General features: G+C 39.2%; 2 protein-coding genes across 11 annotated transcripts; one reads left to right on the top strand and one right to left on the bottom strand.

Annotated features, from left to right (window-relative positions):
• Positions 1-23,523: 23,523 nt before the first annotated feature.
• Positions 23,524-80,235, bottom strand: bur (GMP synthase burgundy). 10 transcript variants are annotated; one of them, XM_067116150.1, is made up of 14 exons: positions 80,118-80,235; positions 69,730-69,968; positions 68,682-68,776; positions 60,302-60,419; positions 58,388-58,541; positions 57,828-57,971; positions 49,713-49,878; positions 49,258-49,409; positions 39,884-40,099; positions 39,147-39,326; positions 36,508-36,645; positions 36,010-36,240; positions 35,688-35,876; positions 23,524-24,601 (listed from the first exon to the last, which is right to left on the bottom strand). In XM_067116150.1, the coding sequence occupies exons 2-14, from the start codon at positions 69,879-69,881 to the stop codon at positions 24,500-24,502; spliced, it is 2,037 nt and encodes a 678-aa protein (XP_066972251.1). In that variant the 5' UTR covers positions 69,882-69,968; positions 80,118-80,235; the 3' UTR covers positions 23,524-24,499. The 10 variants fall into 10 exon arrangements, with proteins under 10 accessions (XP_066972251.1, XP_066972256.1, XP_066972250.1 ...); XM_067116155.1 differs by having other exon boundaries at positions 36,508-36,633; XM_067116149.1 differs by having other exon boundaries at positions 80,028-80,131.
• Positions 80,236-82,191: 1,956 nt separating this feature from the next.
• LOC136845804 (small lysine-rich protein 1) lies at positions 82,192-102,191 on the top strand. Its single transcript, XM_067116145.1, has 4 exons — positions 82,192-82,590; positions 92,329-92,428; positions 99,577-99,779; positions 101,075-102,191. Exons 3-4 carry the CDS (start codon positions 99,620-99,622, stop codon positions 101,212-101,214), a joined length of 300 nt encoding a protein of 99 aa, XP_066972246.1. The 5' UTR covers positions 82,192-82,590; positions 92,329-92,428; positions 99,577-99,619; the 3' UTR covers positions 101,215-102,191.
• Positions 102,192-108,357: the final 6,166 nt, after the last annotated feature.

Genomic DNA, 108,357 nt, shown 5'->3' with positions numbered 1-108,357 from the left:
CCTTCACGACCACCCTCCAACACACAGGCAAATAGCTTAATACACCACACAGACACTATACAGATATCTTGAATTCTATACCACCACCCACAAACAGCACACAAAACAAAAAGCACATCCATACTCACCTCACCAGACAAGCACTTAATAACCATCCCAACAACAAAATACTCGGCACCCCCACCCAACATAAGCAGTACAGAAACACAGCTCTCAAGATTGGAGAGAGTACACCTGACTTCGACTTCGCTGTGGTCATCACCAATCACTAAACACCTACAAACACCGCATAGACAACACCCAAACAGACATATGTCCACTCTGCCAAGTTAGTCCCCACACAATTACACATCTCTTAGTAGATTGCCCTAACTTGCAGCCCTTAGACAACAACACAACATCCACACTACCACACAGTTATGGTCAGATCCAGTAAGCGTGGTGTCCTTCTTGCGCGGTGCAGGCTTCCTGGCATAACAGAGTCTGGGGAACCACAACAACAACAACATCCATTCAATGGAGCTATTTTTCCTTTGGTTAAATAACATTTAGATAATCTGTTGCCAAACACTTTCACCACCGGTCCATGTATCTCAAGTACTGTATTATGGAGAATACAGGTGTTTTTGGGTGGTGCATAACATCCCTAGGGTCCGGACTTGCCATCTTGAACCTCTTGTTTTAAGGGTAAGGGTACTGTAGTGCAGGACAGGATAGGAAAGGCAAAAGGCACAAAATTTTGAGCTGAAAGTAAGGATTTCAACAATCCATCTAGGAAGCCAGTGTAACTCGACAAAAAGACCAGGATCTGAGTACCCAAACAATAAAAATATACATAACTGAACAGGCAACCAAGACAAATAGTGTAGAGGTTGAAGTTCCACACAAAATATATAGCAAGTTCTCAACACAGTACTCATGAACAATAACTAGAAGCTAATTATGAACCATCTAAGAAGGTAGATATAACTGAATGTATCATTTGGAAGAACAGACATGCCTTAAAGTAGTGTTTTGAGGTCAGTTGCTCAATATTACTTCATAAAAAAATGTTTAAAAATTACCCCAGAGTGGCAATTTACCTTAAGTCATTAGAGAAATAAAATTAACTCAATTATTTATGCATGTTAATGCAGTAAACAAGGAACAATGCCTACCTGGACAATGAGCGTTATTAAAATGAAGTGCGTAAGCAGTTACTGTTTTGTGAATTGATGCCAAAATTCAGCCTAAAACATTCACAGTAAGACAGAAAATTACATGCCACAACCACTAGGTATCCTATAAAAATGAGAAAGAGGGACAGGAATAAATAACATGAATTAACTAAAAATCTTGTATAAATAAAAAAAAAAGAATCCAAATTTTATCAGCTGTCCAGTGATAATGGGTGTATCTTTGAAAAATTTAGATTTTAAATAATTATAAGCCCTAGCTTTCTACCTACATCACAAAGGTGCTGTTCAAATACTATCCATTGAGAAATATACAGTATGTGTAAATAGGACAAAAATGAAAAAGTTAAAGCAGGATTTCTTTGGAAAATAGTGTGTAGACACAAGGTGATAAAATAAATTTTTGGAGCAGTTTGTAGTTTTCTTAGGTATACAAACCAGAGCCTCACATACATGGAGCACCCTTCAGCGTGAGCTGTAATGACCATGGAATCATGGTAAACAAGAGGTATGTAGTTCATATGGTGGAGAAAGGCAGGAGAGAGGAGCTTACTCATTCTCACACTCGCCATTCCATTCTTTCCTTTGAGAGATCCAACCCTTTCAGTTTGAAAACCTGGGATAAACCTGTACAATAGACTTTTATCACAGAAACTGAGAGGTGTTTGTCTCAGCAAAGAAAGACAAAGGAAATCAGCAATTCACTGAACAGATACTCTGACTGAAGAGTAACCCCTTCTATGGCACCAATCATCACTGAAGAAGGGACCACTCCATCCACAATATTTGATCCACCATAATATTCTGCCCATCTAGAATGTATCCTGCCTTCAACTCAACAGTTTGGAAAGACACCAACTTATGCATCCGCAATGCTAGCTGACAAAGGGTCCCTTCCAACTAATTAATGTAAGCAATTATGGGCGTGTTGCCACTAACAGCTACTACCAAGCACCCTTACAGGATATGTATAAAGTCCTGAGTCCACACATCTGAAACAAACTCTACTCTCAGTTGTGTGCTCCAACCTCTCTTTGATGCATTCAAGAACAGTATCATCTCCAGAGGGGGAGAGCTTCAGGGAACTTCCCATAGGAAGGTTGGTGTCATCAAGCCACTGAGCAAGATCTTCCCCACATCTTGACTCAGAGGTATGAGTTGGGTGGGTGGGTGCCGGCAGGAAGACCAAGTCTGCTTCAATTGCCACTAAAGAGACTGAAGGTGACTTTGCCTGTGAGGGAAGAGCTTTTCCAAAGATGACAGATGGACTAAGACTACTTGCCACCACCGAGTGGGTTGTCCCTGCAGTGAAAGCTGTGACATTGCCTCCCTGAACTTGTCCAGATGTCAGCCCACTAGGAAGGCTTTCACTACTAATGTCTCCAGCATACCCAGATGGTTTGTATGTTAAGAAAAATACCAATTATTCTTAAAATTTGTCATATTAGCAACTAGAGGTCATAAAGAATTTTATTTACCAGGATGTAAAAAATTCAAGAAAGATGGACACAGAAGAGAAGTAAGAGACTTATTGTTATATGTTGAATCCAACTGACTGTAGATTATACACACAACATGAAATGTTTGGAGCTAAACAGTCTTAAAACAATCTTAAAAAGAAGCTCTAAATATCTTATATAGACCTCCCATCAGCCTGCAGACAATATGAAAACTGGTACAGCAAGCTGATTAACTTAATCTGAAATAAGTTAAGCATTATCACTGGATATTTCAAATGCTCAATAAACTGGATGCTGATGCACATGATAAGCATTTAATAGACCAACAAAAGGAAATACAGTATACGTAATACCTTACATTTAGTGTTTTCCTTAAGTAGAAATTATAATTTCCAATATTATTTGGTAAAAGCCATCTTAGCACAATTAAATTTCAAATAGAAACATTCTATTTAAAAGGATAAAACATACTCAAAGCCAAATTTTCTTTATCTGGTATGTTAGTACACAGTGACCAGTAAAAGAAACCACATGTACTGAAATTCCTATTAATATATAATCTAAACTTTAAAAAATCAGATTTGAGAAAGTTGTAAAGCAGGAACTAAAAATAATCTAGAGGCAGGAAAGCAGATTTAGATCAAATATAGCTTTCCTCAAACCAGCTTTATTCCAATTCAAGAAATAATACAGTCAAGAGACGCTATAGTTGGGATATTACTAAAGCAATCTGGGACTTACAGAAAGCACATGAACTGTTAAAAGTTACAATCAACAAAAGGAACAGAAACAAGTAGTTAAGACAAACTAGAGTAGTTATGAAGGATGGAAAAGTTGGGACACAAAGATAGGATTACATCTAGAGCAAAATCAAAACCAAAAGCATTTTTTTGTACATGTGGATTGTATAAAGCCAATCAGTATATAAAATGGCTTTTAAAAGACAAAGATCACAATACTGTTGGTAGTAATGCAAGTATTGCAGATCTATTAAACGAATGAATGTCCTCCTAAAATACTTAGGAAATGAGTCATTACGTGAAAATATGAAAAAAAAGAAGTCCACAGGTCCAATTGGATTCCACCCAAGGATAACCAAAGAAGTGAAAAATTGCCCTTAACTTCTATGACAAATACCTGTACAAAGCATCCTTGGAACAAATAAAACCAGAAAATTATGGAAATCTTAAAAATATTGTCCCAATATCCAAAAAGGATTCTACGGATGAACCAAAGAAAGTGTAGGCCTATCAAACTAACTCCATTTCCTGGGAATAAGCATACAGAATCTATTTGGAAAGATAACATAATGAGGCATTTTGAATCCAACAATCTGATTCCAGATAGCCATCTTGGATTTCAGAATGGAACATTATACTCAACCTCTCAAACTTCTTCAATTATATGCTTAGTTTTTTAAAAGTACAGCAATATTGTTTTACCTAGATCATACATGAAATATGAGAATGGATAGAAGACAACAGACTTGTCTTCAATGAAGCATACTCTCATTTGCATAATGTGGTGTGCCTCAGAGTTCACTGCTAGGTCCTTTGCTCATCATTATCTACATAAGACCTTGGGCCTAAGGCTGACCAGAAGTATTCCAAATTTTGTAATTTGTATTTTTCTAACATACAAACCTGAGGTATTTACATAAGGAATTACCTTAGCGCAAGCTGGAGCAGGCTATTCTACACAATAAGGTTGTTCGGTAGTTAAATTACCACCTCCCTCCACTGAGCAATGCATCCACTTGCCTAATAGCCCAGGTACCAGAATGAGGGGTGGCTAGAGGTGGGCAGTATATTAAAGACCTCAGGGTTGAATGTTAGGAAAAATACCAATTACTTACAAAATTTGTCATTTATTCCTACACGTATACAAACCAGTGGTCTTTACATAAGGAAGACTTACTGATTAATGGGAGGGTCTGAGTTTCTTAACCAACTGGTGGTTTGCCTCACCTGGGACTTTTTCCTGGTTGTGCAATACCGAGCAAAGGAAGCAGTCCAATACCTCTGATCAGTTGAACAAAATTGTGTTCAACAGCCAGACTTCCCGGCTTTTCCAAGTAATGGGTTTGAGAAGCAACATTATTTCGAAAAATATATGTCAGCAACAACAAAGCTAAATATAAGCAATGGGTTAGTTTTATTGTCAGTCCCTTTCTCCCCCTGCTAGAAAGAGGGTAGGACTTTGCTTCTATTAGATCATAGTAATAAAAAAAATAGAAAGGCTGATCACTCACCTGTATTTGTGTCCTTCCAGCACAAGATGGTTTGACAACTGATCCTCTGCCCACTGGGAGAAAAAGGGTACCAGAAAGGGAAAGGAGGGAGGCCAGTCACATACTCTCACTCTCACTTTTGCACTGTGCATCTTAGACAAGATACTACCTATCCAGCTTGGGGAACAGAATGAGCTACACAACTTGCTGAGCAGCCACCACAGGACACTAGGAAAAGGTGTCCAAGGGCCTATGGGCAATGAATGCCCTTCAGGTAAAAGGAGGTGAACGTAGTTTGTTGTATCCAAACTCCTGCTCTCAGCACCTGATAAACCAACAGGTTCTCCTTGAATGCAAGGAATGGAGCAATGCCCCTGAGCTCGTGAGTTCTATGCCAGAACATACTCGAATCCTCTTTGTTTGATGTTGAGTATGCCCTTTTGATAGTCTCACGAAGCTAAAAGGAAATGGTGTTCCTGAACACCTCTTTCTTGGTCCTGCCAGTACTAACGATGAGTTGTCGGCACCTAGGCCTGAGCTGTCGAGTCCTCTTATGGTAGCGCCGCAGCACTCTAACAAGACAAAGTGGCATCTTATCTGGTTCATGACCTATAAAGTCTTCTAGGGAGGGGATTGAGATGGAATCAAATCTAGCATCAGGGACCGATGGATTTTGAGTCTTTGCAACGAATTCTGGGACAAATTTGAGTGAAACAGATCCCCATCCCCTCGAGTTTTTAACGTTACAAGAAAAACCATAGAGGTCACCTACTCTCTTTGCTGATACCAGGGCAAGCAAGAATACAGTCTTGAGGGTCAGATCCCTGTCTGACACCTCTCGTAAGGGCTCGTAAGGTGCACGGGTCAGGCTTCGAAGAACAAGATTCACGTCCCACTCAGGGGGCCTGAGTTCCCTAGGAGGACAAGACTTTTCGAAGCTTCTCATCAGCATAGAGATCTCCCATGAGGAAGAGAGAGCAATGTCTTTAAGGCATAGGACTAGGCTTAGGGCAGACCTGTAGCCCTTAACTGCTGAGACAGAGACACACTTCTCTCGACAAAGGAAGATGAAAAAGTCCCCTACCTGCTGAATAGTAGCTCTGACCATAGAGAAACCCCTTTCATGACACCAACCACAGAAGATGGCCCATTTCCCCTGATAGACATCTGCAGAGGATTTCCAAAGGTATCCAAACATCTCTGTTGCTGTTCATCGAGAAAAGCCTTTCACTCACAAGAGATGCTGGATAGTCTCCAGCCATGAAGAGATAGGGATCCTAGGGACTGATGGAAGCTCTTGATGTAGGGTTGACACAGACGGTTGTGCCGGGGGAAATCTCTCTCGGCGCCTCGGACAGGAGAGCTAGCAGATCTGGGTACCATTCGGCATGTGGCCATTTGGGAGCCACCAGGGTCATTCTGAGATTCGCAGTGATTGTCATCCTGTTGATCACCTGACAAATAAGAGAGAATGGAGGAAAAGCTTATGTGTCGAGATTGTCCCAAGGGTGCTGAAAGGCATCTTCCACTGCTGCCCAAGGGTCTGGGACGACCAAGCAGAGCACTGGCAACTTCCTGTAGTGCCGGGTTGCAGAAAGGTCTATCACTGGATGTCCCCAAGGTCAAACAATCTTTCCACGACAACTGGATGTAGGGACCACTCTGTCCCTATCACCTGACCCTGACAACTGAGTTTGTCTGCTACTATACATTCCTCTTGCCTGGAATGTATTTGGCTGACAATTCCACTCAGTGTGCTACCGTCCGCTCGTGCACCTGCACCGTCAACTGATGAAGCTGAAGAGACACCAGTTGCCCTTGCTTGATGATGTACAGTATGTCACTACTGTGGTATTGTGAGGTGCCTGTCATTATGGTTCCACAAGCCTGAAGTTAGCAACTCCCTCAGGGGTGCACCCCATCCCTCCCTTGAGGCATCCGAGAACAGAAGCATCTCGGCAGGGGGAGTATGTAAAGGTACTCCTATTACGAGGTTCCTGTCGTCTAGCCACCAGGCCAAGTCTTGTCTCACTTCTCCCGAGAGAGGAATGAGACAGGATGGAGGATCCCTTGCTTGAGACCAGAACTTCATTCTCCTCTGAAGAGAACGAAGATGAAGCCGCCCATGAGGGACCAGCTTCTCTTATTGTCAGAGTCTCCTTCCTCCCCTTGCTAGAGGAAGGAGTGGGTCTGCTTATATAAATCTAACGATAGAAAAATAGAATGGATGCTCGAAGCATAGACTTACCTGCATTGGCTGCAAGTTCCAGCATGTGTCAGCTCAAATTCCACTCTCTGCCTGAAGAATGAGAAAGAAAGATGAAAAGGAAGAAGGAAGAGGAGAGGCCAGTCACTCACACAATCACTCTCACTTCCATAACTGAACACCTTGGGCAAGATGCTACCTGTCCCATTAGAGGAGCCAGGCAAGCTACACAACTTTTTGAGCAGCCGCCACAGGTCCCAAGGAAAACATGTCCAAGGACTTGTGGGCAATGTCCCGAAGGTAGAATGACGTGAAGGTGGTCTGTCGAGACAACATCCCTGCTTTCAGTACCTGAGGAACTGACAGATCCTTCTGGAATGCAAGGGTTGGACTAATGCCCCTGACTTCGTGAGTTCTTGGGCAGAAGGTACCGGTGTCATCTTCGCCAGCTGCAGAGTATGCCCTCCTGATCATCTCACGAAGCCAAAAAGAAATTGTTTTTGGACACTTCTTTCTTGGACGAGCCAGTACAAACGAAGAGTCTTCGACACTCAGGCCAGAGATGTTGAGTCCTCTTTAGATAGTACCGCAGAGCTCTAACAGGACAAAGTAGCATCTCGTTTGGATCATTATCAAGTCTTCTAGGGAGGGGATCGTGAAAGACTCGAACCTGGTGTCAGGGACTGACAGGTTCTGAGTTTTCACAACGAAATCCGGGACGAAGTCGAGCATAACTGATCCCCACCCCCTTGAGTGTTTAACATCGAAGGAAAGTCCACGAAGTTCGCCTACTCTCTTCACCAATGTTAGGGCAAGCAGAAAGACGGTCTTGAGGGTCAAGATCCCTGTCTGACGACTCTCGTAAAGGATTGTACGGTGCACAAGTCAGGCTGCTCAAAACAAGTCACATCCCACGCAGGGGGCCTGAGGTCCCTGGGAGGGGACCTCAAAGCTTCTCATCAGTAGCAAAATCTCCAAATAGGAGATGTCTACACCTTTCAGGTGCAGAACTAGGCCAAGTGCGGCCCTATAGCCTTTTACAGCTAAAACGGAGAGAAGCTTCTCTCGGTGAAAGAAGGCGAGGAAGTCTGCAACCTTCTGAATAGTAGTTCCGACTGGAGAGAGACCCCATCTATGACACCAACCTTAGAAGACAGCCCATTTTCCCTGGTAAACCACTGCAGAGGACTGTCTGAGATATCCAGTCATCTCTGTTGCTGCGCAGAGAGAAAAGCCTCGTGCTTGCAAGAGATGCTGGACAGTCTCCAGCCGTGAAGACACAGGGACTGTACTGCCTGATGGTACAACTCTACGTTCAGTTGACACAAAAGGTTGGGTTAGGGAGGAATCTCTCTCGGTGCCTCGGACAACAGAGCTAGCAGGTCAGGATACTGGGAGCCGCCAGAATCATCCTGAGATTCCAGGTGATCAATACCCTGCTGATCACCTTGCAAATCAGACAAAATGGAGGGAAGGCGTAAACGTCATGGTTGTCCCATGGGTGTTGGAATGCTTCCTCTGCAGCAGCCCACGGGTCCAGCACAATGGAGCAGAAGGCTTGAAGCTGTCTGTTGTGCCAGGTGGTGAACAGATTGATGGCAGGAAGCCCCCACAGGTCGAACAACCTCTTCGTAATGTCTAAGTGAGGGGACCACTCTGTCCCTATCACATGATTCTGGCAGCTGAGCTTGTCTGCCACTACATACCTCTTGCCTGGAATGTACATAGCTGACAGCTCTATCCAGTGGGCAACTGCCCATTCGTGCACCTGCAATGTCAACTGATGTACCGGGAAGGATACAAGACCCCTCTGCTTGTTGACATATGCCACTACTGTGGTGTTGTCGCTCATCAACATCACCGAGTGTCCCATCACTCAATCCTGAAACCCTTGGAGGGCTAGGAAGACTGCCTTGAGTTCCAGGATGTTGCTGTGAAAGTGCTTGTCGTCTCGGTTCCACACCCCCAAAGTCAGCAACTCCTCCAGGTATGCACTCCATCCTTCGGTCGATGCATATGAGAACAGAAGCATGTAGGGAGGGGGAGTATGCAAGGATACTCCTATTTAGAGGTTTCTGTCGTCCATCCACCATTGAGGATTGAGGACCGCAAGACTGGAACCAGTACTCCTTCATTCCCCATAGGAGAAAACAAAGGTGAAGCTGCCCATGAGGGACCAGCCTCTCCAATGACGACAGGTGACCGATGACAACTTGCCATTGTCGAACTGGCTTCTCCTGTCAAGACAGGAACAGCTGCACTGCCTTCCTAAACCCGCTGATATGAGAGTTCGATGGAAAGACTCTTGTTGCTACCGTATCTATCAGCATGCCCAGGTACTTCATCCTCTCCTTGGGAATGAGATCAGACTTCTTGAGATTTACTACAACCCCTAGGCTGCAGCAGAACTCGAGAAGCCGATCCCTGTCTGTAGCAACTGCAAGTGGGAGCTTGCCAGGATGAGCCAGTCGTCAAGATACCTCAAAAGACATATCCCGTGCGAATGGGCCCAAGCCAACACAAGGGTGAACACTCGCGTGAACACCTGGGGAGCGATCGAGAGCCTGAAACACAGTACCCTGAACTGGAACACAGATCCTCGAGGATAAAGTGTCGTACTTGCAAGAGGATGGATGGATGGATGGGCATTTGGAAATACACATCCTTAAAGTCCACCGTAAGCATGAAGTTGTTCTCCCTGATGGAGATGAGCACTGAGCATGCTGTTTCCATCATGAACTGAGTCTGGCGAATGAACCGGTTCAAGGGAGAGAGGTCTATGACCGGTCTCCAACCCCCCAAGGCTTTCTCTACGAGAATGATGCGGCTGTAAAAGCCTGGGGACCAATCTGACATGACTCTACAGCACCCTTCTTCAGCATTGCTTGCACCTCTTCCTTGAGTGCGAGATCCTTCGGCAAGCCGGGAACGTAGGTGAGGACTGGGTTGTTGGTGAGAGGTGGCTGAGACTCAAAAGGGAGCACAGTAAATATCCCTCCCGAAGGACATCCATTACCCAGGTCTTGGCTCCATATCGCTGCCATGTTGCCCAATGGCTCGACAGGTACCACCCCACCAATGGCAGCAGCTGGAGGGGAACGCTGCCCCTAGCATCCTCTCTTCTTCTTCTTCCCCTTGCCCGCTTTTCCAGGCTGGAAAGAGGGTTGAAAAGGATGCGATTGCATACCTTTCTTGACAGAGGAAGAAGAAGGCTGGTTGCTCCTGTAAGTGCCCTTTGAACCCTGGGTCTTCTTAGGGGCCGAAGAAGTGCTGGCCTGACCAGAGGGTCGGGCTGCAGTGGCACACAAAGACCTGGAGGTCTTGGCCACTGCCTGGTGGACAAGGTGGTCATTGTATTCGACACGTCTTTTATCCACCACAGTGTCTACCAACTCTCTGGGGAAGAGAGAGGCAGAACCCAGCAACGGTCTGTTCCTAAGGGTCAATGTTGACTCAGGACCTACACACCTGGAGATCCGATTCAGGACAGTGTCCCTCCTCTTCAGCACTAGGTCTGCCCACAGGTTTGCCGTCTGGTGGGTAAGGTAGGAGATGGCCCTACCTCCAAACTGGCAGTCTCCTGAAGACAGAGTCCTCTCCAGGGATGTTTGCATCCAAGGCGGCAGCAACCTTGGAAACTGTGAATGACCACAGATCCAACCAGGAGACTGCCTGGAGGGCCGCCATGGCAGTGGCCTCCAGATTCACTGCCTCTTGCTGCAAGAGGGAGACCCCTTCTGCAGCAAGGTGCTGCAGCGAGAGACCCAGGCCTAGATGAAGCAGGTCTGGGTCAACGTGCTTAGTCTGCAAAGACCCCTCCAAGGGCGTAAAGAATCGCTTCTGTTGAGGCAGAGGAGAGAGAAGGAGCTTGTCCGAGCAGTTCGATCAAAGGGAATTTTCTTGCCCAGAGACAAGGTTATTCACTTGGTTGAGTACCCCCTCAGCAAGAACAGACCACAGCAACCCCAACAAAGCCTTTGGTTCCTTCTTAGGACCCCAAAAGGATTCAAGACGCGAAGGACGATCTGCAGAAGAGGCAGTGGCCCCTTCCCCGAGATCATTGTGCCGACAGATCAGCGCGATGATCTCTGCAAAGGTCCTCTGTATCTCAGAGGAAGAGGACCCTCGAGTCCTTCCAGGATGTGGTCCTCCTGACCTACTCTTCCTGCAGGAGGAAGAACCTCGGCAGACCCCTGGGATCCCTCCTCGACTACTCAGGCATACGACAGAGCCGGTCTGAGAACCGAGCCCGGGGCATAGGACCCCGCAGCGGAACTCCAAGAAGAAGCAATCTCATAAGAGTCCCTCCTGTCTGACTTGCATCTCCTGGTAAAACCTCAGGAGGTTGAGGGGACAGGTGGGGGGGATCGAGCACTCCTACTTGTTGTGCCAGAACTAGCCAAAGAGGCAGGCTGTGGGCAGTCACCAACCCAAGGTGGTGACAGCAGCATGGGTCTAGGAGAGCGCTTATGCCTTGGCGAAGCACTGTCCCAAGGAGAGTGGAGAGGTTCACCAGAGCACACCTGAGCAACCCCCTCTGGCGAGCAAGGCCAGGGTTGGCTGGAGTTGACTGCTCGGGAGCTGCTTGGCATCAACTTGCGCCGTCCTCACAACATGCCCCAGGTCGAAACCTCCCAAGATGACTGAACAGGGGACCTCCTCTCTGCGTCTCCTGGTGCTCGGACCCTCGGGTTTGAGACACCCGGTTGGAAACCTGGCCGAGTACTCGAAGCGGTGATGGCAGGAAGTGTCAAAATACCTGCATGTTTCGGCACTTTCTCTTGACCTGTGCCTGAACCAGACCAGGGAGCAGACTTGCCAGTGCTGGTTCGGTGTGCCTGAGATTCCGTGGAATCCTAAGCACTTGGCATGACTCAGCTCAGCCGAGCACCCAATACTCCTGAATCTTGTACAGAATAATCAACAGGAGCAGTCTCCTCCTGAGTGTCTGAAGAAACTCAGGAAGAGACCAATGAGCCTCAGAAGAAGGGGAGGAGGCAACAGACGACGCAGTCAAAGATGACGACGTCAACGACACCTTACGAGATTGCTTCCTCGATTTCTTCTTCGACATCTTCAGGATGGCAGTGAGGTCCCCCATCCAAGATGGAGCAGCAGAAACCACAGGAACAGCCAGGGCAGCAGGAGCAGCAAGAGCATCAGGAACAGCAGGAACAGCAACAGGAGCAACCAAGACAGCTGGGGCAGGAGGCACAGCAAAAGTGGCATGGTCAACAGGGACTGCACAAACTGCTGGGGCAGCAGAAGCAATCAGCACAGGCACAGCAGGAACAGGAGCAGTCTGGATCACAGACAGAGCCGGGGACAGGGGCACCGCATAATGGGGTGCCGGAGCACGCATAGCTGTCTGGTCCACCACTATTGGAATCGTCAAGGTCAGAAAGCGGGTCAATACCATGGAGGGGACCTTAGCGAAAACTGTCAAGATCACTGTAGTTATAGTTGGGGTGGCAGCAGCGTGTGTGACCACCGAGTAACATCTCAGGTGCTCCAAGATACCCTGCACAGATGGAGAGCCTGACAGCCCAAAAGAGACCCATGCCTCCTGAGCTCGACAGCCTCACGAAGCTTGGCTGCCAAACCTGAAGCAAAAGTAGGGTGAGTGGAAGAAAACTCTTCTTGCTCCATGGGAAGAATTTCCCCCTTGGAGCTGGAAGCCTCCGAGAAGAGGTCGTCTTGATCCAAAACCCCCCCAACAATCTTCACCCAACAAAGGAATTGAAGATGACCAAGGAGAGACAGCTAGAAGGGGAAGTTTACAGGGGGGGGGAGAAACGAGGAAGAAGGGTTAGCTACCAAGGGTGTAGTTGGAGATGTGTATCCTTCTGACGATGCCTTGGTAGCCTTCCTCCTATATTGTTTCCTTCCAGTAAACTGTGCCCACTGCATAGGTGATGGAGAGCAATACTCAGCACATGTCAAGTTAAAATTACAGTCATGCCTTTTGCAAGTGGTACAGAGGGCATGAGGGTCAACATCAAAGGGAGAATGGAAGCAGGTACAACCCTTGCCACCAACCCCTGGGCACACACGCTGGGGGGTGACAGCCTTCCGCTTAGGATTAGATGGTTTGTGGGTTTGCACTATTGAAAACAATATCAAACACACAAAAATACACAACACAATAAAAAACAAGAAAGATTCCACCAGGAAAAACAACGTAACGGCAATCAGGGCAGAGAGCTACCATGTACGTCTGCACAGCACAACAGCCGAAAGCAAATTGGAATGTTTATATCCAGGCGGGCGGGACTTCCTCTTACCAGACAGTAGTTAACTGCCTAACCATCATTTGAAAGTTTAACAGCTGTTTCCAGCTTCACTGAAAGTAATTCCTAATGTAAAGGACCGAGGGTTTGTATATCATGTAGGAACAACTACAATTTACTACTAAGAAAAATGAGACAGTACTAACTTGATACAAAGCACTAGCAAGACCCCCGCATGAAGGAGAATGATAAGAAGCAGTACTGTACAAGCAAGGACAACAATATTAATAACCATCCATCAGAAACTGCATATCATTGGGATGCTATAAACCTGTTGATAAAAGGTCATTTAATAGAAACATTTACGATACTCAAAAGCATAAATCACAAACTACAACAGACTATTTACCTTATGCATTAACCAAATTGATGGAAAATGGAATTAAAATGCAAGATAACCTTATTTTGTAAACGTCTACCAGCTGAAGTTTTGAACAGTATTTACTACTTAAAAGACAGATTCAAGACTGATGCAATCATGTGAAGTACTGCATTTATTACTCATTTTAATTTTCTTTATAGGGTCTCCTTGAATGGACTATCAAGTCTTTGAGGCTACTTTATCCATTACCATGGAATATCTGTCCATGTCAAGCCCATGTGATGCATGAGAGTTCTGTGAAATTTTGGAATCTCTTCATGGTTCAAATCCAATGTCCTTCACAATACTTCCAGACTCCTAAACCTTACCATTGGGTGGAGCACTTCAGAGAGCAACTACCCAGATCCATCCTTTAACTCAGCCACAAGCACAGTAGTTGCTCTAAACAAAGTTAGTTAGGCTCTCTCCTTGCTCCTCCACCTTTCTCTGACAGTATGGGACCTTTGATGGCAATGTAAAAGCATAATGACCATTATTTGGAATACCTTTAGAGGAGAACTGCATGCCTCTCCTCCACTGGAACTAGATTATTCAACATGATTGGTCATGCTAAAGCATTCATGTCAAATATGCATTCAGTACTACTGTATGTGCAATCTTGATGGACTAACGACCCTTAAGCCACCGAGGGTAAGGTGCATATTAAGGTGGATCCCCTTGGGCAGCTATTTACTGAAAAAAAAAAGCAACATTGTTGTTCCTACCCTAGTTGGGCTCCACTGGAGGCCACGAGTCCATTCTGAAATGACAAATTTTGAAAGTAATTTGTATTTTTCCTAACATACAAACCTGAGGTCTTTACATAAGAATTACTTTCAGCGCAAGCTGGAACAGGATATACTACACAAGGCTGTTCGGTGGTTGAACTACTGGTGGGAGAGGTGAGGGGTACCCTCACCGCCTCCCTTCGCTGAGTCACGTGTCCACTTGCCTTATAGCCCATGTAAGCAGAATAAGGGGTGGCTAGAGGTGGGCAGTTTATGTAAAGACCCCAGGTTTGTATATTAGGAAAAATACAAATTTGCGAAATTTGTTATTTGTTCCTACACGAATACAAACCATCGGTCTTTACATAGGAAAACTTCCTGCTTGGTGGGAGGATCTGAGTAGACTTCCTAACAGACTGAAGGTTTGCCTCACCTAGGACTTTTTCCTGGTTGTGCAAAGCCGAGCAGAGGAAGCAGTCCCATGCCTCTGATCGGGGAAACAAAAGTGTGCTCGGCTATCAGATTTCTGGGCTTTTCAAAGTAATGGGTGTGAAAGCAACATTACTCCGAAAAAGGTTCGGAAGAATATTGTCGGAAGCAATAAAGAAAAGATAAATAACGGGTTAGTTTTATTGCCCAGCCCTCTCTCTCCTTGCTACATAGAGGGCAGGATTTGCTTCTATTAGATCACAACCATGAAAAAATAGAAAGGCTGATCACTCACCTGTATCTGTCCAGTGCATGATGGTTTGACGACCTATCCTCTGCCTGCAGGAGAGGAAAGGTACTAGAAGGAGAAAGGAGGGAGGTCAGTCACACACACACACACACACACTTTCATTTCCATTACCGTACATCTTAGACCAGATGCTACCTGTCCCACCAGGGGAACTGGATGAGCTACACCACTTGTTGATCAGCTACCACAGAACCCAAGGAAAAGGAGTCCAAGGGCCTATGGGCAATGTCCCTCTGGTAAAAGGAGGTGAACATCGTCTAGCATTACCACACTCCTGTTCACAGCACCTGATATACCAACTGATTCTTCCTGGATGCGAGGGAGGGCGCAATGCCCCTAACTTCATGAGCTCTGGGCCAGAACATAATCGAGTCCTCCTCATTTTATGTTGAGCATGCCCGTTCAATAGTCTCATGGGCAGTGACGAAGAGGAAGCGATAACCTCGGCTACTGTTGTAGACCAATGGTCGATCAAAGAGACTGCTTGTCATTGACTCGTGATGCGAGAAGGTGTTTTCTGCATGGAGTTGCTCTAACGACAGACCTGGACCTGTGCAGTCGGGATTGACCTCTCTGAAGGTTTGTAAAATTGTCTGGCGAGGGAACAGTGGGGGGAAGCAGCTTAAACAAGCGGCTGGAACAAAGTGAGTTCTTTCCAGAGACACGAGAACTCACCTGACCCCGGACTGGTTCTGTAAGCTTCGACTATGGTAACTCTATCAAGGGTAAAGATTCCATATGGGGCTCAGCCAGGGCTTCAAGGCCCGAAGGAACAACTTCATCGGCAACCAAGGTCTCGTCCCCGAGATTGCTGTGCTGACAAAAAGGTTTAACAATCTCGATGCAGGAACATGCAGCTCAGGGTTATCCTCGTCCTTGGGAAAAGAACCTTAAAGGCCCTCCCAAGCCGTGGTCCTCCCGAGTTGCTCACTCTAAGTGAGAGACCCTCATCAGAACCCCCATGAGCTCTCTCTGACACCTAAGCACCTGTATAGTCCTAGGAGGTTGAAGGAACAGGTGAGAGGGGCTGCAGCCTCAACAGGAAAGGAAGACCATGAGCGTCTGTCCACCCATGGTGACGATCGATATACAGGTCTGGGAGAACTCCCCTCACGCTAAGGTGAAAGGGGGTTGTCCCTGGGAGAGAACACACATCCTCGTGAACACTATATCAAAGAGAGTAGATTCGCTTGCACGAATGTGAGTGGGAACTGCCCTCTGGGAGAACGATCGCATTGTGTTGAGTGAGAGCATGGTCTGTCCCAACGACCAGCAGGAGTTTTTCTGTCAGGCGTGTGAACCCTATGGTCGGTGTCGCTGACTCAGGGACCCAATCCTCCACTCATCCAAGCCGCAGCTCGTGGAAGCCATGCCCTGGGTCGGGAACTTGGGGGTGGGAGCAATGTCCTCCTGTAGGCCTCCTCTTGTTCTGGGGACCGTGAACGGCTATTGTAGCAACACGGGTGCTTTGGAGCCCAGGGCTAAGAACCTTCGGGGGCAAGGGTCAAGCAGACCCATGTGCGAGGATCGACCGGGGCACGGGCATGTTACCGTGGTGGGAACGAACCTCCAGGTCGGAACCTTGGAGCTCTTGTACATAAGAAGGTTCTGTACCAGGCATGCGAGATGTCTGGTATCGGTGCCCTGGGTGTCAGCTGTGTTACAGCTGTTCCCAGGGCACACTGCTTCTGCCTCTCAGTGTCTGAGGACCTCCAAGGCGCGGGTCCCCTGTCCTGGGACAGGGGAAAGGTGCATTCCGCACCTCAGGTGTCCAGAGAAACCCAAGACATGGATTCCCTGTCCTGGGACGGGCAAGGCACCTTCCACATCTCAGGTGTCCAGAGAGACCTGAGACGTGGGTCCCCCATCCTGGGATGGGACAGTTGTATTCCACGCCTCGGATGCCTGGGGACACCCAAGACGAGGGTCCCCGTCCTGGGAAGGGGGTCTCTGGTATCGGTACCATGGGTGTAAGCCTTGTCATGGCTGCTCCCAGGGCAGTTGCTTTCACATCTTGATGTCTGAGGGACCCTAAGGTGTGTGGTCCCCTGTCCTGGAAAAGGGGAAAAGGCACATTCCGCATATGGGGTGCCAAGAGAGACCTGAGATGCAGGTCCCCTGTCCTGGGACAGTGGCAAGGCACCTTCCGCAAACTTGGGTGCCCAGAGAAACCCAAGACGTGGGTCCCATGTCCTGGGACAGGGAAGACTTGTATTCCGTGCCATGGGTGTCCGGGGACACCAGAGACGCAGGTCCCGCGTCCAGGGCAGGGGAGAGACAGAGAGATCTTCATGCTTCTTCCGTAGAAGACACGCTGTGAGAGGGCCGACTGGCCTTCTTATGGCCTAGAGCCGCCGCCCTTTTCTTCGGATCTTTCCGCCTAACAGGACCCTCAGAAGAAGGGATCTTCTCATGGTCTAGAGCCACTGCCTTCTTCTTCTTCGGGTCTGTCCGCCTAACAGGATCCTCGAAAGAAGAAGGGGAGGAGATGAGAGCAGATGGAGAAGATACTGATGACGAGGGGAAATGGGGGTCTCTTCCTCGACATCCTCTCACGTTTGTATCTCTTCATTAACTCAGCCAGGAGAAGATCCTTAGCATCAGGAGACATCAGAGGGTGTGTTGATGTTAATGGGACAGGATGCATTGATGGGAGGCTGATTGGAAGCGTTAAGGTGCGCAAACAAGCCCCACACCGATGGTTCCCCTGGAAGACCTAGTCTTTCTGATCTCCCCCAGACCCGAAAAAGATGGAATATCAGAGGCTGCCTCATTTTGACCAGGGGAAGAATGCTTCCCTCCTGAGCAAAAGGAGGAAGCCCTCCAGAGGTTGAGACAGGTCCCCACTCCTCCATACGAGTCCCCCATAGCTGAAGCGCCAAGGGAATGTGGAGGAGTTAAGTATACCTTAGTTTTACCAGACCACTGAGCTGATTAACAGCTCTCCTAGGGCTGGCCCGAAGGATTAGACTTATTTAACGTGGCTAAGAACCAATTGGTTACTTAGCAACGGGACCTACAGCTTATTGTGGAATCCGAACCACATTATAGCGAGAAATGAATTTCTATCACCAGAAATAAATTCCTCTAACTCTTCATCAGCCGGCCAGGGGAATTGAACTCCGGCCCAACGAGTGACAGTCCGAAGCTCAACCGACTCGGCCAACCTTTGATGAAGAAGCAACGGAACGGAATCACATGGGAAGAGACAAGGAGCTTCCTGACGTCTTCAGGAGGAGAATACCCCTCTGAGGACAGTGAGAAGCCTTAGAATTCTCTTTCCAGTGAACCTCATCCATTGCTCCAGGAACTAATTACAATACTCAGAGCAAGTATAAGTCATCGAACACAGACATCTACAGCATTTGGTACAAACGGTGTGCGGGTCTTCTCTGAAGGGTGAAAGAAAGCAATTGTAACATTGCTCTCCACACCTAGGGAAGGTTCAGATGATTCTTGGGTTTGCATGATACCCATGAATAACAACAATATATCAAATATACTCAAGCACAACAAAAAGGAAGAAAAACACCAGGATGAAGTGCAGGTAGAAACAGCCGGCAAACATTCAGGCAGAGGAAGACGATAACACGTCCGCTCTGTGTGAAAGCTATAAGGAAGTGGATACGTGACTCAGCGAAGGGAGGTGGTGAGGGTAACCCTCAACTCTCCCACCGGTAGTTCAACCACCAAACAACCTTGTTGTGTACAACAGCCTGCTCCAGCTTGCGCTGAAGGTAATTCCTATGTAAAGACCGATGGTTTGTATTCTTGTAGGAACAATGATACTTTACATTACTGTACCATGTAAAAACTTTAAAAGGAATACAGCCAAATCCCCCCTTCCCCATACAATAAACTTCCTCTTAAGCTTACCCATAACACAGAACTGAATTTTACTAATGAAAAGAACTGGCAAATCTGTTAAGGAAGCGACACTGGAAATAAAAGTAGTCTAATCCAGAGGCTCAAATCTTGAATGCATGGCTTAAAATAGAAGAATCAGAGTAGGCATCTACTGAAGTTTCATGGGTATAAGGCTTGTAAGCCCTCTTATAAATAAAGGAAACATTGGTCTATGGACCAATTATACATTAAGGTGAAAAAAAATTAATTTACAAAAACAATCTGAATCAATTATGGGAGATACAAAATAACTATATCGCAAATCACTAAGGAAAATGAAGCCAAGAACATCAAAAGGAGAGCAAAAATACCGTCACTGTACTGCGAATCAATCTAGAAGAAACAACTGCTGCATAACTATGCCACAAAATTAAATTCACCAATCCCTTTCATGCAACAGTTACTTTAAAACGATGCCCTGGAGAAACTTAAAAACATGCAATCCCCAAAATGAAAAGCAACAAAGGGAACTTTTTCAAGTTATGGAAGAATATCAGTAATCAGTGAAACTCTCAACAGCAAGGGCCACCAGTGGCCCCATGGCAACCAAAACGTAATTACGCGCTTAAATAAAAAAAATACCACTTGGCACAATTATTTCTTTGAATAAATATACATCATTGTAGCATTTTATTCTCTTCCCATCTTTATGATTGTGTTATATAATTTTGCTTTCCTTTCCTATATCTTATATAGTTTATTCATATTTTAATAATACATTTGGCATGTATGTACTTGTTATGCTTCAGCCAAAACAATCAAAGATCTTGCTTCATTGCTTATAGCACTCATGCCAACTATGTTTTTCAATCTTTAGACAAAATTACCTGCAATTTGTGGTTCACATGTTTCTTGATGGAAAAATTCATTGGGAAAATTTTTTTATAAAATTTAAGAGAGAACTAAAGTTACGCTAGAAATCTTTGACACATTGTTTACTCTAAATATTCTGTCAACTATTCAAGAGTTGTATCTAGTTTGAACTCTGTTAACCTTTTACTGTTGTATGCATAAGGTTTGGAGGCAAGTAAATTTTATTTTTCAGTTGTTTTGTGAGAGATATCACCTTGCTACTAGTTTTCATCATCTTTTTAGTAAAACTGTTTCCTGCCTGGCACGAAAACTATGCAGTTTTATCTAAGAAGGTGCCATACTAGGAACGCAACAATACAGCTATAGTTACCTCATGGAAAGATTCCTGGGTCCTTTTCCTGGATATACAGTTAACATTGTCTTCAAAACCTACTGAATTCTGTGGGTGAGGAGGTACGCCACTCAAACTCACCCTCTTCCTTGTAACATGTATCACTGTAAGGGGGTACAGCGTGCCTTCTACAATACTACAGACAATACTCGAGGGTCTTTGCAGCATCCCTTCAGCCCCTACTGCAAGTTTTCAGTCTCTACCTTCTAACCACTGAGCTGCTGTCAAACATCTTTAATATACTGATATAATGTTCACATTTCAAATGATAATCATACTTTATGCCTACAGAGTTTATAAACCAAGGATCAACCAATACAGAACAATTTACACAAAAAGGGCATATTTAAAAGGGAAGAAAACCTTGTCAAATTTAACTAAGAGCACCTACCTAAGCTGTATTTCAAAGATTTGATTACTTGTGGTCTTTTCTTATGAACATTGAAACATTTCTTGGGAGTTTTGTCGCCAACTGCATAAACTTGTGTATACTAGAAATGTAAAGAAAACTAAGCTAGTTCAGTAAGCCATAAATGCATAGTACACTGTACATATCAGTCTATTTCATCATTAACACACTGTATACAAAAATCATTTTAAAAAGATAACGATGTTAAAAATTTATAAAAGCATGAAACATGTACAAAACAGCCTCTTTTATCATTAACACAAATTTGTCATAAAAATTCAAGATGTTTAAAAACACACTCACAAATCTTCCACAATGACTACACAGCTAATAAATGGCAAACAAGAGAAGATTTTGCAATTAATAATGGCACAAAACTGACTTTGCTGAAATGTCTAACTCACAGTTTACTTCCATACATTATGCATTTATAAAAAATCAAGGTACTTAAAATATTTGACAGTCATAACACTGATTTGGAAATTTTCATATGCTATATGGCAAATACCACTACCTTGTAAAAATACCTCGAGTTGCCTTAATTTTATATTAAAAAAGTGCCATTAATAGTAGTACACAGTAAGATAGTAAGTCCTAAACATAGCAACTTGAAGAGTTTACAGTTGTATTTTTATTTTCTTTTTCCTTTGGCACTAGCCTCAATGTCTCTCTTTCATACATACACACTTTATTGATGATAATTTTAATCCTGATAAAGCTATATTAGCACAATATCATGTAAGTGGTGTGGGATAAAATATTTTCTTGCATCATTACATCAGGGGTCAGAGCTTTGATTATACTATCCAAAACACATCACGGGTGACACAAATTTACGCAGTTGACTACAGAGCACTTGTCTGCCCAGCTTAAAATCTCATCTTTGTTAATGTTCATTTCTGGTGGTACCGTTTTCTTCATTGAAATTCAATAGTACTGTTTTCTTCATTGAAATTCAAAGTACAATCTTACTCCCAAAATGAACCATTGTCAACAAAACAGGAAAAGAAAAGTTTTGTTGGAAACAAAGAGTAACCAGCATCACCATAACTGCTTTTACATTAGCTTCTTCCTTTATTGGGTCACGCAAAATGATTCTCTCCATTCTTCCGTCCTTAACTCCCATCAGGTCTAGGTATTCACCTGGCCCCTTCACTGTCTTTTCCTAAGTTGTCCTACAATTCCACACACTGCTAGTTTCTTATCTACTGACCAAAAGTTCCTTCTCCATTTCCATTACATGTCCAAGCCACCTTAATCTTTGAGAGATCAGTCTTGTTCCCGTCTCTCGATATATCTCTCCACCAATTCCTCATTCAAATACAAACTTCCCACCACACAGAGTAGTTGAGACCTTATGTACTTGTATTTACTAATAAGAGTAATTTTCATTTACCAGTATTCGAACACATTCTCTCTCCTGTTTCATCTATGCTGCAACTACTCTCTTCCTTATTGCACTCTCAAATCCTGTTTAACAGTCCAGTGTCCCTAAGATAACAGAAATGCACTACCTCTTCTAAGACTTTCTCATCTATCATAAAAAGGGTTCTCAACTCATCTCTCATCTCCATTTGCTCTTGTAAAGAATTTCAAGCCTAGAATTTGCAATCCTGAGCACCTCTAGTGATACCATCTATTGCATTTGGTACACAGTACCGTGTTTAACTTGCCGGCCCCAACACACACACACATCATTACCCACAACCACAACATGGCCACTTTCCTGATTTTACTTTCTCTTTGGCTTCCTTTCTAGATATTAAATCTTTATTTATTGGATGGTATTATCTTATACTGTATAATGATGATAAATGTTAAGAACTTTCAAGTACTCAAGAGGCTTTTTTTCTCGTTACCAGCACTGAAACCAATGGTTGTTAGTAGCCTAGTCTCTGTTAGCCTACAGGCTGGTCAAATGACCATTGTTGGGGCCAAAATTATTTGATAATTTTTGAAACTGTAGGGGTCGGCTTCCTTAACCATGCGAATTTGGAGAGATAATTATACAACTAAAAACTATAAATTTTGAAAATCAGACCTCAATGGTTGCTCTCTCTTCTGCCATCCTTAACAAGTGCCTTTTAATCTGGGGGTTTACCCCTACAAACAGTCAACACTGATCTATATTATTCCTTTTGTTTACTTCCTCATTGGCTCTAGTCTTGTATGAGGGTGATCTGCCATCTGATTCACAGAAAACAAAATTTCTCTGTCTGCATGCCGGCTGTCCATGATTAAAAGTTATTACAAATTTGTCAGGTTATGTTACAGAGCCTACCATGAAGCTACAGTTGACAGACAGTGTACAAGGCCCTGTCTTACACAGTGGAACAGGGCTGATACCCAGATAAAAGCAAAGCTCTTGGTGCCTTGAGTTGTCATTTCGCATGTGTCACTTGGAAACAACAATTACATTAGCTAATAAAAGTTAACTTACTTTATGGAATGAAGATGGTGCCAAATAGGAAAAAAAGTTCTTGATGTCCAATAGCAATCATCCATGGTCATCTCATTGAAGATGTAATGTTACTGCTAACAAAATACTGTGTGGCACTGTAAGACCAACAAGAAAACCGCTACAGCAAAGGATATATTAATAATCTTGATTTTAAATACAAAAGTATACATTCTACCACAAAGTAAAACCACTAAAAGGACAAAAGAAATGCTGTAACAGCATAATTATAATATTTTCAAGTAAACATTCCACTGTATGGCTTTTACACTCAACACCACTACAATACTGTAGAAAAACATCAAGGCTTCGTCAGATACATTCTTTACCTGGAGAGGGTCATAACATAGAGCAGAATATACAAAAAATTTATTTATTCAATACTGTAATTACATAAATACTGTGGTAAAGTTCCTATTTTTAGGCCTCCACCAATCATGGATGCAGTGTACTGCACATAACTTTATATATAATATATATACTGTATTTATATATATTTATATACATTCTTTCACTTCCTAGCCTCTATCAGAGCTCTTTTATATTTTTGCATCAATAAATAAACCAAATAAAACACAAACTCAAATAACTTTATTTAAAATCACAGCAAATCAACTGCACTATTATGTGTTGTGTAGTAATTCAAAACTTGTCTTTAGCTGGGCATGTGCCACTGCACCCACTTCATGCATGATGGCAACCGGCAAAATCACAGCCAAGTTGAGCTATCACCATCTGCCATTAAAACTCATATTAACAATTACTTTTCCTTCTTGATTCACTTCCTTCATTCACTACAGTTTGCAAACATGGGCCAAAACACACTTTAAATGAATCCAGCAAAAATGACTGGCTAATAAAGAAGAATATGTGCAGTACTCAGCCAGAAGCCACTTTTTTTTTTACCTACTTGGAAATGTAAAGAGGTCCATCTTAAACTTCTCCGCCATAGATCGCAATACAATAAAACCGCTGATTCTCTTAAGCAACACTGACCAAATATACACAATGGAACGTCTTTGTGCTGTTAAGTGAAAACGTCACCATAGATTTTCAGCGAATTCAAATGTCAAGAATTTTCAAATCGCCTCTTAGTCCTACCTAATGTAAGTTGAACATATGGTCCCATTCACATTTTATCTGTCCAGACCTCAACACAATATAACTTTGATCTATCATCCAAATATTCACCTTTATCTCACATTCTTTCACTCAAAAATCTTTTCTTTGCTCAACATTCAAAGGCAACTTAAAGATTTAGTGAATGAGCAGGTTAGTCTCCCCTCACTTGAAGCAGTCCACCCATAAGCTTCTGACAGCAACTTCCGACTTGTCACTCCCATTCAGTTGTTCCTGGGGGTTTCGAAGTCAGATCATATAAGACGCGGCTGATCCCAGGCACTGCATGGATTTCTGCAACCATCTTATTAACCAACTGAAAGAAAAATTGCACCAATTAATATTCTTTTTGAGAAAGAATAACTTTGTATTTATTATATATTCATCAAACATCCACAGAAGACTATGGAAAACAGAATGTATTACCTGATGATAATATGTCCAACTATATGACATCACGAATGAAAGACTGCTCTACATTTAATAGTTCCTGGGCAAAGGGTACAATATTTTCCTTCCATACAATCACAGATTAATTTCATAACAGAACTTACAGCTGCAGATAATCATTCTGATTTTTCTAGATCTAATAGTTCTGTGGAGAAACACTAGTAGTACACATTTTTTTCATCCTGTATGAGTAGAGTAGTACACAATTTTGCTTCCAAACAAATGTTAACAGCATTCAATGGACACTAAGGCTTCAGCTAACAGATCTTCATACTTCATACTTGCACTAACCCTTAACAGAAAAATCGGTTGAGTTGAATATAGAATATAGTCCAGGGGCCAAGCACTGGGACCAATAAGGTCACTCAGTGCTGAAACAGAAATTGATAGTAAGGAGGTCTGAAAGGTATAACAGGAGGAAAATCTTGCAGTTGCACTATGAATCAATTGTTAGGAGAGGGTGGAAAGTAAGATAGAAGAAAAAGAATATGAAAGGAGGTACAGTAAAAGGAATGAAAGGAGTTGCAGCTACGGGCCAAAGGAATGCTGCAAAGTACCTTAGTAATGGCTACAGTGCATCGCATGAGGTGTACTGGCAGCACTATCCCCCTACGGGGTTAACAGAAAAATCAAATTATAATAACAATTACAGTTCATCAAGCATGGCACACACGACCATACTGGAGTTTCTTTGCAGCACCCCTACAGTCAAAAGCTACATTACTTTTGCCTTTCATGTTTCATCCATTCACTACCGTGTCTTCCCATACTGCTACCAAAATTTTAAAAAATAGGTTGCACTTATTTTTTATAATCACTGTAATGGTCTGTAAGCCATTAAATAATCAATTTTTCTACAGTATGATACAAAAGGGTACCCTACTAAAAATAAATTAGTTATGACTATGGCCAGGTTGATTTTCTCAATAATAAAAGAAGTTACAGTTATAAGTAGATACTTCATATTAGAGGTGTCAATATACCAGCAATTTCCCCTTGATGCTGGTGTAAAAAGAGCATTGCTAAGGTAATATAAAGGACAAAATATAAGCTTTAAAATTCAAATTTTCTGCTAATTTAAAAATATTCAGAGAAATAAACTGAAAAAAAGACACACAAACCTCTGGGAAAAAGACTATGGTTTATATTCATATTCTGCCCTTTTGCCCTTGCAACTAACATGTTCAAGGATGTTTCTCTGGGTAAAATCATCAACATAGATCACTGTATCAACCTTTAACCAGTCAATTCTGTAGCTGGAATTAAGGAACTGAACTCCTAGGCATGATTTTATAGCTTTTGAACTGCAGTTCTATGCTACTTGTTTCTTATTTATATGCCTTTAGGTATCTGACCCAAAATAAATTTCATCTGAATATGAAATACTGTACAGTGCTGAAGTGTAGCATAAAAGGCAATACTCAGGGTAACTTTTTTCAGTCATGTATCTGGCATGGGTTTGATTAGCCTCAAGTTTTCTGAGATGGGTAACTAGGTATTTAAACATTCTAAACAGTATAAACAGGTGAATTTGTAGCATAAGCAGTGATTAGGTATGCAAGTGATGATGGAGGAAAAAAATATCTGTTCCAAGATATCAGTGATATGCAGTCATGAAAGAGAGGATGTTAATTTTATTATGCAGTTCAAAAAGTACTACTGTACAGTATTATCTCCTGTCCTTGAGAAATAGTCTCAATGAGCAGTCTTGCACAAAAATATTTTTGTTAAGTTAGCACCAAATGTACTGCCTATCCTTGGAATAGACTGATTGGATATGACTTATGTTCAATTTGTAGAAAATAGTGTTTGATAGAACTGTACAACCTTACTATACCTGTTACACATTTCCAAAATAAAAGATAAATGAAGGATATATATAAGATGATTCAGAAAGTTTGGATATGCTGCCTCCTCTGCTCACATAAGAAAATGAGTCAAGGATTTTTTTATTCAATTTTGAAATAACTGTGTACAAAGAATAAATTGATTACAACCCAAAAGGAAGATATGAGGGGAGTACTAGAGCGCAAGGACATGATGGACATCAATAACGCAACTCTTTCAAGAATACAGTATCATATCTCTCAAGAGCTATGGACAAGAAATATAATCCGAACATGATAAAGGAAATTTTAATCCCTACCACTTTCAGAACTTGATGTTAGTGCAACTCTTGAAAGTAAATAGGTGGACCCCTAAGGATATCCAAAACATCTGACTGGGTGAAAAAGTTAATTTCCTTTTAGCCTGCATGAAGAAGTCCATTAAAAGGCATTTTAAATCTTATTACAGATTTGTTATCTGGGAACCTAATCAATGTTTTCCAATGGCACTAGTTTATTTAATGACCAGGAAGTATCTCCACCCATGTGAAATGACAATTTTAAATCAATTTGTATTTTTCATAACTAGCAAACCTGTGTTCTTAACATAAGGGGAGGGAAAATTCTCTAGTGCCAGCTGGAGTCCATTAAAAAAATAAATGCTACAAGGAATTGGTGACATCAGGAAATGGCCAAGATGGCATGAGGAAGAAGAAGAGCCGAACTCCCATACCCCATCTCAGAAGCATCACGTCAGTTTTCTCTAGCCCAGGTAAAATATGAAAGGTTGTCTTGAGATGGGCAGTATATGTTAAGACCGCAGATTTGTTAGCTATGAAAAATACAAACTGATTTAAAATTTGTCATTTATTCTTGTTCTTTAATTGGGCAGTGGATGTAGAGTTCAGTGCTGGCACACTTAGCAATTCATGTTTCCTGCATTTTTGGGTGTTGACAAATTTTTTTTTCCCTGAAATAAGTCTCAGAAATTTACCTTGCATCCTAAAGGCCAAGGTTTGGATTTTCATAGGCCTATCCTAGCCTGAGAATGTTTCTATGCTAGACAATAACCAAACTCCTTATATAACCTCTGCATGAAATGTAGAAACTGTACTTATTCAAAATAAATAAATAAAAAACTAGCATAAAGAGTAGTCCATAACATTTCATTCTTGTATCAAGTTAACAGACGACTGGTAAGTTTTCACTCTTCTGAAATGAACTTGACTTTATGAGAAGATTATTAGGTGACAAAAGAATAATTGTGGTATGGTTAAAGTGTTTATTGGCAATATTATTATAGCAAGACTAATGTAATCAAATATATTCATGTCTAGATCATGTGGAACTTTTACTAAATTTAATACAGTAGTAATAATGTGCAAAATAATTTCATGTTTGGAAGACTAAAATGTTTTACTCATTTGGGATGTCATGTTTGTGCTTTTTTTTTAAGTGTAACTGTGCAATATTATTCCACTTCTGTGTCCTATTGTCGTGTTTAGTTTTCCCTTTGCCCAGATTGAAAAAACTGCTTCATATGACTACATCCAATTCTATAAAAATCTTAAAATACAGCACCAACTGTAGCCCCATCCATTGACATGCACTGAGACACTTGGGAAAGCAAATTTCTGACGAAACATGGCTAGGAAGTTTGTGCCATATACGTTACTTCATAATCTGTTCAAGTTTCTCAGTTTGCTTGTATGACAACCTCACAAAAGCTTATTAAATATTTAGGTCAAAAGAATAAAAACATAAAAGAATGTATTTTTAAATTAAAAGAACTAAAAAATCACAATAATTTATGTACTGTATCAAAGCCAAGGTAATTCAATGAACTGAGACAGTCAAATGCATGCAGCACACCAACCAAAAAACAGCCTTCTACTCATGAAAGTGGTGCAACCTTGTTTTATGTTTATTTTTTTTTATTTTGCTATTCAAAATTGGGGTGTCTCTCCCTGGTCCGAGTATCCTCGACGCAGGGAAATATGGTGATGATAAAACCTAGAATCAAGAGTGACCATAAGTGTATTGAAAGAATTTAGGATAATTGTTATTATCCCTTACAGATCCACACCAAATCTTTTCTACTGGTGAAAGATAGAAAATAATGGCATATAGGGAGGCCCCTGGGAGCTGTTATTTGCAGATGACAAGGTGTTACCAGAAGAATCAGAGGCAGAGTGATAAAATATGACACTTTGATAATGAAGTTTTATATATACTTACCAAATAATTACATAGCTATTAGTTTCTACTTTATGCAGCGGCTCAAAATTTAAAATTCGTGGTAGCGCTCTTTTTTTGTGTGTGTAGGTATAGTGCCCCACCTACTTTTAGGGGAAGGATAGGTACAACACAGCCACAGCGCTCACTTCGTTTATGCTCTATGTCCATGAGAGGGGAGCAGGGAGGGCTCTGATAAATGTAATTATTTGGTATGTATACATTTTATTATAAAAATGTCATTTTTATATAAGTAACTTACCAAATAATTACATAGCTGAATCCCACATTGACAGATGGTGGGATACATGGACAAAACTACTCAAAAACACTCAGCGATGGAGATGAATTTGAAACAGAATAATTAGCTAGCATTGTGAAATGCTTGTTGTAACCTTACCTGGTGAGGGAACTACAGCAGGTAGGTACTGCCTAGGGTTGGAGTTCCTCTCAACCTATAGTGGCATGGTGGCATGCCCAAGAGTTGCCACTACTTTAGTGGGTGCTTTGCAACGCAGGAGTCAATCAGGTTGTCAAAGCTAACAATTCAAAAAAGGCACATCAAAATGTGCATGTGTGCCCTTGCCCTAGGTGCAGTACAAAATATAACCAAAAAATTAAAACCTGCACTGCAAACTCATTAAAATTCAAAGCAACTGATGGTACCCACGACACAGTGCCAATCAGGCTTCCCAAGAAAACACCAATCGTTATTCAAGGAGAGTGGATAGAGGAAAAAACAAGACATTCCTCCTATCCCTCATTACCCAACACCATACCAGCTGTGAAGTACAGGCCTAGAGTACTGCAACTTTCACAAACTGTTTCAAGCAGGTTAGACATTGCAAACACTGATTTGCATTTCCAATTTGTGGATTGCAGGAGAGAAGTCAGCAATAGGTTACGTCTGAAGGCCAGTCAAGTTGCCACTGCCCTAATTTCATGTGCCTCGACCTTACATAAAAGAAGGACATCCTCCTGAATCCTAGAGTGTGACTCAGAAATCACAGTCCTCAAAAAGAAGCCATCAGAAAAAGTCTTCCTCGTCAGGTCTCTGAGAGAAGAGGATTCTAGAGGCTCAAAAGGTGGGCATGAGAGCCATTTTAGAACTATATCCAAATTCCATGCTAGTTCAGAACTTCTTGCTTATAAATACTCAGAGATTTTACAAAGTCACTTATATCCTGATTTGAGGAAAGGTCTATGGTTCTGTTTAAAAACAGAATTCAGCAATGCTCTATATCACTTAATGGTTGAAGTAGCTAGACCTTTCAAGGATCTGAGGAAGAGCAAAAAATCTGCAATCTGAGCTACAGTCGTCTGAGAAGAAGATATATTTCCGTCTAGACACCAGCTCCGAAAGACAGTCCACTTAGCTTGGTATGCTGCAGCAAAAGATCGTCGCCTACATTTTGCAATAGCTTCTGCAACCTTCCTTGAAAAACCTTTCACTCTGACAAAGCTCCCTGACAGGCTGCAGAAGCTCTTGCAAAATGTAGCCTGTCAGAGAGAGAGTGGATAAGCCTAAGTGAAAACATTGAAAATGAAGCTGCCTGAGATTTCTCTTCTGAGGTGGAAGCCTTGGATAATCTACCAGTACACTCAGAAGGTCTGGGAACCAACCCTTGTGTGGCCAAAAGGGAGCCACTAGTCACTGATGTATTGCTGTGGGCGCTGAACTTCCTAAGCACTTCCCTTACCATGCTGAAGGAAGGAAAGACGTAGATGTCGAGATCCGACCAATCTTGCAGCATGGCATCTATCACCCAAGCTTGCAGATCTGGCGTCAAGGGACAGTACAGAAGGAGACGATGGTTTCTTGATGTTGCAAACAGGTCTGCCGATGGTTTTCCCCAACAGCTTCCACAGGTCGGTGCACACTTGTGGATTGAGTGTCCACTCCATCAGTACAACCTGTTTGCCGCAACTCAATTTGTCCACAAGAACGCTCATTTTGCCCTGGACGAAGCAGGTCAGAACGGTGGTCCTGTTGTTCTGTGCCATAGAAGAAGGCCTTTGGCTGCTTCGCACAGCGAAAAAGAGTGGATCCCTCCTTGGTTCCCGATGTAGGGCAGTGCGGTTATGCTGTCCGAATGGACTGCAACTGCCCTGTCGAAGGTCCCTGTCGCAAAGAACTGGAGGGCCAAGTGTATTGCCTTCAATTCTTTTACATTTATATGAAGATCTCTTTCTGTCAGAGATCATAAACCTGACACCTCTAAGCCACTGAGAAGGGTTTCCCAACCTAGATCCGATGTGTTGGAGTACAAAATTAGGTTGGGGTTCACAGGAGATAGCGACATCCCTGTCACGAACTGTACTCTCCCAGCCACCGAAGGTCCTCCTTGATTTTGCAGGTGATTTCGAAGACGAATGAATCTGGAAATATTTTCCTCTGCCAGTTGGCTCTGAGGTAAAACTGTAGCAGTCTGGTGTGTAACCTGCCCAGAGGAACAAACTTCTCTATTGGAGACAGTGTTCCTAAAAGGCTCATCCAAGCGTTGGCTGAGCAGGACGGGCAAGAAATGAACTTCCGGACTTTCGTGATGCAATTGAGAATCCTTTATTAAGACAGAAAAGTCCAAAAATTCAGTCTATCACTATTCCCAAACATCGAATCGACTGTGTGGGGACTAACTACGACTTCTTGAAGTTTATCAGTAATCCTAAATCTTGTGCAAGCTGAAGAGTCTTCTGAAGGTCCTCCTGAGCATTGGGCTTCTAAGGGGGAGCAAAGGAGCCAATCATCCAGGTACAAAGACACGCTTATTCCTATGAGGTGTAACCACTTCACTAATGGAGCAAGAACACAGATAAAAACTTGAAGGTCCGTGGAAGACAGGGCCCGAAACTGGAAGACCCTGTCCTGGAACACGAATCTCAGATACTTTCTGTAGTCCTGGTGAACTGGAACATGGAAGTATGTATCCTGCATATCTATCATCACCATCCAGTCTCCCTGATGGATGGCTGACAGGACCTAGTGATTCGTTTCCATCTCAAACTTCGTAGTTTGGATAAAGAAGTTCAGAGCACTGACATCCAAGACAGGTCTCCATCTCCCCCGATCATTTGGGAACTATGATGAGGCAATTGTAAAATCCCTCTGTGCTTGTGTTGTCGACTTCTTCCACTGCCTGCTTCTTGAGCAGAGCTGAAACTTCCTGAGACAGGGCCGAAAACCTCTCTGAGCCTACAGAGTACGCTGTCAACCTGATGGGAGAGGTTACTAAGGGAGGTTTCTCCCTTTAGGGGATTGAGTAGTCCTCCTTTAAGACTTGTAACACCCATGGAACTACTCTCCTTGTCTCCCACCTGCTCCAAAAATGAAGGAGCCTTGCTTCCATCAGGGCACGGAGGACAGGTAACTCACTTGCGAGGGACAGGTTTGTTGGAAGGCTTTTTGCTAGGTCGTACTGGGTGGAAGTTGGCTCTTGGAAGGGACTGGAAGCGACCTCTGCTTCCTCGAAACCAATGGAGAAGTCCTGGTAGAAGGAACAGAAGCAGAAGAAGGACATGCCGGGATCCTAGTCCTCTTGGCAGACTGAGCAAGCAGGTCTTGGGTTGATTTCATCTGCAGTTCACCAGTCAATCATTCTAAGGTCTCTTGAGGAAACAAGCTGTTACTGTCTTAGGGAGTGAACAGCAGGGAAGAAGATTGAGAGGGAGTAACCCCCTTTGACGTGAACGAGCACCATAAATCTCGCTTAAGAACACCAATAGTAAAAATGGTCCTAGCTCAAGGGTGTCATCCCTCACTGCTCAATCTGCATGGGCCAAAACCCCCAACCAATCTGAGGCAAAATTCTCTCCTGAATTCACGAGCAGTCCTCAATCTTCTTTGCTAACACTCCTACAGTTCAATCAAGGAAACTCAGAACCTCGAAGACCTTAAAAATATCCTTCAACAGATAGTCTAACTCCGACATTGTAAACATAATCCTAGCAGAAGAGAAGACTGATCGACGTGTAGCATCTATGAGACTGGAGAAGTCCCCTTAAGGGGAGGCAAAAACTCCCAAGGATGGAGCTTCTCCAGTGGCATATGACAGATACTTCTGTCGTATCAGACGAGGAGGAGGCGAACAAATGACCGCTTTACCAACGTCCCTCTTCTCTGACAACCATACACAGACAGGTGCAAGAGATTTCCTGGATGAGAAAGAAGAACCATACGCAGCAACTTAGCAGCTTGTCTGTTGTTGCATCATAAATGCCGAACCTGGAGAGGATGGGGTGGCTGGAGAGAAGTCCAGATAGCACACCAGGAAGAACCGCAAAAGAGCTGAATAGTTCGACGTGGGAGTGTCGTCATCCACAGGTCCCTCTTCTGAAAAAATCAGGGATACTGGAGGATCCGAGGGAACCTGAGTCGCTGCAGCTGGCTTCTGTTACAGGTTCAAGATACTATCCAAACGGCGCTGAAGAGGAGCTAAGGATGGATCCTCAACCACAGGAGGATAGGCACTAGATATGTCAGGAGCATAAGAGTCCCACCTGTGGCGCCGAACAATCACAGGCAGGCGGACAAACATCTACATGGGCACCTGCTAACACTGGGCGCTCGGTTCCCTGGGCGCCTGCTCACAGACTGACCAGACACAACAGGTTCACTAAAATTAACACCACTAATAGACAGGTCAGATATCTGCAACTTGGACCTATGGGCACTCGACTGCTGGGCACTCATGTGATGGATGCCCGGACACTTGATGTCCATATACTGAATGCTCAAACAACACACGATCACTCTCGGGCTGCTCAGACATTGGGTGCCCACAAGCTGGAAGAGCAGACAGTGGGTGCCCATAACAATGGCGCTCGGACACTGGAAGATCATAAGAATGGCGTTCAGACACTGATTGCTCGAACGATGGGTGCTCAGACACAGGAAAATCACCTCCTGGGAGCTCGGGCACTAAATTCTCAGACTCTGGGCGCTTGGACACCTTATGTCCATACACTGGACTAGCTGATACTTTCTTGGACACTTTGTGGTGCTCAGTGGACACAGAAAGGGAGCAAGATGATTGAGGAGACTCCCAAAAATTACAAGAGGGAAGGGGGCTACGAGCCCTTTCCAACGCTCGCTTATGAGTCGGGGGGATGTCTTCCATCGAGGCACCAGACCTTTTCAATGGTCTCGACACTTTAGCAAAGCGCCGACTGTGCTTTTGAGCCCCATTAGAGTCCAAGTCACTGGAAGATAATGCATGCACGTCCAAGCGGATACCTTTCCAACGGCGATCCTCCAAGTCCTAGGATTAGCGGACAACAGGCTAGGATGAGGCAGTGACTACTCATGGGCAAGCCCTGCTGACCTCCCTTGGACTGCCAGTTTGCTTCCTCCCAGGTGAGCAAAGGGAGTTTAACAGAGACCTTGGCCTAGGAGCATTGGTGGGACAAGTAGCCGCCCCCTCCACTGAAACTGCACTGACACTGTTAAAATCTGTCCACGAGGACATGCACTGAGTTCCCAATCTGGAAAACAGTGTCCAGTAACAAATCAAATTTCTTGTCAACACATGCTTCTAGGCTGGCAATGGCACTGGGTTCAGAGGAATGAGAGCCAGGGATTGGAGTTACAGGAAAAGTCAGAGGAATTGAGATAGGCGAAAAAGCGGTCACAGGTGTTGCAGGTACAGGTAAATCAGCCACATCAACCCCCAAGGCAAAACCTGACTAGCAGAAGCCTTCGCTACAGCCTTAGCAGTAGCTTTTCCAAGTGTCATGCTGTAACTTCTCTAAATATGCATGCAGTCTTTTCCACTTCCCCTCATCCCAGTCCTTACATTCGTCACAGCAAAGTTCCAGCGAGCAAACTTGCTCCCTTCATGAACTACATACAGTGTGATTGTCATATTTGGCTGAAGTCACCTATGTCTTACAGCCTTTACTACAGTACCTGATGCTAGACAGGCTAGAATCTGACATGATTAGTCCAATAAAAAATAGCCAAGTCAGGAAAATCACAATAAAGAATCCTGAATTAGCCAAGCTAACTGACAGTAGTACGCTACCAAAAAACACAAAGTACTTTACCAAATGAGGAATATCAGCAACCATCCGGTGAAAACCAAAAAAATTCAGAGCCGCCAATGACCAAGAGTTCAGTCATTGACCGGCAGAAATGAATTGAGCTCTTTAGCTGTGATATAACTATCCTTCCCGGAAAGTGGGCGGGGCAGTATACCTACACCCAAAACAAAAGAGCGCTACCGTAAATTTTGAATTTTGAGCTGCCGCATAAAGTAGAAACTAATAGCTATGTAATTATTTGGTAAGTTGCATCTGTAAAAACTTTGATTAATGGACAGAATGCACTGAAAAATTTTTATTGCGAATGGCAAGAGGGCAAACATGATGACTTGAATCAGATGAGAATTCAGGCATAAGTGCACTACACATAGGTGGGTAGAGAACTCAGTATATATATAAAAAAAATTATCTATCTATCTATGGGAAATTGAAAGCCTTTATGTAAAAATGCTAACAATGATTATTTGCTAACTAGATGCTGAATACTGATGAAAGTGACTGCACTGTTATGCCCTTCGAGAAGTAAATGAAATACAGTACTGTATTTATCAAATATGCTGAAGGTGATGTGGCTAAATAGTACAGCATTAAGCTGGCATTTACAAAGTCTGGGGATAGATTTGCACTTGCCATTCATCCAGCTGACACTGCTGTAAATGGTTAATGCCACATAATATCAAAGGTACAGAAGGAGAAGCCAGCCACCCTATTCCAAAATCCCACAACCTCGATTGTATGTCTCTTTGCAAGTCATGTCATCAATGTCATCTGAAAGTATGGGTTTGAGTTTGGCTTTTTAACGAAATTTGTTACTACTTCAGGGATATACACATCAGTAATAAATCAACCTACCTCTGGTGTGATGTGTTTCCCTGGCAATGCAGGGATGCCAGTCATGAAGTCATGAGTGATGAAAGGTCTCAGCACAACAGAACGCTGACAAGAAGGTGACCTGGTTACAGTATCCCGATCAAAGTGTATAGGGATTAAAACAACAGGCATCTGTGACAACTTTTCCATGAAACCAGATTCAGCTAGTACCTAGAGAAAAGAAAAATCAAAATCACAACACACATCATTTGCAATGTGTTCACTTTGTCAGGGTCGGTAATATCAATTAACAAGAACAAAAATGAACATAAACCTTGAACAAAGTCAAGACTATAAGTAATACCTGATTTGCTAGAAAATCAGCCTGCCGTAAAGTAGCCAAAACACCATTTGTTAATGTGGTGGGTGTCACATCATGGACTGGGTCTTTTACTGCTCCACCAAAAATAAAACAAATTCTATTTATGTTATGACAAATTTTTGGGATTATCCTCGCTAACAAAATCAAGTCTTCCCATACAGGATCAGAGTCGCAAGATAACCCAACAACATAGCTGTAAGTACGACAGTCTCCCTGAAATGAATGAAAATAAGATTAAGTGAGGCATATTTATAGTATCAGATAAAACTTCCATAACAGATTTTAAAGAAAAAAATATAAGTGATAAAAGTATAATCAGTGCACAGCCTACTATCTGGAATATCTGTATCTAAATGAAGTCATATTACAGTATATAAAATGACAACAGCTGGCTGTGAAACATCTACAACTAAATATATAATACATTTTTACAAAAAATACACAAGTGCACAGCAACAAATACACAAAAACAAATCTTACCTGCACACCAACAGACTTGATGGGCAGCAGTGTGGCAAAGAGTGTTTGGCTTAATGAGATCCTATGAAGTTCCTGGCGCTCCTCTTCAGTGGTGCAGTTTTCTATTCGATTCAGTAAGGCATGCTTCTGCAAGATACCCTATTCATATAAAAAGGCAGTTACCAATATCAACCCCTCAAAATAGGGCAAATAACTGGTGTGCTGACTCCCCACCCATGATTTGCCCTATCATACTGTGTGCTGCTAGCATGATCCTAAAATAAATCTGGGGTCACAAAGTTTTTAAAAATTGATTCCGTAAACATAAAAATTCTTATTTTTTGAATGATTAAACCTTTCAAGTTTCTAATTTTCCGATACCTTTCCTCTTCCAGGACACTTTGAAGGGCCAATTCTAACATTAATGAAAAGAAAACAACAAAGTATTTTGACAAAAGATTTATGCTACCCTCAGTGATGCAGGAGAAAGTAAACAGTAAAAAAGAAAGGTCAGTGAGTAGTGGAATAGTAACAGGGTTTAAGGAATGAAAATGAAACTACATTACTTTTTCTAGATACTGTTCCTTTATGTAAACATATCATAGAGCATGATGATACTGATTAGATGAGAATCCAAATTCCACTTTATTCAAGATTTAGTGAAAAATAATTTTATATTTACCAAAACCTCCCAAATCTCCACTTGACAATTCTCACCTTAGTTACCAACTCAGTCCCTCACTGCAGTTATCTATTGCAATAAAGTTTATTATGCCTACAAATAAATCATAAGACTACAACAGGTTTACGATCTCTTATCCGTAATTCTAAAAACCAAAATATTTTTGGAAGAAAAGTAATCATTTGTAAAAGTTAACAGTATAACTATACTGATAATAATAATGATTTAAATAAAAGTTGTTTTGCTTGCTGTACCCCAATTAGGGTCTATTGCATGCATTATTATAATATTGTTATTGTATTAAAGAATAGAAACGTGATCATATGCCATGTGCATTAATACTGTTTGCCTTCTCAAAATCTCAGCTGATTGAGTACTACCGACATCTTCATTGCCATTAGTTGCTAGAAGAAACACAAATCAAAGATACTTTTTCTTGTAAATTAACAAACTTGGGTTTAAAACGTGCATATTACTTGACTGTAAAAGCAGTAGTGTAATTTCACAAGTTCCAGGCATCGCCTTCCTCTATTCCAAAACATTTTGCAGCCTGTCCACTATTAATTTTATTCAGCTGCAGCCAGGACCAGGACCCCTATGTCTGCAGCTTTAATTGAGTGGAATTTTTTCTTAAGACCTCCATTGCACTGCGTAAAGGACGAATAAAAATAAACACTTGACAACTTTACAAACACTTGAAAGTTACAGTAAATGACATCAGCAATCACCTGTTTCTTGATTCGGTTGTTTATTTCAGCATAGGTTTGCAATCCTTCATTTGGAACTCTAAAAGAGGAATTTCTTTTAGTGGAGGATGGAACAGCATCCTAAGATATTATGGTTGATGAGAGAGACAGTTACAACCTGCTGATTAAATTTTAGTGGCAGATATCCATTTGCAAAGGTACATTCTTGCCAGTTTCATGTTACCAAACATTGCATGAAGGATTCATTTCTTCAGCCACAAAACCTATTTCATTTATATTTTCTGGAATTATCCATTGAAAATAAGCAAAAAATCTATTTTATTTTTAATCATCAACTACACTGAAAATAAGCAAGACTTTAACAAATCATCAACTGTAACACAACTCTTTATAAATGGACTTTAGTTATGGTAACTTCTATCAGCATACAGTTGTTTCTTGATTCGGTTGTTTGTGTCAAGACTCACTGCTGTTTATTCCAGGGTTTTGCATGCAGTAGCAAGTGATTGTTAATTGTCAAAAATAGTAATGAATTCTTACACAAGCCACAAGTTTGTTAAGCCTCATTGAATGAATGAAGACCTGCATTTAACCTACTGAACTTTTGCTCCTAGGCCTATTACATACTCCTTATCAGTGAAATCTACCAAAACTGAGACAGGCATAGGAAGTGTAGCCTAGTATAATCTACCAAAAAAGAAATCTGCACATTAAGCACTTCATCATGTAAACTATTGAAAATGCATTTTTCACCATACACGATGTTATTTGTGATGAAATCATGCACAGGTAGTCCCCGGTTATCAGCGGGGATTCCATTCCCATGGCGTGACAACGAGCAAAAATGGCAGATAACCGAAAATTGGGGCTTTTTGGCACCAAAAACCACAGATTTTCTGTTATTGGCACCTCTGTTAGGTATGTATCAGCGCCAATTTGCGATTATCGGCGCTTATCAGTGCTGAAAACCACCTATTTTCATCACTGGACAAGCGCCAAAAACTGGATCGCCGATAACTGGGGACTGCGTATATTGGGACAAAATTTTAAGGACTGTATGATGAAACGAGATCAGATGATACATTAGTATAGTTTTTAGTTTTATGGAATGATGATTGATGGAAATTAAATGTGTTGTGTATTTAGAAGCAACCTTCATTTCTGAAATCCAAAAAAAGCCAAAAACTAAAACACAGCTTGGACCGAGGATTTCATATAAGGGATTGTGAACCTGTACAGGGTACGAAAAAACCAAAGAGTTTTACACATACCTTTTGTACACTACTGGCATAATCCACTATGACTTTTAAAATAACTTGACTCTCTGAGAAGTCTCTTTCCATATAAGGTTCTTCTGCACATAAAACTCTGATTGCCAATCCAGGTCCAGGAAACGGATGCCGCTGGACAAATTCCTCTAGTAACCCTAGATCTCTACCAATTTGTCGAACCTAGGAAAAATATGATTTATTAAGTTCAATATCTAAAAGTGCTCACCTTACAAATGGTTACATTCTGCATAAATAACAAAAGATTACAATATTTAATCATCATTAATTGTTAACATTATGAAAAAAAATTTGCCAAAACAAAGCCAATTAATCGACACAGACTAACACTAACTGATTGTATGATAAATCAGAATAAATATGTTAATCTGCTGATTTACAGACTTTCACTCACAAATGATTGTAAAACAAATCATAAAAAAACAAAGGAGGCTGCATTAATATAGATTCTCACTCACAAATTGGATAAACCATTCAGTATGCAACAAAATAAAAACCTGGATTTTCACCATTAATTATAAATAAAATTACCAAAAAAAAGTTAGCTGAATTGACATACACCATTAACAGTATAAAAAAATCAGAAAGACAAAGTTTGCTAAACTGGTACAGACCATTAACTGTAAAATATGAGAAACACCAAAGTGAGCTGCATTGACAGACAAGACTTACATAACACCACTACAGTATGGTCATGGGATATTTAAAATCTAACTTACCTCATCTTTATGAAAGTCTTTAAGAGGTTCTACAACCTTTCCTTGTGCCCTGAGAACCCTTACAAGATCTGTGTCATTATGATGAGTTTTTATATTCTGTGCATTGCCCGAAACAAGAGAGGAGGCTGATTCGATAAGGTCAGGTCTTAGCGTGCCCTGCCCTAACATCACATCATCGGCTCTCAAGTTCATTTCGGATATTACCTCATTAGCAACCTGAGAAAATGTAAGGGATATTCTCTGTTAACTTAGAAAGGATATAAAAACCAAAGTTATTGATAAAGAATCTTCATACCACATAAGAAATCACACAATTCTAAACGAAGAACCAATAAAAATTTACTTCCAAATCATTAATTCACTGGGCAATATTACAATGGATGCCATACTAATAACAATAGTAAAAATCATTCACTAAGAAAAGAAACTACAACATATTCAATTCTTTAACCAGCAAACCAATTACAAAGCAAATTTCTATTAAGGAAAGCATAAGTATGAAATAAATAGTTTGATTTTTGTAAAATGCCTTTCAGATATCAAAATTGCATTTAAAAATACAAAAGTTGCATTTTTCAGTGACTGGAAAAAGTTTGTTTTGTCAAAACCCCATTAATCGTATACAGCTTTATTTCTGTGGATGAGAACAGAATAGAATACTGTACAGAATTCAGGTCCAGGGGCCAAGTGCTGGGACCAATGAGGTCATTCAATGGAACAAATAACAATAAGGAGGTTTGAAAAGCGTAAAATTGAGACAAACAAATTTTGGAAGGTAAAAGGGAAGAAAGAGAAATGAACTGAGGTACAATAAAGTGCAGCTAGGGGCTTGGGATGCTTTCAAGTCAAATCGCGTGAGGTGCAATGACGGCACTACCCCCATTAATCATATAATATCTTTTTATTTTCTGACTGGAAAAGAACTTTGTTGCTCTTCCCAAGAACACCATCATCAAGTTCATTACTTCATTCATCATTCCATAATGTTTTTTGTTTATGTAGTGCCTTTATTACTTCATTCGTCATTTCACAATGTTTGATATCATAAAGTTATCATTAAATAAATGTTATGTTCTTTTCTCAGTTGTTTTGCATTTATGTATATTTGGTTAATTCTCACAGAAACACAATTGGGAACCAGCATCTGACACTTTCCCCTTTGGATTACTACAGAATTCCTTTTCATTCAGTCCTCATATTTTAATTCACTTCATTGCACTAAAGGCATACTTCTCTTTCAGTTTAGTTAGTCTTTAATTTTTTATTTCTGTTTACAATGTTCATTTGTGCGAGAGAAATCTGCCTTGGGGAATGGAATCACCCCAGAGTTTTAATGTTAACCCTTAAACGCCTGTTGAGTTTTAAACGGTCAAAAATTGTCTGTCGAAAGTGGGCGTTGCAAACGGAAAAATGCTTTTTTAAATATTCGAAAAATAATTAACCAGAGATTTCAAATCACACGCCTAAGAGGATGCTGAAGTTCACGGATCCAGGTGTTGTGTTGTTTTTGAGCATCACCCAGGGGCTGGGGATGCTGCTAAAGATAGCATCAGCGTACCTTGCCTACGATATTTTGACATCAGAACTTTGTGAGTGTTTGCGTGTGCAATTCGACTGCAACAGGACGTTTGTAGATATGTCACAAAGGCGTCAGGACCGTTTGCCTGTCAAATGATCCTGGGATGCTGGAGAAGGACCCAGCAACCAAAGTGAATTTTAACATTTCAACTTTGACTGAAATGATCTCCGTCAAATTTATTACATTCGAGTAACAATCAATCATTTACCTTCATTTTGCAACAAACGGAAAGTTTCTAGCACATTATTTAGATTTTTGGTGAATTTTTTAGAAAAAATTTTCTTCCCAAGAAAATCACCATCAATTTTTCAAGTTTATTCGTTACATAAAGTGTTATACATCAAAATGTGTGCAATTCATGTAGAATACAACAAAAATATATCATTCAGCTCTTCATGTTTTAATATTTACATCGAAATCACGATTTTTTAACATTTGTTTGATGTAGTGCATTCAAGTAACAATCAATCATTTACCTTCATTTTGCAACAAATGGAAAGTTTAGATAATATTTAGAATTTTGGTGAATTTTTGAATAAAATGTTATGTTCTTTCCTGTCATTTCTTGCGTCAGTTGTTTTGCATTTATGTATACAAAAAAATATTCATTCCTTTAGTTTTTTTATATTTACATCGAAATAACGATAAATAGAAAAAATCAACAATTTAACTCGACCAATGGTTAAAAATCAATTGTAAGCTAAAACACTAGTAATATTCCAATTTCCTTTTTTGGCACAACTGGAAAGTCTCTAGCACAATATTTTGATTTTTGGTGAATTTTTTGAAAAACTTTTTTTATTCAGTCCTCATTTTGTGATAATATTTTCTCTGTGTTGCTTTAATCGTTTTACAATCTGTTATATACCAAAATCATCGCAATTTAGTGTACAATACAATTAAAAAAATTAACTCATTAGCTTCAACCGTAGTTTGTATACAATTATATACAAGTTTTTTTTTGTCATATATTCCAATGTTTATATATGATAATGATTTTTTTTTATTTCTGATGGTTGCATACTAAACTTCAGGCAATGAGAAAAAAAGGATCTGCCTTGAAAACTAAGGGATTTTTTTAAAACTGGAATCACCTACCTCTCGGAGGCCAGAGTTTTTTTGAAAATAGGGCTTCGCATTAAAGGGTTAATAGTTTTGTGTTGCCATTCATAGCAACAATCATGCTTTTTATCTTTCCAAAACCTGGATAAATAGGGAGGGTTGGAGTAAGGAAGAGAATTCATCCATAAAACATCTGCCAAAGCAAATTGTGAAATCACGCTGTTGGAAAGAGGCTCATTAAAAACTGCAAACCCAACTAGGAATTAAGCTGAGAACTAGCAGTAGCTTACTATTTCAGTTATTTGCCTTTTAAACTTTGAGAAGTTAAATTTTTTTTTCTTGGGCCCAGTGACCTATATCTCAAAATTTTGTGTGACATTGTGATTTTTTTTTTGTGAATTTTGAGTTGCTTGCAACTTACTGGAATTTGTGCAGTCATTGGTAATTTTCATGGTACCCATAAACTTGTTTTAATGAGTTAGCCCCTAGTTCTTTGTACTTAAACATACCACAGTTGCATCCCAAAGGTCTCTCTGGGTGTTTCCTCAAATGCTTCCATTCCTGGATACGCACCTGGGTCTCCCTTTCTTTCTGTCTTTTAAAGAGTGATTTTCTTTGGAAGACTACTACTTTTGAGCTGCTTTCTCCAGCAAAGTCATGGGGTTGACATCCTACTGATGAAAAAAAGATGAAAGTAGGCTTGAATCCTGGCACCACTGCCACAACTACTTATGGTGGTTCCTTTGCTGGCAGGAATTAACACTCCATCATCCAACACACGATTGCTAACGTGCTCTCTGAGTCCTGGATGGGACAATCCATCCATGCCTTCTTCACCTGTTGCCCCACAGATACTGCCTCCCTTGACTGCCAGCAACAACAGGTGTTTATGGCTATCATTTCCATTAGCTCCTTACAATATGCTACATCCTTCAAAAAAGCTCTACTTCAGACCTCCAATTTCACCCTCATAGATGTGGTTACCATGCCTCTGTATAAAGTCTGTGATGGTGTGCTTCCACCTCCTGTTGCTCCTGCACCCACATTGTCTACTGTACATTACGTACCAACCCCAAACCCCAATGTCACACTGTGTCAAAGACATTTCTCTCCATGCACCTATATCTGGTGACTTAAAAGAGTCCACCTGACCCACTACTATGATGAATAAAGTCTAAATTCAGCAGCGAAAGTTGGGGTACATTGATACTTCATAAGGTGGACCATTCTGTCTCCAGAACCAATTACAGTGGAAGAAAGACCAATGAAGACCCCGAAACATGGTATGGTCTCCTTCTTGAACAAATGCCAAGGATTATAATTATTCTTGGTCTTATAGCTTAGACCTGAATCAGTCCTCAAGGGATAATGGTATTTCCATGCTAAGTGCACGGCATTCTTCTATCTTGGTGGTTAGTTGGCATTGTAGAAGGGACCTCCTGAAACTCCTGGTGTCACTGTTATTCGAGCTGAAGGGTTGTGCATGCAGATAACTATAAGTAGAATTACACTTTTGTACAAGTGATGTTAAAAGCAATAGACACTCTTTCAGTTAGTATAAAGTTTTCTCTATTTTTCTAATGATTGATTTTTCTAGGTCACAGCATTCTGCCAGCAACACGCCGATATTGGTCATACTTGGAGAGGAAAGCAGGTGGCAAAATTGGATAGTTTATTTCCAATGAACACAGTATAACAGTAACAGGATACTGAAATCGTGAGTTCATCTTCCGTAGAGTTGTCCTTCAGGAAAATGTCTTCTTATGAGTCGTCCTTCATGAGAAAGTCTTCTTCGGTGTTAATCGAGGCCACGTTTTGCTCAGGCTCCACTGAGCATGGTCAGGCCAAAAGACGGGAGTAGACTGACTTTCCATGTGAGTCTTGCTCTTTTATAGAGAAGATCAGAGGGGGGTCAAATTCAGCTGCCTGCTGATTGGCTCAGGAGTAAACATTTGCGCTGCTTATTGGCTGGCAAGATTTTTGCAAGCCAAAAATTTATCGCTGATGGTTTCTCTGCTGCAGCCTTGCTAAGCAGCGGGTTAGTGTGTGACGTCATTTTCTGGTATTTCACGGCAAATATTTTGATTGGGCACCGGGCGGCTCGCAGTCTCCAACATTATTGTGAGTTTCACGTTCAGAATTGTCGTTTCTTGCAGTGTCTGGCATCAGTCTGTCAGCTACAAAAGCAATAGGCTGCCTAATGCTGGTAGGCAGGATGAATACCTCTTGGGTGGTATTTAATAAGGGCTTCTCCTGCTCTATTAGGCATTATCATTCTGGACATTAAATATGTCACTGTAAAAATTCAGATGATCTTCTAATGGGTGCTCACATTTCAACATTAACTAGACCTATGATGAGTTCTTTTCTTGTTGATTAAGCCCTCATGAGCTGTCATGGACTGGCATGTCCTCAGCTCAATCTCCAGTTACTATTCTCTTTTCATAAGAGGCGGCACTCAGCTTCACCTGTGGTCCGTCTAACCCCAATTACCCCAGATCACTGGATGATGGATCATTAACTTCCAACCAGGGTCTCACAACGACATCCTTCCAAGGTTGAATTTATTTCACATAGCAATTTTTTTTCTGGTGGACGATTCTGATAAGAAACTTGCTAAGGATCTTTGCACTCTTTAAAATGACACTTCAATCTTGGAAATGCTGGTCAAGTTTTGTGGTATTTTCAACTTTGAATGCCCTTCCCAGCCTTTAAGGCAGCTTTGGTTAAGAAGTTTGCTAGGACAATGAAGCCTTCTACTTGTGGGGGACAATCTCCCCATATAAAAAGTTGACTCTACCATCCTCAAGGATGAGTTGTTGTACGCCTGGCCTAATAAGTCTTCTTATATATATATTCATAGTGGTCCAGTGCCTATGGAAATTTTATAAACTCCTAATGTGCTTTTCACAGGCCTGTCATATTGCACAAGAAAAGTCATTGACAAGGATACCCCAATCTCATTCTCACAAAGCCATGTCTCCCTGTCCCCTGCATGGGAGGATTCATATGAGAGCTTTTGCAGAAAAGGCCTTGCCCTACTAAATTAGCAATAATGGGTCTTCAGTGGCACCCAACTCTTCTGCTTGAAAGTTTCACTTCTCAAGGGATGTCATGAAGAGGGATGCTGTCTCTACGGCTCTCCAAGGCCTTTGTCTCCTGTAGACCTCTGTGAGGTATGTATTTAATCCTTTTCTTTCCTGAGTCTCTGGTTAAGGTATTAGGCAAGAGCCTGACCTCTACAGCCACCATGGAACTATCTTCAACATGACTTCCTTGAATTTCATGTCAGCCTGAACATAAGCTGTCATCTTCCTTCCAGCTAGACAAACCACCAGAATTAATTGTATGCTCTCCAACATCACGGGATCAAGATCACCACTTGTTCCCAGCCAAGGAGACCAAACTCTAACCAAGTCAACAGGTAGAGGATGAGATTCTTCTTTCATATGGTGTATCCTTCAGTGGGAGATGGGTCTCCTGAAAAACTGGAGTACTTCATATGAAATAGGGAAGAACCTTTGGTACTATATGCCCTTTGCAATAGAAATCACCTTTATCTTTTGGAGACAAGCCCTCTTCTGTTGCCTTGACCAATCCCTGTTAAAGTGAAGGTGACTTTAGAGGCTGGAGTCTGCCACTGATTTACAGAAAAAATCAACCCAGGACCTTCCTGCACAATCTTTAAAGTGCCCCAAGGAACTTTCTGCCTTTCCTACCAAGGCCTCAGATGGATGAAATAGTTTCTTCAAGTGATCTCTTCAAGGATGGATTTCTAAAGGAGGTTGATAAGGATGAATAATTCCTGACTTCTTCATATTTGCAGTCCATATGATGAAAGATCTACGACTTTTGCTTTGTCTGCTTCAGGCTGTTGATGAAGTGCTAGTTTCCACTTTGGTTTCTGTTGCAACTTTAGTTCAGAGATCAGAAATGTATCTCCAACATTACCATAGTGGCTAGTTGATCATGGCTACGTCAAGAGGATCTGGAGAATCGCCTAACCATTTCACAGATATAGCTGGTAATGGACAATTGGAAGGAACCTTCAACCTTCTGAGAACAGACTTGGAGATTAGACACAATCATTTGCTTGTTCTGCAGATGTCTTTGGCTGATAGCCAAATTCTGGCAGATTCTGAGAGAATAAAATAGAATATAGAATTTAAGGCCAAAGGCCAAGCACTGGGACTTATGAGGCCATTCAATGCTGAAATGGGAATTGATTGTCAAATGGTTTGAAAGGTGTAACAGGAGGAAAACCTGTTCCAAAATGAAACAATTGTTGGGAAAGAGTGGACAGCAGGATGGAAGAAAGAGAATCTGAATGGAGGTACAGAAAAAGGAATGAAAGGGGTTGCAGCTTGGGCCCAAAGGGACACTGCAAAGAAACTAAGTGATGCCTACAGTGAACTGCATGAGGTGCACCATAGGCACTAACCCCCAAACAGGGGACGATTCTGACTGGGCATCTGGTAATTCTTTTGAGCTTGGACATTTGTTACATGATGAACAGAAGGTCTCCTTGCTAACCACTATGATTATTTCACAGCATTAAAGTAGATAAGAGACTGAACTGGAATATTTGTTCAATACAGCACAAATCCAGGAAAACTACTCAATTCAAGAAAAGATATTTTCACAACAGTAATTCCTTAGACTTGAATGTGAAGCAAAAGCTGAGAGAGCAGTGAAAAAGAGTAGCTGCAACATGGATGAAATGGAGGGAGATGGCTAGATTACTGATAAATAAATATGTCCCACTGGCAGAGAAAGTAGAGACTTTTGATGGTGCCAAAGTGCCTAAGAGAAAATGAGCCCTTATGCCTGTAGCCCGGCTGTGGAGAGAAAGAAAGAGACAGTAAGTACTAAGATAAGTGACAGTTGGTCAGAAAAGTAGTGGATGAGGTTGTTTAGACATGTGGTGAGAACATTGGTCAGAAAAGTAGTAGATATCTAAGGATATCTAAGTATAGTAACTAAATAAAGACCTGTAAGAAGGCCCATGAAATCACTGAGTACAAGGGATTGAAGAAGACATACATCTGATAAGAGTTCAGGTAAAAATTGCCCCCCACCCTACAATGGAAAAAGTCAATGTACAAACTTTTACTATGGTAATCATGGTAATGATGACATTGATAAATCCTTAAAAATGATGTGAAATATAAAGTAATTAGAATTCAACCAGTATTCCTAAATTAAAATATTTTTAACAGAAATTAATCCCTATTCTTAAAAATAAAATAAGATGTTCAATGAATGTAGGAAGACTTGGAAAAAGCTCATTAAAAACACTGGCCCCAATTAGGGAAGTAGTAACAGAAGAAATACTATCTTTAAAAATCATTTCCATCACCTATACACTGTAAATTGGATAATGGAACAAAAATATAGTAATCAACTTGACTGCATTTACAAACTGAATTTTATACTTTACAACCTAAAATTTGTTTATAAAACACTAATTTTAATTAACCCTTAAGGGACAGGCTAAATATATATCAAGCACACACCCCAGACCGGGCAAACTGTAAGATTGGCCAATTTAAGAAAAAAAAAACATCAATGGAAAGAGGAACATATGCAAATGAGCATGGTGTAAGAAAAAAAATCTAAAAATTTTTTCTACCTTCCAAGGGAAGTTGAAAGTGACTACTTACAAGCAGTGTGAGGCCTCTTTTACAAGGCACTCATAAAAATATGTTAATTTTACCAAGTTATGCATGTTTTTTCTCAAATCTATTTTATTTTATTTTGTAAAATTATAATTAGAGCTCACACAATATCATAACAGATAAGAACTAAAATCAGTAACAAATTCTGAGTATATTTATTGTAAAATATTTATGAGATTTACTGAGATGGGAAGATGCAGTAACTTTTTGTAAAGTATATATGTTTTTTCTAATATTTCTTTGCAAAATTACAATTATAGCTGACATACTATCATAAAAGATAAGAACTTAAACCATCAGCAAACACTGGGTATATTTAGGAGCAAATAAATAAAAAGACGTCCTGGAGCAGCAGAGAGGTAATACATTCCCCTCTGAAATCTCAAGGCATACTGATCAATGTCTCTCCCAAGCTGAGCTAAATAGTTGCCATACGCCATTTATGGCCCACTGAAGTGTTATGAACATTTTTCCTGCTAAAGTCATCCAAACCGAATGGCACATAATATTAATACTTACATGAGGATTCCCCTCTATAACCCAAAACCTGTTACAGATACTCATATGAGGATTCCCATCCATTAAGAGTTAACATTACACACACTATTATCAGCACGTCAACCATGGCCACAGGCGGTTATAACTAAAGGGGTGGGGGAAGGAGATTTATTTTTGGCTAGAAATGTACATTTGGACTTTAATTTCTAATTTATCCTCAGTAGTCTCTACACAACTGGCCCTCAAACATAGAAGGGGCTTAAACATTGTACAAAATAGTAATAATTATACTTCAAATAACTACATGGTATCTCTATATTTTGCAAATGTTCCACGTTGTGCTTTAATACTTAACAGAGAAGACCGTTACTGAAGCATACTTGGACCCTACTCAGCTGTAAGCTAATAAAAAAAAATCAGCTGCTAATGTCTTTCCACTTGACAACCAGGAAACAAAGATACTATATTGCAGAGAGTATTTTATGATGGTCTGTTTACGAAACCCACAAAGCTGTAAGTGCTATAGAACGAACCCATACACATGCTTTGACACTTGCCTTGATAAATGTATCTCCTATGATTTTGCGCTTTTCCTCAGGACTCAAAGTCATGCATAGTAGGTTGGTGACACGCTTTCTTCCCATTGGATCACTACTGTCAACAGGTATACTTGTCACACCATCGTAGAATTGATGTCTCGCATTTATAACTACAAAAATGGATAATCAAAAATAAGCTAGAAATATTCAACCTTCATCAATAACTATATATATATACATTTGTACCCATTTGAAAAAGAAGTTGGTTATGAGGAATGAATATATGGTGCTGCACCAGAATGAGGCTAAGATGGTCTGGTTTAAACTGAGATTAACAGAAACAATGCCTTATTCAATAAATGATTCGCTTAAAAGGTTTCAAGTAGTGCTTAGACTTTAAAATTAAATAAAAAGAGTATTCTTCCTGATAACAGTATAAACTACATACAAGAATGGAAAACTCTGTGAATTACCCCTAAGTTTAAGGCCAAGTTTCCTGAGTGACTGCTCCACTTGTAAGGATTCATTTTTTCTCATGAAACCATTGTCTATGTGAACAGCTATTACTTGTTCTTCTGACAAAGCTTTATGAAGAAGAGCTGCACAAACAGTTGAATCAACACCACCACTCACTAACATCTGAAATGTAAAATGAAATGTAAATGAAAAGTTTTGATTAAAGGCCACATTACATTAGCCTCGGAAGGCTATAAGATGGATTCTGGTTTTGCCAGGTTTTCTATAATTTACACTCACCATGTTATGAAGATCATTTTTCAAAGTCATTCTTAAAAATGTTTTTACCACAATATGAAAAGTTTATTGCTTCAAAACTTCTAAGCAAAATGTTCTAATCCACCAAATTTTCCAGGGCTAGAAGCTGTTACTTGGTGGTACGTACAATACATAAAAAATATTCAGTTATTCAGTCCTTCGGTTCTGGTGTAAATATACTGCGTAAATACATAATACATAAAGGTCACAATAATAATTATTTATCCACCCTTCTTGTTCAATGTGATCTCCAGCACCTACAGCATCTAAATATTCCCTGTACATTTGTCTTATTCTTTTCCTTTTTTCTCCAACTCCAACCTTTTTTTCCTTAAAGGCAAGGCCAAATAAAGGCAACTGGACCTGTTGTCTTTTTATATGCATTAAATAAAGAAAATAAGCTAAAGCACATCTAAAAGGTTATGACAAGACCCTATTATTACTGTACTCTTTAGTCAAGGGTTCTAAATAAAATAACTGGGTGTGTAGATGTGCCGAATCTAGTTACAGTCAAGTAAACACAGATATTGAAAATGACCAGTTTTAATTTTAAAGTGGTGCTGTCTTTGACTTTGATAATCATATGTCTTTTGTATAAACAATGTTATTTTCACAATAAAATTAGGTTTCATGTTTACTTACCAAGTAATCACATAGCTATAGGTTTCTAATCACATGGCAGCCTTAATTCAAAAATTGCAGTAGCACTTCTACTGTTTTTGTGTAGGTAACTAGCTCCGTCCACTAGCAGGGAACAAGAGGAACAACATAGCAGAGAGCTTCCATTTGTTTGTGCCCTTATGTCCATGCAAGGAGAGGAGGGAGGGCTCTTATTCGGTAATTACTTGTTAAGTATACATGAAACTTAATTTTATCATGAAAATAATATTTTCATATAAGTAACTTACCACGTAATCACATAGCTGAATCCACATTGACAGGGGGTGGGACACATGGACATATTCTATTCCAAACCATTTAGTAATGGTAATGACCTTGAAATAAAAAGGTTGCTTGCACTGATCCAATCCTTGTTGTTTCCTTACCTGGTAGCAAAGCTTACAAAAAGATGCCCTTGCCCTGGGTGTAATACCAGAATAAAAACAACCTGACAATGCTGTCACCTACACTGCAATAAAAAAACCACACCCCAACCACTAAAAAACTGGTGGGTACTCCAGGTAAAGCATACCCCAAACTCCCCCTGGATCAAGGCGAGGAGGTAGAGGAGGGAAACAGAGCTCCCTATGCTTCTTCTCCCAACACCATGCCAACCGGGGATAACTGTCCTAAGGTGCTACAGCTTTCAAACACAGTTTCCACTTCTTTCAAGTAATGTGATCCAAAGACCAACTTGCATTTCCAGTAAGTAGATTGTAAAATGGCCGAGAGGGACATGTTATGTCTGAAAGCAAGAGGGGTCGTGACAGCCTGGACGTCGTGAGCCTTCACCTAGAATGAGGGCAAGATGTCCTCTTGGATCCAAGAGTGAACCTCAGAAAGCAATCTTAGGAAGCAGAGATGGGAAGGGTTCCTAACTGAGCACCAGAGATTGTTAGAAGGCCCTCTGATCTTCTTGGTCCTTTGTAGGTAATATCTAAGGGCTTTCACAGGGCAAAGAAGCCTCTCTTCTTCCTCCGGTCTAAGGATGTCCATTAAGTTTTTAATGGTGAATGAAAAGGCCAGGACTTGGAAGGGTCCTCTTCTTGGCAAGGAACCCAAGAGAGAAGGAGCTGATACATTTGGAATGGCCAATGCAACAAGGTAGAGAGTCTTCCTGAAAGCCATTTTAAAACCACGTCATGATTCCATGAGACATATTCAAGACATCCTTTTCTCAGATGTCTCAAAAGATTTGATGAGGTCGCTGAGATCCTGGTTGGAGAACAGATCCAGGTCTCTATGTTTCAAGACAGAACCCAGCATTGCCCTATACCCCTTGATGGTAGAGGACGACAACTTCTTGGGGGACCTCAGGTAAAGCAAGAAGTCTGCCATTTGACTTACAGACGTTTCAGAAGACGAGACATTATGTTGACTCACCATCTTTGCACTAACTGAGACACCTCTCCAATGGCCGCCTGTCGAAGCCTGGGATCAGGCAACAGGCTCAACTGAGGGGGCGACTACCGGTGGGCAAATGCCATCAGCCTCCCTTGTACCTCCAGCATATCTTCTCCCAGGGTCAGGGGAGGGGGACAGGGACCTACATCTAGGAGCACCAGTGGGACGGGTAGCCACCTCCTCAGCTTGCAAACACTGTCACTATGCACACCAGTTGACACTTCATCCACCAAAACTTTTAGGGACGGCCCTAATTCCGCCACCATATTAACCACTAAATTAATTTTCTGGTCGAACCTAGATTCAAGGCTGACAATGGGACTGAGTTTGGAAGTATAGGAACCAGACACAGGAGTATGTAGTAAATAAGTAGGAAGGCTAGGGATAGGAGAAATAGCAGGAACTAGTGATGAAGGAATACCACTATCATCTACTGGTCTAAGTAAAAGGGTAGACTCTAAATTAGCCCTATTTTCAGCTCTAAAAGCTGCCTTCCTCTTTCTCTCCCTCTCAAGATTGTCTATGTGAGACTTTAATACTTAAAATTTCTTGTCATCCCAGTCCTGGCATTCTACACAACTATTCTCCCCATTGCACTCTTGCCCACTACATTTAACACACTTAGAATGAGAGTCATATGACGACTTAGTTAATCTAGTCCTACATCCATCGCTGCAATAGTGAATGCTTGAAGAGCTATTGTCTGACATTATGAATCCAAAAAGCTAGAAATGATGTTAACTAAAAGCTAACAAAACAACTAATGCTTGAAGGCCACAACAAAATTTGAATACTTCACCAATTCCAGAAAATACCCCAAAAAAAGATGAGGGGGGCAGCAAAAACACCCAATGTTAGTCAGGAGCTGGCAGAAAACAAATTGAAGCTCTCTGCTAAATATTGTTCCTCTTGTTCCCCGAAAGTGGGCAGAGTTAGTCACCTACACAAAGACAACAGAAGCGCTACCGAATTTTTTTAATTTAGGCAGCCATGTGGTTAGAAACCTATGGCTATGTACTTACTTGTAAGTTACTTATACAAAACTTTGAAACTTTTCATATTGAAGGATATGTTCTAGACCTCCTTTCATCATTTTAACAGGAACCAACAGTAGATTTATTACTGATCATGGTTTACAGAAGTAATGGTGTAAATTTTGACCTTGGATACACATTGAATATACTTTAAACAAATTGTTTTCAAATTTAGTCCACATAAGATCTTGCTAGTTTCAATAAAAACTGAAAAAATATTCAGCCTTTTTGAATCGTTGTGACACCTCTCTTAAAACTAAGAGAATGCAAACAGAATTATGGAAATCAAATCAAAAGTACAAGACACCTACGTACTTTACGCTTGAAACTATATTTTTCAAGATGTTGACCTTCAAAATTATTTTATATTAGTATATAATTTAAACAAATCAATGCCTTAATCTTTTATCTTAAGAAGTAACAATTACATTTTACTTAAAATTCAATTCTTTGACAATTTAATAATTGGACAAACTGCAAATGCTGTTCTCCCAAAATGCTCCTGGAAAAAAAAAAAAAAAAAAAAAAAAAAAAAAACTACCCCGCCATTATTGCTCAGGTCTTCCTTGGACAATCCAAGCCCCAACTCCACCAAAGTGCTTGGCTAATGGGATGAATGGCAGGATGCCAACCAAAAGGATGACAAGTAAGATTAGGAATAACTTCAAAAAGCTCCATAAAAATTTCCAAGAAAATTTAAGACGAAAGGGCACAGGACAAAAATGTGGAGAGAACTCATTCACTAACCCAGATTGGGAAAAAATGATGGAAATATGGTCATAACAATAACAATTACTTAAAAACACCAATAAGTGTCCTAAAAAAACTAAACTCAAGATCAAGTTAAAAAACTAAGAGTGGTCAAGGTGAACATAAGTTCGCAACACCCTAACCCTTTTCATATGGTTAACATTGATAAAAACAAGTTAAAAAACTTTGCCAAAATGACAATGCTACAAATGCCTAAACAAATCTTTCTGAATCATACCAAGTTTTCTAGCAATCTTGTTTATTCCCTCATTTTACAAGTTTCTGTCATCCACTTCCCAGCTCAGACAACCCTGTTGTTTGAGTTCTAAAGCAGATACTTTCACACATATACACATACAGTTTTCTTGTAAAGTACCTTCAAAATGGTTCTAGTTTTACATGCTTGCTGCTGTGCTTTAAAGACTAGGCACCTCCAGATTAAGTGTCAAAATAGTAACCTACAGTTAACCTGATATTCCAAAATCCATTATGCACTACCATAGGCTAGGCATTTGCTACCAATGTTTGCAGGTACTTAACAATGCTCTTGATTTATTGCCTAGCTAATACTACTACAACAACCTTATCCAGTAGATTTTTCATTTTAAGAAAACATTATCCATCAACTTTACAGTAAACTGTGTTGAAGTTTATTCAGTAAATTGTAAAATGACTAAATTACTGTCAACCTGGAAACTCTAATTGAAAAAACTTCAATTTATTATTAGTGAATATTTAAATTGGATTTTCATGGCTCTAGGTTAGTGATGCAAAAGTAACACAAATATCTGTTTTGTACCTTATTATGTCGTTTTCCTTTATCTTAATACAAAATATGTTTTTGTTTTATTAAAAGACATTACTTCTGTACTATAATTCTTGTACCTGTATTATCAACAATGCTACTAGTTACCTACAAAATTCAATATATATTATATAACCACTAGCATTTGAAATTCCTAATACCATCACCTAATTTTTTTTGGGCATGAATCACATAACAACAACCAGTGGATAAGCTGAGGTGCTTGGTGCTTAACTAATGTGTAGTCAGCATTCAAAAATGTTATTTTTGTTACTTCCCACCCCCACCCATAATGTTAAAAAAATCACTTGCGATGCTTTATGCTGCATTTCTATACAGAAAACCACAGCAGATGTTTAAGTACCAAAAGCAGTCCTTTAAGTATTTATTTTTCCAAAGTTTCCTAATTTTACAATTTTCTCTAGTACTGTGTATTTAGGAAAAATATTCTAATAAAATTATCAAAGCTGTTCTCGGCCAAGGTTAATTTTTTTTTTTAAGGAATCTCTTTACGAACTACTGATCCTAATGTTTGCCAAAATTAGTGCATACTGTAGAGGCCATTTGTAAAGAAAAATCCATGGAAAGCATGAGACCTAATATTCACTGTTGGAAAAAATAAAAGTACCAACAATTGTTTGCTTCTATAGTAACCAAGATGAATATATTTTGATCATCCAGATGTTCTGAAAGCAAAATCATTTACTCTGGGAAGTTTGTATCAAGGCAGCCAAAAACTTTATTAGACTTCCTCTTCTTTACTTCCCCTCAAATGTTTCCACTATCTAACCCTCTCAGATTTTGGCTACTTGCAAATTCTGCCTACAGTAAAACCCCCATATTCACGGGGGGATGCATACCACACCCCCCGAGAATAGCTAAAATCCGCAAATACTTAAAACCCTTCTAAAAACACTTAGAACTGCCTATTTTGATAGCTGAAACACACAAAGAAACCTAAAAACTAAAAATGCTTATACAGGTATTATCCTACTTATGATCGGGTTAGGTTCCAAAAAAACCATCGTTTGTTGGGAAAAACGTTATCTTGAATATAGCCTAGCCTACACTAGGGTATTCAGTACCATGTATACATATATGGTTGCCTAGCCTACACTATAAAGTATAATCTATACATACACGGTATAACAATTATTAATATCAGCTAATTCTGGAGGTTCATGCAGAGTGACTATGATAATTCAATACAGAGAGAAATTGAATAACAAACAAGAATTAGCTTAGACTACACTATGGGTATATTGTATACATATACGGTAGCCTAGCCTACAATATACTGTACTCTATATTCACATAATATCGTATCATACAAACATCAACATAACGATTATGCATCTTTTCCATAATCTTTTAAAATGTTATGCTTTAATTTACTGTATCCGATAATATTGTATATATTCTTATATTGCTTTTGTATTATAAATTGCGATCTTAGGGATCAATGCTTTGGTTTGGAAATCGATTACGCGGTAATTTCATTTCATTGTATTTAACTCAGTTCAGAGCACTTTTCTTGCTTCTAGTTAGAGTAAATGAATCTCTAGATACTTTATTTATATGGAAAAAGGTTATTTTTCATTATACGAAGTGTTTTTAAGTCGAAATGTAACTTAAATGCGTCTTCTGAAATTAATTTAGCTATTTTTTTGTCAATAGATGACATTGGCCATTTGGGGCATGCTTGTTTTGTGTAAAAAAAAAAAAAATCAAGATTCCATTTGCTTTTTCACTTGATTTCATCATAATACCAGCTTTACGTATTTATCGTTTATCGGCATAAAAACAGCAGTAATATCTTCTTTCATGACCAGTAATTTTGATTAAAATACTTTCCATCCAATTTTAATCATGGTTGAGTTTCATCATGCTGCCGATGCACAATAACTTTATAGTAATTAGCAGCTTGAACATTGTTTTCTCAGCTTCAGCTACAACTTACAGCTTAAATTTAGCAGTATATTTCCTTGCCGATCTTTTATCTATACCGAATAGGGGTATAATGTAAAAATATATCACTAATATACCAAATAAGGGTATAATGTAAAAATATATCAGTAATATTCTACTTAACTTTGTACTATAACTAGAGCAATTGTTTACTGCCATTCGATGGTTGAAATACAAGCAAAACTTTTATCATTCTCTTTTACTTTTTTAACTAGAAAATGGGATAAAGAGATGGAGGAAAAGAAGCTTGTCTATTGTAATTTGGTCTCTCTCGCTGACTGATTGCACACTGCTGCCTGCTCCTGTGTGAAATTTAAAAATATTTTATAAATATTGTCGTATGGGTATTAATTGTTTACCCCATCGCAAAATCGAATTATCATAAGGCAAATTATCGTAACTCAAGCACTACCTGGGTACCTGAGTATTTTAATAGTTTTATCATAAAATGTGCATTTAGTCATGAAAATGATATGAAAATATAGTAATCAGTGAATATTTCTTAGTGAAAAATACTATGAATGGGTGAATTTTCAGCGAATAATGCGTATATATGTTCCATAGAGAAATCCATGAATAGGTGAGTCAGCGAATAGTGAGAATATGAATATGGGGGTTTACTGTATACAGCACTGTATGCACCTCATTTAATTCTCTTAGCAATGAATCACTTTGATTATTATAACATTATTACCTGTAATTAACATTTGTTTTTGCTTGGATTTTCCCAGGCACAACATGTGTACCATATCAAGGAAGATGTACAAGCACCTCATTTTTAATGAAATTTTTCTACTGATAGTATAATTTTACATCATCAGAACCTCAAAGTTAAGAATAAGATGACACAATTTTATATCATCAGAATCTGAAAGGGTTAACATTACCTACGATGACCATACTTCACATTCAGTAAAAATCACTGACATAAATAAGTCAACAATACTACATCTTCCATACTAACATCTATAATATTCTACAAAACTTTAATTACTCCTGTTCTAAAAGATTATCATCCCTAGCAGTCTTAACTACAGCTCCTACACCTTATAAGTTTGTAACACAACAGTTTTTATATACTGTATGCACTTAAATCCAAAAGACATCAGAAAATAGTGAATAAACTTATAAAAGATATCAGTAAATGATGAAGAAAATGTGAAGAGCTACAAACAAAACTACACAATGCTTACCAGAACTTTATTGGAGCCTACTTGTTCCTTAATGTAATTTATACATTGTAGTTCCCTGCTCTGGAGTGTGAAGGTTCCCGAGAGGCCACTAATTTCATATAAAAAGTTTCTCATCATTGTAGTCCCCTGTTCTGTTAAGTCCACCTGCAGATTAAAAGTTAAAGAAATAATCCTAATACTGGACAGGTGATAAGTAAAACTAAAGTATGTGCAATGCATTATTATTATTATTAATCAGTAACTTAACCTAATAAAGTTTAAAGAGACAACTGAGGTAACGATTCTTAACTCTCAAGGTTGGCCTGAAAGGTTTGTGCTAGGTGAACAGTATTAGATCTCATTCAATATGCTCAACCTTTGTAAAAATCAATAACTGGATAAGCTGAAAACTTAAGTCTAATAAAATTTCTAACAAAGAATTGTTTTTGATAAAAGGCTAAACATCGTTGACTGAAGGTTGGACAGTCAACGAAATATGTTTAATTGCGCACATTATTCTGCCTTCAAGGATGTACTGCATTCTTCAGCATACTACCATTCACATTTTCACTAGGTCTTACCTCAGGATGAAACTGGACACCATAGAGTCTCTGTTTATCATTTGCAATAGCTGCAATTATGTTGCCTGAAGTTCCAACTACTTTAAAGCCATCAGCTACTTTGTCTATACTATCTCCATGAGTTAACAACACATCCTGCTTAACACCCATATACCTGAAAATTAATATCAAGCATAAGTTTGTACACAAGTCAACTTCCCTATTCAAAAATTCATTTAGGTTCTATGATTATTATTACTAGCCGAGCTGCAAGCCTAATTGGAGAAGCCTTATGATACAACCCAAGGGATCCAATACAGAAAGCAGCCCAGTACACAAAAAGAAATTGGGAGATAAAGAATAAACTAAGAAAATATTTGGCACTGGCATCCAAATCCCTAACATTACTCTCGAGAGAAAAATCCTAATCAATATTACTTGAAATAAAACATTTTTAAACTGATAAAAAACTGCACTGATTCAAGAGAGGCAAAACCCCTTTCAGTTGCCACTGAAGTCACTGTGCTGTTGTAGAGCTACGTTTAGTTACAAGGCTAGAGATATATCAAAGAATTTACTGGTCTTTCCATGGAGACACTTTTACAAGAAACAAATAAAATAACAGTATATATATCACATGACTGTCCCAATGATGTTCTCTAATCATGTCTTGAACTGGCTGGTAGTGGTATTATTCATAATCTCAGCTGTCTATTCTGAAATTTGGCTATCTTATGAGTGAAGAATTTCCAACCTTAGTTTTCATCCATCAGATCTAGTTTGACAACTACTTGAGGTAAATAGATTCCTTTACCCCTTAAGATGGTGGCAATATATTTAGTCACCAGCAGATCAAAACCCTGTATTATAAACCACTGAAGCCCCCTTACATTTTAAAAAGGGTGACCCCAGGACCTCTGGAAAATGAAGTCTCCTCTTGCACAGTGACTTCTCTTCAGAGTCTTCCGATGTGACACTGTCCTTCATGTCTGTTGCATTGTGTGTTTGGTGCACTGGTAGGCCTGGGTTTTACCAGCATCATTGGATAAGGTGTCCAGAAATGAACAGAGCATCACTGGATAAGGTTTCTAGGAATGAACAGACTTCGAGAGAAAAGGACCTTTTCTTCTTGCTGGAAGGAGGAGACATACCACTCAAGAAGTGAAGAGTGGTGATGAGATGGTATGAAAACTTCAGAGTTCAGTCCACAAAGATAGGGATGGGGATGAGGGCGCTGACCCTCAGAGAGTCACTGCAGAGTATCTTTACTTTGGCAGTTGCCTCTTGAAGCTTGTTCTTCATCAAGCACCATAAAATCAATGTGTTGCCTATCAGAGGAACTCTATCATATACAAAACTCCTTCCACACATTCAAGAAAAGCTGCCAGACACCCAGAGACCTGGAAGGACTCTGGTCTAGAATCCTACAGGAACCATGAGTACTCAGAGGAAGATCAGTGCCCTCAATTATACTGCAGTATGGAATAGGAAGATGAAGTGAACAAATGGCTAACCACCCAGTGGCAGAGAGAGACCAGCTGAAAGCAGCAATTATGGCAGAGTGGAAGGCTGAGACCATGACCCAGAACATTGGCAATAAGATAAATTACAAACTATAATATACTGGTTTAAAAATTCAGTGCCAGATGAGAACTCATGAAAATTGAAAATTATAAACACTGCTGTTGATAAAGGTTTTCCTTGGGAACAATGTTAATTCTAGCAATTCCCATGAAAACACGACCTGGTAAGCAGGATAAAACGTGATGTGAGTTTGGTGAGACTGGGATTTCTGCAACCACAAAAATATGGAAAAATATACTTGACTGAGTGTCTGTCACTACTAGACTTTAAGAACATAATTCATGGATAAATATTTCCAAAATCCATGGCTACATCATGACTTCAAACATAATAAACATAGCAATAACTTACTTAAATATATGACAAAAGTTATCTACTTCTATGGTGTACTGGCCATCCTCCCTAGCAGCTTTTCTCAGAACTGTACCACCAAACTCCTTATTTAAAAGATGCATGCCATAGCAAATTCCTGTGGAAAAATATAAATGGATGATTACTACCAAAGCTGTTGTATAGTGAAACTTAAAATTTTCACATTTTCATTAATATAGTGAAATACTAATAACTGAAACTATGACAAAATACATTACAAATATGAATAGCAAAACAACTTCATAAACTTCAACAAAACTGTAATATTTGAACACAATCTCAGTATGACCAATTATCAAAAAAGGATGACCATCAACTACATACAAGCTGGCATTAATTTACAGAATAATTATACCAACATTAAAATTTCAATGGTGAAAGTGAATAAAATGAGCCAATGTGAAGAGAGGGGAGGAGGACCAAGTGGTGGTGGAATGACAGATTTTGAAGAGTTACAATATGACATTTTTATAATAAATAAAATGACACTTTTATAATAAAATAAAGTTTTATATATACTTACCAAGTAATTACATAGCTATTAGTTCATTTACAAAGCAGCTTGAATTCAAAATTTCACAGGTAACACTTCACACGTCTGTGTAGATGACCAGTTCCGCCCACTTGCAGGAATATTAGGAACCAATTTAGCAGGTAACTTTAATCTGTTCATGCCTTATGTCCATCAGCAGGGAGGAGGGTGAGCTCCGATCATGTTCAATCTGTTCATGCCTCATGTCCATCAGCAGGGAGGAGGGTGAGCTCCAATCATGTAATTACTTGGTAAGAATACATAAAATTTCATTTTATTACAAAAATGTCATTTTTATACAAGTAACTTACCTAGTAATTACACAGCTGATTCCCACACTGATAGGAGGTGGGATATATGGACATATTCTACTCCAAAAACATCAAGTATGTAATATATTTGAATATAAAAAAAACTGTTAGCATTGAAAACCAGTGCTTGTCGTTAGCTATCAGCTAAGAGAGCTACTGGGATACAGCCTCTGGTAGGTGTTCATCTTAACTTGTAGTGACATGGGGGTAAAGCCATGGGTCGCCTCCTACTTAGTGGGAACTTTGCAGCGAAGGAAGCACTCCGATGGCTAGAAAGCATGATAGGTGCTTGCCCTTGCCCTGGGTGTAGCACCAAAATAAAAACAACCAGACAACATGGTCACCTACACTGAGATAAAACCACAACCCATCCACTCAGAGTGGTGGGTGCTTCAGGTACAATGTACCCCCTGGCTCCACAAAAGACTCAACACCTTATTACAAGGTGAAGAGACAGTAGGAAAAAAACAATCCTATGTTTCCGTCCGTGATACCATGCCAGTCACTAGAAATGGTCTCAAGGCACTGAGAGATTCAACACTGTTTAACTTCCATTAAAAATAGGGAGAAACGAAGAACGATTACATTTCCAGTAGTTCGAAAAAAGAATGGACGTACGAGGCATAAAATGTATGCAAGTTCAAGAGATAGAAGCTACTATGACATCATTAATTTTACTTAAAAGAAGCCAAACTGCTCTTAAATTCTGAATGTGTCCCAAGTTAGAAGTCCATGAGGGCATTACATTCCAGTCAGTGAATGAAATGGATCTTGCCATATCACCATATGCAGAGGATGGTCCTCTGAAATACTCCAAAAGGATAGAGCCCTCCTATTCTCCCAATGAGCTGGAGAGGACTTGAATGCTCAGAGAATGATCTGGTGTCAGGCTGTATCTGGTGCCAGAAGCACTGGGCACCAGTTAAGCCAAGAGCTCGGGATTAGCGGTTGCTCATGGGAGGTAGCAGGTGCCCGTGGTAGCTAGCAGGCGCTCAGAGCAAGAGCTGGCACCAGGCTGAGCACCAGGCGAGCTAGAAGCTCGTGGCTCTGGGAGCTCTATAGTTGGCGCCAGACAGCAGCTGACGTCAGACTGTAGCTGTCTAGATGATCGGGATCACTTGATAATAAAACAAGATGCAGAGGATGACTATACTTCCAGTAGGGCTATGTGGGATGGAAGTAGAAACACGGAGGATGAATATAATTCCAGTAGGATTAATTTGAATAGAAGTAAAGGACAAATGAGCCTGAAAGCTAAGGAGGATGAGGCTGTTCTGATGTCCTTGACTTTCACTTGAAAGGCAAAATGTTTCCTTAAGCATTCAAAAATAAGCCCTTTCAGGATGTGACCTTAGTCTGATTCTGTTCAAGTAAAAACCTGAAAGCTGTAGCTGGACTGACAGTTCTCTCTTCTTCAGAGCCAATGATGTCCGTTAACTTCCTAAAGGAAAAGGAATGGAACTAGAGCTTGAATAGATCCTCGTTATGGCTAAAAATCCCAGGGTAAATGAAGAAAAAAAGAGCCTCCCTGTGAAAATACCTTCTCTAAATGATGACTTGGATCTCACTAGTGTGTCCCAGTCGAAGTCAGAGGTCACTCTTAAGGGTGTCTTCCAATGTAAGGTTGCTGAGAAGAGGAACGCAGGGGATCAAACAGGGGACTCATCAGGCATTCAGAATACACCCAGGCTCCAGAAGACCAGATTTCTTCCTCGCTTGGACGTGTCAAAGACCAGATAAGGTTGTCAAAAACTAGGCCACTGTGTTTAAGCACTTAGTTAAGCATAGATCAATACCCTTTTGTGATGGAGTACAAAAGATGTAGATCTCATCAGATACAGAAGGGGTTATCTGAAAATGGGCCACAGCCGCATCCAAGAAGAGAGGCAGAGACTGTAACCCCAGCTTCAAAAAAGGTCCACTTAGTATGGTAAACAGGACTAGAAGAATGACATCTGCAACCATACTAGTTTAAGTAATAAGTCTAGCAGAAAAACATTGTACTGGTGCTTTCTGAAGCTTCGATGGTTCCTTGAGGTGGCAAATAAGATCACAGATGGTCTGGCCCATGGACTCCACAGTTCCCGCCAGACCAGGGGACATATGGAAGTACCTGCTCTCAGTTCATCCACAAGAACTTTAGACAACTTGAATGAAGTCGAATCTAGTCTGTTAACAGCAGAGGTTCTCTTGCTTGGAGAGAAAACGACCCTTTCTTCTCTATGTATATGCTAGGAATGAAATCTCGTCTAAAGAGGACTACCACAGTCCAGGTGTAAACTAAGGTCAAGAAGCACTGAAGCTCCCAAGAGAAATGCTTACAGCTCTCTAACATATGTGAGAGGGATCCATCATCCGGGGAGCATGACCAAAAAGTTTCTGGTTCACCCGTGGGTTCCTCAACCAAGATCCGAGGTGTCAAGTAGAAGACTAGGTCTGGGCTTAGAGGAAAAAGGGAGTTCCCTACTTCATCTATGTAAAGACAACCACTATTGCAGGTCCAACTCATATGAAGTTTGTCTAACTTGACAGTAGACTCATCCACTAATGTTCCAAGTAAGAAAAAGGGGGCAACAAATTAGTGGACTGTCTGAAAGTAGCAGTGATCTCTAGGCAGACAGAAAGCACAAAAATTCCGAGAGTTGCGACTGACCTCCAAAAAGCTGACTCTTGCAATGGAGGCTGTGTTTTGAGGAAGGGGTAATGTAGTTCTGTGGGGAAAAAACAAACAAAAAAAAGGGAGGGGGCTGATTGCAACTGTGTGGCTCTCACAGCAGTAAAGGAGCACCAGAGGTGTCTCTTCTTGAGATTCCAGGAAAAAAAAAGTGTGGAAAGCTCTAAAAACCATCTCAGCTGGCCTTGTCCATACAGGACAGGACTAAGAGACAATCCGAGGCGATGTCTCTCAGTAAACACTTCTTAGCCTGTGCTCCTGCTGCCAGTCAAGAAAAAATTTTTTACTTCAAAAATCTTGACAAGATCTCCAACAAGGAGATCTAGTTCTGCTGAAGCAGCAGAGGGAGAAAAGTCCAAAGACACTTGTCTTGCTCCATTTTCAACAAAAGTCAAACTCCCAACTCCCTGAGAGACTTCTTGGAGGACGAAGGAAAAACCAGAGGTGGGAGATTTCTTCAACAAGCTCATAATTTCGGGACACAAAAGTCCTTGTCTGCAAAGGACAGGACTCTGAGACACTAATTGTCACTAAAAAGGGAGCAACATCAGCTCATCTTTAACTCTAGGCAAAGGTGGAACAGACTGAAGAGCCAAAACACTTGTGAGCCTGCTGTATGGCACTCAGATGCTTGATTCTGATACTGAAGAGTTGGCACCTGGTGATCAGAGACTGGCGCTGGCTACTGCAAAAGCTGGAGTCAGCCATTCAATCGGAGACTGGCCCTCAATTTAAGAACAACAGTGCATTCTTAGCAAAGATGGGCATCGAGTAATAAAGAGGAACTGGAACCAGACACTAGACAGCTGGTACCGGGTGCATGACAGTGGACAATGGAAGCTCTGAAGGTTGGTTGCCAGATACTAAAGAGAGTGCCGAGCACCCAGGACTTGGCGCCAGACACTAGTAGGATGGTGCCAGGTGCTCTGGAAGACATCAATTTGACGAGAGATGATAACATTTTACATCTATCAAGACGCCTTTCCAGTGACTGTCTGCCGATACCTGGGAATGTACTACAGGTTCAACTGAGGGGTGACTATCCGTGGGCAAACCCCACCGACCTCCCTTGGACTTCCAGCATGCCTCCTCCAAGGTTTAGGGGTCTAACAGGGACCTTTGTCTAAGAGAGTCAGTGGGAGAGCAACCACCTCCTCCACTACACATCCATCAGGACACCTTTTCAGTGGCTGTCTGTTGATATCTGGGAATGTGCAACAGGTTCAACAGAGGGGGCACCTACCCAGGGGACTTCCCACCAGCCTCCATTGGACTTTCAGTATGGCTCCTCCCAGGTTTAGGGGAGTATGACAGTGACTTAGGTCTGGGAGTACCGGCAGGGCCGGATGGTCACCTCATCCACTGCACAACTCTCACTTTGCAAGGTTAATTTTCTGTTACCCCAGATACAAGACTGGCGATGGCATGGGAAGGAAGCTAGGGAGCCAATTGCGGAAGCAAGCGGAAAAAACATATAGGGCTAGTAGAAGGCCAGAGAAAGGGTCTGTCATCTTTGTGCATGCCTGGCTGTCTGCTACAGTTGCCGCTGGTGGGTGCACTTGGGCGTTCGGGAGCTTATGGATGCTTTGGCTGCACAGAATACGAGTTGGCGCCAGATGGTAGGAACCACCCATAGGCATTCAGGCGCTTTTGGGCGCCTTGGCTGCTCAGAGCACGAGTTGGGGCCAGATGGTAGATGGCACCAGTGGGCTCCAATTAGCACTTGTAGCATGAGCTGGCATCAGGAGAAGTGGGCACCAGTGGGTGCTTCTGGGTGCTGGAAATGTAGAACGTTCACAATCTGCGCATCAACCTAGATGCGTGTCACCCTTGCACAGGAGGCATGAAAAGCTTCTAAGAAAACGTTCCAACTTACTAAACGTACTGCCGAAGTGAGTACTCTACACAATATACTGATGAAGCAAATTCTAGGGACCATTCTCAGCCGATGATAAAGCATTGTTTTGACTTGTTACTTGTTGACACTTATCTAGGTTCTGCACTAGTTCCAAAGTGCTCACTGGGCCTCCATTATCAAATTAAAAGTTCATTCAATAGATGTACTGCCCTGAGCATGCATCATCACACTTCATGTTCCACATTCACTATTTGATACTGTATTCTATATCACAGCATTGATAAATAAAAAAGTTTAAACTTCCTTTTGAAAGACTTCAAATCCTCAAACTGCCTCAGCTCAAGAGGAAGATTGCTATATAATCTAGGAGCTGCGTATGACCACCTTACTACTTTCTGCTCTTACACTTTCAATTCTCTGCAAAGGAAAATGTGAGGGTTAAGGTAATATTATTTAGCATCAACTAGCAAGTATACTAGGTTCAGTAAACAAATATAAAATGCAAATCTTTGGCCTAAAGGAATGACAAAACGTTCAAGAATTACTTTCAAGGCAATAATATAACGACAGCTTGCAACAGTCTACGCCCTGTAAAGCCCATTGACGTAAAATTGGACTAAAGGAATGGCGTAAGATGCAAGAATTACTTTAAGTGCAAAACTACATTGGCTGCTCACAAGTACCTTAGGCAAAAAAAAGTTTTGCCTGGATTAGCCTGAAAGAATAACAAAACATTCAAAATTTACTGTTAAAGCAATTATATCAGCAGCCTGCGAGCACCTATGCCCCGAAAACACCATTTGAAAATTAATTTTAAGGCAAAATTATACCAAAGGCATCTAAGTTTTCTGAGTAAGATGCAAGAATTACTTTTTAGAGCAAAACTACATTGGCAGCATCCAAGTAGCCAAGCCAAAAATAATTTTGCCTGGATTAGCCTAAAAGAATGACAAAATGTTTATGAATTACTTTTAAAGCAATTATATCAATTTTAAGACAAAATTATATAGAAGGCTTGCAAATAAACTAGACCTGGTAAACAAAACATGCAAAAGTTTCAGCTTAAAGGAATGATGTAACACATACAAGGATTACTTTTAGGGCAGAGTTATTATTGGCGGCTTGCAAGCCTTGATGTAAACAAAAGACTTTTAGACAAAATTCTGTTGATGAATCATCTTAATAATAACAAAACAAGGAAAAAACTCATCCTGAGATTTCATGAAGGTTACTAATATGTGTTCAAGTGGTTGTGTACACCACTGAAATCCAGATATTATATCTGGAAAATAATGAATACAGCTGCCTCCATACTCGTTGTTCACCTGAGCACGGCAGGAACTTGAAGTTATCTGCTAAAGTTGTTTCTATTATTCCCGCTAGCGGGCGGAACTGGTCTCCTACAGACGTGTGAAGTGCTATCTGCGAAATTTTGAATTCAAGCTGCCGCATAAGTGAACTAATAGTTATGTAATTACTTGGTAAGTTACTTATATGAAAACTTCTTTTACACTGGGAGGGCACTGGACTGTAAAGCAGGTATTGAGAGATGGTGATGGTGAAGGAAAAGAAAAGAAAAAAGAAAAGAAAAGAAAAAAAAAAAAAAAAAAAAAAGAGAGGATTGTCCGACCATTGGTAAATCAGTGTATCCCATTCATAAACTATAAACAAGTATGATGCATGTAAAAGGTCTACACCATTCTAAGCAGCAGAGACATTGACACTTACAATGTGACATTTTGAACAGATGTATAAAATGGAGTCCAGAAGCTAAACTGAAACATCCAGGCTTAAGATGGTCCAGTCATGTGATGACAAGGGAAGAGTAAGAATATTTATCATAGTAGCATAGTAGTTAAGCTCGATAAACAACCAAGGGCATCTGACATGGGAATCTGAGCAGGTGTAAAAAAATAAGTAAGAATTTAAGGTGAAAAAAAAATAATAATCTCAGTAGGTGTCACAAAATGAGAATTTGTGGTGTAAAAAATTAATCAGGAGAAATCACTTCTTACCTAACCCCTAAAACGGAAAACATTATAAAATGACAATTGATGGTGATAACCAGTTATCAACTATTAGTCCTGTCTTGGTCTTCACCATTCCAACTTTGGGACAAATACTATGCTACCAGTAGGGGATACTTCTTAACGTGTTTGCATGGTACACTGTAAGAAGTTCCAAAGTTTCTTTGCAGTGCCCTTTGTCACTCATGTGCACTACTTTGTTTTACTTTTTGTCCATTCCCTTTGGCCTTTTCCACTGAGCTATCCAACTTTCTTCAACTTTAATTTTTCATTTCAGTTTCTTCAATTTTCACCTGCCATTTGCAAATAAATCCTTCGAGCCATCCCGAAGACTCTTAAAACATAAAAATGGTGTCTGTATGTCCTGTCTATTGCTCTAGTATATTCCGCTCTCATTTTTTTTAATGCTGATTTCCCCTCTATAGATTTAGATTTAAAATCTGTTCTCTCCATTCTCTTTAATTTTGAAGATGTCCTTTTCACATCTGCATTCTTTTAACTTTATACCCATTTTTATATGGGGTAAGATGTCCTTCTTTGAAGGACTTTGATTTGGCGGTGGGGTAGGCATCTCGACCGGCTGCCCTGCCTGACATCTGACCCGGTAACTACATGTGAAACCAGACCTCCTAATTGTATGCATGCTGCCCTTTCCTTATTTATCACTTTTTTCATTAATTGCTCCTCTCCCCTTATAAAACCATGCACAATACATTTTGATTATCACTTTTTTCATTAATTGCTCCTCTCCCCTTATAAAACCATGCACAATCCATTTTGATTGTTTTCCAGCTTCTGCACATCTCCCCATATACTTCTCAACCCATTCCAGCTGTGAATATAAAGACTGTTGTTATACTTTTACAAATCTATTCCCTTTTCCATGTAAGAATGCCTGTCTCTACTGCAAACAATGAACAAGTTATAAACATGCCTCATACAAAGGACATAACTTACCTAAAACAGGGACATTTATCTTGAAAATATCCGAATCATAACGAGGTGCATCTTCTGCATAAACTGAACTTGGTCCACCAGAAATTATAATTGCTCTGCAAATAAAATCAATCACCTTTATAACATTTTGAAAATATATGACAAATATGCATAACTTATTTTATATGCTGTGATCAAAGAACATACAATTATGCAGATTAAAATGAAGAAATTTAACAATCGAATGGACTCTAGATTTACTGGCTTCTTTGCAAGACATTTCTATATGTCTGCATGCACCTTCAGGTCTTCAATTAGTAAAATTTCTCCGACAAATTTTGTTGGGAAATGAAAATAATTGGGAACGCAATCAACAACGGTATACTGTATAGTTGATCAGATTACAACTTTATTGCCTGTAAGGAAATGGACATAGGCTAATACCCAAGCACTGGGACCTATGAGGTCCCACCCCAGCTTCCCCTTCAGCACTGAAAGGGAAACAGAGTAGAGGTTTTAAAAGGTGTAGCAGGAGGAAGACCTCGCAGTTGCAATATGAAACAATTGTTAGGAGAGGGTGGAATGTTTGGAAAAGCAAGAATTTGAAGGGAGGTACAATAAAAGGAATGAAAGAGGTTGCAGCTAGGAGCAGGCAGAAGGGAAGTTGCAAAGAACCGTAAGTAATGCCTACAGCGCACCAAGTATGGTAAACTGACGGCATTACCTACCATACAGAGATATATTGCCTGTAAGACTCCTATTCATACTAATCTCTGTACCAAGACTACTGTATCCATACCATAAAAAAATACTGGTAATGTAAAAATGGGTCCAGAGGCCAGTGGAAAAAGAATCTTGCTTAACCTGGATTACAAGTCTAAAAGTCGAGTGTATTACCCAAACATACGCAAAAATGGCATGTAGTTTTCACATTAATTAACCCTCTCACCTCTCTTTGACATCTTTTGATGGACACTATGGATCACAAAACTAACATATAAACTACACCAACTGTAAGTCATTTCAAGTAAAAATAACACATGCAAAAACAAGACAATCCAATACCCACCTATAACCCTTCTCCTTGAGTGTGTATGCTGGTGTATCAAGTGGTAATATGTCACTTTCCACATTTAGTTCTCGTACTCTTCTATCAATGACTTTGCCATATTGAGCCCCAGCATCCAGAATGGCAACACGCTCCCCTACAGATCCATTCATGGCGGTGGTCTCGTCGTTGCTGTAGTGGCTGCTGTTGCTACTGCTGCTCCCACTTCCCTGCCGGCACCCACACCACGCCACCTGGCACTGATAGGCAAGTTTCTTTAGCCTTCTTCAAATAAAAGCACAATCACCCTAATAACAGAATCCAAGAGGAGTTAAATTATTCAATACACCCAACCACAAAAACTTATAAAATATTAAACAAAAAACCTTAATGCAGCTGATGTAATAAGAGAAAGAAGAGACCAAGTCCATTAAACTTCTACCCCTTGTGCCCATCACTGTGAATTATCAAGACACATAATCCGATCTTCACCTTAACGTCCCTTGACAATAAGCGGGTATCTAATTTCAACTAGACAAAACCAGTCCAACAACACAAGTTGTCAATTTTTCTCTCATGACCACAACCAGCTATCATCAAAGTACATATATATGTACACCTCACATATAAGTTTACCACACAAAGTAATATTCTACAAACAAAATTAATTCTTTTATGCAAACCACTACTTAGTCACTCTCTGATCCATGAAAAAAAAAAAAATTTAAAAACCATCATAGTAACTACTCTAAAGTATAGTAATGAATGCAAAAACATGTTTCCATTGTTCAATTTCTGAAAGAGCTTTATAAGAAACATCTGACATCAGACATCAAATGAGACGCTAAATATGTTCTTGAATAAAAAAAAAAAATATATGACTTTGAACAAGAGCACTCAGTACAAATACACACTAATTCTATCAGATCATTGAACATAGAACAAATGAACTACAATGCAAAGGAAATAAATATTATAACAAGGATCCATATACTATATCAATGGAATGTAGCAAGCTCAGAGGCAATTAAAATGATCAAAATTCATATCTTTTCTAAAAAGAATGTTTCTAAAGAAATAAATACAAAAATAAAACCTGTTTGTGTGTGTGTGTATGTATATCATGAAATCCCTAGGGAATATATGTGAAATGACCGATTCGCTTAGGAACATGGCAAAACAGTGGTTCATCTACACTAATTTGCTGTGTTTAGTTCTAGCCCCTGGGGTTCAAATGTTTTGCCTTGTTTAGTAATAGCCTCTGGGGGATCAAATGTCCCAAAGTGCATTTGATCCCCCAAGGGGCTAGTACTAAACACAGCAAAACCACATCAGACCGCCCAGGGGATAGTACTAAACACAGCAAAAGTGTAGATGAATCACTGTTTTGTAGTGTTTAGTACTAGCCCTAGGGGATCAAATTTCCTTAGCAAATTGGTCATATATATGTGTGTGTGTGTGTGTGTGCTACTGTGAATATGTGAAACCAGGGATTTCACGAAACCCGTAGGGAATATGTGAAATGACCAACTTGCTAAGGAACATTTGATCCCCGAGGGCTAGTGCCAAACACGACAAAACAGTGATTCATCTACACTTTCTACGTGTTTAGTACTAGCTCCTGGGGGGTCTGATGTGTTTTGCTGTGTTTAGTACTAGCCCCTGGGGGATCAAATGCACTTAGGGACATTTGATCCCCAGAGGCTATTACTTTGAAACAAGGAAAAACATTTAGATGAACCACTGTTTCAGGGCTAGAACTAAACACAGCAATATATCAGTGTTTTTCATGAACCACTGTTTTTTTCATTGCCATGTTCCATGAATAAATGCACTTTTGTGATAAAACTATTAAAATACTCAGGTATAAGTTTTACATTTTTCTTGGTTTACTATAAAATATTCCTATTCACGGGTTCATGTGTGTGTGTGTGTGTGTGTGTGTGTGTGTGTGTGTGTGTGTGTGTGTGTGTGTTGTGTTTTGTATTTATTGTGTGTTGTGTGTGTGTAGTGTGCATATATACAGGGGATATATAAAGATAAAATCCAATATATATATATATATATATATATATATTTATATATTCATATATATTTTCGTATTCATTATATATATATATATATATATATATATATATATATATACACACAGATATATATATATATATATACACACACACACACACACACACTACTACCTCAAACTTATGCGAGGTTAGGTTCCAGACCCCTCACAAGGCGAGGATTCGTTTAAGTTTGGTAGTCCCTAAAATTGCTAATAAATGCTGATTTCTAGAGTTTAACACTAAATATGACCCTAATCATGCTCCTAAAGTATTAAGCTAACTTTTAAATGAAATTAAATTTACTGTAATCTCATTTAAAAGTAGCTTAATAAACTCCCCTAAGGAAATAAATGGTTGAAGTAAAAACAGACAGAGTACAGTATCATAACAGTGTACAGTGTATTTGTGGGGATCGTCCCACACTCCCCCTAGCAAATCCATGAATGCTTAAAACCCCTCTAAAACACTTAGAACTGCCCATTTTGATAGCTTAAAAACAGAAAAACCAGTAAAAATGCCTATACTAAATATTTTAATAGTTTTATCACAAAAAGTGCATTTATTCATTAGATGCCATTTGCTTTTCTCACTGAAAATACACAGAGTAAAAGAGAAAACCCGTATTTTCTTTGTGTCACAACGCGAATAAGGTTCAACTTACTGAGACAGTCCCCTAATTCATGAGATGCCATTTGCTTTTTCACTCACAGAGTAAGACATTTTCTTTGTGTCACTAGGTAAACTTCAAACAGTCATAAAAACGTACATTTGTAAAATGTAAAACATGCAAATGTTTGTAGATGGTACAGGTAAAACTCAATCAATTTAAAATTATGCACTGTACCAGTAAAGATGTAAAGAGAAATAATAAGTTGTAAAAATATTTGTGAGTGCTATCTATGAGAGAGAGAAATACACATACACTGACTATAATACTAATTTTCCATAAAAATTTACACTTAAAAGTCTGCAGGGTATCACAGCTTTGAAAAGTGCAGTAACTTTGCAAATGGGATTACATCTTGTAAAAGTACACCAACTGTAGGTAATGTAATACAGACTGCACCAGACTGCACCAGTACTTTTCTCTGAGGTTAACAAAGTACTTTTCACAGAACAACACTACTAATACAACTCTTAGTTATGTCTCTGATATGGTTTGGTATGTTAACGAATTCATTTTATCAAACCAGCATGACTGAACAACCTCATCTTGACGTTATGTGAGGTCCTAGTGACAAAGACTTTGTGGATGACCATAATACACTAACAGTACTGCCTTTGTTTCATATTTATGTACAAAAATATTGTTACATATTTTCCATACCAATTTTACACTTAAAAGCATGAAAACTTATACAGTAAATGTACTTCAAAAATTAAACAAACACTTCCTGCAGGGATATCATCTTTGAAAACTACTAACTTTGTGAATGGGTATCACATCTTGTAAAAGTACACACTGTACATGCTGTAATTACCTTTTTTCACTCAGATTTTACACATAAAAGCATGAAAATTGATAAATTACATAAAATTAAACATAAACACTTCTGCAGGGCTTTTCGAGGATTTTGTAAATGTCACACGCCTGTGAAAAAATCGCATATGCCAATTAGTTGGGCTCTAATTTAAATTCAAGTCTGTGAATTCGTGCAACTCAAAGCGCCATAAGATCGAGGTATCACATACAAGCAGGCCCCGGTTATCTGCAGGCTTAGTTTTACGGGGCTTGTCTAGATATGAATATCGGCAATTTTCAGCACCAATATATATATGCCGATTTCCACTTATCAGCGCCAATAATCGAGTACTGGCGTTGACACATACCTAACAGAGGTGCCAATACCCGGTTATCAGCGCCAATAAGCACCCACCAATAACTGGGAACTGCCTGTATATATAAAATAAAAAATCATAAGATTCAGTACTGAATCTAATGCCCTGTGCATTATAATATTTAGTATGTTTTATAATTCTTGCTTCTCTAACCTAAATGTCCCAGCATTTGGGTGGAGGCTTGCATGATGCAAGGAAGAACAGAGCGATGGCAGTGAGGTGGGTTTCCACTCCAGAATTCACCACTCTGTCACAGCCAATCCAGGGCATGATGACAGTCACTTGACCTTAACTAACCATATTTTTTTTTCTCTCCTTTCTTGCTCTTTTAATTGATATCCCCTCAATGATCATCAAAGGAAACTAACCAGAAATTGAACGCATGCTGGGGTATAGTGGTGTTGGATGGCATAACTTCAACCCATTGACTTGGAGTAACTCCCAATGTCTAGCACAGGTAAGTTTCCATGACTAAAACTGACCTCATAGCTGGGTTTAATCTCAATGGTCTTGTGACTCCCAAGGCACCAAATGTAAGTAAACAGAATATATGAAGTTCTCTTAGAGTAGTTAACACCTGTTGAGACATTTATATTCAGTAGGTTCAGTTTGAGGTGGGAGATTGGCTAAGATGAAATCCTTTATAAGGGCCAATTCACACTGCAGTACATGGTTAGTCTTCATTCAAATTATCTTAGTTCCAGTGACATATAGGCTATATGTTTACACTAATCATTCAAGAGCCAATCATTCTCTTTATATGTCTTATGATAATCCTCCCTTCTTTCTAACTTAAGATCTCTTGAATAATCTCTTTTTCTTCTTCCCTCAGACTCATATCTTTATCAAGCGCAATAGCATTTCTTTTAACATTGGGGACTTAGAATAGAACTGATTCTATTCTAACCTCTAACCATGGGTAGCAGAAGTTCCACTAAGTGTGTTTACATGGGTCGTTGTTAGCTGCCATCCATGGACTTAGATCTGCCCTAGATGTGGTTAGCTGAAAGCTGATACAAGGATCTTAAGTATTCTATAGATATAAATATGTCACAAATTTCAAAAGGATTGATCCAGCAGAAGTTCAAGCCTTCTTGTATTTATATTAAACCTTTGATACTTGTCTATTTCAGCATATGGTCATCTGACAAACTTTCCAAAGGAATCAGGCATTATATACAATCCTTCCTTTTTGGCTTCCAGATTTGAGTGGAATATGTTCATAATTAATTCATGGTCTACTGGCCAGTTAAGCTTCAAAGCCTTGTGGTACGGTACCTAAAAACAACCCATACATTCTCAAGCCAAATCACTTTGGCTTCACCATGTTTTTCCTATGTTTCTTGATGAGTTTCTAATTATTTTAGCATTAATTTTTATCAGAAATACATTGTTAACTCCTATCCAATATCTACCAATTTTCATGAGCAACCTTGTAAGTAGTGGCCTCAGCACCTCCGAGGTAATGTTATGTAATGGGAGGGTAAGGATGATGACATAATACAAAGACAATAAAATTACTATAAAGGTCTTTTCAACACAGAAAATGAGAGGGGATTTTGGGGGAGGTGGGGACAGTGGATGGGCCAGAGATGGACTCATAATTATACAGGAATCAAACTAGAGAGGGTAAGGATGATGACATAATACAAAAACAATAAAATTACTATAAAGGTCTTTTAAACACAAAAAATGAGAGGGGATTTTGGGGGAGGTGGGGACAGTGCATGGGCCAGAGATGGACTCATAATTATACAGGAATCAAACTAACAGAACATTTGTTGAAGGTACTTGAGAAAATACTAGATGAAAGATTATGAGCAAACATGAAGACCGGTGAACAGCTGCCATCCTTATACTAGTAAGACAGATAAAGGAAAAAAGCTTGGAAGGTAGGCAGAAGCTCTATTGGGTTGCATTTATAAACCTACAGAAGGCATTTGATAGAATACCTAGGGAGACAGGGTTTTGTTTAAGAAAGAGAGACATGCCAGAAAAATTGGTTAGGCTGATGCATAGAAAAAATAAAAAAAAAAAAAATTGGAAAAGGGGGGAGGGGGGGCAGCAGTACTAACAGCCTCTTGCAAAACAAAAATGTTTGAAGTTAGGAGTTGGTTTACATCCAGGATTGGCATTTAGCCCACTTCTGTTTGCAGTGGCTATGAATGTACTGAGTGAAGGGACTGAAAATCTATGACAGCTGTTATATGCAAAAGATCTAGAGATTACAGTTGAGAACAGAGATTGCAAAGAAGGGTAAGAGAGTGGCAGGAATAACTTGAATTGGGTGGTATGAAGGCAGATGTGGGTAAAACCGAGGTTATAGCGTCCAGCAAACAGGGAGGAAATAGGTTATTTGTACAAGACAGAGGTGGCCTAGATTTAAAACAGGTAGAGAATTTTCAAAACTTAGGATCTACTTCAAGTCAGGAGTGAGGGTGTGAAGCTGATGTTCGAGTAAGATAAAAGCGGTTTCGGGAAAATGAAGGGAGGTGGCAGGGGTAGTGCGTGACAAAAGAATGCCAAATAAACTGAAACTAGTGATGACATATGGTTCAGATACATGGGCACTATGAAGGACGGATGAACAGAATCTGGAGAGAATAGAACTGAGGACGCTGAAGTGGATTTTAAAGATCTCACTGCATGAGAAGCCAGAAAATGTCGAAATTATAAACAAGGGGTAGAAGCTCCAGAGGGGGCCAGCAGATTAGGATGAGTGATAAAGTGGAGGAGATCTGGGGAATGGTTTAGTGGAGGAAGATGCTTTCAATAAGAATGGTTGAAGAAGCATCAAGGCAACGAAATTCTTAGACTGCAGTGGGGATGAAGAAGGTAAAACTTGTCTAGGTTGGAGGAGGCACCCTCAGTTGTGTTAGATTTAGATGTCCCCATGTAATCACCATTCGTACATTTCATTTGTCCCCACTAAAAACTCCCAATTTCACACTAACATCATACAAAATTGTTAGGTATGGTATACGGTGAAGGAGGTGATGAGTTATCAATGCATTTCATGTAGAAATGAATGTCAAAATTATTCAAAATTCAAAAACTATCATAAAACACCCATTTCCCATCTTAATCTAAATATTCATTGGACTGGGTTGGATTACAGCATACAGTACTATATGTATAGGTTTAAGAGCCAAGAACTGTACTGTACTGAGGTAGCTAAGCCATTCAGCATTAAAATGTAAACTTGGGCAACTTTCATCAATTCAACAATTTTTCTTACTACAGTATGTATTATTTGCCTTCCGACTTATATTTGGTGGAACCCTGTTGTTTCATGCTTTTCAAACAGGTATTCCTAAAACTTCCTTATGAACCCCAAGAAGTGGAATAAGGAATGGAATGTGGATTTTAGGCTTACAGCCAAGCACTGTTCTGGGTACCTCTCAGCCTCTAGAGACTAGTCCGGTCACCATCCAGGTTTATTTTTGGAGGCCATGCTGCCAAATATGATTTGGTCTACAACAAAACTCTGTTCCAAAACAGGCTGAAAGGGCCTAGGATATAAACCGAAATGGTCACGAATGTGGTTTATTCTCAGTCACGTAGGCTAAATGTTAAAAAAAAAAAAAAGTTGTTTTTAAAACCTGAGCCTACCTTTTAAGCAACAAATAAAAGAATTTGATCGTTTTTGCCCCACACTCATTTTGTAAGTGCAGTCTGTTGGCCATCTTTGCTATGATCTACAATTTACTAACAGCTACTTGTGTAATCTCAGTACTGTAGGATATATTTATTTGTTATGCTAAATATTCACTATCCTTGCCTTTGAATATCAGCAGTAAAGACAAGACAGCAACATTTGGACTCTGGCTGAAATGGATCACTCAACCAAGGTTTTGCACATCACTGTGCCATTAATAGTTCCAAATGTTTAAGCAATCAAAAATAGACCATAATCATTACCATTTACATTTACTTTGAGGACATTCATAGTAGTTTAGAAAATTTTGATTTTCTCGCCTGACACAAAAACTCACAATGTTATCACTTTAGCAAAAACAAAAAAGGCAATACAGTATACAGTAATATAAAAATCCTAGATAACAGTCTCTAGGGCTTAATTTGGTAAATTTTTACTTTTAACCATAATTGTATTCAGAAGCTGAAAATATGATTTTCCTATTTTAAGTGTTCAAAATGTTTGAGATTTGTTTCAGTAGCAATTACTTGGCTAGTCTTTGAGATACTAGACCCCCACTATCTTCTGCAATTTTGGGACACCACAGCAGGAAACCATGGTTTTTGAATGTGGTAAACACAAAAAACTAAGTGAAATACAAAGGTGCACTCTAATTTAACATAAGGCACCCGGTCTTTCCTGGTAAGGGGACCTTTTTCTCCCTGGACTTCCAACTTAACCTAACCTAGGGCATTGTAAATATTGTAACAATAAACAACAGGATTGTATCCTAAAGGACCTATGACTACGAACTGGTGATAGTTTTTTTTGGCAACACCCGAGATCCAAAATCCCACTTAACTGATAAAACTTTGAACAAAAGAACCCATCACGTTTCACTATCTTCATGTGCCCACATTCCTGATGAAAATAACAAAAAAAAAAAAAAAAAATTGATAATGCAGTAACCAGCCTTACCTACAAAACTAGGTAGTTAATATTATTCATTAGTAAAAATCTCAGTTACAGTAAATTTTGCAGGAGATTTTTTTGCCTAGTAGGCTTTCAAATTGAGCATGGGCTATTTAGGCGTTAACACAGAAATAAAACTCCTGTCTAAAAAACAGGTATTAAAGTAAATAAATACAGCAGCCACGCCTAACACAGAAATTTGAAAAAGAACATTTGAATAGGCTACAGAGCACCCAGACTGAAAAGATATAAAAACTTAAAAGATATATAGAAAATTAACCAAAAGTTACTCAAGGATAAACATGTCCTTCATAAAAAAAAAAAGGGATCAGCTGTATGGTCCTCCCCAGCTGCAGCCTAAATGAGGGCATCCAAAAACTATTAGATTATACCTCTTACAATTGCGTGAAATACTGTAATCTAATCATGGGTAGTTTGTTTATCCTCGGGATGCGCCTATAGCTCATAAACAATGACTCCTAAGGAAAAGTGCCTCATGATATTTATTATTGAAATTTGTTTACACAACAATATAGAAAAGGGTGCATAAAATATAGTGCAAGTGAGATAATTTGAGATATTTACCGAGATAATGAGAAATTTACCATCGTTTGTTTATATCTTTATTTCCATCCCGAAGGAGCTGATACTAAACACGGCGTACTGCAAAGATTCCGCCATGTTTAGTACAAGCCCCTCAGGGATGAACATAAAAACTTGAACAAAAGATGGTAAATTTATCATTATCTCATTACACTTCTCAGATTATCTCACCTATAATGTATCATATCCATCCTTTTGTAAATTGAGCAAAAAAATTTCATTAATAAACAATTAAAGCTATTATCTGATAGTGCAGTTATTAAGTTGTAATCTCCAGTCTCCAGGCCTATAACATGACTGGTTCGAACCTAGTGCTCGAACCTATCACAAATTTACTGTTACCGAGATAGCCCATTTAGGCTACCATCTTTTGTTTCTTTTACCATTTAATTCCAATGGAGCTGGTTCTGAACACGGCACTCATGAGAAGGATGCTGGTATCATAGTAAAACTTTACCCAAAAATGACATATAACAATGACAAACAACAGAGGTCATACCCACTAGCCTAGGGTAGGGTAGGTTCAGAAGTGCTTCATACTAGGCTAGGAGTGAGAAACTGAAAGATGAAAGGACTACCTTGTAGATGCTTTTGAATGGGCAATGGGCGTGAAATGGTATCTACGGCAACTTAACCAAGGGCGTGCGGAAGAATTTAGGCCTATGCTGCAGAAGGTCTAAGGCTTAAGCTCAGCGAAGATTAGGCCACTCCGCAACCCGCTATGTTATCTGGTCTACCTCGCACAAACTTATGTGCCGCTTATACGGGACACCAGGCAGAATAGTAATTTACACCGCAATGTTTTCTCAACCTCGGCACGTATTACCACCTGCAACTGAGTATTTCACGTCCATTAAAGCGATCATCTCCCGCCAACGAAACTCGTGCGGAACGATGTACCCATTGTATCAATGGAACCTAAGCAATAACGGTATGAATGCGTTATGTTTAGTGACCATCTTTCTGGCGGAGCTTATAGCAAATCCCCGACCCTTACCAAAAATAGTGGGATTTTGTTGTATCAAAGAGACACCGGAGTTTCACATAAATATCAGCAGGGTACAGGTGGTCTTGTCCCATTCCTCAGCCGATGCCACAACAAATCCTACGAGAGACCAGTCTGTTTTATGCAAATATATGCTCTATTTCCCCTGATATTTCCCATACTTCTCGAATTTTCTACATTTCAAAATCACACTTACATATGAGTAACCCTGTCTGGTTGTGATATTCACAACGAATAACACTAACGAGGCGTGACACTGCAAAAATAATATGGAAAACAGACGTACCTACAGAAAGGATCTTTGTCAAAAACAAAAGATTGTACAGAAGCGCCTCGCTGATGTAATATGTCACTCCAAGAAGTTCCACAGACAGCTGACTTTTCTGCGAATATGTCAGTTTTTAAGGGGAATTTCCCGAGCTTCAATAACAAAGATATTGCGAAACATCTAAAATTTAGAACTGCAATGAATTTTAAACACAGGGCGACGTTTTCGTTTTTATTAAGGATTCCGGTCTTTACTGGAGTTTTCATGAATGTCGCAACATTTATCCGAGTGGCAAATGACATTTTAATGGTTACTCTTATTTCGATGTTCACAGTGTCTGTTTCGTCCGTGTTGTGTAAAAATTGTACATAAATATTTGGGGGCTAAATAAAATTCTAAGCCAACAGAGCAACGTGACATTTGAGTTGGGATTTCGTTCCTTCTTAGCGCTTCTGTCTATGTATTCCGTTTATTTTTGGAGACTCTCCTACACTCGCTTGGGCCACCAGGCGGGCCCCTTTTTATTTACCGAACATAGCTTAGAGCTCCCTTTTATCGCTTTTGGATACATATGTCCTAGGTTTCTTCTTGGATACACTATCTCCAAGCGTTCACACTTCTTGAGTGTATGTGCATTTCCTCTAATTAAATAAGCGTTGATGGTTCTTAAGGAAGCGATTCCGTATATCACTGAAGAGGAATTTATAGTAGTTTAACTTGTGAGACTATAATTTTGTACAAACATTTTCAAAATATCCATACTGGAAGGTTTGGGTGGTTATTCCTTACTCTCACTGTGTATACGGTAGTTTCTTCAGATCTTCCGTAGCAAAGTGTTTGTCAATTAACACTCTTAGTTTTAAGTGTCTTTGATATGTATGCCTCTGTTTTACTTATTCTGACTGCTTGGATACCAAGCTTTTCGGGGTCTCTGTTTACTTCATTAACATGCAATGCAGTGGTTTCGTTCACTTGCCATTTTCTGTCCACCGAACCATTTGAGTCTTTCGGTGTATTCTCTATTTTGAGCGTGTCTTCAGTAGTCTTTACATGTAGGCCGAATAGCCTACATGCAAAAAAGAGGACATTTTATTAACCCTTTTCCTTAGTCAGCGGTGTGCAAGCGGTGCCACTTGGCGTGTACAGATGTTTGAAAGAGATACCCCTGACTCTGGGTACCATGGGAAGATGATCGATTTGTTGAATCTAAACACTCGTGTCTTGGAAACAAACACAAGAAAAGCCGAAGTGAATATGGACATGAAGCTGAGTCGGGGAATAAAGTAAAGGGTATGTCTGTGATATCATGAACAACCAGCAGTGACAAATGAACATAGTATTTATCTCGAAAATTACTAGAATTTCTTCCAAATGTGATTTTTGTAACCTTTGGTACCACACGTAGCCTACTATGATTAAACTGCGAATATGTCACACATAAAAATACAAGATGTAAACACCCACTGAAATATTCAGTGAATTTGAAAAAGCTAAGGCTGAAAATGGTATGAAGACAGATTAGATATCTATGATTGGAGAGATTAAAGAAAAAACTCACAATACGCCGAGTAAACATGTGTTTTTAAATGAGATGAGATTGGAATTACAACAAACTAAATTTTCTTGTAATATTGATATGGCATACTTGCCATTATTTGCGTATTTTAGAGCGAAATACTGTTTATTCTTCAAAAAGCCCATGCTTGACAGAAAAGTTTGAACTTTGGATCATAGAAATTTTTTTATTTACTTTACTCTTGAATGTTTTTTCATTGTTTGTGCACAAAGGTTTGCAGCGTCCCTTTGGCCTAGCTGCACCAATTTTTCAACCTTCTACTTTACCTCTATTCCTGCTTCCTTTCTTCAGTCTTGTTATCCGGCTTCTCTGACTATTGCTCTTAGTGTAAACTGTGGGGTTTTCTGCCAGCCCTGCCTTTAGATTTTTGTATTTCATCTTTGTTTTCTGGATCTCTTTACCTGGATTATCTGTCTAACCAATGCAACGCTTCTCTTGTTACTGTATTACGTGGTGAACGGCCGAAAGAGCCCCAGTGCTTGGCTTAACAGCCTAAATTTCATAAACTAAGACTTAGTTATTTATTTCTTCTTTGGCTTTTTGCAACGTCAGTACAGGGTATGTGACTCAAGAAAGTGTTAACCTCACAGTTCTCAACGATTCATATGGAATGAAGCTCTTTTCTCATGCCCTTCACTGGTTACAGCCACACAGTCGCCCAAGTAGTACTAATACTTCAGTAATTCGATCAAGATCGGCACAGTGGAATTTTACACAGCTGGTCTAAAGAGCCTTGCTTACTCTAGAAACTGACCCAGGAAATTCCGGTCTTGAGCCAAAAGTTCAAAGTGACCTCAGTGCTTCCATTTGTCTTCTCAGTCACATGCCCAGTTAACTAAAACGATACGCGTGAACAGACCAGTTGATAACCTTGCATTGTTGGCCAACGTGGTGCTTTCTCAGTTATCTTCATAGGTATGTGTAAACATGTGTATGCTTTTGTTATGAAATTGAGACTGTTCTTATTTACTAGTGACTACTACGTGAAACATTCATGTATTACAACAATTCTTATACGCTGTATCATTTGACATTGATTGTGTCAATATTGTTTACGTTTGTTAAGCGTAATTGTGAGACACTGAAAACTTGGTAAGTTACTTTCAAAATGTCGAAATGGATGTATTCTTCCGCGCACTGCCATCAAATCGCACCTTTGATGCCATTTGTTCAAGCCTACAGACTTCACCTGATGAGGTTTGTTATGTACGATTTTAGATAATTCTCCTTGGACCGCGAGCTCAAGGTCCATAAGGACACTGGAATTCCATTAAGGCGACGTCTTTTGTATCCCAGCACCCACTGAATAGACCAGTAACACTCTAATCTAATGTTAGACTTGACATCCGTCAATTCGAAGTTTCGAAAGCTGCCTACTCATGGCTGCCAACGACTATGGTTTTACCTGTAGCTGGCTGCATGAGGCTCCAAGGGTCAATTCGGCCGAGTTCATAGGAGCAGGTGCAGGTTGCCTATCGGTATTAATGATACGCTTCTCTGGAGTATATATATACATACACATCTATACATACACACAAAGAGGCACAGGCATACACACAATGTGTATGCGTGCGTGTTTCCCGTGACTCACTGGATAATAGTTTTGCTTCGCCATTTCTTATTTATTTAATTTTTTACAAGGAAATAATGAATTCCGTATTCAGAATGTTAAACTAGGTCATTCTCTCTCTCTCTCTCTCTCTCTCTCTCTCTCTCTCTCTCTCTCTCTCTCTCTCTCTCTCTCTGCAAAGCGACACCATTTGGTGGAAGACCAGAGTTCACTGACACTGCTGATTGATATTTATGCAAGTTGATCGATAAATCGACCGGCAGAAAAGGGAAAGGCCAAATTTTCGATTTAGAATTACGACATACTAGAACCATTGTTCTAGCATGTTCTAGTATGCCATTTCCCTTCACAGGTGTCAAAGGACTCCTTCGCTGGATCATCTCGTCTACCGCAAGCCATGTGTATAGTGGGTACTTATAAATTCGTAAAGGTGGTACTAGATGATTAACTTTTCGGTGTTGTCTGTTGCGTTTAAATTCACTGTCTATAATTTTGGAAACAATATTGCTTAAGAGGCCTTCAGTATGAACCCTAGACGATAAAATTTTAGGCACGGTGCCAAGAACTGCGCAGAAATTTTGATCATCCGAACTGACCTTTAGAGTTACTCGGCTAAGGCGTCGAGAGTAGGAAATGCGTCATACAGTTCGCTATTCTTTTATTTCTTATTTAATATTCAGTAACATGCACTCAGAATACAATTAGTCATTTCATATGAGCAATTATTAACGTTTAAACTCAAGATTGGCAAAACTGCATTAAACTCTTGTCTTCCTTTTCCCGCAATCGTAGAATCATTAATATTTCCAACTTCCCTGTCTCGGAAAGGATTTCCCACATGATATTGGTCTAGCAGATATCGTCTGCGAGATCTTACGAGACCTACCCAACCCACCCACATCACCCAGAGGATTTCATTAGACTCAGGGTGCAAATGGCTGCTGATAAGGTTACAGAAATATATTCGCCTCACACCCACGAGACTGTGACTCGCATAAAAATATTCACCGGGGAACTGCCTTCGACCTAAATCCATAACACATGACAAATTAGGAATCAAGGCTCTTTCACCGATGAAAGAGAATTATAAATATGCGTGAAATTAGTGAAAACATTATAGTAGATAAGAGGCAGCGAAGAGATGAACATGATGGATGTCAATAAAAAACTGAAGAAAAATCAGGTATTCACTCACAGGTAACTAGTACTAAGGTCAAGGACTGGTTATGACTGTTTTCATATTCTTACTTTATTCTCATATCCCGTTCCACATTTTTCCTGCCCTGTATTATCATAATAGAAAACAGCCATAGAAATCTTGATCTAATTTCCCTGCTCTCTGATTTGCTGTCTATTATCCACTGAACACAGTTTTTTTCAGGTGCTGCTTCACACCGAAACTTTAAAGAATGCGATGTTATAACAGGAGCTGGAGATGAAAATAGTATTAAAAATAACTGAGTTAATTGTAAATGTTACCAGAATGCATTTGGGATGGAAATAATGATAATTGTAATCCAGCCTGTATTTCTGGAGTCATTTATTAAAAAAATAATACTAATCTCTAAGTACTAGGTCTAGGTCATCTGTTTCAGATCCGTAGACCAAATTCTGTATACTATTCCTGCAAATTCCAACTTGAATCACCATTTAGGAACACTGAATGAACTGATGCCGTCTACAAAATTCACAGTGCAAACAAAGAACAACAGCAGTCTGCCAATCATAGAAGTATTAATTACTAGAGAGTCTAGTCTTAGATAATAATGTTGTATCCATAAGTTAATGTTGAAATCAGTCGATCAGTTCTCCCTTTGATATAAATTTGGACGTTAAGAAATGTCAGCCTTGACTGCTGACATTAAAATTGTAACTGACTCACAAAAGACAGTAACAAACCTTCAGAAAAAGAAAACTTTTATACGATTTTCCGAAAGAGAAGCAATCAATGGTAAAAGCATTCCGCGTCTTCTGTAACGCGATGGTTTTAAAATTTTTCGGGCATTATGCATACTTTCGACGTTATTTGTACGTTCACATATAAAAAAAAGTGTGCTTTATAATGATCCTCTGTAGTAACTATCACGGGTTTGTGATGTATTGTGATTAATAGAAAGTAGCTTTACATTAACCAAACAGCAGACATTGCAACAAAATTATAATAACATAAATACCTTTGAAGAACAGAATATGCAATGCACTGTCTCTGTATGAAAAATATTATTCCCTCAAAAACATAATCATCCAGTGTGTTTATTTTTAATACAATAATAAAACGTTTTTGGGTCGAAAAGAATTAACCTGAAGAAAGTCATATTTACATCTATGTAAAACGCTTCTCTATGAATCCCGACATCCTCTCTGTTTAGCAGTGAGTTTGAACCTTTAGGATACCATGAAGTTGGTCGTTAGCAGATTGAAAGATATTATCTTTGTCATTCTTCCTCACTAACAATATATATGTGTGTGTGCGTATGTGTGTAGGCTATACATCGCATGCGCGTGAATGTGTAGCTCACAAAATGCCTGAATCTTCTTTGTTTTCTTTCACCCTCCCTCACAGCTCAAAAATGATGAATATTACAACTGCACTGAATACAGTAACACTGCAAGTTTAAGGAAAAGAGATTAGGTAATTCACAGAATCGCAGATACTTTAGAGATATCACGTCTTCCCTTCAGGGTAGGTAATAATGAAGATGAGACGTGATGTCTCCATGCGGTCTGTGAATTACACTGACGCGAACTCGTGGTTTTGTCCTAATGAGCGCCATTTTATGTACTCATCCTTAACGTGTTTGTGTGTGTGTATATATATATATATATATATATATATATATATATATATATATATATATATATATATATACACACACACACACACACACATATATATATATATATATATATATATATATATATATATATATATATATACACACACTGATAATTCCTGGTGTCGTACGATCTACAAGAGATTCATGAAAATAATTGTCATTCGATATCAGTTAAGTAATTCTATAATGCCTTTCATCGAGAAACATCATAATATGTAAATAAATGAGTGTTTTAAAACAACTCCTTTACGGTATTGGCCATGGGAAATAATAATTACCATGGGGAAAACGTTTTTAGAAAAAATTTATACGATTATTCTCAAAATTCAAACAATTAATAATGTATGAAATAAAACAAAAGAAGGATTAGTCACTGGAATTTGCCATGGGCAAATCTAGCCAATAACTTCCGGTTTTTTGTAATGAGAAAAATGGTTAGAGAAAATTCGAGAAGCTTTCAAACCAATTACGAAAAATGCTATACAAATGATAACTTTGATCTCTCTCTCTCTCTCTCTCTCTCTCTCTCTCTCTCTCTCTCTCTCTCTCTCTCTCTCTTTACGTCTATATAGTAAACCGCCTTTTCTATTCAGCTGAACGAGACGAGACTACAGTTTGCGAAGGATATCAATATAATTCTGTCCCTCGTCTATACCAGTCTCAGTTTATTTATAAAAATTTTAGGTCGTTCCCTCGGCTTGTCCATGGGAAAATCCTGCCGTTCGGCGCTGAGATCGAATTCCTCAAGTTCGAATGTAAGACGATAACCCTGGGCACTGGTTATAAGCCCTAGACCTTGGGTTAAGCTCTCCCCACGGTCTAGGTCTAGACCGTACCGCGGCACCCCCAAACCATCGAAATGCACAAACGCACGAAGACGTGAGCGTGGGATCCTTTGTCACTTTTATTTGTATATCCGATCATTTTGAGACTCGAGCTTCGTGCGGTATAATTCAAAAGGTACAAATTAATCTATCTAATACACATGTCGACATAGGAAGCTTCTGACGAATGTACGTGGATGGACAGCATTTAAAGAAAAGTTAGTTATTTTATAAGATTCGTTTATTACGTTCCCACGGTATAGATATCGTTTGTTACTATTCATATCATCATAACTCTTAGTATTAGAATTTACAATCTATATGGAGGTGAAAACTAAGAACAGCGGAAGCATTACTTTTTTTTATCCAGATCTGAAAAAGTAAATTATAAATCAAATCATACTAACCACAAAATAGGCCTGATACCATGTTTACACGAACGAAATTAATATTAACCTGGAAGGCTCGAATAAATGTAGATAATTATATAATGTTAAAATGTCATTCTTTAAAGAAATGTGGAGGTCATTTAAAGTACCAAGCGAGTGATAGCAAACGCGGATAATACACAATTGGAAAAATTGATTTAAAACTGGTAAGGAGGCTGGTAAAACTACAAACGCCTCGTAGGCCTAAAAGATAATGGTGAGGCAATCGGTCAAAGTCGGTTTAGAGGTCTAATCTAATCGGAGAACAAAAGAAAATTTGTATTTTATCGGCAACATATTCAAGAAATGTAGAGTTCTTGACAAATATAATAGTTTAAGCTATTACTTCTGAAAATGAGTGAAATGTTTTAGATCCGTTTGTCTACTAATATGGTTATGTCGTAACCAATTATTACTGTTATACCGTATTCAGAAGACGAACCATGTTCATATGGAACAAGCATAAAGAGGCCACTGACTTGAAATTTAAGCTTCCAAAAAATGTGGTGTTCATTTGAAGTAACAGAAGGTAATGGGAAATACAGAAAGAAGAGATCAGTTATTAGAAAAGAAACAATGAATTAACAATTTAATAAATAAATTGATAAAAGTGTGTAAGTAAATTATGAAAATACGAGGAGAATTATTTTTACGGTAGTAATGAATTGCATCTTCGCTTGAACTTTTGATGTTCCAGTTGCACAAATCCTCTAGGAGGCTGTTCCACAGTCCAACGTTGCGAGGAATAAAGGACCTCTGCAGCTGAGAAGTTCGACAGAAAGGCACATTTACTGCATACTGGTGCTGCTGTTCAGCAAATCTGGTCGCTCTCGGCAGGAAAAGAGGCTCGGGGATCGATTGTGAATGTGAAAATCTCTGTTGAAATAGAACTTAGGAAAAAATGACAGACAAGAGACCATCCGTCAGTGGTCCAAGTCATAACTTCTAATGGTAAGAAACAGAAACCTACCACCACGAACCACTCCGTCTAAAAGAGGTAAATCTGTTGCAGAAGCAGACATCCACACCGGAGAACAGTACTCTGGTAAAGGAAGGGCAAATGACCTAAAACAGGCTAGACTGATATTATCACTGTTATAAATATAAGAGGCCTTACGTACAATGCCTAACATACTTTTATGAAACTTTGTGAAAACACATAATAGGTGACTTTCTCGAGATGTTTGGTTTATTGTGAGAAACTGGTCAAAGCGGGAGGGTCAAAGTACAAGGTCAGAGATTTCTGGAGCGTACTTTTAAAAAGGCAAAAGCCAAAGATAAAGGTTACAGACCACACACAGATTTTTTTATGGTTTAAATGTTGCATGGAAGTTATATATTAGTGGTCTTCCTTCTTAACCATTAAGTTGACAAGTTTGATCTTTAAATGACAAAGGTCAAGGTCTTGTAAAATAAAGTGTCCCAAGGTAAAATACTCAGATGTAAGAGAGAGAGAGAGAGAGAGAGAGAGAGAGAGAGAGAGAGAGAGAGAGAGAGAGAGAGAAAGTAGAGTTAAATACAGTATACATCAATATGAAAAATAAATATCAAGAGTGTTACAATCTTAATTTGTTACGAGTATAGCAATGCAAATCATAATGAAATGAGAGTGGTTTATATTTCCTCCTGAATATAATTATGCACAAATGCAAAATATTTCATTACAGTACACTACACTAGTAACTTCAATTATTCTACTACTGTACGAACTGTGGTATATCTCCCATAAGGCACTTCTGGCTCATTGATTAAACAGCTGGAAATCTGAACTGTTTAAATCAATACAAATTCCTTGATTGAAATAAAGGAGTTTGTAGACTCAGCAAACTGATGGTAACACCACCCCACCAGTGCGAACTTTTCTCAAATCCTGGGAACAATCTTGCGTGAAAGAGCAATTCATATTTTAATATTCAATCTTGTATATCTTGGCCTTCGGACAGGTTGATCAACATAGCCATTGCTCTTACTGATTTACCAACTAAGGTATTACATGTGACAATCAGGGTTGTTTAACTACATCCATTGATTTCCAAGAAACGGTACAAGAGACAAAGCAAATCTTTTGCAGCGTCATCACTTTTGTTTAATATCAGTTGCTAGAGATTGATTCCTAGGGAATCTGATCCTTATCAGGAACAGCCAAACAAGCGCTATAGTCAACATTTTTATTCCACTGGGACGTTTCGGCTTTAACACACTAAGCCATTTTCGACCTAAAATAGAGGCAAAACACCGGAACATAAAATTTTATACTAGTAAAATACAAATCAAAGAGAGGTCACACTCGAGAATAATTTGTTATAAATTACGTTACCATAAAAAACGCTCTACTCAGAAAAGTGTTTTTTATGGTAACCTAGTTTATAACAAATTATTCTCTAGTGTGACCTTTCTTTGATTTGTATTTTACTAGTGTAAAATTGTATGTTTTGGTGTTTTGCCTCTATTTTAGGTAGAAAATGGCTTAGTGTGTTAAAGCCGAAACGTCCCAATGGAATGAACATGTTGACTATAGCGCTTGTTTGATTGTTTTTATATCTGTCAATGATTACATTAATCATTATGTTTCCCGTACTTTTTTACCATAGCCGTAAATTGCCTCTCTTAAATGAGAGATGACCCCTTCGCTATTGATGCTCATTAAATTTTGTGCAGGATCTCTTCTGAACTGAGGAAAGTCTCTTCTCAAGACAACCACGCTCACTCTTTTCTCCCAGGGAGCGAAGGTGAGGTCTCCCGAGCACGGGAGAGCGTCCCGTTGGAAGCTGTGCCACTCGCCTGAGCAGACTCTGACGTAGCTTGATCTGAGGCGGGTGCCGGCGCCGTTTCCAAATCGAGGCCGTAACTTAATCTCCTCAGTGACGCGACTGGTCTCAATGAGGAGACAATTGGCTGCCCAGTGGCTTGTTCGTAAGAGGGAGGGGAGAGCGTGTGATAAGACGGAGGGGCATCCCTTATACTCCCGATAGAGGCCCGGCGGGCGTTAGGGCGTGGGCAACGCTAGCAGCGTGGGCATCGAGAATAGATCGCACTTCTTCGAGACGGCGGTTCCGCATGCGGAAATTGTAAGCGGTGGTGATGATCAGAACAGAGAAGCAGACGAAGATCAGAGCGCAGATGGCTATGGCGCCTGTGTATCCACCGCCGACAGCTTGGACTTTCCCTGGTGCTTTCTTTGAATGCTGGGATGATTCGCCCCCGACGGTTTGCCGGCTTCCAAGAAGCGCCGGATCAAAAACCGACTCTGACTTGGCAGATCTGGAACACGTTCCGTCTGGTCTTTCTTGTCCATCGGGGCAGCTGCACCTGAAGTATAAAATGAGAACTATGATTACGCGGTGCCTGATTCACTAAAAACGATTTCTGAAATTACTTCAAATCGACATTTTCTTGCGCTGGGAGATTATTGGAATTTTGAATAATGATCTAACAGGAAATGCCACCTAAATTTTTCATGTATGACATAATTTTAATTCGATCTTTATACTGACATTTGCATCATTTATTGTTTCGACAGCCTGAGTTTTGTTAAATAACACTCTCTCTCTCTCTCTCTCTCTCTCTCTCTCTGTTCTTCTTGAGGAGTATGTTACTTTGTAAAAGTCTTTCGAGTGTTCTTTTTACGTATAGAACCAACTGATTTATTAATTTGCCTTTAATTTTAAGATGAGCATCAGCATTTACAGACAAGATAGATAAGAAAAATTAAAGGACAAACCCAAGAATACATTTCTAGTTAAATGAAATCAGCACTATATTTACTTATAAGAAAATGAGGGGTTAAGGGAACTTGGAAAAATATTTTTTTCAAGACTTAATTCTTAAAAATGTTTAAAACCAAAATGTTCAGGACTCGTTAGATGTAAGCTGTAATTCTAAATAGACAAAAAATTTCACCCGTAAAAGTAGTTACGTACAATTTCACTTACTAATTATAGTATGGAACAGAGATATAAAACCTTGAAATTAATAAGAGTTTCTTCGGAATATAAAAACCACTAGCATGCTTATTAATAACAGTAAATATTATGTCTAATTACGGTTTGAGTAAGTATAGCATTCGATCTCAAGAAGCACTTGTATATCATATTTTAGAGACGAAACAATTGATATAATCAGATCTTTAATAAGCCAGTCTTATTCAGTTGAGTTGACTGAGGTACCACAGTTTCTGGAATGAAGTCCATGATATTCTCCACGGGCTGACGTTTAAGGAAGTCCACGTTTTTTCACACATGCAGTGTAGATTTCAGCCATTGCTTACAACAGTATACATACTTCATGAATCTGTTTGGTGTGGCCTGAAGAATGAGATGTCATAGAATAAGCGTATTATACAAGCTCTTTTATCAATAATCATTGGCAGATAAACTTCCGCTCAACCAAATTTGAATTGGTGATAAATCTGAAACTGTGGAACTTAGCTGTATGACTTAATGGTGGCCATGTTTAAACTCGCAAAACGGAACTTTTTTTTACCTCTTGTGTGGAAAGTTGCAATGCCATAAAGTATTAGTCCTTGCTTATTTTGAAATCTATTACTTTTGTAAGACTTCTTAGGTTAACCCAAAGATATTTTTAAAAGAGCACCTCTTCCAAAACTTTCCGAAAATTCGAGAATAAACGGGAGAAATTAATAGGTCTTCGTACTACAAGTATGCTCGCCATATTTTCCTGTCATTCGAATGATGATTTCGTTTCTTCAGCTCTTTTCTTTTTTTTTTTTTTTTTTAATCTTCTCTCGTGAGCAGCCATCTTCGATATGGAAGCAAAATGCCTTCAACAAATTACTTTTTGGATTGTACAATAAAAATTTAGAACTTATAATCGTCTTTGAATGATTTTTAAAACAAAAACTCATAAGAATAGCTATTATACGTATTATTAAAAATGATAAATGAATCAGCAGAGTTTTGATTCTTCTAGCGATTCCCTCTCCTTACGAACAAGATCGTATACTATCAGTCTAATACTTAAATTTCTCATTCAAGGGTGTGGACTGAGAGCGAACTTACATCGACTGGTGGCAGATCAAGCCAGAATGTGAGCACTGTCTGTCGTCTACGCAAGATTCTCCTTTGTAGCCTTCAGGTAGACAAGTTTCCCCAACTCTTACGTAACTGTTCAAGCACTGGCAGGTGTAGGCATATCGGCTCTCGCAGTACTCCCCGGAGGAACAGTCGTCTTGGCTCTGCGGGATATAGGTCTACATTAAAGCATCTCGTATTAACACATTATACAACGGATGCATGCGTGTAAACAAATATATTTCATCCATGCATATAAACTTACGTGTATGATGCACAGATATATTCAGAGAATGCTAAAAAAAACGTTGATGCATGCATGCACGTCAGCTAACCTACTTCATACATGCAGGTAAACTTATGTATTATTTACAAATATATTCAGAGAATGCCAGATTTTTTCCAAACTCAATATGCTTTATTTTCATCAGTAGCGCTAAATATATAAACGGGAACGAGGGGATTACAAGCAGTCAGCATCTCATCACGAAACGGGGTCACATGCAGGCTGCATATTCACAAAAAAAAAAAAAAAAAAAGCTAGCGCCCTCATTTTTCTGGTATCCACCAAACATGATCGACAATTCCCTACAAAAACTGAATACTCAAGAACAGATTACGTTAACTCCAGCAGAAATTCCAATCTTTTTCCGTCTTCCTTCATTCAAGAAACTGATGCGTACAACTTGCGTTGTTGAAATGTTCGCTGAAATAACTGCCGGCTATATATACAGAACTTTATTTAGAACTTTGTTTCCTAGTCATTGCATTAATTTCTTAACTGTTGCGTCACCAACTATTTGCAGTACATTGATTGGCCACGTTGACATTTAATATCGATATCACCTCGTCTAATTTTCTTTTTACGTTGCGAGCCATTAAGTGATAGTACAAATTATCTCTAAATTTAGCAATAATGAAAATAGCCTAAGTCTTCTAGTTTTTCGGTCAGTGTTCAAGTTATTAAGACCGCCATGGAATGGTTTAATTTTGGCAATTTGCGATGTCACAATTCCTCATACATTATACAATGCCCTCCTTGGTGCATATCCGGTGTCAAAGGCAGGCAGTATGCAGTTGCAAGGTATGTTCCTGATCTAGTAATGAGAGAGAGAGAGAGAGAGAGAGAGAGAGAGAGAGAGAGAGAGAGAGGTAAATGTTATTCCCAATTTATTACCAACTTGTGAGGAATTGACTATGGGCTTTTTAGTTTTCTGTCAAAGAAAACCATTGAGATGGCTATTTGTCTGTCCGTTCGCACTTTTTCTGTCAGCCCTCAGATCTTAAAAACAAACGAGGCTAGAGGGCTGCAAATTGGTATGTTGATCATCCACCCTCCAATCATCAAACATATCAAATTGCAGCCCTCTAGCCTCAGGAGTTTTTATTTTATTTAAAGTTAAAGTTAGTCATAATGGTGCGTCTGGCACAACAACACATGCCACCACCGGGCCGTGGCGAAAGCATCATGGGCCGGGCCGACAGTTTCATGGGCCGTGGCTACAAGTTTCATACAGCATTATACGCTATACAGAAAAATCGATTGCGCCGAAGAGATTTCGACGCATTTTTTACTTGTTTTATGATCGATTTTACTTTGAAAAGTATAGAACCAAGACTTTTAAAATCTTATGAAACTGGCAATATGTTTAGAGTTATTTCATCGTTTTTCAAAGCACTTGGTACTAAGGGCTGTTAAGACGCATGCTAAATATTCCACCTTATTCCTTTGTTTATACAGTCTTCTCATGAACTTCTGGTGAAAGCAAATTATTTCATTGCATGAAATGCAATGAAATAATTTGTAGTTAAATGATTTGTCACAAAAAACCCGTTTTTGTGACAAATTTCCTTTGTAATTCTGTAATAAGTCCTTCTTGGCATTTATATTAAAGCTTTATGAACAAAACAAAGTCGCATGCTTTTGTTTACCTGACATGTTGATGATGTTAACGCCAGACAAGCTGAGGGCAAAATCCAGTGAAGAAGTAACATTATTTCTGTCCACTCCCGGTGGGATGCTCAACCACTACGAAGTTAAAGAAAGAGACGATTCAGATAAGATGTACACATCCTCGAAAATGCTGCTTTACAGAACGATTTTCAGCACTAAACAGCAGATCGTCTTTCTGAGCAGAAAAACCTGTCTGAGATATTCTTTATAAAAATGTCAGCACTATTTCCTTTCGTCTCTCTCGGCACAGTTTTAAGGGCAACAAACATTTCACACAGGTAATGTTTTTAAAATAATCAAGCATTTGAATTGTTTCTGGACATAGTGCGCGTATTTCTGCTAAATCTTTGATATTGAACGTTAACACTTGTCCTCAGCTCCTTGTGTCAAATATGATGTTCGTAATGGATAACTACTGTACACGATTCGAATACATATATATCATTTAGCTTAACTGCAACAGAACCAAGCTAAGTCACATATCAAAATTGAAATTTATATCAAGAGCCGAGAATGAAAGCATAGGCCTGTAGCGTCAAGTAGCCTCAATTGGCTCCTTTTGGACACCTGGTAAGCGCAAGTCTCGAAAGGAAAGTGAGACAGGGCACTCGCATGTACGCATTCTTCTGTCGTTTTTACAGTTACAAGATCTATGGATGATTACCTGCATAATGATGTTTCTCGCTTATAATTACATGGCGTTTAGCTGCAGGTTGGATCGATTTCCATTTGGGCGGGGAAGCTCGGCTTTGCGCCTTGGCGTTGATGAGGAGTAATGTTTACTCACTATGCTTGAAATATATATATATTTTTTCATACATGAGCACCCTCTTACGGTTTTGGAAGCTCTCGCTACTGTAACAGTATTTCCCTACTTTCTTTCCGGCTAGATGTAGACTTAACATTAAAATACAAAGAGGGAGTAAAAAAGTAAACATCAAATTCTGTTTATTATAAGCAGGGGCTTGTCTAGGCCTATTTTTTTCAAAGTTCATCCTGATTAAGTTAGGTTTATTCATATTTCCTTTCTATTATCAACGCCACGATATTTCGAAGCAGTAAGAAATGTTTTTTCATATGAAATCAACGCTGAAAAGCAGAGCTGAACAAGGTATACCAGAGTACTGACAAGCTATAAAACAAGTTTCCCTCCAGAGTAAATACGCAAGAGAGAGAGAGAGAGAGAGAGAGAGAGAGAGAGAGAGAGAGAGAGAGAGAGAGAGAGAGAGGTTGTTGTCATATCCCTGGTTCTTGGACCGGTAACGTTGCCTTGGCAACCGTTGATATGGCGAGCAAACAGAGATGTTGTGTTAAGTAATAAATGTGAGTCCTGAATAGGGGTGTAATCAATTGCCACTATCAACATTGTTCTTCATTTTCACAAAATGCGGTAAGTCAACACTCGAGCATTGTCAGGCACCGGTTCTGTGAGGGTTATGTGATTCGGTGACCGTCTTTTTTCAACCAAGTCCTAGCAAGCAGATTTCACTCTCCGTACATAGTCATATGCATTAAATAGTAGTATTCTATAGAGCTGAATGCATTTTTATGATAAATTCCAGCATTAAAGTGACTCTACCCCTTTCAAAGACGCGTGAAGTGAATTGCATAAAATGAAATCGAGAATAGCGTCTATCTGCCAACAACTAGAGAAAATGGTCTAAAGTCGGAGGCTCCGAAGAAAAATAAAATAAAGCAGAGTAAAATCGAGCATGTAGGTTATCAGGTCAGCTGACCCCGTATCGAAAGCTACTGAAAAGAGGAAAAATAATATTTCAGCGATCAGAAAAATTTCAGTGAGGTTATCGAAGCAGACTAAAGACAGCGTTATTAGTTTGGAATGCTCCGACCAAAATAAAACTTATGAAAACAAGATTATGGGAAGTAAAAAAAAATCTTCCTTAGATTAGGCTTAGCCACTATGATGAAGACAGTTTCAGAGAATATATGAAAGACGAGAATCCTTGGCTGAATGATCTGGTCAACGATGAAAACCACTCAATTAATAGAGTTGTAACTTAGTAACCGAAGACCATAAGTATAGACATTTGTTATAAATTGCTCACTGCATGGTTGTAAGGGGTAGCATTGGATTACAACACGACAAACTGTGTGAACGTAGTATTTGGGTTGTACATATGCTAAGTACCATGTAGTATACCGCATATGGGTAACTGTCGCCAGTGCACCTCACGTGGTGCTATGCAGGCATTACCAAAGGGTGTTTGCAGCGTCCCTTCTGCCCCTGGCTACAACCTCTTATCATACTTTTACTTTACCACCATTTCCGCTTCCTGCCTTCCACCTGGCTGTTCAACCTCTGACTATTTCTTCTTTCTCCACGTGTGGGGTTTTCTCCCAGTTTCACCTTTAGATGCTTATATTTCATTTAATTTTCTGGATCTCTTTACCTTGCTGGGCAACCACTCCAGTTCCTTTTCACTGTCTTGAACGCCGCATAGTTGTAAGTGCCCCTGTGCTTGGCTTTGTAGCCTAAATTCCACAGTTTATTCATTCATTCACCATGTAATATAAGACTACAAATGCCAGAAATGAGGACATACTTAGGAAAATTTGCTGGGTACATTAACGTCCAAAGTACGATAAAGATAAGTTATAAGAATATTGCACAAAAGAAAACACTTGTGTTGTTGTGCAGGAAACAATACTTGTATGAAATATAAAGAAGTAAGGACAGATACACACCAGAGCATGGCGAGCAAATGTATGCTAAAGTGTGGTGTTTTGATTTTTAAACCAGTTAGTAACAACTGGAATGGAAGAACTGACTATAAGAACTGAGATTAATAAGTTATTGCTGGCTATTTGCTAATTTGGAATTTTGAGCGCTAAGCACCAAAACTATAATGACTGAAAAATCATAGATATTCAAGAAGTTAAAGACGTATATATTTAAAGAAGAATTTGTTCCAGGAACATTCAACTATAGAGAAAACTACATTAATGTCTGTTTAGTGAACCCAATGAGGCCGGCAGAAGGGGATGACAACATTGGCGCAGAAAATGATGAAGATGATTATGCATGTTGATACTGAAATATTAGAAGCTAGCTTTGACCTGCAAATCATTGTATTCTTAAAATAATTACATTTCAGTTTGCATTCCTAACATATGAGAGAGAGAGAGAGAGAGAGAGAGAGAGAGAGAGAGAGAGAGAGAGTAGGTATACCTTAGTTTAACCAGACCACTGAGCTGATTAACAGCTCTCCTAGGGCTGGCCCTGAAGGATCAGATTTATTTTACGTGGCTAAGAACCGGCTGGTTACCTAGCAACGGGACATACAGCTTATTGTGGAATCCGAACCACATTATGACGAAAAATGAATTTCTATCACCAGAAATAAATTCCTCTAATTCTTCATTAGCCAGTCGGAGAGTCGAACGCTGGGCCAACAGCGTGAGAGAGAGAGCCGAGAGCTCTAAGAGATAGAGAGAGAGTAAATGGTTAAACTCACTTCTAATGGTCATCCTATCATTACGCCTAAACGGTGTAGTATTAGGATGTCCAAAGTTTTCATGTCTGTTACCATAGGTCTAGACAGTGCCTCATGTTAACGATCAAAATTCGTGCGAATTCAATTCACAATGACCGTTTACTTGAATCTGCATTTTGTGACTAAAGAACAAAAGTAAGTTCATAAATAAAAAAAAAATACTCGATTATTTATTAGGCTACATCTGTTAACGTAAGACCTCATGAAACAAGGAAAGAAGCACCGTAAAATTACTTAAATATATTTTCCTTTATATCTTACTCCACACAGTGGAAAGAGATTGAAAGACCACTAGTATTTAAGCGAGGGACAAGTTCATTCTTGCTCTCTGCTGATGGCTCCTGAATTTCAGGTGTATCGGTTTTATTTTCTGTTCCCTCATATTTATTTATTTGTTATCTTTTCCTGTAACTTTCTGTGTGTGTGTGTGTGTGTGTGTTTTTTTCGTCCTCATCCTTATTTATTTTTCATTTTTACAACTTTTCTCTCTCTCTCTCTCTCTCTCTCTCTCTCTCTCTCTCTCTCTCTCTCTCTCTCTCTCCTGTGTGTGTGGGCTCTATTTCTATTCCCTCATGTTTATTTATTTATTTATTTATTATTTATTACCTTTTTCTATAACGTCTGTGTGTGTGGCTTTATTTCTTTTCCCTCATGTTTATTTATTTATTTATTTACTTATTATTTTCCTATAACTCTCTCTCTCTCTCTCTCTCTCTCTCTCTCTCTCTCTCTCTCTCTCTCTCTCTCTCTCTCTCTCTCTGCAGGTTGGTTTCCCCTCGGAACCCTCCTGGGTTTATATAGTCTGTTGACTCTGTCCATTAGGGATTTCAGCTGAAGATTTAAAGAAAAAAATAGAGTGTATAAAATGCACGATGTGTATATTAGGCCTAGACTGTTTGCAGAAGACACGCACATTCAGTTTAGTGACTGCTCCATTCCTTTCAGTCCCAAACTTTGGAATGATCTTCCGTCTTCTTAGGTAGGTCTATCGCTTCCTTTTAAGCCCTTTGTTGGCTGAGTCGGTTGAGCTTCAGACTGTCACTCGATGGGCCGGAGTTCAAGACCGGCTGATGAAGAGTTAGAGGAATTTATTTCTGGTGATAGAAATTCATTTTCGCTATAATGTTCGGATTCCACAATAAGCTGTAGGTCCAGTTGCTAAGTAACCAGTTGGTTCTTAGCCACGTAAAATAAGTCTAATGCTAGCCCTAGGAGCGCTGTTAATCAGCTCAGTGGTCTGAGAAAACTAAGGTATACTTAAGTTATCGCTTCCTTTACGATTAAGACCTAGCCTTCCATTTTTTCCCATTTTCTTGTTCTCTTCAGTATGACTATAGAATACTAAATGAGGAATTTTCTGAGAGAAATCTCAGAAAGTAGACTCAAATGTCATGAAAATGTGATGAGAAGGGGAGCGGAGCAGTTGGCCAGAAAAGTACTAGATTTAGAAGCAGCATTGCTGAAGACTAAAATGAAGAAAATGAAAGTTTTAGCTATTAACCTGAAAATATTCATAACGATTAAAGTCGTATACAGGTGAGGTCTGATTGAGTTGCACTAGAGTTCAATCCGAGGTATGTTAACAAACATGTTAAAAGCCATCTATTCAGTTTTCTTGTTTTTATTTTATTAGGGATAGGAATAATGATATGTTCAGAGTTATAAAAATAATAATAATAATTATAATAATAATAATAATAATAATAATAATAATAATAATAATAATGAACATTGTATTTAAAGGGATGCCTAAGGGGTCTCATCTTCAACAAATACCGAACAGGGGATGACAGAAGACAAAGCAACTGATAAGGAGTCTGCCGGCGAACAGCAGAAGCCAGATGGAGACCAATCATCTCCTCCCAAGAGTCCCGAGAAGAAGGCTGAAAAGGGCGGGAAAAAGAAAGCCAAGAAGAAGTCTTCCAAGGAATCAGGAGGCGGTAAAGGTGAGAATTTACAAAATCTTCTTTTTCCCATCATTCTGTCTAGTGTCGACTTGCGGAGGTATTGATACAGATCTTTTGCCCTGAAAACTGGAAAGAGGACATAGTGCGCACCTGTAAAAACATAAGTTTATTTGAAAATGATGATATTTACAAGTTAAGTGTCACTGTAAACTATAACTGTATATTTTTCTAAGCGAGCATTCATGCTTATCACCAGAAGAAAAATTAGTAAGTTTAATTCTGGTAAAATTCCGTACTAAGTGGGAGAAAATTGCAGTTTAATGTGAAATTTTATATCTTCAAACATACGACTTCCTACATTAAGAAGCAAACATACTCAGTGCATCAAACAAAGAAAATTCTTTGTACTGGTGCTCTTTTCCTGTGTCAAGGTTATTCACTTGTGTTTCTTTGTATTTGCCCCTCTATATTCCTAATATAGTTAAAAGAATACCTAAATTCCAGATGAACTAACTATTAAACTACTAAGAATTCAAAAATTAAAAAACTGTGCATTTCGAAAGGGGAAGTACAATCAAGGGACAGTTTGATTTTTTCATGCATTGAAGTAAACATTACCACAAAAATAAAATCCCAGTTTCTCTTGTTTATTTTTAACTCAAAATGTATCTTCATTTATTTATTATATCGCACAAAAATTTTATCACGTGTCGTCTGCTACGATCCGTTCGGAAACATCCAAATGAGGCACCCTCACGAATGTTTCTGACGTCTTAACGGTTTCCTCCAATTTGTATGGCGTGCGTATACAAATGCAGGAAAACTAAGTGCACTGCATTATACTGTACTGAATATTTGACTTTATTTGTACTAACGTTGTACTGTCTTTAGTAAGCTTTAACTTTACAGCATCAGTAATATATGGCAAGTGTGTGTGTGTGCGTGTGTGTGTGAGAAAGAGAGAGTTTTTAGGACGTAGGCGACATGAAAATCAAAATAAGTGAAGGAAACTTTGAATAACAAGTGAAATCAGAGTCAGATAAAAGGAGGAACGATATTTTCAACGTAAAATAAGAATGACATGATGCAGTCATCTGTGCTTAGCGAGTAAGTCACAGCGTTCTGCTCCAAACTCTAGCAATGAAGAGTGCTCGCAACTGTGTTGCCTCAACAGCACATAGTAATTAAGGAATTAGCATGATGGTTCTGAGCCAGTGGTGGTAATTATGTGTATGATCATCTATTGTGATAACTAAAGCCAAAAATGGAATTTACGTTTTAAATGTCTCCCGTGTATGCTCTAATTGTTGTTGTTCTTCTCTATTTCATTTCAGGAAGAATTCATGTCGATATTCTGGGTGAAACAGCGATGCAAAACGCCCTCTATATCTGTCACAGCGTTCAAGAGCTGCTTTTTTGGCGGGGGTATCAATGGGCGCCTGGAGGCAAGAAACCCAAGAAAGGGAAAAAATAAGGAAAACATTTATGTTGTAAGAATCTTGCAGTAAAAATGGTGAGAGAGAGAGAGAGAGAAAGTTAGCATTAGTGTAGAACTACTAAACTGCAACAGATTTCTAAGTAAGAGCAACTACTGTAAAAATGACATAGAACATCATCAGCATTTCAGGCAACTTCATCAACTATTAAGATATTTACAGAAAAACTGTGTGAAATCAAACAATCTAAAACTATACAGGACTATAGTTGGTTGCCAAAGCGAGAAACAAGATGGCTGTGTAATTATATTATCAAAGGTGCCTGGAAATCTTGACAATTTATTCTGCTGGTTAATAAAGGTCCTTGGTATTTTGGTGTCGATTTTCTGGAAGCAATTAAATGTCTTCGTATATTAGCATGAAATTCTAGAATCTAGATATTCATTGTATTTAAATCAAAGGCTCCTAAACTGAGATGACATAACCCTAGGGGTTTGTGATGTGCTCTGCAGGCGATACCCAAATTACTCCCGATTATTTTCATTAATATAGGTATTTGTTTACAAAATCTATTTTTCTTAGTGAAGGATTGTATAAGTGTTGCAAGATTTGATAATGTTATTAGAGCCCCTTCTGTATATTGTTTCATATATGGGTTTAAATGGTAAATATAGAAGTAGATTATGTATGTCAACCAGCAGTTAGGCCCAGTGCACGTGCCGCACAAGTGTGCATGGCCATTACATTTGTGCTCTGGCCACAGATGTGCGGGAGAAATTCATAGAATTTCCTGCTGTCAGTGCTTATGAGACTTTACCCTATTAATTTCGGGTCACAAGTGGCACGTTCACTGGCCGCTTTCCAATGAGGTTCTTACAAAATTTTAAATATTTCTTACGTCATATCTTTTCGAGCAGAGGTTCTCCTCCGACCTCTAAGTGGTAAAACTATCTCTCTCTCTCTACACACACACACACACACACACACACACACACACACACACACACACACACACACACACACACATATATATATATATATATATATATATATATATATATATATATATATATATATATATATATATATATATATATATATATATATATATATATATATATATATATATATATATATATATATATAATTTTCAAGGTTGAACATAGCTGTCCACACTGTCAGTTTACAATCAAATGTTTTGAACTATAATAAAACTGTATTAAACTAATAAAAACTTTATTCGTCAAATACAAAATAAATAAAGCTTTTAGCTTTCATTTCAATGCTATAGCTATGATATGTCATTTAGTAAATGAGTAAAATAAGTTTTTTTATGTTTTCCAAGTCTATATTTTTCATATTGGCGATGTAGCTGCTTTGACGCAGTATACAGTCCATAATGCAGAACTTCATGGGGGTAACTCAGGTATAAAAATAGTCGTAAACCTTTAAGAAAGATTTTTTTTTCACTGTAATGAGCCCTGTAAAGTCTGTACCAACACGTGTGAATGGTGTTATATGATATACTCATTCAGCTGGGAGTGTGGGAAATACAAGTGTACACTAAAGGGTGGGTTTTGAAGCCTCTTACTGAGTAAGAATGCTTTCAATATTTTCTAAACATACTGTTGCCTTTCCCAAGTCCAAAATTGGTGTCGTGAATATTCGTGATACAATGACAAGTATTATGACATTACAATGGAGATCAAACACGCAATGATGCAGTATAATGAATCGCTACCACGGATGCTAGTTTGCTATGAGTACTGGGTGCTTAGTATCCCAAGTGGCATTTTAGTCTTTCTTGGCATCGAATTGCACCGTCATCAACGTACAAACCCACTTTGTAAGCCATTTCTCTTGCAACACTAGGAATAATAACAGCTGCTTGGTAAAATCAATCAATACACACTCAAGGATTCGGCCACGATGCTCCCTTATTGCGACATGTAAACTGAAACGGGTGCTTGAAGAATCTCTGCTTTCCAATACTTTAAGGATTATTTCTTTCATTCATTTTAACTGAATAAATAATTAAAGATTCTTTAGACTCTCTTGCCTATGTAAATCAATAGTTACACTTTACTCAAACCAGGGACAAATCTAGCTAAATTCGTATTAAAAATATTTTATTATACAATTAGGCGAGATATCTTTACAGTACAGCGCAGAATAGACAAAAAGGCAACTGCGTGCTTTCAGGAGTGAGTAAACCCGGTTAAAAGCAAACTTGCATCCTAATTAAGTTAAACGCTATGTATAGACACTCACCGGCCCTAAAATCCAGCAAGAAAGAGTATTTGAAAAAGGCAGCAGGTATAAATCATACTGGAATCATCTGAAGAGTGGTTAACTCCATTTTTTTGTATAGATGATAAATCTGAAACGGATGAAAATCGATAATACTATGTGGTGGCATATGGATCCCATGGTCACGCCGGCAGCTGGGGACGTCTGCTTCAGTATCAAACAAGTGACAGTCAGTAGGGTACTGGTAGTTGGGAACCCCGGGGAGTCTGCCTCTTACCGAGGCATCAGGCCAGAGTTGCACAAAGGACTCTCTCATGCCTCCCGTGGAGAAATGCAAGGATGTAAAGAATATAGAAAAGGCAGCCAATTTTCTCTTGAAAACAAGAAATTCAGAGTATTAGACAAGGGAAAGGCTAACAAGCTAAATTTAGAAGTATTAGTTTCTATATATAAACAAGAAGAGACGAATAAAAGAGAAAAGGCGGGACGTGAAGTGTGGAAGTGTCACACACAGGTTGGTACATGTGTTCATCCCCATCAGCCTATTCATTGCATGTACAGTACTTCTTTACGCTTTTCTTAAAACACCTAACTCACAGCTGCTAGCCAGTAACTCCCAAGAATAAAGCTAGATTTATAATTACTAAACAAATTCATCATATGAGCAGCCTGAAATGTTGCTTTTGTAAGCGGAAATAACTTCTGATGGGGGTTAGTGGCGAGGAGGGGATTGCTGGTGATTACCCAAGACTTAGATATGAGCATGTGGTTTGCGCCTTTATTACTTACAACGTATGCACAGCACACCTAGGCATAGATATCACAGCATCTTAACTGTAAAACTATATTACTGATTAGACTTGATTATATTTAAATTGATCTTTCCATCAACAATTGTTATACAAATAAGGGAATTCATTAGGCTAACTATATTATACAATAGTGATGGGATTATTGCTAGACTTCGTTTTACAGCCAGAGGGAATGCACATAGAGTATTAGGGTAACACGTGTAATTCAATTCTAAGGAGCATCTATATAACAGATCCAAGTATCTAAATCAGTACACAGAAGAGGATTTTATCTCCATTTAGTGTTTCTGTGGAGTTAAAACAGCTCTCGATTCTTGTTACATTCGAGATACAGAACTCTTGAAGTCATAATCAATACGTCATAAAACATCCTAAAAAATTTGACCAATGTTTGATAAAAAACGAACTTTTTTCCTATAAAACCACTACACTTCATCTATATGCCGTTTCCTGTCGCTGAGCAAAGGAACGTGCTTATGAAATATAAACAAACTGTAAATTTTTAAATTATAATTCTAACTTTTCAGAGGGCTTTCCTCTTATGTTTTTGTTTGGAAGCTTTGGCAAGCTACATCATATTACGCAAGACTTTCCTTTGAACCTTCATTTTCTGAATTCTTATTTGACAGTTAAATTCGTGATATTCCGTATCAATGCTATCAACATTATCTTTACCCAGTGCCCATTTATCATATGTGTCTTGCCTGTTGCTCACGGATTTCAGGTACCTTAAAGACTAGTTTACTTCCTATCCTTTATAAAAGGAAATGTGATAAACCTGCAGCAACTAGCGTACTTTTTTATTTTTGTAAGCTAAGAGGCACCTTACAAATATTAGAGAAAATATTTATAAGCTTGGCCTCACTACACTTCATATTTTTCTTGCAAGTTTGCACAAATCTTTTCACCTCTTCATTCGTAGGTGGATGATACATTGGAGAATGTACATGGCTTATACCACTTCAAGTAATTTTTAGTCTTGTGGACTTAAATGATTTGTTCCAGACGATCTTGAGTGGCGTAGAAGGGGCAATGATGATTTTAATGTGGACAGATTCATTGTTGCCTGAACAGGAATCTGTTCCACCTACCCTGCTGAATACCTTTTTGGTTATCAGACACGTGGACCTGCAAAATCAGCAAGGAGACGTTACCAAACATATCTTGGATATATGATTTCTGCCTCTTCTAATATTACCATAACAACTATAGTTTTGTCCAACTGCATTATGTGTTGTCTTGAAATGCGAAAGTAATCAGTTAACAATTCCCTTGAAACAGAATTTTGTGTTTTTACATAATGCTACCCGGTATCAACTTCAGTTCTTTTACTCTGAAGTCTGCATTATTTCCCCCTATTTTGAGTCTTTCTAGATTTCTCTTGAAGATAAAGTGAACTAAAGAATAACAATTACTACATTTCTTTCCCAAAGCTAGGTACTTTTCTTCACAACTGTGCAACATCTAAAGATACCTTAATTAGTACTTGTGACTTGTCTCTGAACTACGAATATTATTTTTCATTATAACTTTCCTCGTGTGAGTCAAGTGTGAAAATTGTTTCATACACGATGCTATCATCACTATCTGGGGAGTCACACATGAGTGCCAATTGTTTAGGTGTGAGACAGGTACCTACTGATTTCTGTGGTGGCTGAGTAGCTTTGTAAGGAAAGAAATTTTTAGCATAAAATTAGCTTGGGCTGATAATTTTCATTCAAGACATCTACATAGCTTCTGTAATAACTCTCTTCCCCGTCAACTTTACCACACCACATTGCTGTAAATTACGTTTGAAATTCATTTAGCCACTTCTTCCACCTGAGATCAGGCGAAACTGTTGTTTGTGGGTTGTAAATTCTCAGATGCAGACACATGTGCGTGGTAGCAATGCTCCTACATGGTATGCATGCTATGCAGTGTGAGTGAGTTCGTACGCGTTTCACGCCTACTTAAACCGTGTTCCTCGATTTCTTTATGCTTGTTATGCTGCTCATGTTGATTACTTTGTATATGTCACCTGCCGTCCATACCCTTTCTACAGCTTGGTTGCCTCTTCCCGTTCATATGAGTCCTGATAAGGTAAAGTTATTGCTGGTTAGTGCTGGTGTTATCAACCTATAAGATGATTCTATTTTGGTACGAATTTGATACTATGAAGTTTACTATGGTAAATCTTACATCCAGAGGGAAAACGTAAAATAACACAGCTAGAAAATAAAAACTTCATTCTTCTGAGCCTCTGCATAACAGATTCAAGTAACTAGATAGGTAAAGGGAGAGTATTTTATCTCCTTTATGTTTTTCTATGGCATTAAAACAACTCTCCAAATCGTCTCGACATTCATGATACTTACCACTGGTGCACTCGAAGTCTACATCTCCAAGTATTATAGAAAACTTGATGAATGTGTGGTATAGAAAATGTGACTTTATGCTATACTATTATAACTTGCATACAGCCACCGTGAACTAACATTGCGGTCAACCAACCTCAAACTCCCGTGTGCATGTAGCTTTCAGGATCATATTATCATTGTGCATGTATGGTTTGAAACGTAATAATAACACTTTTAATATAATGTCAATATATACTTCGTCGTGTTGCAACTTCAGACCCCAAGAATTTTCAAAAAATTTAATGAACGTTTTTGGAGGGTGATGTAAGTGGCCATACAAAGGTACTGGATTGACTTGTATGTCTTAGCAGATGAACACATGAAACCTACGTTTTTTTTTCGATCGGACAAAAGCGATGAGTCTTAATCCCTGTTATTGTTTTTGAACAGGGCCAGCAAAACATCTTAACCTACTTTCTTCAAATCAAGATCCATTACGGATCGAAAATAGCTAAAAGAAGAGGTAGCGAAATCTTCCGTTTAGCTGAAGAATGAACAAGTATTATTAAGATTATCCAAATAAGTAGTTACCTGGTGGAAAGTTTTGCATACAAATTCATGGTGGACCATCGTGAGAGCTTGTTCTTGATATTTACTTGTCACTGAATGAATTCAGAGTACCATACACACTCGAAATCCTAATCTTTACTTTTCATGTATTATATTTCAACCCATATGAACAATCTCATTAAACAAGTTTGAAGTTTGGAATGTAATTCAGTAAAAAGGTTGAAAAGGTAGTGTCAAACAATTAAATCTTGAATTTAAGGCCGCAATCTGTTTTAGGTCACTGAAATTGCAGTAGGATTATGTAGAATTGTCGGGAAGATTATGAAAATAAAACCAAATAAAATTTAACTAAAATGCATTCATTAAGTATTTTAGCTCATCTAAAGTGAATATTATTACAACTGGTGATAATCTCTGAATAAGTTCAACGCATATTAAACAATAATGTATGTAAGGGAGCACTGGATAAAGATGCATTCATGTAGCATTGTTAGAAGAAGAGGCGGTCACAGTGACGTCATCTTGATTCTTGTGGTTGATTGGCTGATTCCTCCTCGGCTCAAAGTACCTGGTTTGATGCAAAATTCGCATTATTGCAATCTCGCTGACCGTCGGAGGAGAGGCTGTCAATAGTGTCATAAGGGGGTGATTTCTTGGGCACATGTCATTTAGGGTGTCCAGATTTTCAGATCTAGAAGGTGTGGTTGTTTAAGGTCCTCTGACGGTAGAAGGATAAAGGAACGTTTCCTGGGTGACATGTAAGGAAGGTTAAAGTTATAGCATAGGTAACGACTCCAATTAAGATACTGTTAGGCGCTGCTTTAGTGGCCCAAGACATCTCGAATGAGGTTGTTCCTGGTTGTAATATTGTTGTGTATCCTCACAGTGCTACCTAATAGTGGTTTTATGATTTTGAAGGTAACAACAAAAACTATCAGAAAAAAAAAACACTCGGGTATGATGTCTATATCAGGCTGTGTGTTACATACCTTGAATCTAGGAATGCAGCATCTGCTTTATTGTCGAGTCTAAGACCAGATAACACACCATTTCACATATGAAACGCATCCAACCTTTTCTTCATGAGACACCACCTGCAGCCATGCACGAAACTGAATTATTCAGCCAAAAGTAAAAAGAGGTATTAGCATTCAACCACTTCTCTGTCACCCCATTGAATTAGAGATCTCAATGCGAATTACTGTATTTT

This window comes from Macrobrachium rosenbergii, chromosome 14 (genome assembly GCF_040412425.1).
Source record: "Macrobrachium rosenbergii isolate ZJJX-2024 chromosome 14, ASM4041242v1, whole genome shotgun sequence".
In the NCBI taxonomy this organism is placed as follows: domain Eukaryota; kingdom Metazoa; phylum Arthropoda; class Malacostraca; order Decapoda; family Palaemonidae; genus Macrobrachium; species Macrobrachium rosenbergii.
This window is presented reverse-complemented; position numbering and strand designations above follow the sequence as displayed.

Coding starts and splice junctions, on each gene's coding strand:
- LOC136845804 (XM_067116145.1), top strand. CDS start 99,620: ATGACAGAAGACAAAGCAACTGATAAGGAGTCTGCCGGCGAACAGCAG. Junction 99,780..101,074: donor GGAATCAGGAGGCGGTAAAG/GTGAGAATTTAC, acceptor ATTTCATTTCAG/GAAGAATTCATGTCGATATT.
- bur (XM_067116150.1), bottom strand. CDS start 69,881: ATGAATGGATCTGTAGGGGAGCGTGTTGCCATTCTGGATGCTGGGGCT. Junction 49,879..57,827: donor TAGGCTCCAATAAAGTTCTG/GTAAGCATTGTG, acceptor TTTACATTTCAG/ATGTTAGTGAGTGGTGGTGT. Junction 39,327..39,883: donor AAGACTTTCATAAAGATGAG/GTAAGTTAGATT, acceptor TATTTTTCCTAG/GTTCGACAAATTGGTAGAGA.